Here is a 144,179-nt window from a genome sequence, read left to right on the forward strand (position 1 = left end):
AAAGAAACTAACAGGGTAAATGTCATTTTGTGTTCATTCAAAAGGCTTTTTAAAAGACATATTCAAATACTTTAGGGGACCTTCAAACAAGGGAATTTTCATATCAAATGTATTTAATTTAATAACTCAGGTTAAGGATGGACTGTTTACTTCCTAAGCTCTGTTTTAATTTTCTTTTTCAGATGAATGTATATGCAAACTACATTGTATAATAGACTATTTTTTAAAATATTTGAAAATACAGAAACATAAAATACTGTACAGAAAAAGAAAATACAGTAAAGAAAAATATAGGAAACACGGCTTTACCAACCAGGATTGGTATTTACAGCATTTTGTAATAAAAAAGATAATGTTGAGGCTCCCTTTGTGATTCACTGACTTTCCAAAGCATGTTTGTAGAAGTGGAAGTCTAGAAGGGGATCATCATTGTCCATTTGTTTTTCTGAAGTCAAATTCCTGCTGTGATGAGAGCTAAACAATCAAACTTTGAAACAATGTCTCCTCCAGCATATTACCAGTATACTCTGCCATTTTCTTAATCTTACCATGCCTATCTGAAAAATGAATGCTTCAATATAAGAAAATGGTATAACTAATCAATAGTAATCACTACTAGGCACTTCATCAGCAAACATTTTATTCCCAAACTGGTACAAATTTCTTTATCACTTTGGAGAGGTTTGCCACTACTAATGATTATGCAGACTGTTTTCTGGTATGATAAGAGAAATACACATCATTCCTAATGGTATAATGCCAGTGAAGCAAGATAGAGACTCTAAATATAATTTCCTCTCTAAGTAAGAAAACACTCAGCAAGTCCTATTTTTAAAAGGTAATGAACTTATTTCTAAATTACTTTAAAGGATGACTGTTTAAATGTTAACCTGGGTGCTAGCTCTCTCAGGGAAAGAAATAGGAAGATGAAACACAGGAACATTCCTAGAAATGAGTGTGTGACCTATGTCGCCCTTACAGTAAGTTATACTAATTCTCAATTTATGTTTATGTGTTGTGGCCCTATTAAGCTGATACGACTTTTCCATTAAGTGGGCAAGTAGATTTCCTGTAGTACCCCTGATTGCCTGAAGAGGTATATTGTTTTCTTGTGTTTCCATTACAACATAGAGACTAAGAGGGAATCCTCTGCGGTATTTTCACATAGGTTGTGAATCTTTTATCTGTAGGTTGTATTTGTATCTGAGAGGTGAATATTAATAGTCTCTTGGCAGCAGAATGACTTTCTTAAAAAAGGGATTTCCCTGTGTATGGGTGGATTAACCTTTCAAAATACATGTTTCTACTTAAACCACTTAGTTACTGTTTGATTCAAAGAGTCTTAAAGACAGGTCTTCATATTAGACCTTGTAGTACACTTACCTACATCTGAGAGGGACTTTCAGGATAGAACATGGTGAGTAACATAATGTCTTATGTCTTTACTTTCATTTCGCTTACTTACCAGAGTTGGCTGTAACTTAATTCGTTTTTTAAATAAATAAAGCTCTCATATTAAAAAGACCTATCTAATTGATCATAAGCTCAGTAATATTAACAATTAAGATATGGTTTTCTGTGTTCTAGGTGAGAAGTTAGATAGAATTTGTTGTAAATGTAATAATGCATGCTTTTCCTTTAAAATTTTTATTTTAGAGCTTTTATCAGTTGGCCCCTTTGTGCACATCAGATAAAATAAACTTTGGAAATGACAGATTTAACAATGTGAATGTTATCTTATTTGCTTTATTACTTCTAAAAATCCTATAAAGAATAGCTACATGTAAGTACTTATATGAATAATTATGCTTTCCCTCTTGGGATATTACAGAGTTGAACAATCTTGATCAAGCAATGAGCAGAGCAAGCATCCATTTAGTGTGTTCCTCTGCAGGGGACATTTTTCACTGTGTTCTTTATGGTGCTATAGAATCACGTCGATGGGGAACATAAAACATTCTAAAAGAAAATATTTCTGAATATAAAGCTACTGGACTGTTTTATTTAAATAGTCAAATTTTCCAAAGGAGATTAGAAAATAAACTTACCTAGGAATAATTGAAGTGTGAGCAGTTACATTATCCTGCAAGAGAGGTTAATTTTAAAAGCCAGCAGTGGACAAAGATAGACTAGATGCCTACGGGTGCAGTGCCGATATTTTGTGAATCTGGTAACATTTGCTTTCTGGCTTAACCACAAACTCCCTGCTGTGCAGTGCTGAGAACTTATTCTTATTAGGAATCTCGGTCAATGCCCTGTGGCAGACTCCTGGAGTGTCCTTCCGAGTGGCACTGTGTGCACAGATCTGTCCCCACAGTGGAAGGCCTGAATCAGGCCTTAACCCACTGAGCAAGCAGTAAATACTTGTGGAATGGATCAATGTTAACAAACTATTTTCAGATATGGTCTTCTCAACTTTTGTAGTCTATTTTTTATATCAGAGTTTTAATAAATGTTTAAAGTCTAAAAGAGAAAAAAGATGCCTTTTCATTTTCTTCTTTCCTTTTCACTTTGTCTCTTTCTGTGCACCTCTGTTGCTCTGTCTTCTCTGTGTGTACCCCTGCCTCTGTCTCTTTTCCTGTCACTCTCTTTCTCTGTCTCTCTCTGCCCGTTTCTGTCCCTCTCTTTTTTTCTTGATCTCTCTCTGTGCCTGTTTTTCTTTCTCTCTTTCTGTCTTCCCCTTTAGCTTGTTCCTACTCCTTCTCCAAGTATATATTTAATTATCGTTGGCTTCCAGTACAATTCTCTCATTGAAATTTGCAGCCATTAAAATTGTCCCAATTTTAATGAGGCATAAATGAGGAAGAAATAATAATTTTTAAACATGGAAAATTAACTGTTAAACACAATTCCTCCTGTTAAAGGAACCTAAAGCACATAGCTGCCAAAGAGACCTGTGGCTCAGTGTAGAAAAGACAGGCAAAGTTCCCTGTACCTCATCAGTCAAAGTCCCTGAGTTCTCAAAATTCCTGGGGACCTTCTTGTCCAGGTGGGGCGGGGTGGGGGGGGGGGTCGGGCAGAGGGGGAGAAGGTGGGAGGAGGGGAAGGCAAAGGTGCTTACTAAGGTTTTGACCAACTGAATACTTCCTGCTGAGGATAAAACCTTAGACCTCACTTTAACTGTTAACTTTTAAAATTTACTCTTTAACATTTTACTCTTTAGTTCTTTTTCTAAACACTACCTTTTTATTAAGATCAGACAATGATGAATTCCCAGAGGAACACTATTAGGCACAGTCCTGCTCCCATCTCTTTAGAGTTGTGACAGTTCGGACCTTTCAAATATTTGTTTCATAAAGGATAAAGACCATAGAACAAGAAAAACCTTACCTTTCACATGTACGTCCACAAGTCTTAAAGAAAAAAGTGAGAATAAAAAATGTCTCATGTAATTGCACAGAGCATGAATAAAAAAAATCAATTTTATTTGAAAACATGGCCAAGATTAAATATCTCCATTGTTTTGAAACCAAGACACCACATCAGGGGAAATTATTCTAGTGGTTGCCAAGCACAAGCCAAACAAATGAATTCCTTGATTAATCTAAGTGTATGAAAAACCTTGGATGACAGTCACAGGGGGGTGGTTAGTATATAGTTAATAGATCATTGTGATAAGTAATAAAAATTAATCATTCTCTGCCTTTGCTAATATGACACGTTTGAATTCTGCAAGAAGAAATGACATAGTATGTGATGCAGTATTAAGCGGTATAGTTAATAAAATACATTTGAAGGCAAATGATCCCTGTCTCAGTTTTCAATTACATATTAAATTTCAAATATGGTGAAATGTTTCCTTTTGATGTGAATAAATATAGATATATAGATTACAGTCAGATGACTCTCAGACACAGTGTATGCTGACACGATGTATACAGTGTGCCGGTCAATATGTTGTCATGTTCTTTTTTTCAATATTAGAGAATATATTGTCATTTTCCCCAAACTCTTTACTTATAAAAGTGTTCAAAAATCTTCTGGGAAGATGGTTCACACTTTTTAAATTACAAAAGGCAAAACAATTATAGATATTAAAATAAGAGAAATTGTTCAGCTTAGCTTTAAGCTGTAAAAATCGAATTTTATTTATAATGAAAAGAAATACCTAAAATCACTTAATAGAAAAAAAGAGTAGAAAGATTATCAACTTTAAAGTGTTTGTTTCAGCAATTTTCTATTGCTGAAAATTTGATGGAAACCAGAATTTATTATATTCTTTCCTTTTAGTTGCTAATGATCTGTTCTGTTGACAGGAGTAGAAAAACTGGTACTACAGTTAGGCAGATACCCTACTGTGCTAGATGGATAGGGAAGCTAAGAAAAATGTTCACGGACACAGCTTTGGCTTCTGCTCTTCATGCTCTGAATCTAATAAGGCAATGATGAAATGCAAGTGTGATAACAAGGCATTTACCTCTTCTTCTAGTTTCTGTGCAGCCTTGTAAGCTCTAAATAAATGTGGTAGAATTCAAATCTTGTTTGATATTCAAAATCCACTGGAAAGGAAGCAGCAAAAGCGATTTTTTTATAGGACATGAATATTATTGAATGTTATTTACAATCATTTTTCAGCTACTTTACCATGGAAATAATGAGAGTTTCTGTATAAGACTAGGTTTAAGTTTGGTCGTTACTTGCTAAGCTGCATTCAAAATTAATGTATAGTTATAAAACAAAATTTATTACTTCAGAAGAAAATCTTGATGTGCAAAGATTTCTGGTAAATTGGCTCAGGCTATCCTTTACTTCCCTTTCAAGTGGGTGGGCATCTGCCCGGAGGAACTGGTACTGTTAGCAGGAGGCTAAGGATGGGCCAAGGCTGGTACACCTGTAATAGATGTGCAAGGAATCCATTCCTAGTTTCACCTGAAGCATATTTGAATAAAAAACACATCCTCCAAATTTTCATGATTTTCAGCAGAACAACCAACTTTCATATACAATAACATATATAGTAACACTCATGTCCCATAAAAATCACTTTCTCCACAGGCTCTCCAGTGAGGTTTGAAGACTAAGCAAAATTTAAACTCCCCCACATGTATTTGGAGCTTACTATTTGCCATGCAACACTAGAAAAGTCATCTTATCGTGAAAGCAAAGTGGCAGTTGCTTGAAAATGCAGTGTCTTGTTTAATCCCACGGACTTTTCTTTGAAGAAGGGAAGTATTATCCTTACTTTGCAGGTGAGGATGTTGGGGCCCAGAGTGTTTAAATAATATGCCCAAAGACACATAGCCTGTTAAATGTGACAGACAGATTGGATGCCACATCTTTTGACTCCAAACCCAATCATCCTTCCAATACACACCTGAAAAAGTGATTTTGTAATTTGGGGAGCTTTGATGACATTTATCAGTAGAAATCTGCAGTACAGGAATATTCCCAAATAGAGCTGAATACTCAGGACAAGGATATGCTCATTTTTCTGCTGAGTGAAGGAACATTCTGTGGAACACTAGATCCTTTTCAAAGGGTAAAAATCTCACTAATATTTCATTAAGCTTCTAAGATACATCAAGAGCAATACAACAATATTGCAAAAATCCTTGAATGACCAATTTTCATAACACTTAAGTATCGAGCACTATTCATTACTATAATGTACAATCTGTTCCCATTTCAGAGCCAGTGATAAACATTCAGGGTCAAGCAAACGTAGTGATAGCCCTGGTGACAGACAGAATCTTAGTCTCCTGACTCCTGATTCTGGAGCTTTTCCACATTAAATCTCAAATGTCAGTTTTGCATGTAGAAGAAATGCAGGTGCTCTGATGTGATTGAGCTATAGAGAATCTGTGGTGGCAAAAAAAAGCTTTACTGCTATAAAATAAAAAGACTTCTTAGAATGAAATAGGTGATGAAAGTCCCCTGATTTGACACCTTTCTCAGAAATATGAAATGGAAAAAAAAAGTTACAGCTCTTTGGGTAGTTCTTTCTTTTGGTTTAGCCAAACGATGTGTAGCCAAAAATCTCTTTCTTGTTCTCAATTTCCCTTGAGCCATTACTGTAAATGAGAGTGGTGTGTAATTTTCCTCTCCTCCAACTTCTTCCACACTGGAATCAAAGGTCTTTAAATACCTTTGATATTTAAAGGTATTTAAAGGTGTAGGAATCTTATTTGCTAGAGGAAATAAATGAATAAAAATGTGTAACATACGCTTTTTTTTTGAATAGCATCATCATATTCTGAAAAACATTGAGCATTTGCCTCATTTTGCATTGAAATTATCTGAACTATTTTAAGGCTGTTTTAGCTTTGTGCTTGTAAATTTAGGTTAGTTTTATAGTCACCTGACCTGCTTTACTGTTCCTGTTTCTAGGCTAAGTGAATTCCTTTTTCTTTTTTAATATTTGTGGAGATACAATAACTGATAAGGAGCTTTAAGGATAAAGCTTTTTGAACATACAAACTGGTTATTTTATATATTAAGACTGATTGAGATTGAATATTAAAGATATTATTAGAAAAACATAACCAAGAATTTATACTAAAAATGTTATAGTTCTTTACATTTCTTTCTTACCAATAGTAGCAAGGATCTCAAAAAGGCTGTTTATCATCATGCACCTATTGGCAACCAATATCTCATGTTTGGAAATTACAAAAAGCCATGAGAATTGCTAACAGTAAACCACAAATTTTTAAAGAGGATTGTGTTTCATTTGTTCACATTGATTTTGTTAATGGAATTTTAATACCTTTGGGCAGGATGTTTCTTCACTTATTCACCACAGCCCTTCTCACCACTGGTCACCAATTTATGTCAGCCCTCTGACTCTACAGGCATTTTCCCACTCTTGACTGAACCTATTGCTCTTTTTCATCCCCCACCCAGTAAACTCACAGCAGGAATGAATCCTGCTGTACATTCGTCCAGTAAAACACACAGACTGGCACTCAAGGCATGCTAAACGGTCACAGCTAAAGACGTTCACTTATTTTTGCTCCCTTGTAAAAAAACTAAAACTAGAATTCACCAAGGATTTGTTGTGGGTCAGGGAGCACATGCGGACAACCATTAATAGATCATTTCTTAGAAAAGAGAGCTTAGCAAATGATGTTCACCTATATATTTTCAGTGACACTAAATTAATATGGTGTTAATGTATTGGTCTTCATGAGTCCCAGTTTGAACCAATATTTTGATTAACTGACTACCTACCTGTAGGTCTCTCATGTGATCAATAAGAAAGTTTTTCATGTATTCTTAAATGGTATAATGTCATTTCTAAAAAATTAATATAAGTGCTTTTATATCTGTAAGAATGTGAATGTGCATATATGTGTGGTTTTCAGTGTATTACCTTACAGAATCTTTATTATTTATTATTTATGGATACAAGGATAGTAATTTTCATGATGGTTTAGTACCCAATGAGGGCATTCATTATAAATGTATTGAACCTGGTTAACAATTAATTTTTAATTTAGTAAAGACAGTGAAATGAAACAGTTTCCAGGTAGATATTATGAGTTATAAATTGTATGACCCAGAAAGAAACACATTTTATATAAATAAGTATCCCTTGTCAGCTTCTAGTCCTTTCTACCTTAAGTAAATTTTTCATGCCTTTGATTGTATGTAAATTACATTTGGACACCTCTCAATGTATAACATAGACTTGACTAGCATAAATGTATACAATAGTACAAGAATGCTTTGGTAATTTTTAACATAACATTCTCAAGGTCTGTAAAACCTATTTGAGAAAACTTTGACTATGACTGGTAAACCAACATCCTGCCCTTGAATCTGACTTTAGATACCCAAGTATATTAAAAGCTGTCACCAGAAATATCAAAAAGTTCATAAAACTTGGTTTACTTCTAAAAGTAAGTTTATCCTTGAAAGTTGGGTTATTTTGGAAGTATGGATTCTGTAAATTTCTGCTTAAACAATCAAACAGCTTATGTTTTTCACTGATGTACTGAAATGCATCCAAGAATAGAGGACATCTTTTGGCTAAGTTAAACAGAAAGCAACAGCTGCTTCTTTAGCAATATAGGAATTGCTTTAAAAAGAGGAAAAGGAGGAGGGAGGAGGAGAAAGGAGAATTAATCAAATGATGGAAACAGAGACATGAGTTTGCTTTTAGCTTCAGAGAATGCTGTGAACCAGTTGAGTACTCTTACTTCTGTGGTTTTTAATTGTAAATATTTTCATTCTCAGAAATTGTATGTGGCTGGAGCTAGGGAAAGTGGTACATACCTGTAGTCCCAGCTACTCAGGAGCCTGAGGGAGGAGACCTGCCTGAGCCCAGGAGTTCAGAAACACAATGCACTATAATGGTGCCTGTGAACAGCCACTGAACTCTAGCTTGGGCAATATAGTGAGACATTGTCTCAAAAGAAAGACAGAGAGAGAGAGAGAGAGAGAGAGAGAGAGAGGAGAAGAAGGAGAGGAAGGAGGAAGGAAGGAAGGAAGGAAAAGAAAGAATAAGAAAGAAGGGAAGGAAGAGAGGGAGGAAAGGAAGGTGGGAAAGCACGAAAGAAAAAAAGAAGGGAAAGAAGGAAGAGAAGGAAGAAGGAAGAAAATAATCTTCTCCATGGAAACAAAATAATAATACAACTTTAAGTGATATTAAATTTGATTTTAAATATCCTTGATACTAAAAAGAAGCCAAAAACAAAACATTGCATATAATACACTAAAAATATCTGAGCAACCACTGTTGGCCATAGTTAAGTCCTATTATCCTAAACTGTTCATAGTCAACGCCACTTATTTTTCATTTTATCTTTTGTCTTATACAGTTAGATATTACTCGTTTCTTTTATTCTTAAAGTATTAGGTCCACACCACGAGCTAATTGTCATGCTGGGTCCTAGGACCACAAAAATAAAAAACACCGGTGTATTTTGCCTCCAGGGCTTGTCATCCTATTTTCTCAACAGGATGATGAATTCTTTGACGGCAAGCAATTATATCTTTATTTGAAATCTTAGAGTCTAAAACTAAAATTACTTAGTTAAAAGAGGTTTTAGAAACAATAATTTATACTAACTCCCATATACCAAGTTTTTCAATATGACCAAGAGTCAAGATGGTGAATTGACCACAGTTATTTACCTCTTCCTTTCGATGACTCTCTTAAATGACACCCATTAATATATAGTGTACTAACCACTTACCAGGCACTACTGTGTGAATTCTACACATATCAATATATTTAACGCTCGTAAGAGCCCAGTGAGGCAGGCACTATTCTTATCTCCATCTCATATAAAGAGAAACAGAAGCACAGGACAATTGTCATGTCCCAGTTAAAGAGTCACCAGAGGAGGAATTGGACTGGGCAGTCTCACTTCAGAGCCTGCTCTTCATCACTGTGCTGCTCTGTTTCTGTAGATGCAAAGAAAAGGAATTTTCAAAGGCCATTTATAAATGAGGGAAGGAAGCCAGCTCTACTATTTTGAAATCTAATTGAGATTACTGAGATTGATTTTCTTTATCTTACCAAACTTCAACCTGATAATTTAGCCTTTCCAAAATTTTCAAAAGAATGTGTCATGGTTTCTAGAAGTTATTTCAGAAGAGGGATCTCAGTATTTAATTTACAGCAGCTTGGTTGTAGTGGAGTGGAATGTGTTATGATCATGCTTCGTATTAATAATGATTACATACAAAGGTTTCTTGTCCCATGGATAACAAACATGAATAAATATGGGCAAAATAATGGCTTCTTGGATGACTTTGCTGAGTAGAGGCTAAAAGCCACTGACATGAGAGAAACGGAAGATCTGTTGCTTTTTATCTCAAAGCTAACAAAAATAGGAATATTATAGGCAGACACTATGCAATCATAATAAAGCAGTAGAAACCTGACTGGTTTTATTTTGAGTACTTTGGGATGAAGTATCTAAGAAATCCATCTTGAATGGGCAAAGGTTAAAAGGAGTCAGGTGCCTTATCATTCCTTTTTCTTTACCTGCTTAGTATTCAGATAAAATTTGCTTCTATGGAAGTCTACTGTGTTCTATGTCTAAATTAGAATCTGTTTCAAATATTTAATAAGATAGAAGTGTTTTGAATTACATTACATGAGCAACTAATAAAGCACAAGCAAAGGTACCTGAAGTGTGCTCCTAGACTTGGGAGTTTAGACAGTGTCGCCTAGTTTATTGTAGCAGCTGTTTTGCCACTGCTTGTTTGCATGTCTCCACACAAGCCAATCAAAACTTAGGAAGTGCATGATCGCCTCACTAAATTGATTTTGTGATTTTGCTCAGTGAAAAAATATAGGAGAAAGAACTTCAGCAGAATTCCTTATCTTATGGTTTAATGTCACCCTGACTCATAATTTGTGGAGACAAAGTTCAGAGAGGTACACAAATATTTTGCTAAGTCCTGTGAGACTTTTGAAGTTGTTGATTTTCTCTAAGATTTAAAACAAATGAGGCACTGGTATTGAAAAGACTCTGTGTGCTCAGGCTGGCTTGATTTTATTTATTTGTTTCTACTTGAAATAGAAGCCTTTTAATTGCTGAGTGTCTTCTTTAAGATTGTCTCCTTTGTCACTATTTGGTGAGAAAAACACCTCTATCTGTGGTAATAAAAAGACTTTTCCCCACGGAAAACAAGAAAACAAGAAAGGAAGGGTAAAGGGAGGGGAGGGGAGGGGAGGAGAGGGGAGGGGAGGGGAGGGGAGGAGAGGGGAGGGGAAGGGAGGGGAGGGGAGGGGAGGGGAGGGGAAGGGAGGGGAGGGGGAAAGGAGGGAAGGCAGGAGGGAGGGACGGAGAGGCAGAGGGAGGGAGGGAATAGATAAATAAACTATTTGAAGTTATAATTATGCCTGGGATGTTGACTTTTCTGATTATCATTGGTTGATACTTTTACTTCCTGGATAGAATAATAACAAATGTAAAATTCTAGCCTAGGAAAAGGCAATTTAGGAAGGAAACACAATGTTCAGTAAAATAATGTCTTTGAGACAATATTCATCTTGTCTGTTTCCAGTGCCTCAGATATTATTTACAAATCTTAAACTATAAAATTTTAAGTCTGGAGATTTCCCTTTGTACATGCCATTGTTGGGGTGTTTACTACCAGAGATCAAATAATACAATGCCATCACCTGAGAAATAAAGCTTTATGAGTGTGTATCTGTAATGTACAAATGTTGTAGGTTAGTTTTAAAATACATTAGTATTAAAAAAAATTAGTACTAATTTTATTTCAAACTTAAAATTTCTTCTTTATAATTTTCAATTGTGGAACAACAATAGAAATCATGACTAGGAGTCAAATGGCTTGGTGTCTAATCCTAGACCAGTTATTAATTAGCCCAGTCATTTGTTTTCTCTGGACTTCCATTTCCTCTATTGTAAAATGATGGCATTATAATTTTTAGCATGCTCTCCACAGTCTCAGACTCTGTGATTCCCTGATAGTCCAGGACTCCATGTGTGATTTTGGACAAGCCAGGAAATTAGCATTTTAAAGGTAATTTTTGAAATAGTGAAACAATATAAGACATTTTCAAAACCTTACTACAAATTTGTTTATTGAATAAATATTTCAAACTTCATGTTTTAGAAATGGGCACTTATTGCAGTCACTCTATGAGATAGCACATCACTTGGTTTCCCCTTCAACATATTTGCAGAATTGTGTAATGTCTCCAGTATGCCTCATAAACAAGATGGGCAGTTTTGCAATTTTGCATATTTAAATGATAGCTATACTAGTTGGTGGTCCAATTCTTTCGACAGTCCAGAAATGCATTTGCTTTCATCTAGCAACTGGCTACCATGGTGGTAACAGATGACTTTTAAACAGCTGTCACAAGCTGAAAAGAAAACAAAACTTACTCTCCCACACTATGTACAGCCAACTTGCCAATAGCTGAAATGAATCTTTCCTGGAGCATTTTAACAAAGTTTTTTTTTTTTTTTTTTTTGGTGAGGGGGAGGAGTTGTTGTTACAATTAAACAGAAACGCATGAAACTCAGACAAACTGGCTTCATGTTTCCCATAGGCCTAGCTCCTAAAATTTCTAATGGGTTTACAGCAATTGGTGGTTTCCAGATGCATTTAAAATGCGTTAATTCCTATAGGAATTGGCTTTTAAAGCATACACAAATCTTCAAATTCTTCAATCTCAAAATTCTACTCTAAGTCCCATGAGGTACTATGTAGTCTGTATACTATTTGTCCACTGTTTGGTGATTAAGGTGCCAAATTTAAGTGCAATTTAATAATAAATTTTAAAAATGAAAAACAAATTCTGTCTTAAGTACAATTAATTTTTTTTCTCCTTTTTTTATTGTCCCGTTACCACTTCCCCTGTTACCCTGAAAATCATAAAAATAATCAATCACTCCTATTGGAGAAAAAGCTGACATGAGCGGTCTTCCTAGAAGAAAGCTGCTGGCACCTGGGAGTAGGCACTCCTGGAGAACTCATTCCTAGACTGGGGTTAATTGAACTGTAAACATGTCAGTCTGACAACTTTCACCATTCATGCTGTGTGGGTTGGAATGTCAAGCTTCCTTTTACTTGCTCCTGGACAGTTTCTCCCTGTCGTGAGACTCTTCCTTAACTCACTGAGCCTGTGTTTACACCTGGTGTTTTAACTTTCATTGAAACTAGGCAGAAGGCAAGCTTGTGGTCTGTCTTCTCACGTCTGGCAGGGCTGAAAACAAGAAATGAGAATAAAAACATGGCTTTTGATGAAAAATGCATTTAACAGGTGGTTTTCTTCTTCGGTGACTGACATAGTTAACTTCCCTTGAGATGCGATTGAACCTCATGCCCTTCATATACCTGTATATATATATTTTTTTAGATTCCACGTGGATGGTTCATAAACAAAAATGAGAAACGTGATGATAAACTGATAATGTTCACCAATCAGTCTGAAGATTCTGAAAGGTAATAACAATTCATTTGGAGATAATATGCTTCTAACACTAATATTCTAATTAGAGTACTTCTGCTTTGCGACGGTGATAGTGTATTAAGAGTAGAAGAGAAGCTGTCTGCATGGAACCGTACAGAGCAGAAAAGGCAAAGAAGATGGGTAACAGTATGGCTTATCTATCTGAACATATTTTCTTTTATTGCTAACCCAGGGGCAAAAGTCATGGTAGATTATGAAGATTATTTGCTTTTTAAAGTCTTTGTAAATTTCCTTTGATAAGCTTTGGTGGATGGTTTCTCTGTAATTGCACAAATTTTCTCCTCAGAAACAACTGTATTTCACCAGTAAGGTGGAGGAGTAGCTGTATCTTTTCTCCTGATTTACTTAATCCTTAGCTCACCTGAAGGAGGGTGTGAAGTTTACTAAGTTCCTTATGAAAAAATCCCTCATTTAGGCACTTTCCACATTCTATCAATCTTTCAATGTTTTTCTCAAGCCTCATTCTATTTGTTAGTTCATAGAGTTATTTCTTTGAGGTTGTCGTTGTTTAATTTGGCATCTTTTATGTGCAAGATATTGTGCTTGCTCCTTGCAAAAGAAGAATCAGATTCAGACCCTATCCTCAAGCTGCTTGAGTTTGAAAAGTCCTGCACATGCCTATGCATAATATACAGCAGCATGTTCTGCCTCATAAAAGAGGCACAAATGAACTGTTCTTGGAAATCAGAGGAAGGTGAGATTTCCAGAGAGTGGGATAGAGATACATGAAGAAGTTGTTTGACCTAATTTCTGGCAAAGAGAATCTGGGGAGAAAGATAGAAAAAGAGCAGGAAAGACTGTTCCAAGCTGAAGGCAGAATGTGTGCAAAGACTTGGTGGTAGGAAAGTTGTGCATTTGTGTCAAGATCAGCTAACCGTTTTGGCTTCTGCACGTGGTCTGTAGTAAAAAGAAGGAAACCCAGTTGATAGTCTCTCTTGAGTGAGAGACTCAATAGCTGAGAATTTATTCTATAGGCCAATGTTTCTGTTTACAAGGTCAAAACTTCTGTTTTGTGATACCTTTAAGGTGAAAGATAATTTAAAGAAATAATAATAATAAAGTCCTTAAGTCAATTCTGGAGTCATATTCTTAGATTCTCTATGAGAATTTGTTCATTAAAAGAGGCCCATCTATACTTTTGATATGAAAATCGTGACTGGACAAGGGGTACCATTAAGAATTTTAAACCAAGGATTTCCAATAGGCTACTCTAGGAATAGTATTTAAAATTAATTGGCAAGGGAAAAGACCTGAAGCTCAAATAAATATAGAAACATTGATTTCTCCCATTCACCTCAATCAGTTACATTCAGAATCATTAACAAACATTTTAGCCTTTAATGTTAAACAGTTTAGCATTTTCTTGTGCACCGTACTCTATTATTCCGTAACTGTGCTGGGTGTGTAAGTCTTGCCTCATCAACATGATTTTATCTACCTCAACAGAAAGGCTCAGCATACAGCAGAATATTCCCCCTGAAGACTGTGGGTCTACAGTAAGCACTGATCTATTTTATATAAATTTTAATAAAATATTAGTAAAATTGAAATTTACATCAAGTCATTTGAGGATGAAGTTATTATATTCATAACCTCTAAGATACTATAGGCATTACAGAAACAAAAAACATATGATGTTGAACAACTTCTAGGAATGATGATATCCATCCTCCTTTGGTAGTGGAAGCATACACTTGGCAAAATTTCGCAGTTTAGAAAAGAAAGAATGAAAGAAAAGAGAGAGGAAAGAAGGAAAAAGGGAAGGAAGGGAGAAACCTATTGTTTCTAAGAGGTAGGGATTATCCTCACCCTGCCATTCGTCCACATGCACAAGCCATTTCCTTCCACGTGGAGAATTCTAAGGACTTTGCGTAAGCTCCTGAGTCCCTTTCTCTTGCCTCCTCTCCACAGCCAGCAATGCATATTACTGCTTAGTTCTGTTTACCAATGATGAAAATTATGTAGAATTTATTAGTTAACATATTTTTTCTACAGTGGTTAAAAATTTGCTTTTCTGAAAGAAATAGAGAGAGCTAGGTTCTTTGATGGTAATCTAAAATATTCAGAAGATGGTTTTCAAGTTGCCAGCTAGGGTATATATACCTGGAAGCACAGAGAGAAGGAAGAGGGATGAGGCAGTGAGACAGGGGCCGTGGTTCATATCTTTGTGTGAGGGAGGTAGCAAGGAAGAATAAAGAAGAGAGGTGACAGCTAACAGGGCAGGAAGAGAATAGTGAGCACCCGAGTCATCTTTCCCTCTATCACTCCTGAACTGACTCCTTTATCATTGAAGTATTTTAGGTCTTATAAAGGTCCTTCCATCTCTCTAAGTATTCTATATTGATATTACGGTTGCCACACCAGGCTTCCTTTCAAAGGAAAATAAAAGAGAAGAAGAAACAACTTTGATGTCATTGTGGGGGGGGGGGGGGCGGGGCTTGTCAAAGTAAACATGCTATTATATAGTTTTTCTATTTCCCTTTAACCCAGTCCTGAAGCTATTGCTATTAAAAATGCAGTCCCACTCAACCTGTATGATCCTTTTTTTTGAAGTACTCTTACAAGGCCATTTCCTCATTTTAATTTTTCTAAAGCAGATGCTTTCCTGTCCTAACATTTGTTCTAAGAAGAATGTTTTTTAAAAATGGATTATGCATTCAGAAAATTATAATTATAACCTCACCAGAAAAACTACTATGATTCATTTTAGCCTGAAGTAGAGTTCATCTCAGAAGAATGAGATGAATTTGTGTTCTCATGAAGTGACCCTTTTACGTGGAATCAAACTCATTCACAACAGCAGTCATTCAACCTAATATCAAACAGGATCGAATGCCATCAGTTATTCATGCCTTCTGGTAATGATATAGTGGCTTTCAGATGTGCTTAAGGAGCTCTGTGTCTTTCTTGATATTCAAATCATTCAAATGTCTTTGTGTAAAGTATTGGTGTACATTAAGAAAATTAAACAATACTTTTGTCTTTTTCTCTCCATGTGAATAGCATCCTCTCTTCCAGATGCAGTATTGAGCAGCCAAACAGCTGCTGGCTATTAAAATTCCCTTAAAGGTCTATTTTTTTTTTTCCTCATAAAAGGAAGAGAAGTGTAGGAATGTTTATGGGGTGACAGGCAGATGTTTTAACTTGTACTATGTATGTGGTAAGCGAAAACTAAAATGATCTCTTTTATGATATCATCAGCATTTTTACAATTGTTTTGGTCTCTTTATTTTTAAGCCCCTTACCTGACTTTAAATTAAACTATTCTGGAATGGCGAAAGAAAGAACCATTTATACAGCTGTTATAAATTCAGGCTATCTCACTCTTTTTCATAAAGACAGACATCCCTGAAAATATATCTTCTGCCCATTAATATTGTTTTGTTAGGTAGAAGAGAACCTTATAGTTTGAAAAGCCGAATGAAAGTATTTTTCTTTTCACTAAACAAGCAGCAGCACTGATGAATAAGTGTTTTTAATGACATGCAAAACGTCATAGACCAATCATAATTTTTTCATAATTTTACTAATTTATTTATTTGCCATCCAAACTTGCTAGTTTTTCAGAAATTGCATGTCTTCAAACCAATAAACATCAAAGTCACATTGGGTCTCTGGACAATAGACGAAGTTTCTTCTCTTTTCACACTAAGAAAGTAGTCTCTCAACTTTATTTATTTATATGTAATATGTTAGATGAAATTAAGTTTTATTGGATGGATAAATTCACAAAAATTTGAGACAAGGAGCTTTGGGACAACTTGTGCTTTGAGCCAGGCTTTATAAAGCACATTTCAGAAAAGCCTCTTTTATGCAAACAATGCCCATGGGATAAACACAGATTTCCATTTTCTGAGGCCTACTTTATACAGAAGGTCCAAGAAGATATTTAGAGTATATTTTTTGTTCTGACTTTAATACTTTATGCTTGCATAAACTTTTGGATTCAATGCAGAAATCACTTGTAAAGCTATTACTGCAGATTAGAAAGTGTTTGGGAGATACTGTTGGAAAGAATACCCAATTAGAATTTTCCCAAGAATCGACTTAGCATTTTTATGGAAAGTACTGGTGCTGTCTTCCATCATAAAAGTGTGTGTCTAGAGACTGGAAATCACCCAGATTTTACCTCAGTGGAAATATCTTCAATAAATGCTGTAGCAGCACAGAGCTTGCTTGGAGGTCTATACTAGGCCCCAGGCAGGTCATGGATAACCTATAGCCAGCTGAATAAATTATAAGTCTGTCCTTTCTGTGTGTGGCAACTCTAAAGAGTTGCTCTCTGTTTATAGAAGGCTTCAGAGTTTATGCTGAAGCCATCTCCTCCGACTTGATAATTCAATATACAGACCCTCCACGGCAGTACATTCTGTTCCTGTGGCTCAAATTTGAAGCCGTTCAAAGCCAGTTAATATAATAGAAGGTATTGCATTAGCAAAATTCTAGTTTTCAGGGCAATTTGGAAATACCAAATTCACAACTCTCTCTGCTACTCCGACAGGAATTTGTGTAAATGCAATATGTGAAGAAATAATGGCGGAAATGAAGGGACTAGAGTGTGGAAAATTCAATTAGGCTTTGCTTTGAATCTTTTTGTTTTTATTCTTTCAAATAAATTGAAATTTTAAATGTAATATCCTCAGTGAGTTGGGCTTTTTATCTGTTGTAAGCTTCCACTTGGGATGCTACTTATTTCTCTGTTCAAACAGGAGTTTAGAGCACAGGCAGGTTATACTGAGGATTTGTTTCAAATGCCTTTTTAGTCCTCTTTTTAGCAATTTATATCATTTGCTAGTTTTATATTAATATAAGACTCTAGCTGTCACTTCATATTCTAAATATTCTGCTCTGTCAAATCGGAGCATAATAATTTAAATCATACATCACCCCTCTTTCTAAGCCAACTGAGCTAGAGAATCATTTTTCTGTTTCACATCTAGGAAATATTTTATGCCAGGGGCATTTCTACTTTCCAAGCCCAGTTATTTTCATTCTTCTAACCATATAAATAAGTTTCTTTGTTCTCTTTATATTACCAGATCAGGGTTTTCAATTATTCCAGACAACACAAGCACACTAAAATGCAAAATAATATTTACTTTAAGATCCAAACCGAGGCCAGGCAAGGTGGCTCATGCCTGTAATCCCAGCACTTTGGGAGGCCAAGGCAGGTGGATCATGAGGTCAGGTGTTCAAAATCAGCCTAGCCAACATAATGAAACCCTGTCTCCACTAAATATACAAATTTTTAAAATAATTAGCTGGGCATGGTTGTGGGTGCCTGTAATCGCAGCTACTTGGGAGTCTAAGGCAAGAGAATTGCTTGAACCTGGGAGACAGAGGTTGCAGTGAGCTGAGATTACGCCACTGCACTCCAGCCTGGGTAACAGAGCAAGACTCCATCTCAAAAAACAGAAACAAAAACAAGGATCCAAACCATTTGATGATTTATCTTTTTTGTTATCATTTTTTGCTGTGCTATGTCATACTTTATTTTAGAACACAACAGTGGACTGTGTCCTGACATACAAACAGAGTTAAATATAAATATTAGCAACACAACTTAGGTGAGTTTCACATTCCATACTGCCATTATTATTAATGCTTGATGATCACACTGCTGGGGGCACTATTATTCATAATCAGACCATACATTTATGTGCGTAACGTTTATACAATTTGGAGGGTGTTTTCACATTTTACATCTAAATTTAGAGTAGGTTACAAAAAACATAGAGAAGTAAACTTGATTATGTGTTTTTGCTTATTTCCAATTTTAACCATATCTGTTGATTGGTTAGTTGCTCTTATAGGAAAAGGGCCAATCACAGTGAGAGGCACATGGCACGTGCTTTGAAAACATTGAATGAATAAATAAGTGGAAGCTAATTTAGCCTGTAAGGTGGCTCTCTATTCCTATTCTAAATAGAGCACTTCTCTGATCATTTTAAATTAACTTACCACTCTGCCATATTCTAATCCTCTTTGCCTTTCTCTTTCTCATTCTTTTACTGAAAATTGTTTTTATCTTCTTATTATAAAATTAAAACATGGGTTATAAGTCAGTTCTTTCTGTTTATAGTACTTCTAAGAGGTACTATATTTATAAAGATGGCTTTAGTGTTTGCAAAATGCAGACGAGGAAGAAAATAAAACTAGGAGTTCAATACCACCCTTGGTAACATGGTGAAACTGTCTCTAAAAACAAAAACAGAAAGCTCCAGGCTATGATCACACAGGCAAATATACAGGAAAAGTAAGCTGAAAGAACAGGAATGTGTCGGACCACAATTTCAGGGCTGGGGGCAGGCCTGGACTCTGATCCTTCTTTACCATCTCTGCAACCATTATCTTTTGTTGCAGGTAGGATTGGGGTTGGCTTCAAGTTTCACTCCTATAGATCTGACTGGCTCTGCATTACAGAAGCGGAGGGCTGGGCAAACACCTGACAGAGGGGCATCCTGGAAAGGGCCTAGTCATCCGTGGGCCTCTGGGAGTCCACATCACTGGATGAAGGCAGCCAGGTGTTTTGACTTTTATGGACTCAAGGCACTTTTGCCTTCATAAGCTCCTTCCGTCTTTTAAATAAATGCATTAAAAAAGAAAATAAAACTAACCTTTAGTCCTATCATCTAAGGTAACCACTGATAGAATTGTTCAGATCTTTCTCTCCCTACATTGATTTTTTTCTTTAAAAATGAGACCACAGTGAAAGATTTGTTTCTGAAATATATTTTAGTAGGCATATTATAAATATTTTCCCAAGTAAACTTTTATCTGTAGAGTATCCACTTATATAGCTGTATCAATATTTATTTATCAATTCTCTGAGACATTTAAGTTAAATTCAGTCTTTTACTATCAAGAACAACTGCAGCAACAAACATACTGTATTCAAATGTTTGGGCACATTCACTTTCTTTTTTTTCCTTAGGGCAAATTCCAGAAAGTATAGTATCCAATTATATAGCTGTATCAAAATTTATTTACCAGTTTACTTACCAGGCATTGGCTGCCTTTGTTCTGGACTATATTTCCAAAATATTCATAAAATAAACACCTTTGGAAGATAAAAGTAATGTTTCTTTCTGTGACTAAAGGCCACCATTGCTTACAACCTTGGAAGATAGTGTCACCCTTTGTTGCAAAGGCAGACACATTTACTGTTCAATGTAAAATATCCAGATTCCCTAAGACCAGGCTTCCTCTCAGGTAACCCAACTCACTGTATAGCTAAGTGCCACCTGGCTCTATTTGCATGAAACTGTGGAAATTTGGGAACCAGTCCAGTTTATCAACAAATGCTGATACAGTGGATGGGCTTTTGCTTTAGCAATAAAGTCCTTTGTCTTTGACATAAAAGCCTTATCTCCTTTACCAGTTTGCATGAAACAATGATAGACTAAATTACTAGCTTGCACGTAGAGTAGTCTCAGACTCTTCACAGTTCTTGACAACTGCCTTTGTTTTTATACTTGGTCTTTGGGTCCTCAGGAGCCAGTTCTCAAACATGTCCCAAGTATTTTTCTATTTAGAATGAAACTTTCTCTCCCCTTCCCCCTCAAAGAATATATAATATATTCTCTTAAAAAAAAAAACAACTCAATATTATGAGTATGTTTCAAACAAATACTAAAATAGAGAGACCATAATGATGAACCCCTTAACCATCACAGTCACTTCTGTAACATTCAATATATGGTCAATTCTATTTTCTCTATATTCATAGTTACTATCCCACCCTTGGATAAATTTGAAGAATATACAAGTTTCCTAGGAAAGGCAAGATAACTTATTAATTTATTTACCTATTTTCAGAATACTGAGGACTCTTTCTGGGGAGATTTTGTTGTTCATCATCATTAGACCCCCACAGCTTGCTCATCTTTTCAACCCAGGCTTCACCAGGCCTTGCTCTGGCATGGTTTCCAGTCCTGGCCAAATTTATTGACTTGGGATTGACATTTGATGCATTCTTTATCCCCTTTGCTGTGAACTGAATTGTGTCCCCATAAATTCATAAGTTGAACTCCTAACCCCCAATGTGACTGCATTTGGAGATAGGGCCTTTAGGAGGTAATTGATGTTAAATGAGGTCATTAAGGGTAGGGTTCTGGTACAATAGGATTAGTGCCCCTATAAAAAGAGATGCCAGAGAGCTTGCTGTCTCTCTCCACACATGCCCAAAGAAGAGGTCATGTGAGCACACTGCAAGCCATGAAAAGAGGCCTTAGAGTGAAACCTACTTGCTGGCACCTTGCTCACAAACTTCCCAGCCATCAGAACTGTGAGAAATAAAAACCTGTTGTTTATACCCAATCTATGATATTTCTTTACGGCAACTCAAGAAGACCGACACCTATTTATGCTACAGGTGCTTATTAAGGATTTTATTTGCTTTTCTTATTGATCTATTTGATTTCAGAGGCTGTGTGGAGGGATTTGGCTTAAGCAGCTATTAATATCTATTAGGCATCTGGAAGTCCAGGCAGTATATTGGAAAATATTCTCTTAGGGAACCACCAATACTTCTATTATTCAAGATATCACTACCAAACCTGGTTCAACTTAAGACTATTAAAAAATATTCCAGAAAACAAAAACTTATTTTATTTCTATGTAATAGTAATTTTACTTTCTTCATTATAAATTATAATTCATTAAAGGATGGTGAAATACCTTTTCATCCAAGGGCTCAAGGTAACTCACACCTACCCTTCTAAGCAAAGTTGATAGCAAAAGTTTTTATTCATTTAGAAGCAAAGAGCATCCACTATCTCAATGACACCATTTAAAATCAGTGTTGTGGTTAAGAGTGTGGTTTCTTGAGTCAGACTCCCTGAGTTCAAATCGCATTTCTTGGGTAAGTTTAATCTAAAACCTTAAATATATTTCAAATTTTAATAATATTATCTTTTCTTAGAAGCACTCATGTAAAATTCAAAAAATTTTGGTATACATTACCAAAAAAAATATGCCACCAACTAGTTTGTTTAGAGTAAGAAAATATACTTTAAGAAGTACCTAGAATAGTTCTTGGCCTGGAGTAAACTTCAATAAATATTTCCTGAATGAGTGAATAAAAATTGCATAACTAAAATGATCATTAAAACCAATAAAATAATAAATTGATATTATCTCTTCCTATTTGGAATAAAAAAGTAGGGGATCTTGAATCTTCTGCATTTGCTTACTGAAGCTTCAGAGGTACAAATATGTCTGATATTTGCCATAACTTTATTGGTCTGAGTTTACAAGGCTAATCTGGAGCTAATTATTTTCTCTGGGCTCATAATTCCTTCTAGAGCTAATGCTGTTTGCTTCAGTTCATTTAAGCATCCATTATACCCAGTGTGACATTTTTTTTTCTGACCACAGATGTGTTTTTTTTCCCCACAACAACTCTCCATGCCAGCTATGTGTCCAATAATTCAATTCAGCGTTACACTACCAGAAATTGGTACAGACCCCACAGGTTAAGGGCTCAGTTCCACAAAACTGCCCCACTTCAGAGGCCAGTTGCAAGTCCAGTGACTACTCGTACTTCTGATGAACAGGCTACAAATTCAGAGGTTGCCACAACTCCCTCCTCAGGTTTGGTAATTCATGAGAAGGACTCATGGAACTCAGGAAACACTTATGTTGACAGTTTGTTATTAAGGATACAACTCAGGAACAGTCAGATGAAAAAAATCCAAAGGGCAAGGCATGGGGTGAGGGGAGGAGCACTTTCACACAGGTTTTTGCCCTTAACGAACCTGCTATCTTCCTAGCACATCAATGTGTTACCAACCTGGAAGCTTTCCAAATCTCCTTGCTCAAGAGTATTTACATCCATACAGAACCCAATAGACTAAAAGTTTTTCAAAAGAGTATTTATATCCCAATCTCCAGCCCCATCCCCTTCCTGGAGATCAGGAATGGGTCTACCTTCTAATCACAAATTTGCCCTTTCGGGTGGCCCCATCCTGAAGCTCTCCTTGGACTCCACCCTAACAGACTTCATTAGCATAAACTTAGATATGGTCCAGGGGACTTTACAACTAAAATAACAAAAGATAGTCATTCATATCACTTAAGAAATTTCAAGGGTATCAAGAGCTCTGTGCCAGGAACCAGAGACAAAGGGAACATTTTTTATTATATCACACCCAGTTGTAACAGCCCAGTGGATTTTTTTTTTTTTTTTTTTTTTTTTGCCTGTTGCCTAGACAAAGCCAATTTATCAAGACAGGGAAATTGTAATAGAGAAAGGATTTATTTCAGGCATAGCCAGCTGAATGGGAGATCAGTTTTATTCTTACTCAAATCAGTCTCCCTGAAAATTCGGGGATCAGGGCTAACGATAACTCGATGAGTAGGGAATCGGGAAGTGGGTAGTGCTGATTGGTTGGGTTGGAGTTGAATCATATGGATTTGAAGTTGTCCTCTTGTGCTGAGTCAGTTGCTGGGTGGGGAGCACAAGATCAGATGAATCAGTTTATTGATCTGGGTGGTGCCAGCAGGTACATCAATGCAGGATCTGTAAAATACCTCCTCTTGGGTTTTACAATAGTGATGTTATTGATAGGAACAACTGGGGAGGTTTTGAATCTTGGTTTGATTCGTAACCATAATTTCTAATTTTGTGGATAATTTATTCATCTTACAGAGGCAGTCTGGTCGCCAGGTAGGAAGGGGTTTGTTTTCAGGAAGAGTTGTATATTAGTTTGTTTTCATGCTGCCGTTAAAGACATACCTGAGTCTGGGAAGTAAAAGAAGTTTAATTGGACTTACAGTTCCACATGGCTGGGGAGGCCTCAGAATCACGGCAGGAGGTGAAAGGTACTTCTTACTTGGTGGCAGCAAGAGAAAATGAGAAAGATGCAAACGTGGAAACCCCTGATAAAACCATCAGATTTCATGAGACTTATTTACTAGCACAAGAACAGTATGGGGGAAGCCACCCCCATCATTCAAATTATTTCCCGCTGGGTGGCTCCTATAACATGTGGGAATTATGGGAGTACAATTCAAGATGAGATTTGGGTGGGGACACAATCAAATCATATCAAGTTGTTATCATCTTTGTTTCAAAGTTAAACTATAGCCGGGTGCGGTGGCTCAAGCCTGTAATCCCAGCACTTTGGGAGGCCGAGGCGGGTGGATCACGAGGTCGAGAGATCGAGACCATCCTGGTCAACATGGTGAAACCCCATCTCTACTAAAAGTGCAAAAAATTAGCTGGGCATGGTTGCACGTGCCTGTAATCCCAGCTACTCAGGAGGCTGAGGCAGGAGAATTGCCTGACCCCAGGAGGCGGAGGTTGCGGTGAGCTGAGATCGCGCCATTGCACTCCAGCCTGGGTAACAAGAGCGAAACTCCGTCTCAAAAACAAACAAACAAACAAAAAAAAAAAAACAAAGTTAAACTATAAGCTAAATTCTTCCCAAAGTTAGCTTGGCCTACACCCCGGAGTAACAAGGTCAGCCTGGAGATTAGAAGCAAGATGGAGTCAGTTGGGTCAGATCTCTTTCACTGTCTTAGTTTTCCCAGTTAAAATTTTTGTAAAGGCAGTTTCAAATTTTTAGCCTCCTTGTCTAAATTGCTGTCCTCTGTGTGCCTGCCATGCCCTAAATCTGCAGGCTTGTTTTTAAACTAATGCCATTGTTTAAGTAGTTAAATAGAGCATTTAAACATCACTGAAATTATGAAATAATACAGAGTAAGATTTAAAGATATATAAAATCTACATAGCATTAATTGCCTAAACCATTAACATTTAACTATTATAAATCATTCATTGACATATACTGGTTTCTATGAAACTTTAATAGATTTAAACTTAATGGAATTTTTCTTCATTTTCCTGGAATTGTTAGTTGCTCTTTTTGATTTGGAAGTTTCTGCTTTACAACTTGCAATGCTTAATGTCTATTTTATGTTTAGAGTTAAAATATGTCATTGATTATTGTTTCTTACCGATCTTGAGGCTTTCTCCTCTGTACTTCTGAACAATTCTTTGAATATTCAGGGTTCCTTCATCTTTATTTTTCCATTTCCAGTAGTTAACAACATCAACAAATAAACAGCAAACAAAACAAAACAAAGAACCCCAGATCACACACACTATATTTTCAATAATATGATCTTCCATGACCATTCTTTTCCAATGAAAATATTTTCCTCTACCTAATCACTTTTTTTTTTTTTGCCTTAGCTCTTTGCCCTTTGGAGTCAATATTTGAACTTATTTCTGTTTTAAATTGAAAAGTTAACCTTTCAATTTATGTACAACTCCTGTGAATTCAAAATTAGATAGCTCTGTACCCTAAGGAGCTTAGTGCAAGAAATTAAGCACGGCTGGGCTCAGGAGCTCACACCTGTAATCCAGGCACTTTGGGAGGCTGAAGCAGGTGGATCCCTTGAGTCCAGGAGTTTGAGACCAGCCTGTACAACATGGTGAAACCCCATCTCTACTAAAAAGGCACGCACACAAAAAATTAGTTGAGCATGATGACATGCACCTGTAGTCCCAGCTACTGTTGTCGTAGCTAATCAGGAGGCTGAGGTGGAAGGATCTCTTGAGTCTGGAAGGCTGAGGCTGTAGTGAGTCATAATTGCATCACTACACTTCAGCCTGTGTGACAGAAGGAGAACTCAAAAAAGAAAAGAAAAAAGAAAAAGAAAAAGAAAACAGGATATAACAAATGTAACCTCTTAATACCTTTAAATAAATTTATATTTTAAAAGAATAAATTTATAATAAAATTCCTAGGAGAATAATGAATAATTTATAGATTATTTTTCAGAACAAGTTATTATCATCATATTTAACTTACCTGAAAATCAGGGAATAACAGCTCCTTCCTAATTGTGTTAAAGTGAGGATTAAATTAGATAACACATGCAAAGTGTTTGGCAAAAGGTTTATTTTGATTAAAGCTTGTGTATTCAACTACCTAATCAACATGTCTACTGGAGAAGTCTAAAAGACATTCCAAGTAAGAGTCTTCTAAGACTATTCTAAGTTTGCTCCTCTCTTGGTCTTCCCTGTCCAATATTGCTCAGTGTGGTCCCCACTCAAATCTCATTTTGAATTGTAGTTCCCATAATTCCCAGGTAGGGTGGGAGGGATCCAGTGGAAGGTAGTTGAATCATGGGAACAGTTACCCCCATGCTATTTTCATGACTGTGAGTGAGTTCTCACAAGGTCTGATGATTTTATATGGGGCTTTCCCCCTTTGCTCCACTCTTCTTACTGCCACCCTGTGAAGATGGTACCTTTCTTACCTTTTGCTTTCCACCATGGTTCTGTTTCCTGAGGCCTTTCCAGCCATGCAGAACTGTGAGTCAATTAAACCTCTTTCCTTTATAAATTCCCAGTCTCGGGTATTTCTTCATAGCACCATGAGAACAGACTAATACACTCTCTCAATAAAGAGCAACTTCATTATTTCTAGTTGCTTAATCTGAAAGAACTGAGAGGCATCCTTGAGCTTTTTCTCTTTCCCTTTTCTCTCCTACTGGCTAAATTCGAATTACGCCCAGAATCTCACCTTTTCTCTCCACATCCCCCACTACCACTCTGTCCAAACCACTAGCATCCCTAGCCTGACATAATTTCAAGAATTTCTTAAACGGTCTTAGTACCTTTACCCATGCTTCCCTACAGGCTGTTCTAAACCCAGCAACCAGAGTGATTTTTCCAAACTATGTCACATGATATCCCTCCTTTGCTGAAAACCCCCATCCACTCAGAGGAAAATGCAAAGTTTTTACAATGCCCACCAGCCCTCCTTAGGCTGGCTCCCTTTTACCTTTCTAGTGTAATCTGCTGCAACTCCTCTTCTCACTCCCCCACTCCAGTTGTATTTTCCTCCCTGCCGTATGTTGGAAAAACCAGGCAAGCTCTAGTCTTAGGGATTTTGCACTGGCTACCTTTACAGGGAATGCTTTTTCCCCAGTAAGCTACATGGCCCATACTACACCTCCTTCAAGCCTTGCTCAGTTGTCACCTTTCAATAAGCCCCAACTTTGATCACTCCATTTAAAATTGCAATTCCCACCTCCCCAGCTAACACCGCGTAGCCCTGATTTCACTTTAGTTGCTCTATATTTCTTTTATGACACCTACTACTTGTTGAAGTGCTGACTAGACAAATAACTACTACAAATGGAAAAGGGAAAAGATGCCAATAAAGAAAAGTCAGTCAAAAACCAGAACTAACAATTATAGAAGAGCAAAGCAAATGAATAATGAACATATTGAAATATGATTAATATCACTGGCAATTAGGAAAATACAAATTGAAATAATGGAATTCTTTGCTGGCAAAAACACCAATAACACCTAGGACTGACTTCAGCTGTAGGAAAATAAGAATTCTTACATATAGCTGAAAGAAATGAAAATTATTTTAACCAATTTAGAAAATAACCTAGAAGGTCCCAACAATCTAACTTTGGTAAATCTATTCTATATAAATAAAATACTAGGATGTAAGAATATATCTCGACAGGTAATTCTATTGTGCATTGATTGTAGTGACATCAAGAGGAAAAAGTTTAAAAAGCTTGCTATTCCATCATAGAGAAATTATTAAGTTGTGAGCCTCGAAAATCTGAAACAGGTCTCAGTTAATTTAGAAAGTTTATTTTGCCAAGGTTGAGGATGCACACCTGTGACCCAGCCTCAGGAGGTCCCAACAACATGTGCCCAAGGTGGTCAGAGCACAGTTTGATTGTATACATTTTAGGAGGACATGAGACATCAATTAACATATATAGGACAAACATTGGTTCAGTCTGAAAAAGGCAGGACAACTTGAAGCAGGGAGGGAGCTTCCAGGTAATAGGTAGATAAGAGACAAATGGTTGTATTCCTTTGACTTTCTGATTAGACTCTACAAATGAGGCAATCAGATATGCATTTATCTCTGTGAACAAAGGGATGACTTTGAATAGAGTGGGAGGCAGGTTTGCCCTAAGCAGTTTCCAGCTTGACTTTTCCCTTTATGTTAGTGATTTTGGGGCCCTAAGTTTATTTTCCTTTCACTAAGTAAATTTAGTCCATTCATAATTTTCAAATACTATTTGACTATTTAAAACAATTAGAGCAATATGTATGAACTGATGGAATAGTCAGAGATGTTTGCATAAATGCAAAATAACAAAAAAATTAGGAGAGGTATATATAATATTTGTTTTGATATTAAATATTTAATTTATAAACTATATAAATATTTATATTTTAAAAAGAAGAAAAATATGTTGTGTATTAGTATATATATTTGTATATACACATACATATTGTATATATACTCTACTTATATTTGTATAAACACAGAAAAAAACATGGAAGAGTGATGCTAATACTAGTTATCAGAGTAGAGTGGAACTGAAGGAAGCATAAGACCATTATTAACTTTTTTGTGTTCTCTATCATTTGCTTGTCAAAATGAGTGTATTTCTATAATGTAAAATATCCATTAAAAAATAAAACAGGTTACTATTTGAAAATACGTGGTCCAATAACCTGATAAATAAGTTTATGTATTATATCAGATGACCTAGATTTTTAAAAATGTTTTATTTTAATAGCTATTTGGGGAACAGGTGGTGTTTGGTTATATGAATAATTCTTCAAGGGTGAATTCTGAGATTTTGGTGCACCTATCACCCAGGCAGTGTACACTGTACCCAATGTATAGTTTTTTATCCCTCACCCCTGTCCCACCCTTTCTTCTGAGTTCCCAAAGTCCACTGTATTATTCTTTTTTTTTTTTTTTTTTTTTTTTTTTGAGACAGAGTTTCGCTCTTGTTACCCAGGCTGGAGTGCAATGGCGCGATCTCGGCTCACCGCAACCTCCGCCTCCTGGGCTCAGGCAATTCTCCTGCCTCAGCCTCCTAAGTAGCTGGGATTACAGGCACGCACCACCATGCCCAGCTAACTTTTTGTATTTTTAGTAGAGACGGGGTTTCACCTTGTTGACCTGGATGGTCTCGATCTCTCGACCTCGTGATCCACCCGCCTCGGCCTCCCAAAGTGCTGGGATTACAGGCTTGAGCCACCGCGCCCGGCACTTTTGAGTCCTCATAGCTTAGCTCCCACTTATGAAGGAGAACATATGACGTTTGTTTTCATTCCTGAGTTATTTCACTTAGAATATATTTTGTTCTTTTTATGGCTGAATAGTATTTCATTATATATATATATATATATATATATATATATATATATATATATATATATCACATTTTCTTTATCCACTTATTGACTGATAGGCATTTGGGTTGGTTTCATATTTTTGCAATTGTGAATTGTTCTGCTATAAAGATGCATGTACAAGTATCTTTTTCATATAATGACTGCTTTTCCTCTGAGTAGATACCGGGTAGTAGGATTGCTGAATCAAATGGTAGATCTACTTTTAATTCTTTAAGAATATTCCCACGATTTTCCATAGCGGTTGTAGCAGTTTACATTCCCACCAGCAGTGTAAAAGTGTTCCCTTTTCATCACATCCATGCCAACATCTATTATTTTTTGATTTTTTGATTATGGCCATTCTTGCAGGAGTAAGGTGGTATCGCATTTTGGTTTCTATATGCATTTTCCTTATAATTACTGATATTGAGCATTGTTTCATGTTTGTTGGTTATTTGCATACCTTGTTTTGAGAATTGTCTGTTCATTTCCTAAGCCCAATTTTTGATGGGATTGTTTATTTTTTCTTGCTGATTTGTCTGAGTTCCTTGTAGATTCTGGGTATTAGTCCTTTGTTTGATACGTTGTGAAGATTTTCTCCTACAGTGTGGGTTGCTGTTTTCTCTGCTGATTATTTCTTTTGCTATGCAGAAGCTTTTCAGTTTATTTAAATCCCATCTATCTTTTTTTTTTTTTTCTTTTGCATTTGCTTTTGTGTTCTTGGTCATGAAGTCTTTATGTAAGCCAGTGTCTAGAAGGTTTTTTTTTTTTTTTAATGTTATCTTCTAGAATTTTTGTGGTTTCAGGTCTTAGATTTAAGTCGTTGATTCATCTTGAGTTGATGTTTGTGTAAGGTGAGAGATGAGGATCCAGTTTCATTCCTCCACATGTGGGCTTGCTAATTATGCCAGCACCATTTGTTGAATAGGGAGTCCTTTCCTCAGTTTATACTTTTGTTTGCATTGTCAAAGGTCAGCTGGCTGTAAGTATTTGGACTTATTTCTGGATTCTCTATTCTGTTCCACTGGTGTATGTGCCTATTTTTGTACCAGTACCATGTTGCTTGGGTCACTAAGGCCTTATAGCGTAGTTTGAAATTGGGCAATGTGATGCCTCCAGATTCATTCTTTTTGCTTGGTCTTTCCTTGGCTATGTGGGCTCTTTTTTTGGTTCCATATGAATTTTAGGATTGTTTTTTCTAGTTCTGTGAAAAATGATGGTGGTATTTTGATGGGAATTGCATTGAATTTATAGATTGCTTTTGGTAGTATGATCATTTTCACAATATTGATTCTACCCATCCATGAGCATGGGATGTATTTCCATTTGTTTGTGAGATGATCTAGATTTTTATCTCAATACTTCAAAATAATGTGATATTTAAAATAAATTATATGATTTCAATGTTGGAGTTATCTAGGTAGTTTCTTTAATTTACATATGAGGAAAATGAGATCCTCATGTACTAATACATAGCAGGTTCTTGGTATGTAACTGTTGAATAAATGAATATGTGTATTAATTAATATACAAATGAATAAGCTAAGTAATTGCCCAGATCATAGCTAGTATTCTAAATCTAGAGTGCAACTCTTCTGATTTCAAGTCCAGGGCTCTTCCCATCATGACACAGGCTTGGGAGAACAACATGCAGACATGTATGGCATGAAGCTAGATGGGCTTAGCTAGAAAACTCTTACAAACATTCTAGCTCTAAATTTGCCTAAGGCAAAAATTATGATGCTCATGCTGTAGAACCATATTTATGTCTTCTTCTCAGAAAAGCTATTGTCTTTTATTTGGGGAATTTTGTTTGATTTTGAGACATAAAACATAATGCTTTGAAACTAATTTTAAGCACATGAGCTACAAAACAATGCCTAGTAACCAGATGATCCACCCGGGAGCCTGCTGCTCTGTAAAAAGCCAGCCGTCGACCACAAGCCATCTTGCATGGAACATCCTGGTGATTTCTGCAGTGAGTCCTCCTGTGATCATTACAAGCACTAAATAAAGCATCAGTATGGCCACCCAGTTGTCCCCTTTCATGGCATATTTGATTAGCATGTTTTCTGGACTTTCCTCACACCTCAAAACTTTCTTTCCTGCCCCCCACTCATTCAGAGTCGTCAGAAGCATCCACTGACATAGCTTAGAGTCCATTCATAAATTAATCACGGTTATTGTGCCACCAAAGTTCCCACTTGACCTTCAACTCCTACTCTCTTCCCCAGCACACAGTTCCACTTTTACTAGTATTCAGAGCATCTTACCAAAAAGTGACCTTTACTTTCACTCTCACCAAGCAGATCCAAAAAGCCAGTTTCACTTTGTGACACTTCTCTCCGGGTTTAGTTCTACCCATGATAAGTGATTTTCCAGTACAGTTTTGTTTGTTCTCTTAACAGAGCCTGAACAGAGGACTTGAAATGGCCAGCTGATCTGGGGTTCCAGAAATCTGCTGGATAAAAAGGAATAAAAAATTATCTGAGGAAATTGAAACAAAAATAAACCACAACAAAGAATCTGTTGAGAAAAAGATAGCCAAGGTGCCTGATTGCTGGCAGTAACTTCAGGATCACTAAACCAATAACTTTGGCAGTAAGTGTTAGCCACAGTTCTCCGTGAACTAGCTTGTTCTATCATAGGAAAATACAGCAGTTCATTGGTGGTTACTAAAAGCACCACAGAAACCTGCTGGTCAGGGCATGTGTGCTCAGGGGTCTCTATGAATCCAGAGACTGCCAGGGAACCCACAGCTGCGATCTATCAAAGCTCTGTGTAAAGATGAAAAACGTTGCTCAGAAATACGGAAAACCCCCTCAGCCTGACAAGTCCTAACTAGGTACAGTTTTGACACATTGTGTCTAAATAAAGTCTACTGAGGGCCCTGCTATAAAGTTTTTGAGAAATCCTGGACTGTAAATAGTCCTCTTCTTAGTGGATTATGCAAAAGGGAATTTGGAAGTTTTGTAGCGTCGCTGTCAAAACTCTTCTGCAGTTGTCTCAGCGAACCCATTGTTCAGCATTCTCAGGTGTGGTTGGTGTTACCTGTGTGGGTAAGAACGATGGCAAGAGGAAGTTCCTTTAGCATGTCTATGCCCATTTGGGGGCAGTAAAGGAACCAAGTGAAAGCAGTCACAGTGTTGGCATCATACAAAAGAAAGAAATGCCAAATGCCATCTCAATTTTGACAGACAAGGGCTCTGCCTCTGACAGTGGTTTTTGAGGGGATGCAGTTCCCAGGGCAATGCTAACTTGTGTAGTGCCTTTGTGTAATTGACAAAAAGGCACGCTTTTTTTTCCTGAGCGTATGTAGCCCCACACAAGGGCTCTTGGCTTGGCAGGTAGAGAATGGGCTGTGTCCCAGCCTTCGCTCTTAAGCCAAGTGCTGTTATACAGCAATCTACACAACTGTCCTCAGGTACCTACCCTGAGAAGTTACCTACTCTGATGCCACCTTGTAAAGATTAGGCTTCCTTGGTTTCCTTTCTTATCTGAGAGTACCAAAAGAATGATGCTTCTCTGGACATTGTGAATTTGTGTTTGCATGATCAGCTTTCTCTTCTTCAGGCCATTCTTCTCATTTTTAACTCCAGTTAAGAAATGGAAGAATTTGGGAGATAAAGATCAGTTCAGTGATAAGCTTAATCTCAGATCTCTCAGCTTGTCATGGATTGAAATGTTTAATCAGTGGTTCCCGGGTGCCACTTCCTCCTCCCATTCATTAATCCCTGTTCATCACCAGGGCCTTTGAAGTCTTTGTTTTTCCTACCCATCTACCTCTGCCAGAAAGGGGTATTACTGGGCTAGAAAAGTCACAAGATTCTTTTCTTCTAGACCTCATGCCTGCCTTCTTTGAAGTGAAAAGTGCTGCCTAAGTAACAGCTAGCTTTATAGGTATATCTTTAAGCTTACTGTGCTGGTCGATAGCATCCGTATTTTACTAACAGTTTTCCAGCTCTAGCATCCATCCCTTCCTGGTTCCCTAAAGTTGTATCACCACCATCTCCATGAGTGTGTCCCAGGTTTCCCTAGATTTTCTGGTTTTGTTTGTTGATCTGCTTTATTTTTTGTTTTGAATTATCTATCCCTTCTTTCTCCTTGTTCAATGCTTTCAGCTGGACCTGCCATGCCACATCTGTGTTTTCTCAAGTCCTTTTGTTTGGTTGGTTGGTTTTAGGATTTCACTAAAATTTCTCTTAATCGTTTACAACTTTGTATCTCTGGCCATCAAAAAGGATCTATACCACTTTCAAAGATCTCTTTGAAAGGTTTACATGTTAAAGATAGTCACTTTCTCATTATCCTCTCTAATTCTTCATTTTTATTTAAAAATTTTAGATACCTCAGAGCTATATGTGTATTTTATGACAGCTCAGGCCATCATCACTGTGAAAGAAGGGATTGTTCTCATAACATATTCCATGATTTTGTTAACACCCTCTTTGAACTTATATTTTTCAGACACACAACCAACTTTTAAACATTTTGCCTTAAGGCAACCCATCTTCTTGATCAGCTGAGTTGGCCTTCTAGATCTTTCAAGCCATTTTTATTAAGAAACTTGTAGGTAAATTCACTAAGTTTGTTTAGAGGCAAAATAATACTACAGATTTTTTTTGTTTTGTTTTTAACAGAAAACTTGAAATGTGAGCTTCACAAAAACAGGATTTTTTTTCTGTTTTGTTCATTGACATAATATGCTAAGCATCGAGAAATACATCCCTAATAGGTGCTCAGTGGTTATTTGCCAAGTGAATGATAAAATCTAGTCACTGAAAAATTTTGCACTGTAGCTCTGTGAGAAGGATTTCATAAGCAAACAATCTACATGCTTGTAAACCTCTTTGCAACAGAAAGTTTCAGCCATATAGATCAAATCCACATGCTTTGGGTTATTTGTTCTCTAAATACAGTTCTTTACAGTAAAGGACATGTGCTGCTTTTCAGCCTATTCCTATAAATTTGTGCATTTTCTCTGTAGTTTATTCCTTTTGCTTTAGCATTTTGGTTTGAAAAGTCCTAAAAATGTCATTGCTTACTTTCTTTTAGAAGTAATTTCTAAAAAAAAAAAAAAACGAACAAGAATGAAACTTCTCCTAGTCAAGGTCTTTAAGAAAGAATAAATATTTATACTCACCTTATTATACACATCCTTTAGTTCTTTTCTAGGATCTATTTTTAAAAACATGAGAGAACATTTTCATATTTACTAAATGTTTAAAATTGTCTTTGCCTGTAATCTTGGTGAATCTTTCACAGGTGTATTTAATCAGTCAAACAAGATTTGTCATTACAGAAACTTTTATCTCCATAGTGTAAATCATTTGTATAGTAGTGAATGTATACCACGACATTCCACTGCTCGCTGATAAGAACTTTAACATTCTTATATGGCTCTCCTTATTGACAAGATTCATACCAACAATCTTCATTTCTCTTTCATGGTGGCTAACATATTTTGAGGAGGATTTCTAACTTTGTCCCCAAATTTCTTCAGAATTCTTGGGTAATTCCCAGTTTTTTTTTTTTGTTTATGTTTAGCTTTCCAGCTAGGTTTGAAATAGATTTACATGTTAAAGACAATCTCTTTCTCATTATTCTCTTCGATTCTTCATTTTTATTTAAAAAAATTTAAATACTTCCAATGCGTATTTGAGCTTAGACTTGGTTTTTATTGTTTTGTTTTGTTTTGTTTTGTTTTGTTTTGTTTTGTTTGAGACAGAGTCTTGCTCTGTCACCGAGGCTGGAGTGCAGTGGCGTGATCTCGGCTCACTGCAAACTTTGCTCCCCCTTCTCCCACCAGGTACAAGCAATTCTCCTGCCTCAGCCCCCCAAGTAGCTGGGATTACAGGCTCCCACCACCAAGCCCAGCTAAGTTTTGTATTTTTAGTAGAGAAGGTGTTTCACCATGTTGGCCAGGCTGATCTTGAATTCCTGACCTCAGGTGACCCACCGGCCTTGGCCTCCCAAAACACTGGGGTTACCGGCATGAGCCGCAGTGCTGGCTGAACTTAGGTGTTCTTAAAGAGAACATTGGTGTAAGAACATCTAAAGTCTTTTAACAGTAAAGCTAAACACCAAGTTTCTTAACTCTTAGCAGCCATCTGCTTGCTATTTATGAGTACAGCTTTTATGTGCCACCAATAAATAGCCCACTGTTTTCTAGTTGATTTTTCCCCCTTTTTTGGTGTATTTAGCACATGGTATTTTTTGTTTTTTTTTTTTAAGTTCATTAAGACTTTGAGTCAAGTCTATTTGTGCTTGTTCTTGAATGCTTTAAACTGAATTCTTATTCTACCCTTGGATATTTGAGTAAATGGAGAATTTTATTTCTTACGTATTTTAATGACCTGATGCAACACTAATCAGAAAAAATAAAACACGAAGTATCCCTAATCTTAATTTTAAAAATACATATATAAATAGAAAATAAGAGCAAATCTATCATAAGTTTATTCTAAATTTTCTACATTGAAATTGTGTTATTGTAACAATTATAAAAATCTTTATACAAAAGATTAAAGCACTACTTTTTTCTATTTATTTATTTATTTATTCAGCATTTGTTTAGCCTTTGCTAAGTATTTATTATCTTGGGTATTAATGTATATTACTAAGCAATTTTTAATTTTTTTCAACTTCAAAACTGTATATACTTTATATCTCAGGTAGTTTGTAATTCCATTAAAAAATAAATGTGACAGATTCTTTGGTTTTCCAAATCTTACTGGAATTTCACATTTAATTGCTATGATTTCTATTACATAGTCAATCACACCCAATTGTTTCCTGTACCAGTTCCGGAATTTTCACTCTTTAGAACCAAATATTGTATGCAAACATTTATTTTCTTACTTAAAAAAAAAAAACTATACTTGTTACAGGAAAAAACTTATTAAAAAGACCTACCTCTACCATTATCACTAGTTGTTCTGTTCTAATTCTTTACCTTTAGCAATTTACAAACAAAGGTTTAAAATGGATTTTTATCACAGTATTAGTTTTAGACTCAAAAGCTATAAAAAAAAATTACAGATCTTGTCAGTTTATTTCTGTGTACAGAAAATGGATCATTTATTCCTGAGTAAATGCAGTGGTTAAGAGCTCACCTGGAGCAAATTACTTAATCTCTGTGAATCTCAGTTCCCTCAACTCCAAGAATAGGGAGACAGTTTCCTTCTTCAGAGGGCCTTCTGCTGAATGAAACTGAATGAAATCAAGCATATAGTGTTTAATACAGTGCCTGTTTCCATGAATCCTGCCATCACTGTGACTAGCCTGGGCAGGAGGTCTGTTTGTTTGTATATATTTCTACAAGCATGAGCAACCTGAGGGAAAATGTCATTTCTTTAGCAGAATGGTACTGTTCCCATTCTATCACTCACAAAACCAGTTCACTTCACCCCCTGCTGGTCCCTGTTCTTACTACCCATGCTATCAGCCTTGGTCTGTTTATCTCTGAAATGCCAGCTCTATGTGAGACTTGCCGTTGCTGCCGACTAATCTAACTTACTCAGTCTTAGGAATTTGTCTTGTAGCCTTTGCGTAGCTGCGTTACTACGAATACTGGATTTGTTTTTATGTCAATCATATGAAGAGGATAATGATGAACAACAAACGATTTTATTCTAGGTAACTGTTTTAATTTCCTGGTCTCTCACATTGTCATGACCCTTGTTAATTCCCATCTGAATTTGATTGTTGACATGCTACAATAAACAAAGAGAACCAAGTGTTTTTGGCATTTCACCTAGGGAAAAAAAATGATTCACTCTCTATACTCAGAAATAAATAAAGTCCATAATTTTTTTTATGTTTTATAACTTTTCCAGCCAAAAGTAATGCTGTGATATAGTTCCATTTTAATCTGTGTGTTGCTGTCTGATGTCAAGGCTCACACCACTGTTTTTTAAAAAATAAGTTTTAAAATTCTCTTATATATGCATTCTTTCTTCTATAATCTCATCCAAAATTATGAGCACACAGGCAGTTGATTTTGAAGGTGTATGGGACTTACACAAAGAAGTTTAAAAAAAATATTTATTGGCTTATTTGAGAAGTCTTTTTTTTTTTTTTTTTTAAACAGAGTTTTGCTTTTTCACCCAGGCTATAGTGAAGTGGTGTAGTCTTAGCTCATTGCAACATCTACTTCCCGGGTTCAAGGGATTCTCCTGCCTCAGCCTCCTGAGTAGCTGGGATTATAGGTGCCCACCACCACGCCTGGCTAATTTTTATAATTTTGGCAGAGACAAGGTTCACCATGTTAGCCAGGCTGGTCTCGAACTCCTGACCTCAGGTGATCCACCCACCCTGGCTTCCCAAAGTGCTAGGATTACAGGCATGAGTCACTGAGCCCAGCCGAGAAGTCTTTGTGTGTGTGTGTGTGTGTGTCTATGTGTGTGTGTGTGTGCCAGTTTTTTGTTCATGGATGTCAGCACTGACTCACATTTCCAAATGCAGGCTTCTATAATCTGAGGATTCCAACAGAGCCTATTTGCTTATTCTGAGAAGTCCAAAGGGAGGTGAAATGCCTGCCATTAAACAAAGCAAAGGTGAAGACATTCATAGGGTTTTGTTTGTTTATTTTGTGTTTTTTGCTATGTGAACTTAAAATATTATAGTGGGGGTATTTCATTTAGTTTTCTAGAATCCTTGGGCTAGAACACACCATCACAGTAATTTGATGTACACAAATGTTCTTTCTCCAAATCCTTTTAGAAAAACAAAACAAAAACTAAATCATCTTAGTCGCTTTGGTTTGCACTAATTTCATAAACCCCAAGAAAGATTTATTGGTCTGCATCTTAGTTCCTGCTACATAATCAAATGCTAATTTCATTTTTATAAAATGACTCCTACATTGAGCAAGAAATACTTTTAAGTATCAAATCAGATCTCATTTTGAGGTTTAATATTTTCCTTGCTTTTTTGCACTTATAAAATAATTTCAAACTTGCCAAAAATTTTTAAGAAGTGCACAAAAATTGTTTTTCCTCAGCCATTTGGAAATAAGTTACCACTGGAAGTTTAAAGTATAAAATGGATTTAAATAAAGCTTGTTTATAAATAAAGTTTGTTCTGTGAGCAAGAAAAAAAAATAAAATTAAAAAGGTACCACTGGACGATTTAGTATGCATGTCCTATAAACAAGGACATTCTCCAATAATATCATAGGATAATCATCAAAATCAGAAAATGAACATTGATACAGTACTACATCTAATCCTCAAACCCCATCCAGATTTTGCCAATTATCCCATTAATATCCTTTGCATAAAAAAGCCTCCAATCCAGGATCTTACATTACATTTAGTTTTCATAATTTTTAGTCTCTTACAATCTGGGTCAGTTTCTCAGTCTTCATTTAACTTTCATGACCTGATACTCTAAAACATTATAGACTTAATATTCTGTAGAATGTCTTTCAGTTTTCTTTTGGCTAATGTTTCCTTGTAATTAGATTCAGGTTTTATATTTTTGGCAAGAATATCACAGATGTGAAGCTTTAATTAAATCCATTTTATCATGTGATCGTAGTTTGGATTTTTCTCATTACAGGTGATTTTAACCTTGATCATTTGATTAAGGTGGTGTCTGCCAAGATTCTCCAATGTAACATTATTCTTTTATATTTTCCCTATTATTCACTACATACTTGGTGGTAGGAGTATGAAATTATGTAAAGATCCCATTTCTTATCAAATTGTCAGCCACTAGTCTTAGCATCTATTGATACTTCTTACTGAGATTATTACTATGATAGTTGTCAAGTGACGATTTTCTAATGCATAATGTTCTCTACGCTTATCAGTAGGCATTCTAACATAAAGAAAAGCCATTTATGTTTAACGTTTTTATCAGTATAGATTAATAATTCCTACTTTATTTGATGAATTATAATGTATTCTTATTACATATTTTAATATTGAAAGTATACCATATTTGATCAATTCTTTGAATTCTTCTTAATTTCTGGCACAAAATGAAATTCCAAGATCATCAATATCACATCCATATGAAGATCACAAAGGAAGAGAATATGAATTACTGTAATTTTTTATAAAAATCAGCTTGCATATGACAATGTAAGGTCTCTTCTCACTTCTGATAGCATGTCCCAATACTTTTGTATAGCTGATAAGGCAGAAAACACTTTTTGTCACATTCCTTACATTAGTTTTGTTAGAGATGGCACAAAACATTCTGAATCAAATCATAATTGGTTGTTATTATGTATAGGATAATTCTACATAGGTAATGAAAACTGTTTCTGAAAAGCTTCTACAGAGCATATAGAAGGAAAGCTATTGGATGTTAAGCCTATTATATAAATGTCCAACAATGACTGCAACTTAAAAACCAACTTTATTAAGGAAAAAATAATTGTGCTCCCTTCAGCAGCACATATACTAAAAGTGGAAAAATACACAGGAGATTAGTACGGCCTACGTGCAATGATGTAACGCAAATTTGTGAAGTGTTACATATTTTTAAAAAAGAAAATAAAAGAAATAATTTTTATTACAAGTTTTAACATAAATGAAACAAAAGAAATGAGCTATAATTACTACTCACATGTACACCACACATTGTCTACACTCATACCCGCTCTCCTGAATTCAAAATGAAAACCTTGAGGAAAAGTGCAGGCAACCTCAGAAACTATTTTCGACCTCAACTGAGTGCAGAGTGCCCTCTAGAGGCATCATTAAATCAACGCAATCTTTCCAACAGCAGATGAACCCTTTAAAGCTCCATAGAAGCTTTTCAGAAGCAGTTCTCGTCGAATAGGTAGAATTACCCTACTCAGAATAACAGCTGATCATGATTTGTTTCAGCATATTTTGTACCATCTCTAACAAAACTAATGCAAAGGATCTGACAAAAATTGGCTTGTGCTTTATTAGTTACACAAAAGGATTGGGAACGTGCCATCAGAGATGAGAACGGACATTAATGCTGTCTTATGACAGTTTGTGACCCTCAGTAAGCTATTATGACATATTCCAAATATTTCACACAGAAAGAATGTCTTCAATAATTTATTCCATTATTTCTTAACATTCCTTAACATCCACAGACAGGTCAGGCATAGATTGAGATTGGCAAACTGTTTTAGCTGTCAGTCTTCACTTGGCCTGGCATCTTCTTTGTATAATATGCACACAAACTCAAAAGACAAAGGAAATTCCAATGCAGATGTGAAAAAAATTCACATTTAAACTGTTGTTTCAAATAAATGTTATTTAATGATTACATAGAAAGTTAATGTATTTCTATTATAAAAATTTTAGATAGCTCCTAAGTATATGGTGTCTAAATAACTTATGCCAGATATAGTCATAAAAATAATGTCTTTCTCACCATCTTTACTATAATTTCAAAGAATTTGAATAAAATTATTTTTATCAATTTCTGTGTCTTAAAGAAAAATGTCCTTTCAAATATTTGTCCCAATGAAATTCAGCCTTAAAAATATTGGTTTGAGTTAAGAGAATAATTTTAAGATAGTAGTGTTTTGTTATATGATAATAATCTTTACTTAAATACATAGTTAGCAATAACAGTGAGATATTATGGAAAATTATTAGACATGAATCAAAATTTAGTCTTCTCATCTTCCTAGAGAATGTCACATCTTGGAACTGTCTAAACATTCAGGTAGAGATTTCAGAGAAACATTTTGATAAGTTAAAGGACAACTATAGTTGACACAGGATGTGGTTACATGAGGTGAGTGTATCAGACATAACTTATATACTCTACTTCATTTTTCCAACATAGACACAACTGTAAAATACATCATTTAAATGTTCTTGTTGAAATGCCTATTTCTAAGAATATTAACAATAAAATATATAATTTTTCTGTGCATGTATAGCCAGCTTAACTTTGCTCTTTTCCTGGTTCATCAATAAACCCAGCTGAGTTTATTTCTACTCTAGAACAATGGTGCATTAACAGGTGATACAAATATTAGAGCAAGTGCCAAGTTTTTCTTCACCTAAATATAAGGGCTCAGCCTTGTTCATAAAGTTGGTTAGGAGCTATGTTTTCTAGTCTCTAAATCTTTGATTGTACACTCTTTAGAGTCTGCTTCTTCGATAAAATAGAAATTCAAATAAATAAAAACTAACCTTAATGATAGCATGCAGTACTAAAATAACAACAACAACAAGAAGGAAGCTTCCCTCTGTTGACCCATAATGCTATTAAGCTATGTTCTTTCTGTGTCCCTGTCAGAGAGTAAATTTTGTGTAATCCTCAACTTTGGAGTAAATGGCAGTGAGAGTAAAAGTGTTTGATCCTCTTCTTAGATGTGTCTTTTTTCTCTACTAGCGTCCTGGGTCCCTGGATAGAAGACCGTATCTTAGCATAACTTGGTCTTCCAGGCTTACACCACCCATGAAATCTAAGGTGGCATCATTTTTTTTTTCTTTTTGAGCTTTTATTAAGAGACTCTCTGAGAGTTTATTAGGGAAGTATTGAGCTCAACACTTCTGAACTCCAGGATACCTCCAGAGCCCTGCTCACTGACATGGACATTCTATAGTCTGTAGCAGACAGGTATGTCCCTGTTACCTCACTCAGCTGTTAAGCCTTTGTCAGCCTTTTTTCCCAGAGGTGGATGTACTGAGGCTGAGAAGGAAAGACATAATATGAATAATGTAGATAGAGTGCATCTGAAGAAGACAGGGGACCAGCTGGCTCAGGACTTTTCAATGGGAGCTTCTCCTCTTTCAACATTACCTTGTATTTTTTGACTTCAGATCTAGTTGTTCTTGTCAATTTACTATCTTGTCAGATACTTAATAATCACTCTGAGGCTCTGAAAAATAAAATGATTAGCAGGTTAAACCCATCTCTGCCTTCTTGGGGTTTGTAATCCAAAGGATATAAAATGCAAGTAAACATGCCTGGCAAAAAGGCCAAGATACGCGTGTATCAGAATATCTTCTGTTAAAACACTGTGTTTTCGCTGGGCGTGGTGGCTCACGCCTGTAATCCAAGCACTTTGGAGGCCAAAGTGGGCGGATCACCTGAGGTTGGGAGTTCAAGACCAGCCTGACCAACATGGTGAAACCCTGTCTTAAAAAACAACAACAACAACAAAACACTGTGTTTTCAAAAGCTCTATATTCTGTTTTAACCTATCACTCTGTTTTGTGAATGAGATTTTGTCACTCATGAAGAGCAGTCCCAAGAAGAAGGCCAAACCTATGTCAGCAGGATGCCTGTAGGAGGATGTGGTTTCTACAGAACTCTGTTCACTCCTTACCTCTCACGGGGCTTGCACCAGCACCTGCAGCCGCACTCTATCTCTGCTCCAAACTGGCTCCTCTGCCTGCACGGTCCTCCTGGGCACGGCCACAAGAGGTTTGGATCAGGTTTGCGGTATCAGTACGGTGACCTGGCACATCACAAAAGCAGAGAGGAAATAAACAGGGAGTCAGCCAAGAATGCAGATTGAGGGTATTAATGGAGCCCAGGTTTATAAGAAACATCTCCCCACCCCATTCTCTGGGCTTTCATTTCAGACATGCAAACACAATTCTTCGACATCTATTTACATTTTTAAACCACATAGCCTTGGGTAAAACTTTAGAAATGTTCCTTCTTGTCCGAGGACAATGCTACTTTCAAAATTCTCTGAGCAAACCCTTTCTATTCTGCTATGCTCTTAAGACACAACTGTTAATATTTCCAATTACTAAAATAATTAAGACACCTGAACTCAGTCACCTAAAACACACATACGCGGGGTAATTTATGGGTTACTTCTTTCTTCCCAGAATCACCAGGAGCATACTTACAGTACTAATCATAATAACAAAAAGTAAAACCTAAAAATTGCTGTTTGATTAGCATCTTTTACACAACACTTCTCATTCTGGGTCACCCAGATTCCTGATATTTAAATATCTGGAAGCGTTTCCATTATAGAATAATCTACTATCAATTCTTCCTTTTCTCATATTTGCAAATGAGCTTTGTTCTCCGGGGTCTTTCCTGAAAATAATGGTTTATGACATAGATCAAAGCAGAAAATGTGACCTCGGCTATGGACTGGGAAGAAATGTGGCATTTGAGGTGGGTGAGTCTGTAGGGGAAGAAGGAATGCTAACGTCTTAAATTCTTGTCCTGGCTTTGCTGTCTATCACTTAGCCCCACTGAGCCTCATTATTTTGTTACCTAAATGCGGGAGGCCAATTAAACCATTTTCAAGTTATTTCTAAGACTGTGGTTATCTTTTTTTCTATTGAATGTAATTATTTTCCTCTAGGATTTATATTACTTAACAATACTAATGAGGCAACCAAACCATGTAATCATGAAAACCAAGTCTGGTGGTTTGGGGTTGCCTGCTCACCAGGCATCATTAGTGACAACTCGAAATTCCATGGTCTTAAAGTACTGATATCCAGGGATGTTAATGTATAATATACAAAATATGTAAAACATGATGCTCATGCAAACATAAAATGAACCCATGTCCAAGATTTTATTCAATGCAATAATTAATGAGGTATCCTGAAATATAAGGCAGCTCATTCCAGGAGTATTTGAGGAGCTGGGTATTTATAGGCAATTTAGTAGAGAAATGTTAGAATAACATGATTAGATACAGAACTGCCATACAAGGCAATAAACCATAACCTTTTAGATTATCTTCTCTACTAGACAGGATTCTACAAGTTAACAGTAGTTAGGCTCTAATCAACTAGTAAATTTTAAATAAGCAAACGTTCGATGAGCTCATTAAACAATGGTATTCAAAAACATATTGCACACTTTAGATAATTTTTTGGAGACTTTTGTACTGGAGACCTTTGAACAAGTAACAAAAATATGAGGGTTCCAAATATACCTAAAAATCATTGATCTCTTTCTGTGTCCTCTCTTGTTGCTCACAGAAATTATGGGGCAGATTGTTATTTCCCAATGCTAGTCTGGGAAAAACAGCTCATAATAATATGCAACTTAGCGGAAAATTTTTTTGAAGTTTTACTGTCAAATTGGTGAAACCTGCTATCCTACTGATAAAATATAATTCATATTAAAATCATTTCTATTTAATTTCTTTTTTTTTTTTTTTTTGAGAGGGAGTTTCACTCTTCTTACCCAGGCTGGAGTACAATGGCGCGATCTCGGCTCACCGCAACCTCCGCCTCCTGGGTTCAGGCAATTCTCCTGCCTCAGCCTCCTGAGTAGCTGAGGATTTCAGGCACACGCCACCATGCCCAGCAAATTTTTTGTATTTTTAGTAGAGACGGGGTTTCACCATGTTGACCGGGATGGTCTCGATCTCTTGACCTCGTGATCCATCCACCTCAGCCTCCCAAAGTGCTGGGATTACAGGCTCGAGCCACTGCGCCCGGATCTATTTCTATTTAATTTCTATATTGATTTATTCTTGTGAGTGAAGAGCAGGAGGGAAGGATAGCAAGGAAGATTTCTTTCCATGTAAATTTAAAATAAGCTATGAAGAAGCCAAGACCCAACAGGTATTTACTGAATTTCATTTCTTTCTGTCACCCTCACCTCAAACTCTTAGCCTAATAATATTGCCTTCATAATTCTCTGTTCATTTATAATTTAGTAAAAATGCCCCCTTAAATCAAGATTTTAGTAATAGTATTTGGCTCAAAGAGTCATTTCTGAATTTTTATAGTTCCTGCATGGTTAAGAAAAAAAAGAAAGAAACCATATTAAAAGTATATTCTTATACCAAAAAAGCAGTCACTTTTGAAAGTAGCTAAAGTTGGATCCGGGCTTTTAAGCTTTTGAGAGGTCCAGAACTTGCTAGAGACCCTATCTTCAGGAAGAGATGATAAACACATAGCACACATATCATTTCGTATTTAATTTCATTGAATTCCATTCATTGACCCTGGTCAAAAAGATAAAAGGGAGACCTGACCCCTATATCTTATCTCCCAAGCCTCTTTGAACATCTGACTTTACAAATCAGCTATATTTCAGTTGGAGGACCCTATAAGTTGTTTTCTTTAGCACAACAGCAGAAATGCCTGTCAAAATGGAAAACCTAAAACACATTCTTTGGAAATAACACATGGTCCTGCTGTATTAACAATGCTTTGCTAACTAGGATCTCAGATGTAGAGTAAAAAGTCACCGGCTTCAGCATGAATTCTTACCCTGCTCTCCGTGAGTCAAGTGAACTGGGAGAAGGTGCTTAACCTCACTGATGCTCAAGCTTTCCATCTGAAAAATATGCGTGATTAAAAGGTAGGGTCGAAAGGAGAGACCATTGGAGCCATAACTCTCAATCAATTGAGCAGATTCTGGGAACAGATTCCAAGGTGGGCACAACTATGTACCCACAGAACTAATGCAAGGATTATGTAGGATCTGTTCTATTGATGTTTAAAAGATTGGTAGGGTGTTTTCTGTTTGTTGGTTTGTTTGTTTTACCTTAATGCAAACCTCAGGTCATAGTGTTATATTAAGAGCACAACACCGTTGGATGCAATTATTAAGTGATCTAAATAGAAAAGGGGAATTTTTCAACTTTAATTCTGCCTTTCATTTCTCAGAATGTTGAGCTTTATAGGAAAAAAATGATATTTGATAAGCACTTTCTTTTGTGAACTAAATCTAGGTCAAATTGAAATTTATGAAACAATAAATTTCACTAATTCAAAAGAGAATACAAAATATTTTCATGTATAAATTCTTACATCAATTAAAGAATAATCTAAAAGTTTTCCTAAGAATGCTGTGAAACCCAAGTATGTGACATAATTCTCTTTTATTTAAAGTGTGACCAAACTTTTTGAGTATATTTTGAACCCAATGAACATTTTTTGTGCTTTTCTTTTCTTTATGGTGGTATACTAAATTTATGACTCCTACTTTCCAAACTCGTTTGTTAGAACATTTGGTAACTATTCCAGACCCTGAGAATAACAACAATAGTATCAGTCACTGAGCATCTATGGCGTGCCTGGCATTGTGCTGAGCATTGTACATATGGCATCACTAATCCTACTGACAGCCTCACAGTGTTACATTGTTTTCCCCTGTTTACAAAGCAGACCAATAAGGTTCATAGAAGCTAAAAGACATATACTAGGTCCCACTGCTATATTCAACTCTAAAAGTGTGTTTATTCTACTGCATCACAATGCTTCTTTCAGAAGCTTTGTATGTAAGTTCTGAGGCATATTCATAATAGTGACAACGTCTGTCATATTGGCAATAAGAAAAGACAGTGAGTGCAAGTCCTTACTGTGCTGTCATCCCTGGAGCTCCACTCCTCCTCTGTCCTTTCAGTTCCTAGCTGGATTCCTGAGTGCTCGAAACCTACCCCTCCCACAGTGGTCACACCTGGCACCCACTCTCTCCATAGGTGTGATCAAAGTCCCCCATGTCTGGTCACCACCATATGGTTCTCTTTTTCTTTGCTGCCACTTCTCTTCCTGTAGTGGCCAAAGTCAGTGAAGTTGTAGTCACCACTCTGAGTCTCACTGTGCACCAAGCTCAGACACCCAATATCCTCATGAGGGCCCATCCCTCTTTGATTGTGGTCTTGACAGGTGTGTACTGAACCAGGCTCACGTGAGAGGACACAGGGCCCCAGCTCTGAGGCTGAACCTTCACCAGTCTGTCCAAATGAAAAGGGAACAGTAACTGCTGGCTTCTAAAGTGCTCACCACTGAAATTGAAACAGTTTGAAAGTCATCACTGCCTGTGATTTTTTTCTGTGAAAAGTTAGTGCCTTGCAATAGTGGATACTCAATTGTTGTTTAGTATTGAAGAACACATATGATACAAGTAAAAAAGAACAAAGCAGCCATGAAGGCAATACCAGCTGAGCTTGAGTGTCCATTCTGAAGCTGCTGCTAGTGTTTCCTTGCTTACTGATTTATGTTTCAACTTTATCAGTCCCATGAGTTTGAGGTTGTTTACCTATATTTTAGGTAACCATGTAATTTATTGGTTAGATTTTAGTTAATAACTAGGTATTTTGAGATAAATCTCATCATGGAGTCATATTTATTCAATAACAAATTCTTATTGACGTCCTACTATGTGCTGAGACAGAGCAGTGAATAAAGACAGATGAAGGCCTTTCTTCTTTCCTGGGACACATATGGGGCAAGGGAGGAAAACAGCAAACAAATAAGAAATGAAAACAATAAAAAAAAATTCAAAGAAGAAAATAAAACAGAATTAAGGGAGAATAGTGATGGGGCTGAGAAAGCTAATTCAGATGGGGTAGTCTACAGAGGCTTTCGTGATGAAATGATACTTGAGCCAGCACTGAATGAAACAGGAGAGTAAGTTTTGTGGAGGAAGAGCAGATGCCAAGGCCTGGAGTGTGGGAACTGCTTGGCATGTTCCATAAGGTTTGATGAGGCAAACGTATCTGGAAGAAAAAGAGCAGAAAGGAAGACAGTAGAAGGTCAGATTACAAAGAAAGAAAACGAGATCATCTGAGGACTTGGAGATCATAACGGGTTTTATCTCCAAATGACCCTGTCTGGGATTGAAGTGGCTCAGTAACTTGTTTGTCACAAAGGGATGTGGTACCAGAAAGTCCTGTGACATCTTGGCAGGCAAGTCTGGTTCCGAATAGATCCAAAAGCTGCTTCAGCAGCTTAACATTTAGATGAGTCCAATTCTGTTGCTACTTGGGGATCTAATTAACCTGAAGGATTTAAGGCAGTTACTAAACAAATTGTGTGACTTTCCTCCTCACAGGTTTCTGGGAAACCTTGAAGATAGGTCCAAACTCAATGTTACGCATATGCGACCTTTTGCACTGTGAAGGATTTACCATAGACCCAGTAGTCCATATTTTACAATGGGATCATAAATGGCACATGATGTACAGACATTTCACAGCCTGAAAGAAATAATATAAATGTGAAAGTCAGCTGGGCATGGTGGCTCACACCTGTAATCCCAGCAATTTGAGAGGCCAAGGTGGGAGGATCACCTGAAGTCTGGAGTTCGAGACCAGCCTGGCCAACATGGCAAAACCCATCTCTACTAAAAATACAAAAAATTAGCCAGGCATGGTTGGGGGGCGGGGGCAGGGACAAAGGTTGCAGTGAGCCAAGATTGTGCCATTGCACTTCAGCCTGGGCAACAAGAGCCAAACTCCATCTCAAAAAAATATAAGATAAAATAAAAAATAAAATAAAAATATGAAAGTCAGTTATAGGTGATGGGGAGGAAGGCAGCAATTCACACTGCCACGTGTGAACCTATGCAAAAATCTTGCATGTTCTTCACATGTACCCCAAAACCTAAAATGCAATTTAAAAAAAAGGGAAGACTTAGGAAGATGGCGCCACCCATGGAGGGCAGGCTGGTGCTGGGAAGCAGGAGGTGTCTATGAAGTTGCCCCAGAACCTTGTTGCTAAAGCAGTACCTCTCAAGGTGTAGAGCTCAGTGCAGAGGAAGTGTGTCCTGTTCTTCCTCTATATGTAGTGTCTTTTAAAAAAAATCTCAACTATGACAACAGGCACCAGGAACCAAAGGTTAGCCCTATGCTTAGATCAAAGCCTTAGAGGCTGTGCAGCAAGGATCTACCCATGTAGGAGGAACCCAAGGGAAAGGAGAAGGTGGTGGGGGGATCAGAGCTGAATTTTGCACCTGCTGAGTGCCCTTCAGACTTTAAGAAGAGGCAGTCTTGTCTTTAAGCACACTCTCAATTATCATCTTAACCTTTTAACTAATCTGTGCTTCAGTTTCCTCAGCTGTAAAAGGAGAACAAGAATAAATCCTGTGTCATGAGGTTGTTGTGAAAATTGAAAGAGTGAACACGGATAAAGCACTTAGAACAATAAAAAAAAAAAGAAAGTCAAGGTACATATATAGGGATTTTTGATTATAGATAACAGAAACCAAGCAAAGCTAGCTTTAAAAAATAATGAGAGAGAATTCATTATAATGACATGAAGTGGGTTCACAGAATCCAAAGGTTGGAAGGTAGTCAGGCCTTAGAAGGGGCTAATTCTGAACTGGAAAATTGTCAGGGCTCTCTCTGTCTCTCAACTCCGCATTTCTCTACCCATATGCTTCATTCTAAGCTGCCTCCTCACACAGAATAGAATCCCACTGGTCAAACTGGGATCAGTTGTTTACTCTTGGCCCAATCAGTTATAAAAGGTAAGTTCAAGTCATATCAATAGAAACATGGCTGTCAGAACCTCCTCTTGCAAGCCACCCTCAACGAAAGTGGTGGATTGAGCAGACAACCCTAGCAACCTCTGCCATACAAGGCATTTGATTAGGCCATTCATCTACTTATTTATTTGGAGACAACATCGAGAAGTACTCTTGCAAGAACTCCTCCAAGGGGTTATTTTCAGATGGGGTGAGATACGATGAAGCAGGCCATATATATATATATATATATATATATATATATATATATATATATATATACAATGTAAGAAAAAAAATCACACGATTAATGCATTTTTTTCTTGTGAGTTGTGTTTTTAATGAGAAAATTTCTCCATCATACCAACGTGGTATAAAGCAGTAGTCCCCAGTCTTTTTGGCACCAGGCACTGGTTTCAGGAAAGATAGTTTTTCTACAGTCTGGGGCGGGGGTAGGATAGTTCCAAGCACATTACATTTATTGTGCACCATATTGGTTTTATTACATTGTAATATGTAATGAAATAATTATACAACTCACCATAATGTAGAATCAGTGGGAGCCCTGAGCATGTTTTCCTGCAGCTATAGGGTCCCTTCTGGGGGTGATGGGAGACAGTGACAGGTCATCAGACATTAGATTCTCATAAGGAGCATGCAGCTTAGATCCCTCACAGGCACAGTTCACAATAAGGTCACACAACCTAGACCCCTCGCATGTGCAGTTCACAACAGGGTTTGTGCTCCTGTGAGAAACTAAAGCCACCACTAATTTGACAGGAGGTAGAGCTCAGGCGGTAATGTGAGCGATGGGGAGGGGCTGTAAATACAAACGAAACTTGGCTCACTTGCCTGCCTCTCACCTCCGGCTGTGTGGCCCAGTTCCTAACAAACCCCAGACTGGTAATGGGGGTTGGGGACCCCTGCTATAAAGGAAAAATAAAAATTTGATTTCAGTAGGAAGCTCTGGTTTAAATCTCGGTGTTATCAGCTAATGGTCATGTGACTGTGAGCAACTCCCTCTGGGAAGCAGCTGGACTAGATTCTCCTTAAGGGGGCTTCCAGAAACTCTTCAGCTGTAATGTATTATTTCCATTTGGTGGCAAGTAGCTTCTTAGGGATTTGTTTTCAGGTTAATTGAAGACAAACAACAAAAACGGTTGAGACAGTCTATAGAATTCTACAGATCTGAGTTTGATCTTGGCCCTTTCAATGCTTCACAGTTTGACTTGACTTAAGTTAGTAAGTTAGTTAACTTCCTAAACACAAGTTTGCTTGCCTGTCAAATGCAGGGGATAGTAACTACTTTAATAGTTTGCTGTACACACTGAACAAGAAAAGGCACGAAAGAACCTGGCTCCCTGAGTGTTCAATTCAATTCTTGCCATTGTTCTCAGACTGTGAAAATTCCTAAACTTTTCCCTATCTTGCTTTGTAAGTGAAAATTAAACTCGAATGCTCTTTCAGAGTGCTCTCATGGCATGGACTAACGAAAACACACTGAGATTGGAGTTTGGGAGATCATAGAGAAGTATCATACACAAATAACACCTCCATGTATAAACTCGCTCTACGCCTGAATAATTTTTAATTACCTTTGTATAAAGTGACTTTCCAATGTCTTTCCCATGTCTTTCTGGGCAGATGTGAAAGCATAGAGCTGGACAAAAAAATCCAGGATCTGATTGAGAGAAATGCTTCTCCTCATGCAAAAGGGGTCACCCCAGAGGCCATGCCCACTCACAGAAATCTATGTTCTCCAAAGGTAAGAAAGCACCTTTTTTCTCCTTATCTCAGTTATCCTTCAACAGCTTATTCACCAAGAAGAATTTGCAGGGACACTCCCCAAGTCATTTACAGTCAGTCGTGTACTTCCTTGTCAGCTGAGAGGATAAAGTGAAGCAGTGTAAAACTTCTCTCACACAGTCACTTCCTGTTACTAAAGAAAGTCTTCAGCAGAAGAATTTGCTGGCACTTTCCAGTTTAAAGTGTCCAGGCAGCTGTGACTACAAGGTGAGGAGCTCATGCTACTAGAAAGAATGTTTATGGCAGGGGCAACTCTTTTCTGGGAAGAAATAATCCGTTTTGAGTAAACCCATTCAAATTGGGTTACCAAAATCAGCATAAACCATGTCGATGATTTTTTGTAGTTGTTTTTGTTTTATTTTGTATTTTTGTAAGATAAAACAAGGTTTCACTGATTAAAGGAGTTATTTGACTTTGAACTTCCACTTGTTTCAGGATATTTGTCTATGGTGCTTTATATAAGCAAATCAAGGGTAAGCTCAAGCTAGGAATTTTACAGATGACTTTCTAGACATGCATCCTATGACAACATGCACTCTTAAACTCTGTAGTCCTCTCAATTAAACACTATCTTTCATGATTCTTACTAATATATATATATACACACACATACATATATATATATATATATATATATATATATATATATAAAATTAGTATGTTTGAGAACATGGTTGGCATTTTAAAAAGTAATTTATACTTCTGCTTAAAAATAACATTAGTTCTTCTTTCTAAAGAAGTTCATTCTCAGTGTAGAAAATGTATATGGATAAACACAGAAAACAATAAAAATCGTCCAGAGACAGATTCACTGTATAGATAATGGAGCTTGGCTTCTGTAAACATTTACTTTTATAACTAATTTGCATCCATAAATTTGTTTCTTTTTTCTTTTAAAGGAAATCCCAGAATTGTATAGGCCTCAAGCCGCACTAACATGGATCTGGCTTTGAAACTACCAGTAGGCTCACCACGTATAGAGAGCATCTTTCAGCATTTGGAATATCTCTGTGTTTTACCCATACACATGTATACTTACCTCTTTTCACTTAATATGCTGTGGATACTCCTACACCTCTTTCTTTCATTCATGTCATGAATGGTGTTGTGTTCTTTCTGTATTTAGGCACTTTTTCCTGTTTAAAAACTTACTTCTTCATGAACAGGTTTTCTTTATTTCAGAGTTACAGATGAATGTGTACTAATGGTTAAGAGACCAAAGAAGGCCTCTTTCTTTCATTTTCTCATTCTGTTCTCATCCCAACTCCAAGCTCTCACATATACACCTCTGACTCCCAACTAGAAATGTATTCCTTCATGGAAATGTGTGCTTTTTCTAGCTACATTCTTGTCTAACCCCAGAAATAAATTTAATGGTCTTAATTTTAATTTCTTCTCATACCCTCATCCTCATATCCTCTCATTACCATCCTCTAAGACCCATTTGATCATGACTGATCTTCCTTACAATTCTGTTCATTTGTCTTCTTGGTCCTTCCTTCCGTGATAACCTATTCTACATCCTTATTACCATCCTTTTAGATACAGGTTCTGCCTCCTTCTGGGACTTCACTGAAACTTGTGTGTCTCTCTCTTTAAGCTACTGATTCTCCTATGACTTCATTGAGGAAATGTGTTCATTCTCCTACACTTCACACTTCCAGGCAAAGGTCAGCAGATTCTTAGCTGATGTTTTCTATTTTCTTCATGAAGTGTGAGGTAAAGACATCTACAGAGACTGAGAGGGTAGGGGGTGAGACCCAAGGCTTAAGGAAATTGGGGAAGATATGAAATGACTGTTGGAAGGCAGGGAGACAGAAAAGATAAGTGAAACTAAAATAAATTGCACAGTACTAGTGAGGACCGAGTTGAGCTTGAAAACCACCACTGTATGATAAGACCAATCATTTAATAGTGTGGAGGTTCCTATATCTTCAATATCTCCATCGCCTCTCACCAACTTAAAATATGTACAATTCTCCTTCACTTCAAACATGTATGAAACCCTATCTTCTTTTATGGGTAATGTTTGAATTCACTCTTACACAGCATAGCCAAGCTCATTGATCACAGCATCCAAAACCTTCCCACTCCTATCACACCATTAATAACCTCTATCTGGATAAATCCAATGGTCGTTTTGCATTTTACCTTTCTCTTGTCTTCTCTTTTGCATCTGATGCTATTTAGTTATTCAATTTTCTTAAAATGTCTTACTCCATTGACATCTATAGTATGAATCCCTGGACATCCTTACCATCCCTCCCCACTTTTTTATCCCTCTGGTTTCTCCTTCTTACTCACCTTCACTGGCTTCCCTTATATCACCTGCTTGTGCTATATTAGTGTTTCTCAGGAATCTGTCCCAGGCTCATTAAACTACAAAATATATGACGATGACTCCAGACACATGTACTTCCTAAACATGGAGTGTTTTTTTTACCTGTACTCTCTTTCCTCTTAGTACTTCCTGAGTGAATTCAATATATTTCCTGCTGTATCTGCTTGTTATCTCTCCCCGCCACCACCACACACACACTTTCTATACTGGCGAATGAATCACTAGGTGCCCAGTCATCCAAATTTGCGGGAATCCCTCAGGGCCACCATGCTGCACGACTCAGGTGGCACCATTCACAGAGTACTGCCATCTTTCCTTCACTCTGGACCTTCCCTAAGGGTCTCCTTTAATCTGCTTTTATTACATCTCTGGACTTTTTTCGTTTTTCTTCATTCTAACAACATAGATCTTACTAATGTACTTAAGACCTAAAAGTGCTTAAAACTTAAAAATAGATCTCTTTACAATCTCTTTACAATAGATCTCTACAATGATGTAGAATTCAATTCTACATCATTGAATTCAAATGTCTTTGCATCATCTACACAGTCCTTCAAAATACAGCTTCTGTCACATTTAGAACCAAACATTAGAAGAAGGATATAATACTTGGGGTAAACACGTATTGGGTTAAATGTTTTATTTTGTTTGATGTCTGCAACAACACTTAAATATGACTGTCTTTACCCACATTTTCCAAATGAGAAAATTAAAACTCATAGAAATTTTAAAACGTTGCCTAAATTCACAAACTTGTATCAGGATAGAAAGCCAAGCTTGTGCATATTTTTCTTATAGTGTTTCAGTGTCTTCTATATATTCTGCTACTTTCCAAAGTGCGCCCGGTGTACCAGCTTCCTGTAAGCCTTTGACAAACCATGAAGTTTCCTGTGCTATCATTTCACATGCTGTTTACTCTTTCTGGAAATCCTTGCTTCCTTGCCCATTTGATGAGCTGCCTTTTTGTACCAGTTCGAACTTTCTTGTTTTGAAACCTTTTCATCCTCTCTAGTCCCACATAGTGTTACTCAGTCCCCTCCTTGCTTTGCCCTACATCTTTATTTTCTTTCTATGTCATTTATAGACTTTATCATTTTGCTTTTGTAATCACTTACATATTGATGTGTTTTCTTTCATATAGATTATGAGAGATTCATGGCTTTTTTGAGGATGGGGTGTAAAGTGTTCCATGAAGGTCTAAAGTATCACAACATAGAATTTTCTAGAAATCACCAGTAGTAAACAACTTGTTTGGTTTCATGAGACCTGCTAACACGGAACACACAATCAATTTACCTTATAATTCCTCTACAAATAATTCTGAGTCTGCAGGGGAATATCAAATGTATACTCATAAGTTTAATCTCTCAGTTCTTGTATGGAAGCTACCATTTGGTCCTGCCCTTCTTGGTGTCGTGAAGTTATTGACTGCCAAAAGTTTTCAGATGCTCAAACTGTCCTTGCTTCTCAAAGTTTGCTATACCACTCTCAGGAGCACCATTGGTTACCACTCACTGTGTCAAGTGTGCTCAGTGTGGAATATGTCTTCAAGAACTCAAATGCAACCAAACACTATTGCTCTTGCAACTGAGGTGGAGAGACTTCTTTTCCAACTTTAGCTTGCATGTCCAGTGTTTGCCAGAGGGTCACAGTCCTTTCAGTTTGTCATTGTTTGAGTTTTAGCTGCTGTCTATTGAGTGCCTACTCTCGGCCAGCATTTTGCACAGTACTTCCATTGATTAGCCCATTTCATCTTTAACCCTCTACAGATGGGGAAACTGGAGTTCAATGAGGTTAAACAATTTTCTCATGATCGTACAGCTAATGAGATTTAGATTCTGGACCTAAACTGAAATCTGTCTAATGAAAACAATTGCCCTGTACTTCCTAGAATTAATTTCCCCCCCCTCACATCAGAGTTATTTGAAAACTAGGCCAGAGCTCTGGCTGGTGTCAGGAACAATGCGGTCATCAGACTAACTCCTCTTTGAGCTTGAAGCACCACACTTGGATCAAGCCACTGTGACTTGATTCTTAACCAGGGTAAATTCTCCCAGAACAGCCCCCAGGAGTCTCCCATCTTCATCCCAATAGACCACTGGCATAACCTCCTCAATTGTCCTCTGCAGGTATTTCAAATAACTGATTCTTTTAGTAAACGTGGCTTAGATTCTAGGTGGAATCTCTGCTGAGCTGCTATTTACACAATAGCACTCTGCAGAAAGAAATCTTATATTCAGAACAAAACAAAGACCTTCACATTTTTGCTGTGATATTGATAGAAAGGAAAAAAATATAAGAAAATTTCTATTTAGTTAAGACAAGAGTGAGCCAATCATAGGGACTGTAGAAGGCTTCTCTTGTTTTCACACTGAATGAAGTTAGCGTAAGAACAATAAGGTAGATTCCCTTTCCAGGAGCAGGCAATTAGTTTCTTTATGACTTTGTGGGATGTGAAGGGTGTGACTGAATGAAAGAGATATGATTTAATGAACAAGCCTAAGACGTATGTCAAGTTCCCTTTCTGATCAACTACTATTGCCAAGAATATGTAAGGAAGAGGAATTACCATAAGAGAAATGAACAAACTGACTCATGCTTTGAGGAAACAGAAAATTGCTATCGATGAATATGAGGAAGTCCATGAGCATAAAAGTAGGCTTTTATATTCTGGGAGAGTTGAAGAAGTAGAAAGTTAGTGATCGAAGGTCATTTAAAGTCTTGCAGGCAAAGGATAAATAATTGCCTAAGTGAGAATGACATTAAGATTCCAAAATGAATGTTAAATGAAAGTTATATATAGCCAGGTTATAGCCCAAGTACTGTGTGAAAATAATGTATGAACCTGAAGTTATATATCTTCAAACACAGAAGAAAGCACCCTATTGGGTGCTTGAAATGTATTTCTTGGATAAACAAATACAGTTCCAATAATGCTTGGAAACAAGGCTGAAACCTGGGAGTGAAAGGGAAAAGTGCCAAATTTTAAGCAGACTTGCCAGAACTGAATTTATCTAAAAGTCCCATCCTGTCTTTGGATTTTATTGCTTCTGACTTTAACTTAGACCCAGAACTACAAACGGGCTTTTAATGACTTAAGGGAGGAACTCTCAGTGGGTGGAGACAAATTCTAGACCTGGACACTCTTCCCAAGGTAAAAAGCCTCCAGAAATTGCTTTAGTTGGTTATGAGATTGGTATGTACTTACAACACTTCAAAAGATTATGAAGGAAAAACTTCTTGCAAACTACCGTAAATTGACACGTTTTCCGTAACCACACTGTTGAAAAAAAAAAATCTAGTTTTCCTTTTCTTATTTCCCTTTTTTGAAAGCTGTTAGTTATTTTTTATCAAAATCTTGTTTTCTCATCTGTACAATGGGTTGTGATAATCATACAAAGTAAGTAAAAGTGCACTCTGTATATGTAAAGTGCTAAACCAACACAACACTATCATCATTATCATCATCATCATCTTCATCTTCATCATCACAACGCTAGTAGGATGAACTTGAGCCTCAAAATTTTCTTTAATTGTTTTCTCATACAATTACTGACTCTCTTGGAATCTCATTATCTAATTTCAAATGTTGTAGCTGTTGAATGTTTTGTTCTATTTTTTCTGCTAGAAAAAAAAGTTTCATTGTTGTGTGAAAATCTGTTTAGCTTTCATTGAGAAACCTTTGGATAGCTGGCTGAAAAGCCCTGCGTGCAAGTTCTCAGGCAGTGAGGAGCCTGCCAGTTCAGCTGCTGCACCTTATGGCATTTGAAGCTCATTACTGGCAATATGGGTGAAGTCATTTAAATGAGCCATGTAACTTTCTATTGTCTGTAAAGTTTGGATATTAATGTTTAGTCTTCTGATTCTGAAAATATTATAAACCCTTCAAATTAAACAGATTAGTGGATAAATAGGCCAGATTATATTTCCCAACATATCAGCATAGAGTTAATTTGATTCCATAGTTAATTTATGACATATTTCTCCTTCCATTCATTACAGGGATTTTTAAAGGATTCCAGTGTACATGAATATCAGGTATACATCCAGATACGGAGCACTTGTGCATGTGACCAGCTTGAACTCTGCTTTCTAATAAAGCACACTACCAGGCAACCCAGGAAAACAGAGACACTGGTCTGTAAACTAAAATTGGACCCTAAGACAGAATAATTAAAACTCATAAAAATTAAGGGAGAGAAAAGCTTTCCCTAACTTTTGAAAGCCACCCACCTGTTGGGAAAGACAGAAGTGGTGCAATAGGTATATAAACTGAGGCTCCATTCTTGTTGGTAAATCAGACACACTTTGAGTAGGATGCTTTCTATTTACTCAGACATCATCTGTTCTATCACTGAGAGAATTCCACAAAAGAGGGAGTTACAGAAAATTGAAAGATGCAGATTGTCTTTTGTAAGACATAGGAAGTAGGTAGAGGAGGATTCTCTTTGCCTCAATGAACACAACAGTCTTGGCAGCTCCAGTTTGGGTCACCAGGGTGGGCAGGGGAGCAAACAACAACACTGGAGGGCTTCGTGGAGGAAGCTACAAAGACTTGAAGGGAAAAGTGGCATCTGTGTGGAAATTATAAATATTGATTAAAAGAATATAAGCCTTCCTAGAAACCTGCAAAGAGAAGAAAGGGAACTTGAGGTCTCAAGGTTTCTACTGAAAGGACACTTAAAGCCAAAGGTATTATGCTTACTTTTGGAAATATCACTCCACCTTTGTCTTTTTCCAGACTTGCATGACTTCAGCAAGTAAATTTGAAGAAGTTTTGAATAGGTATTCCTTTTAATGTAAGAAGAAGAACAGCATAATCCTGTGCATTAAGAAATGTGTAAACACATGACAATGTTAAAGAAGCAAAATATTGGGCTTGAGAGATACCATCAATAACCTGTTTATAAGAGTTGTTTAGCAAATGTGTTCATTATGTTATTGATCTATTTAGCTTTGTGACAAGATATGGATGTCTCCTTGGGACATCTCAACCCAAGCTGGATTTTGGAATCTAATGTATCAATAAGCCTTCTTTCTCAAATAAGCCTTCTTATTTCTAGTTTGATTGAAAATATTTTTGAATAGACATGGGAACAGTACTAGCAAAATGGACACTGTACACTCTTGCTGAAGAATGTTCACATCTTTCCAATGTCCACCTTCTAGATGAAATCTAACAAAAACTCTTTTGTTATACTTAAAATTCTGGGGTACATGTGCAGAACGTGCAGGTTTGTTACATAGATATATACGTGCCATGGTGGTTTGCTGCATCCATCAACCTATCATCTACATTAGTTATTTCTCCTAATGCTGCCCCTCACCTAGCACCCCCACCCCTGACAGACCCCAGTGTGTGATGTTCCCCTTCCTGTGTTCATGTGTTCTTATTGTTCAACTCCCACTTATGAGTGAGAACATGTGATGTTGTTTTCTGTTCTTGTGTTAGTTTGCTGAGAATGGTTTCCAGTTCATCCATGTCCCTGCAAAGGACATGAATTCATCCATTTTATGGCTGCATAGTATTCCATGGTGTATATGTGCCACATTTTCTTTATCCAGCCTATCATTGATGGGCATTGGGGTTGGTTCCAAGTCTTTGCTATTGTAAATAGTGCCTCAATAAACATACATGTGCATGTGTCTCTATAGTAGAATGATTTATAACTCTTTGGGTATCTACCCAGTAATGCGATTACTGAGTCAAATGGCATTTCTGGTTCTAGATTCTTGATAATCGCCACGCTGTCTTCCACAATGGTTGAACTAATTTACACTCCTACCAACAGTGTAAAAGCATTCCTATTTCTCCACATCCTATCCAGCATCTGTTTTTTTCCTGACATTTTTATGATCACTGTAATAACTGATGTCAGATAGTATCTCATTGTGGTTTTGATTTGCATTTCTCTAATGACCAGTGATGATGAGCTTTCTTTCATATGTTTGTTGGCTGCATAAATGTCTTCTTTTGAAAAGTGTCTGTTCATATCCTTTGCCCAGTTTTTGATGGGGTTGTTCGTTTTTATCTTGTAAATTTGTTTATGTTCTTTGTAGATTCTGGATATTAGCGTTTTGTCAGATGGATAGACTGCAAGAATTTTCTCCCGTTTGGCTGGTTGCTTGTTCACTCTGATGATAGTCTCTTTTGCTGTACAGAAGCTCTTTAGTTTAATTATATCCCATTTGTCTGTTTTGGCTTTTGTTGCCATTGCTTTTGGTGTTTTAGTCATGAAGTCTCTGCCCATGCCTATGTCCTGAATGGTATCACCTAGGTTTTCTTCTAGAGTTTTTATGGTTTTAGGTCTTACATTTAAGTGTTTAATCTATCTTGAGTTAATTTTTTGTATAAGGTGTCAGGAGGAAGTCCAGTTTCAGTTTTCTGGATATGACTAGCCAGTTTTCTCAACACCATTTATTAAATAGGGAATCATTTCCCCATTGCTTGTTTTGGTCAGGTTTGTCAAAGATCAGATGGTTGTAGATGTGTGGTGTTATTTCTGAGGCCTCTGTTCTGTCCATTCATATATACATCTGATTTGGTACTAGTACCATGCTGTTTTGGTTACTGTAGCCGTGTAGCATAGTTTGAAATCAGGTAACGTGATGACTCCAGCTTTGTCATTTTTTTCTTAGGATTCTCTTGGCTATGCAGGCTGTGTTTTGGTTCCATATGAAATTTAAAGTAGTTTTTCTAATTCTGTGAAGAAACTCAATGGTAGCTTGATGGGGTAGCATTGAATCTCTAAATTACTTTGGGCAATATGGCCATTTTCACAATGGATTCTTCCTATCCATGAGCATGGAATATTTTTCCATTTGTATGTGTCCTCTTATTTCCTTGAGCAGTGGTTTGTAATTTTCCTTGAAGAAGTCCTTCATGTCCCTTATAAGTGGTATTCCTAGGTATTTAATTCTCTTTGTAGCAATTGTTAATGGGTATTCACTCAAGATTTGGCTCTCTGTTTGTCTATTATTGGTGTATAGAAATGTTTGTGGGTTTTGCACATTGATTTTGTATCCTGAGACTTTGCTGAAGTTGCTTATCAGCTTAAGGAGATTTTGATCTGAAACAATGGGGTTTTCTAAATACACAGTCATGACATCTGCAAACAGAGACAATTTGGCTTCCTCTTTTCCTATTTGAATACACTTTATTTCTTTCTCTTGCCTGATTGCCCTGGCCAGAATTTCCAATACTATGTTGAATAGGAGTGGTGGGAGAGGGCATTCTTGTCTCCTGCCAGTTTGCAAAGGGACTGCTTCCAGGTTTTACTCATTCAGTAGGATATTGGCTGTGGGTTTGTCATAAATAGCTTTTATAATTTTGAGATACATTCCATCCATGCCTAGTTTAATTGAGAGTTTTTAGCATGAAGGGGTGTTGAATTTTGTCAAAAGCCTTACCTACATCTATTGAGATAATCACGTGGTTTTTGTAACTGGTTCTGTTGATGTAATGGATGCGTTTATTGGTTTGCATATGTTGAACCACACTTGCATCCCAAGGATGAAGCTGACTTGATTGTGGTGGATAAGCTTTTTGATGTGTTGCTGGATTCAGTTTGCCAGTATTTTATTGAGGATTTTTGCATCAATGTTCATCAGGGATATTGGCCCGAAATGTTCTTTTTTAGTTGTGGCTCTGCCGGGTTTTGGTATCAGGATGATGCTGACCTCATAAAATGAGTTAGGGAGGATTCCCTCTTTTTCTATTTTTTGAAATAAATTCAGGAGGAAAATACCTGCTCCTCTTTGTACCTCTGGTAGAATTTGGCTGTGAATCCTTCTGGTGTTGGGCTTTTTTGGTGGGTAGACTATTAATTACTACCTCAATTTCAGAACTTGTTATTGATCTATTCAGGGATTCAACTTCTTCCTGGTTTTTACTTGGGAGGGTGTATGTGTCCAGGAATTTATCCATTTCTTTTAGTTTTTCTAGTCTATTTGCATAGAGGTGTTCATAGTATTCTCTGATGGTAGTTTGTATTTCTGTGGAATCAGTGGTGATATCCCTTTTATCATTTTTTATTTCATATATGTGATTCTTCTCTCCTTTCTTCTTTATCAGTCTGGCTAGTGGTCTATCTATTTTGTTGACCTTTTCAAAAAAAACCAACTCCTGGATTCACTGATTTTTTGATGAGTTTTTTGTGTCTCTGTCTCCTTCAGTTCTGCTTTGCTCTTAATTATTTCTTGTCTTATGCTAGCTTTTGAATGTTTTACTCTTGCTTCTCTAGTTCTTTTAATTGTGCTGTTAGGGTGTCAATCTTAGATCTTTCTGCTCTTTCTTGTGGGCATTTAGTGCTATGAATTTCCTTGTAGACGCTCCTTTAAGTGTGTCTCAGAGATTATGGTACATTCTGTCTTTGTTCTCATTGGTTTCAAATAACTTCTTTATTTCTGCCTCCGTTTCATCATTTATCCAGAGTCATTCAGAAGTAGGTTGTTCAGCTTCTATGTTGTCGTACAGTTTTTAGTGAGTTTTTAAATTCTGAGTTCTAATTTGATTGCACTGTGGTATGAGAGACTGTTTGTTACGATTTCCATCCTTTTGCATTTGCTGAGGAATGTTTTTCTTCCGATTATGTGGTCAATTTTAGAATAAGTGTGATGTGGTGCCAAGAAGAATGTATATTCTGTTGATTTGTGGTGGAGAGTTCTGCAGATGGCTCTTAGGCCCAATTGGTCCTGAGTTGAGTTCAAGTCCTAAACATACTTGTTAATGTTCTGTCTCATTGATCTGTCTAATATTGACAGTGGGGTATTAAAGTCTCCCACCATTATTGTGTGACAGTCTAAGTCTCTTTGTAGTTCTCTAAGAACTTACTTTATGAATCTGGATGCTCCTGTATTGGATGAATATATATTTAGGATAGTTGGCTCTTCTTGTTGCATTGATCACTTTACCATTATGTAATGCCCTTATTTGTCTCTTTTGATCTTTACCGGTTTAAAGTCTGTTTTATTAGAGACTAGGATTGCAACCCCTGTTTTTTTCTTGTTGTTGTTGTTTTTTCTTTGCATTTATTTGGTAAGTATTCTTCCATCCCTTTATTTTGAACCTATGTGTGTCTTTGCACATGAGATGGATCTCCTGAATATAGCACACCAACAGTCTTGGCTCTTAATTGAATTTGCCAGTCTGTGTCTTTTAACTGGGGTATTTAGTCTGCTTACATTAATGTTAATATTATTATGTGTGAATTTGATCCTGTCATTGTGGTGCTAGCTCATTATTTTGCACATTGGTCAATGCAGTTTCCTTATAGTGTCGCTAGTCTTTAATTTTGTATGTTTTTGCAGTGGCCGGTACCGGTTTTCCTTTCCATATTTAGTGCTTCCTTCAGGAGCTCTTGTAAGGCTGGCCTGGTGGTGACAAACTCTCTCAGCATTTGCTTTTCTGTAAAGGATTTTATTTCTCCTTCACTTATAAAGCTTAGTTTTCCTGGATATGAAATTCTGGGCTGAAAATTGTTTTCTTTAAAAATCTTAAATATTGCCCCCTACTCTCTTCCGGCTTGTATGGTTTCTGCAGAGAGATCCACTTTGAGTCTGATGGGCTTCCCTTTGTGGGTAACCCGACCTTTTTCTCTGGCTGCCCTTAACATTTTTTCCTTCATTTTAACCTTGGTGAATCTGACGATTATGTGTCTTGGGGTTGTTCTTCTCAAGGTGTATCTTTGTGGTGTTCTTTGTATTTCCTGAATTTGAATGTTGGCCTATCTTGCTAGGTTGGGGAAGTTCTCCTGGATTAAGTGTGTTTTCCAAATCTATTCCATTCTCCTTGTCTCTTTCAGGTACACCAGTGGAATGTAGGTTTGGTCTTTTCACATAGTCCCACATTTCTTGGAGGCTTTCTTCATTTTTTTTTTTCCATTGTTTTTTTTTCTAATCCTGTCTTCACACTTTTAGTCATTATGTTGCTCTTCAATCATGCATATCCTTTCTTCTGCTTGACCAATCTGGCTATGAAACTTGGGTATGCTTCATGAAATAATGAAGTTCTCATGCTATGTTTTTTAGCTCCATCAGGTCATTTATGTTCTTCTCTAAACTGATTTTTCTAGTTAGCAATTCATCTAACCTTTCTTCAAGGCTCTTAGGTTTTTTGCATTGGGTTAGAACATACTCCTTTAACTTGGAGGAGTTTTTTATTACCCACCTTCTTTCTGCAGCCACTTCTGCAATTATTCAAACTTATTCTCTGTCCAGTTTTGTTTCTTTGCTAGTGAGAAGTGGTGATCCTTTGGAAGAGAAAAGGCACCCTGGTTTTTGGAATTTTCAACCTTTTTGTGCTGATTTCTTCCCATCTTCGTGGCTTTATCTACCTTTGGTTTTTGATGTTGGTGGCCTTCAGATGGGGTCTCAGAGTGGACTTCCTTTTTGCTGATGTTGATGATATTCCTTTGTGTTTGTTAGCTTTCCTTCTAACAGTCAGGACCCTCTGCTCCAGATCTGCTGGAGTTTGCTGGATGTTCACTCCAGACTCTGTTTGCTTGGTATCACCAGCAGAGACTGCAGAACAGCAAAGACAGCTGCCTTTTCCTTCCTCTGGAAGTTTCATTCCAGAGGGGCACCTGCCAGGTGCCAACCACAGCTGTCCTGTGTGAGGTGTCTGTCAGCCCCTTCTGGGAGGTATCTCCCAATCAGGAGACAGACACAGGGATCAGGGACCTACTTGAGGAGGCAGTCTGACCCTTAGCAGAGCCTGAACACTGTGTTGCTCTTTTCAGAGCCATCAGGCAGGGATGTTTAAGTCTGCTGAAGCTGCGCCTACAGCTACGCCTTCCTTCAGGTGCTCTGTCCCTTGTAGATTGGGGTTTTATCTATAAGCCCCTGACTGGAGCTGCTGCCTTTTTTTTCAGAGATGCCCTGCCCAGAGAGGAGGAATCTAGAGAGGCAGTCTGGCCACAGCAGCCTTGCTGAGCTGTGGTGGATTCCACCCAGTTTGATCATCATGGTGGCTTTGTTTACACTGTGAGGGTAAAACCGTTTACTCAAGCCTCAGCAGTGGCAGGCACCCCTCCCCGCAGAAGCTCCAGCATCCCTCAGACTGCTGTGCTGGCAGTGAGGATTTCAGACCAGTGGCTCTTAGCTTGCTGGGCTCTGTGGGGATAGGACCAGCTGAGCGAGACCACTTGTCTCCCTGGCTTCAACCCCCTTTCCAGGGGAATGAACAGTCCTGTCTCTCCAGTGTTCCAGGCACCACTGGGGTATGAAACAAACAAACAAACAAACTCCTGCAGCTAGCTCAGTTTCTGCCCAAACGGCCACCAAATTTTGTGCTTGAAACCCAGGGCCTTGGTGGTATAGGCACCAGAGAGTCTCCTGGTCTGCTGGTTGTGAAGACCGTGAGGAAAGCACATTATCTGTGCTGGATAGCACAGTTCCTCATGGCATGGTCACATATGGCACAGTCCCTCATGGCTTAGTCTCTCACGGCTTCCCTCAGCTAGGAGAGGGAGCTTTGCAACCCCCCGTGCTTCCCAGGTGAGACAACGCCCCACTCTGCTTTGGCTCTCCCTTCATGGGCTACACCCACTGTCCAGCCAGTCCTAATGAGATGAACTGGGTACCTCAGTTGGAAATGCAGAAATCGTCCACCTTCTGTATTGATCTTGCTGAGAGGTGCAGACCAGAGCTGTTCCTACTCATCCATCTTGCCAGCAATCCACAACAAAAATTATTTTTATCTTATTTATCTTATTGGGAGAGAGACATAACTCACAACGTATGTAAATATGTTTTCTTATAGGACTTTAGAATAAGTAGCAAAAAAATGAGATCAATTATTTTTTTCCCAGTGAGGAAGATAGCTATTCTGATTACTTTTTAAAATAAATGTTTGTAATTTAAAATGAGTTAGCAAATGTTTGCAATTTTTCAGGCTAGCATTTTTTTTTTAAGTCAGGCTTATTTTCAGACAAAACACTCCTGATACGTGTTCTTCGTATCACCCATGTGTTGAGTCCTCACCATAGCCTTTCCATATACCTACATCATTTTTATATGCACATGTTCTTTCTTAATCTTTAAAAATTTTGTTTATTATTATTATTTTAGAGACAGCATCTCACTCCATCACCCAGACTGGGGTTTGGTGGTGCAATCATTACTCACTATAACTTCAACCTCCTGGGGTCATGTGGTTTCCCCAACTCAGCCTCCCAAAGTGATGCAATTATAGATGTCACCCATCATGCCTAGTCTCTTAATTTTTATAATTATAACTTTTGGTATTTAAACATGGTGTCTAAATCTATAGACAGAGTGCTGAAATGTATTCCGTCAGGAAGAAGGTAGTTCTGTTTCACCTGAAGTATCCACGCTAATCAGGACAATCCCTTGGCAAGAATGATGCAGAAAAGATTCCATTATAAATGGATTGGTCCCCTCTAATGTTCAGATTTTATATTCAGAAAATAGAAAATACATCTGAGATGTGCATTTTGCTCATTTTCCTAATCTAGTATTTGGCACAATACTTGGTCCACAGACCATAATCAGTAAGTATTTAATATAAGAGTGCATAGACTGGCTTGGCACAATGGCTCATGCCTGTAATCCCAGCACTTTGGGAGGCCCAGGTGGGTGGATTACTTGAGGTCAGGAGTTCAAGACCAGCTTGACCAACATGATGAAAGTTTATCTCTACTAAAAATTCAAAAAAATTAGCCAGGCATGGTGCTGTGCACCTGTAATCCCATCTGCCCAGGAAGCTGAGATATAAGAATTGCTTGAATTCAAGAGGCAGAGGTTGCAGTGAGCTAAGGTCACAACATTGCACTCCAGCCTGGGCAACAGAGCCAGACTCCATCTCAAAAAACAAAATTTAAAAAAAAGAGTGCATATGTAAATGAAGGTGAGATCAACACATGAGCAAAGTACAAGAGAAAAACAAAATGATCTGCATTGCTATAAATTGATCAGGGGCTAATTTCCTTCCAGAGAAAAGAATTTTCTGACCACTACAGTTTTTAAAGGCTGAATGTCTCTTTTCTGAACACTAATTTCTATTTTGGAAATAGACATTAATCTCTAGGCAAGCAGTGGTGGGAATTTGGCAAGATTTTGTTTGGATACAATGTTAAAGGTCAAACCACCTCATATCTAGCCCCTCAAAACACTTAATTCCCATAAAACTTTCCTGAATCATATTCCTAATGGCTTAGGCTCTTGTATTGCTTCTCTATCATTGGTAAATGATGTCCCCTGCAATAATTTTAGGAGTGTTATTTATGTCTACTCACATAGATAAAAGGTTCTTTAGGGGAAGTAAACCAGGAAAACTAAATGAGCTCTGATATGGGTTCAGCCACCCACTTTTCACATCATACTTGTGAGCAAGTCATTTGCCATCTCTAAACTCAACTCTGTCCTCATTAACATCAAAGATGCCTCTTCTTACAGAGCTGTTACAACGTTCAGATTGAAGCAAATAAAGTATTTTAAACCACATAACTCTTTAGTACAACATAGTAATTTTCTTTGTTTTCTTAACTAAATTTAGTTCCATTCTAGGACCTCTAGCTTGTCCTTTGGAAAACAATTTAACTAGTTGACAGAGAAAATTTCAGTCATTTCAGTGTTTTCTCGGGCAATTTATGTTTTCTGTACAGTGGTATGCAAGAATTCTTCCCTGTGTGAAAGGACAGGTTTTGTGAAATAATCTGGGGGAAATAGGGTTATCAGATGTAGCATATAGAAATATAGGATGCCACCTAAGTTTAAATTTTATATAAATAGCAGAATACTGTAAGGAACAAGCATACAAAAAATTGTTCTCTGTCTGAAATTCAAATTTGACTGGACATTCCGTATTTTTCTGGCAACTTTGGGGTAGAGGCATCTGGGCTACAGTGATCCCCCATCTGACACTGCCATTGGCACTGATGTAGTCTATCTCTTACGGGGTTTTTCATTGGCCTGTATCCTCACTGGCAATCACTAAAGCTTCCAGGTCACTCAGAACATCTCTTGTCCTTAGGGTCATATGCTTACAGTATATATTCCTCAATTTGACTCTGAGGCACCCCCAAACCCTCAGTTGGCCAATCTTTCATCTTTCCCAGGAATATAGAGAATTTCTGGCTCTGCTTCCATACCACTCTAGGGTTGAGTTTTCTCAGGACCTCTCTATGCAGACAAGTCATAAGGCCATGTCATAGCTGTGTACCATGGTGGTGTGGAGAAATTCTCTTACAGACTCATATCTTCCCTGGACTTAACCCAGGGAATAAGGCTGGAGCTGACTCTGCTCTTTGATGTTCAGTGTAAGCAGTTTGAAGATGATAGATAAGTATCTAGAAGTAGGGGAATTAGGGCCAGGTGCCATGGCTGACACCTGTAATCCCAGCATTTTGGAAGGCCAACGCAATACTCTCTTTCCTTAACTCATTTTCATTTTCCTCAGGCATGAAACCTCTACTCTACTGGGGCAGATGGTGAAAGTGGTAAAGACAGGTTACATTGACTGTTCTTCTACTCATTTTTTTAAAATCAGGTATAATTAGTATAAGTTTTTATGCCTTCAGACTTTTCCCCTAACATTTAATCATGAACATTTCAAACATGTAGCAAAGTTGAAAGCATTATATGGTATACACACGTATACCCACCATCAAAATTCTGCCATGAACATGAACATTTTACTCTACTTGTTCACCATGTATTCATCCATCTATTCACCCCTCTTTTAATCCATCAACTCGTGTTTCTTTTTGAAGCATTTCAAAATAAATTGCACAAAATAAATTAGCATAAAATCTTTAAAAATGGTTTTGAAAACATTAGCTCTTGAAATTAAAATGTTTGATTTTCAAGATGGTTTCTGTAGTTGAAGAGGCTATTTTGAAATGCAAATGCCAAACAGAAGCGGTTTTCCTCTTTTTATTATATGACAAACTTAATCTGACAAAAGATATCCCTTACTGGCAAGGCACGGTGGCTCATGTCTATAATCCCAGTACTTTGGGAGGCCAAGCTGGGCGGATCACCTGAGGTCAGGAGTTGGAGACCAGCCTGGCCAACACGGCAAAACCCCATTTCTACTAAAAGTACAAAAGTTAGCAGGACGTGGTGGCAGGCATCTGTAATCCCAGCTACTTGGGAGGCTGAGGCAGGAGAATTTCTTGAACCTGGGAAGCGAAGGTTGCAGTGAGCTAGATCGCACCACTGCCCTCCAGCCTGGGCAACAGAGCAAGATTCCTTCTCAAAAAAAAAAAAAAAAAAAAAAAAAAAGATATCTCCTACCTAGTGAAGAAAGAATTAGCTACATACAACAAAAGAACAGTGTGTGTTTTGGGGGATCATAAGTTAATACTAACTTACAAGATGTTACAAAGCACCATGAAAATGTAGAAACTATTATTAAGTATCACAGTTCCACCTTTTAAAAATTTTCCCATAGCATATCTCATTGTTTGTATTATTTATTTATTAAATATTAATCAAAATCAAGTAAATAATTTTAAGAGGCATTTGTATGATGGCTAAAGAATATTGATTAGGTAGCCAAAATAGGATAAGGTAGAATATTTGCCTATACAATGAATAAAAAGAAAATACACAGAAACAAGCCAGCTCTTTAAATATGTGTTAACAGTCCTACTTGATCATTTCTGGTTTGGAGGCAAAGTCTATAAATTTGTGTATCCCTGTGGTCATTCTGTGTTCTGGACTGGGTTCTGAAAACCAGGGCTGTGCTATGATTTTGTACTGTAGATTCATACATAAACGGACTCATTCACTAAAAATGTATTGTACTACTACTCTGTACCTTGTAGGTACTGTGATAGTTCCCAAGGTTAAAATAATAAATACTGACCTCATCTTCAAGAAGCTTATAGCATCTCAGGGGAGAAAGGTACATAAAATTAACAACTGCTTTACAATAAGGGCTAGAGTTGATGCTTCAGAAAGCACTGTGAGATCATAAAGAAGGAAATAGCTAACTCCAGTCTGGAGGACCAGAGGAGTCTTCACAGAGGAGCTGATGGTCAAGGTGGGTCAAATTATTTACCACTTTGTGGGACACTGAGAAATCTTTAAACATGGATTTCACAAAATCTGCAGTTTTATAGAGACTACAGACTCATCAACAAAAGCCGATTTGCCTTCTAATGTATCTGATGTGCACTAAAACCTAAAAGTGTGTAATCGAAACAGACTGCAAGCAACAACACTGTATTACATAGGAGCACTGTTTCAGAGTTCCAGCCAGGAGGGACACAAGCATCTATCCCCCAAGAGGCTATGGAATTGGTGACAGCCCTGTCCCCTGACTCTGCTAGTTCAAAACCAGGTTTGGGGGATCAAAGAGAGGTGATGTACTAGTTGGAAGCCAAAAAGTTGAAGTTTCTGATCTTTAGATCTTATAATCTCTTGAGAAGATATCTGATTTGGGAACACTATAAATTTGTTTTTGGGTAAGGAAGGCAATTTGCGTGTGTCTGAGTCTCACATGAACATGCACAGGCACTAAAAGAGCACTACTTCAGGCTTGAGAAATACAGAGTGAACACGACACATGAAAGTCGCTATCATGGAGTTTACAGTCTATAGCAGGCATCCCCAAACTACGGCCTGCAGGCCGCATGTGGCCCCCTGAGGCCGTTTATCCGCCCCCGCTGCCGCACTTCAGGAAGGGGCACCTCTTTCATTGGTGGTCAGTGAGAGGAGCACAGTATGTGGCGGCCCTCCAACGGTCTGAGGGACAGTGAACTGGCCCCCTGTGTAAAAAGTTCGGGAACGCCTGATCTATAGTGTCAGGAGACAATCAACAAAAAGAAAAAAATATAGTGCTGTGGAAAAACAAAGCAGGAAAGGTGACTGGAAAGTGCTGGAGCAGAGCGCAATTTTAAATTGGGAGGCCAAGTAAAGACTCAATAAATAGATGTCACTTACACCATTACCTGTCAAAGGTGAGAGGATGTACCATGTAGACATCTAGGGAAAAGACAGTTTCAGGCAAGAGAGAACAAGTTTAAGGGGCAACCATGTTGCCAGGACATGGTGCAGAATAGGGTAACAGGAGGATACCAAGAATGAGGTCAGAGAGGCCTGGGCTAGATTGTGTAGGACCTTGCTAGCCACTAGAAAGAGTTCTGCTTTCACTCTGAGTGAGATGGGAAGCCACTGAAAGGTTCTGAGCAGAGGAGTGACCTGAAATGACATTTTAAAACCCTCACAGTGGCCACTGCATTAATAATGGGGAAGGGGGAATAGGAGCAAAAATAGATGCAGGAAAGCCCTTAGGTTAGTGCAATAATCCAGCTAAGAGATGATAGTGAGTTGGTGTCAATGCAAAAATTGCCAATCATCCTGCCCAAGTTTACATAACTAGCAAGTGATGGAACCAGGTTTGACACACAGCCAGAGATCAGTCACTGCTGGACATGCTCTTAAAAATGTTCCTGTGAACAAAATCAGGAGGCAAATATTAACGTCCTCACTTTGAAAAAGTTATTAAAAGGCATTTTTTTTTTAGAAGCTGAGGTGGGAGGATCAATTGAGGTCAGGAGTTCAAGACCAGCCTTGGCAATATAGTGAGAATCCCAGCTCTACAAAAAATTAAAAGATAAAAATAGCCAGGTGTGGTGGTACATATCTGTAGCTACTCAAGAGGCTGAGGCAGCTGGATTGCTTGAGCCCAGGAGTTAGAGGTTACAGTGAGCTGTCATTGTTCCAGTGTACTCCAGCCTGGACTACAAAAATGTATCAGAGCAGTGGCTCACACCTGTAATCCCAGCACTTTGGGAGGCTGAGGCAAGTGAATCACAAAGTCAGGAGTTCAAGACCAGCCTGGCCAATATGGTGAAACCCCGTCTCTACAAAAATACAAAAGAATTAGCCTTGCATGGTGGCATATGCCTGTAATCCCAGCTACTTTGGAGGCTGAGGCAGGAAAATTGCTTTAACCCAGGAGGTGGAGGGTGCAGTGAGCCAAGATCCCACCAGTGCACTCCAGCCTGGACAGTAAGAGACACTCCATCTTAAAAAAAAAAAAAAAAAAAAAAAAAAAAAAAGGTAAGTTTATTTCACCTTGCCACTTGCTCATTAAACTGAGAAGTCTCTAGACTCTTGTGGTAATATGCTGCTCTCCTGCCTGTATATATTTTTTAAAAGGCTAAAAAATGTTCAGCTAGATTGGATACAGGATGTAAGAGGAATAAGAGTCAAAGACGACTACAAGATTTTCTATCTGGAGAATAAAAGGTGTTATTAATTGTAACGGGGAAGGCAAGTTTTGCAGGGAAAATCATAAGCTAAGTTTTTGTGATCGAACAAGACAGGTGAAGAAGGAGGTAACTATTATACATATAAGCAGAGGTGACAAGTAGGCAATTAATATAGGAGTCTGGAGTCCGGGTAGGGGTATGGTCCATTCCTAGCGCCCCTGGTGCACTGATTGCTAAATATTTTGATTGTCACAAGCTGTTAAAATAAACATTTTGAATATTACTTTCACCAATTTATATTAACCACACTGCAGATTCTAATTTCTCCTATTTAATGCGTGGTGTACTAAAAGCACTTTAAAAAACACTTTGATCATGTAATTCCTTTGCCCAAAGGTCTTTAGTAACTCCCTATGGCCTATAAGGTCAACATTGCTTTACCTGAAATTAAAATATTTTAGGATTTTATCCAAATCACTTTTAGAAATACCACATGGACCCCACTAGAGTTAAACTGGACTTGTCAGAACCCTGCATACTTAGGTTTGCCCAGTTCTGTTCTGTTTCTCACATTGCTCCCTGTACAGCATTTATACCTCAGCTTTCATTCTCTATCAAAATCCTATTTACCCTTCAAGACCCAACAGAAACTCTGACTCTTTCATTCGCTGTTAAAGCTGAGAATGAGCACTCTCTCCTATGAATTCTTACAGGCCTTATTGTCTCTACCATTTATTTCCTGGTTTTCATTTACTGTTTAGTTTTTCAAATATATAGATTGAAACACACACGTATGTATGTGCGTGTACATTTCCTCATAAGCAGGGACTTTTGCTTTTGTTTTCTTTTGGAGCCCACATAATGTCAAGCACATAGTGAGTGATGCATAAATTGTGGGTTGTCCTTTCCTTTTGTCATATTATTTGTTCCCTAAATAATTTGAGTGATGGTCCTATCTTTAGAGCCAAATTATTATTACCATCTAAGCTCAGATAGCAACCATAGGAGAAGAACACTATTACCATCCCACTGTATAAATGTGGAAATTGAGCCTTAGAGACCTTAAGCATCTTAGATGTTTAGATAACCAAAGTCACAAGCAGTAAGTGGTAGAGCCAAGATGTGAATCCAGATGATCTAATTCTAGAGCTTTCCCATCTACATAGCACATACACTTAAAAATTCATGCAAATAGATTCAGGAAGCAAATAAGGTTTTTCAACTCCCATTCTAAAAGGATATAAAAGGAAAAAAAACACGTTTCTTTTACCTGCCAAAGCATGCCTCCAAGAATTTATAGAAATGTGATCCTCTCTTCTTGGACTAATTTTGATATAATTTATGGTCCAGAATGATGGTTACAGACCAGTGACTGGTAGTCTTCATTTCTTTATCAAATTTCTCTCTGTTAATCTTAATTTTCTTTCTTCTATATAATATTTTAGCGACTTCAGAAATAATGACTTCACAATAGCCTTGGAAACATAGAGTGACACCTCTGTTTCTCTGAAAGTAATTTCAGCTAGTGAGACTTGTCATGAAACAAAGCTTAACTAAAAGCCAGACTCTTAAAATATATGGCATAATGTGAGAGGGATGGAGGTGAGGTGAAGAGAGCATATGTAACAGAAAAGACCCATTTCATTCTTAGGGATGGGCTACTGGAAGTCTCATTTTTCTGAAACAAAACTTGTGGTTCTTCAGAAGAGTCATTATTTATTCATAAATGACCACATGGCTCTCTTGAGCTAATAGAAAATCTGTTTGCTGTTTATCTGCATAGCAGAAGAGACAAAGGAATTGTAACGAAAGATGAAAAGGGATAGAATTTCCATTTAATAGAAGCCATCACACCTAAAAACGTATGTGTATCAGGGATACTTTACAGGGGAGACTAAAAAGGCACAATGCTAAGGATGGTATTTCCTGCCAAGGAAATGTTCTTCTGACCCACTTTTCTAGGTCAATGTTACCATATCCGCTAGATTATTACTACCAAATACAAAGTTAAGGCTGAAGGGAACCTTAAACTATATAAAACTACAGGGTGTATATGTGCCTGGTTATGTTTCAGAAGAAAAATATTTTTATGATAAAGTTTTTTCTTTTATTTTCTGATGAGCAGATTTTAGTGTTGATAAAGTGTCAGTTCAGGAAATTGCTGCTTTTGTACCCTAAAGTCAGATCTTATGTGAGTTATAACTTTTACTTTCAGTACTCTGAATGAACAATTTGATCCCCATTTGTATTTTTGGATTTTGGTTTAAGGCAGCGTCCCTCCCTTTCACTCAACTATAGTCCTTGTTTTGCAAAACAAGAAACTAGAAGAAGGTAAACACACACACATGCAAAATGTTCATCAGTTTGCTATATCATTATATAGATATTCATCCATTGATTCATGTAGCAAAATGTGTTGAACGCCTGCTGTGTGCCTGACAGCTCAGTGCCTGGGTACTGTGAACACAGAGATGAACCAAGGAACATGGAAATATGTAATTGTAATACATGGTGAAGTGCTCTGCTTAGCTGATTAGAGAAGGCCAAGAGAAGGTCAGAAGAAAAGAGAAGCATTAACTGTAGGTTTTCCTGGTCACAGGGTTGGATGGAGTGCCCAGAGAGGAGACATCTGAGTGGGTAAGAACAGCATGCACAGGGATCAGGGGCATAGAACCATACCACTGACTTCAGGAAAGGGAGGTTGGTCAGGATGACTGGAGCACAGGGGAGAGTTGGAGAGTAGGGGGAGATGTTCAGGAGAAACTGGAGGGCCAAATGTTGAACACTCAATCATTTCCTTTTGAAGAGTTGGAATTTTAGGCTTTATCATATATATGGAGATATATATATATATATATATGGATATCTCATAGGCAGGTCTAATGAAGTTAAATGAATGACTGTACATTTTTTTTCTGTTTTTAGTTACACATTCTTTCCTTTTTTGTATCCCTCACCTCTTTTTTTGCTCCAAGTCCAAAATGAGGTCTTCTGTTCCATCCGGGTCCATTTATGTAGCTCCAAGTATCTACCATTTCCACACTTTTATCTGTACTACTCAGTAGTGTTCCATTACCTCAAGGCCCCTAAAATGACAGCAGTCAACTAATTAAAACTAAACTGTTTCTCCAAAAGATTTCATTTCAAATGAGTCATGGAGACAATCTAGACTTGATCTATAGAAAAGAAGAGTCTTAAACGTGAAAGGCAAGTTTAACCTTTCTGCCAATATAGAAGATTAGATTTGCAAACAATGCCCATTTTTCTTTACAATGAATTATTTTCCCTTTTATTTCCATAAGCGTTAGTGGCACTTACAGAATTATATATGACTCATTAAATTCTACCAAGCTATACTCACATTTAGAAGGCACTGCCAGAAAATCTTGCCTTTAGGGAAACCGAGCTGTCAAAAAGTCAACAGTTACCTAATTGCTCTGGGAAATACAATGAATTTATAGCAGTTAGGCTACTGAGGAAAGAGTTGGATTGCCCAGGCTTTCTGTGGTGGAGAACTTCCTCCTCCAGTGGGAGAAACTGCCAGTAAAGGAAGAAAGATGATTTACATACCATAGTAAGGCTAATCTGCCCGAGGTCTTAGTCACAGCCTGCCTATTTGAGACATCCTGGAAAATCCCTATTTGGAAGAGAAGAAAAGTTAAAATCACGGTTGCTGTGCTTATCACTTTATTCTGTGTAATTCCTATCCAGAGTCACTTCTGTTCATTTTTAATGCACATCTGTTGCTATTATTTTCTATTATGAGTTAATGGTGATGCGTGGTTTTTGAATTGTGTGTATTTGCTTTCACCCTAAAATATATCGTAAGATACCTATTTTTTCTATTTTTCTTTCTGCTTTCCAAGACTCCAGGAAAAACAGTTTCCATGGCACATTTTGTACAGAACACATCTAGAATGATTGCTGCAGAAAGTTCCACGAAGCATGAAGAGGTAAGAACATACTTCTAGATGAGTTGATCACATCTAGCATTACTGGTTAATTGTGCACTTATTAGTAAAAACAGAAATGGCAAGTTTGCTTTCTTTGGCTAAGATTTGCTGTATATTTTTAACTAATATGACTTAACATAGAAAAAAATATCTAAGTAACTGGTACATCGCCTTTAACCCCACTGGACTTAAATTCCTTTCAGCCTTCCAGTTCTGTGGGTTCCTTATTTTATTCTTGATTTAGAGGTATTTAGTTCTATATAAAATCTAAGAAAGAATACTATATTGGTGTGGTTAGAAATAGAACATATTGTAACAATAGATTATGTGTAGTAACATTTTAATTTATTTACAACTGGTACCATAGATTTTGTTCAGCAACAGAGACTACTATTAATTGAATGAATGAATTCAAATATTTTCTAAGTTTTATTTTAGAGATAACCAAGACATAATGGGAAACTAAGTGGTACCTCCTGTTCATTTAGATTTTTTAGTAGTGTCAGACTTTGAATACATTGGTAAGGATGTTATCATAGAGAAAGAAGTGCCCACATGCTCTGAATACAAATTCTACTTAAAGGGAATAATTATAGAAAATTATTTATAGGAAATAACTGTTCTGTAAGCAGCCCTTACTAGAAACAATGGCTGAAAACCTTGGTAGTTACTGCAAATCAGATAACTTCATTAGAAACTGCAAAGCAAAGCAAATACAAATGAAAAGGTCCCCCAAACCTTTGTATTTGATTAATTTTGCTTTATTCTATAGAAACCTGAGACATATGAACTATGGCAAAATGTTGATTAATGTCCAGAGTAAGCTCTGGTGATACATTTGTGACTTACATGCCGTTTTTATTCTATATGTTTTCTATCTTTCCTCCCTCTTATCCTCCCCTACTTATGACTGAATATTACTTATGAATTTCAAAAACCAGTACTCCTGCAGTTGCAAATAGATTCTCTTGCAGATTTGGTATCTAGCTTTTCAGTAATTTTTATTTATAAAAGAAAAATCGAGGATGAAATGTATTATAATTTTCTTCCAGAGAAAATTATTTATGGGGCAAACAAAAAGCACACTGTCTCCTTCTTCCACATCTGGGTTCCCAGAAGGCAGGGACATACAAATGCCTGCCAATCACAGACTTGTCTACGTCACAAACAGAGAGGAGCCACTTTTGAGGACCCATAATTTATTCCCTAAAATGGGACTGTATTGAACTTTAATATGAATCCGGATTACCTAGGAAATGTATTAGAAATAGAGGTGTCCTGGCTGCTCTTCTTGAAATTCTGATCCATTGTTCAGGATGCTTTGTTTAGCAAGCTTAACGGTGACTTTGATGTGATCTTGTGGTAAGAACCACTGTTCTAAAATCCAGTCTTACTGTGCCCCTACTTTGCTGATGACCTCAAGATGCAGTAAGCAGGGTTGGGTCACAGCATTTTCCAGATCAAAGGCATTTAATAGTCTGTTCTAATCCAGAATGGGTCCAGTTTCTTGGAAGTCTTCCCCCAAAAAAAGAAGGTCCAGTTACAGGCCCCAACATGCTTGGCACTTGGGTTTCCATGTCACTCTTGATGCTCAGCCAGACCAGCTTCGGTCAAGAGCAAATATAATCATTCAGAGTTTATTGACCCACAGAAGACTGTCTCCTTTTAAATGTAGTCTTAATTATAACATGTGGGTAACCCCGCGTATAGGTACTGAGGAAGAAGAGCTAAACCGAATCCTGGCACAATCAGTGCCTGAAGAATATTTCAATTTGTAGTGTTACTACTACATTATTTCCTTTATATAATCCTCTATATATAATCATATATTAGTTCATAGAATGAGTACTTAAAGAATATCTTACCACTCAGTTATTTCCCTATATATATATATAAAACTATATTTTAGTTTATAATCAGAGGAATGCCTAGAGAAGACACAGTACAGAGCACGAATTAAGGAATAAGCAGCTTATAGTCAGAGGAATGTCTGGAGCAGACACAGTGCAGAGCATGATTTAAGGGAAAAACAGTTATACCAGGACAAGAATCCATGGCCCAGGCGGCAGCGTTCAGTATCATAAAGATACCTGCTGTATGGCAGGCTTGGGGCAAGAGCCACTCCTGATAAAGGAGTTGTAGGACCTTGCTCCAGTTCTTGTGGAAGGCTGCCTTCAGACCAGCAATCTCTCGGGCACCCGAGGGCTCAAAACCCCTCTGGATAATCGCACCTTGGTGACTGTGAACTTTACCAGCTCTTGTTACTGTGCTAGCTCAAAAGCATCCTCCTATAGAACTCATTGGAAGCTGCCAGGAAGTAGTGGTAGACCCTGACCACGCTGTCACTGCTGTATGACTTAAGCATCCTCCTATATTCTTAGAATTAGCATGCCCATAGATAGAGGTATTGCACACTGCACCCTCTTCACTGCGCATGGCCCACCTCCATGCCTCGGTGACCTAATGTGGCTGGACCCCTTGCTGCGCACTGTAAACCTCCTAGCCTAGGTGACCTAAAGGGGGTGGACCCCTTGTTTTATTGCTCACAACCCTATCACTAACCTTAAAGATGATTTCACTCACTACCCTGCCCCCTAACCTACACCCGATAAATACAGATGCTTCTGGACATTCGGGGCCTCGCCTGTCTCTGCTTATAGGTGGTGTGGCCCCCCTGAGCCCAGCTGTGTTTTCCTTGTATTTCTATGTCCTGTCTGTTTATTTCTCAGATCCTGCACCTCAGCACAGCATAAGGGACACCTCACAATCCTGTGGGGCACTTAGCCCTACAATAACATAGGTCTAAATAAGAAGAAGCTAAGAAAACAAAGAACAACTTCTATGCTTACATAAAATATCATCAAACTATAAAATGCTGAAACATAAGTAAACAGAGAAAATATAGAAAATACCATTTTATAAATAATTTCTAATGAAGAAATTTCCTTGGAATCCCATAAAGATTGCAAAAGACAGATTTCCTGTACATATTTCTGGCAAAGACCAACATGTTTTGAAAATATTTCATAATTGTTTATGAAAAGCTTTAAACAATTAAGTGCGCCACAATAACTATTAAGTCTGAAACCGATTACAGATTTAATAAGTACCCTCATCACCCAATTCATTGTGTTACTTATATGACTCTGATATGAGATAGTAATAAGACTATTGAATTATTATAGAGGAACCAGTCCTTCATTAAAGTAAATGTTGTTCTTAGTTGATTTAGGCAGACAGCAGACAGCTTCCATAGCTTTTGTGTTATCTTTAAATGAATACCCTCACTCCTGGAAAAAAAAAAAATGAAAAGAAAGGTGGTAAACTTTCCACTATGCCAGTAATTTATTATTAATCTAAACTTGAAATCTAGTGACTTTATTCAAGGAGCTGGCCAAAATTACACAGTACCAGATAATCTATACCCATCTCTATAACATTCTCATGTCATGGTCATTGAAGTAGTTAACTTTGTTTTGTTTTAGAATCAACTAGCTGCATTTTAGCTGTATGTGTTTGTCTCTATTCTTGATGATTCTGTCGTTCCTCTGACTTATGCTAGGTCTACTTTTCAGAATATTACTCACTTACATGTTCATGGGAACAGCTACCAAAATGACTTTTTTGAAATGTTTACCATAAAAATATCTAAAATGTATCCATGGAATTTACCTAATTTCTGAATTGTCATTTTTAAAGAAATTATTAAAATCCAAATTCATAAAATTTTAACCTCTGACTTACCCATTATAGTATATAGATATATTTATAATTTAATAAAGAATTATTTTGGTAACTAGTTTACATCAAGGATTCTAAAACATAATGTGAAGCTGATTCATCAACCAGCCACTATGAAGGACATAGGGTGTGAGGATTATTACTGCTAGAATCAGGTATTTTTATAAATCACAACAGAGAGTTGGCCAAATGCATGGGGTTTGTGAGGAACAGTACTTCTGTTTATTTTGTAAGTAGTTCCGTTTCAATTTTCTTTTGTTTTTGTTTTTGTTTTTTTTTGTTGTTGTTGTTTTTCTTTTAAGTGTGCTGAATCATCAACAAGAAAGAACTTGACAAATTCTCTTGAACAAAAGATAAAGCATTTGGAAAAACAGAGAAAAGAGGTAACTAGAAATATTCCCTAAAGCCATAAATGCCATGGATTAATGCTAAGGATAAAATAATGTATTATCTTCTGCCTTTTATTTTTTGTTATCAGGTCACAGTATTTATCTTTAAGATACTGGACTGCACTATTTTGAGAGCAAATGCTTTTTTCTTATTCACCTGTATGTCTCATACATGGTGTCTCAGAGTCTGTGCGGTGATGAATGAAAAATGACAAAGTCATAAGTCTGATAATATAATCCTAATTTTCTCAAAACTTAGATGTGTCCTCCACACAGATCAAGTGACTTTATCACCTTTATCCTTTATGCCTTGCAACTTGACACACCTTGAAACTCAAGGTTTCTTGAGTTACTTGAAAAGTCTTTAAGTATAGATGATTTAGGTGCTATGACTTCATGAATTGGGTGTCCAAACACATGGAAGTTAAGAACATTACCATAAATAAAGTTTCTACAATGTTCCTGGGCATTAACGGGTATTATTTTGAGTTTCATTTTTCTGAGCTTAATGAATGCTAGAATTTCTTTACTCTTTTAGACAGAGGAAGTAGTGAAAAGTGTAACAATTTTAGCACTGCATATATTATCAATTTTGTAATTTTTTTTTTGAGACAATGTTGCTCTGTCACCCAGGCTGGAGTGCAATGGCACAATCTCAGCTCACTGCAGCCTCTGCCTCTGGGGTTCAAGTGATTCTTGTGCCTCAGCCTCCCAGGTAGCTGGGATTACAAGCATACACAACCATGCCCAACTAATTTTTATATTTTTAGTAGAGACAAGGTTTTGCCATTTTGGCCAGGCTGGTCTCATACTTCTGTCCTCAAGCGATCTGCCCACGTCAGCCTCCCAGAGTGCTGGGATTACAGGAGTTAGCCACCACGCCCAGACTGTAATTCCTTTTCTAATTCGTTCTGTATATTACATTTTTCATGTTCTCTTCTATGGTGCCTTCTACCTTTTTTGATACTGTGAAGAATATTGTGACTTTCTGGAAAATTACTGAATTATGGCAGAGTAATGTTACTATCATATACAAATGGGAATCCCTAAAATGCCAACAGAGCAACTCCCTTGATATAATAATATTATACAGTTTTATACTAAATAATGACATGCATTTCCAGTGTAAGAGTTATCTAGTAACTGCCAGTCTAGATTCAGCAGTTTGCTTTTTCATTAGGAGAAAGTCTTGCTATTTATTTTAGTCATTGTGACTGTCTTCTCAGTGTCTGTTCCGTATTGGTAAGTGTTGGAATTTCTCTTAATGTGGAAAATTACAAACTTCCCCAACAAAAAGCTAACCACAGATCACAGCATTTCTTCTACTTCTAATTAGCAGATAGTTTTAAGATCTTTAAATTAGTCTTATGGCAAAATTATAATTTCTTGAAAATCTAAATTTTCAAAATTGTGATACTACTTGTTGAATATTTATTATAAATCATGTTAATCTTTCAAAGCACATTAGCGCAAGAAAATCATGATCAGTTATTGGAGTCTAGGCTTTGTTAACATAAATTCTGCTTTAAAAGAGCTGGAAAAATATTTCATTATAATCAGTGTAAGCACATAGAAAAATGCAAAAAAAAATTGGAAAAAGAACCTTCATGCATTAATAAATCTTACAGAAAATCATCAATACTTACAAATTTTTATCAGATTGTAGTTGGATTAGACAAAATATAAATTTAAATAACTAAAAAAAGTTAAAAGCTACTGATAAACTGTTCGGCTGACTTGTCAAGATATACATAAGACTTACTAGTTTTTCTTTTCTTTCTTTTTTTTTTTTTGAGACTGAGTCTTGCTCTGTCACTCAGGCTGGGATGCAGTGTCCTGATATTGGCTCACTGCAACCTCTGCCTCTCATGTTCAAGCGATTCTCCGGGCTCAGCCTCTTGAGTAGCTAGAACTACAGGTGACTGCCACTATGCCCAACTAATTTTTGGATTTTTAGTAGAGATAGGGTTTCACTATGTTGGTCAGAGACTCAAACTCCTGACCTCAAATGATCTGCCTGCCTTGGCCTCCCAAAGTGCTGGGATTACAGCAGGTGTGAGCTACTACACCTGGCTAATAGTTTTTCATATACAAACCAGTTATGAAAAGGTGAGAGTGTGTTCAATTTAATCATCCCGGCCCAATCAGACCTTGGTGAGAAAAAAACGTTGTCTTCATCTTGGCTTCTAAAATTTTAATAAGCTCAGAAACTAATTTCTTTTTGGTCAGATTTACAAATAGGCAGAAATTCTTTGTTGATTCACCAGATTTTAATAATTTCAGCTCCTGGAAGTTAACCAGCAATGGGATCAGCAATTTAGAAGTATGAAAGAGTTATATGAAAGAAAGGTAATCCTCTCTATTTGGCATTTTCTTTAAATCCATTATCTTAGTGGGGCCAAGTGTGTGAAGAGTTTCATTGACGTCAGCTACAAACAGCTTTGTGGATAGCCGACTGTTGGAAATGGCGGGGAGGGTGCTGAGTGTAGTATTGGCCTCGTGCCACTGAAGATTAATGAACAGTGTCAGTGAGTTGTCTTGAACATAGCTAAAGAAAGGTGCAAAAATAGCCCCCAGTGAGTTCTCAGCACATCTATCCCGGCTCATAGAGTATTCCAGCCTTACCTTTGTTACTAGAAGCTATAAACACACAAGGGTTTATGTGAGGTGAGAAATGGTTTAAAGTCCATGCTGTTTATGCCTGGTTGGCCTTAACTCTTTTTAATTAGATAGCATGAGCTATTTTCCGCAAATAAAGAAGCAAAGGGTGGTTAACAGTGAAAGTGTGAAAGAAACTGGGGCAATCCTCTCTTCGATCTAAAGCACATTTGCTCTCAAGCTTTGGTGAGAAAGGGGCTTTTGGAAGAAACCCTCCTTTAATACATAAAAAGCAATTTAGTTAAAATTATTCTATCATCAAAAAGAAACAAAAAGAGAAAGTAAATTCCTCTAAACAATTCAGTGTTAAGAAACTTGATCGTAACTATTATAATATAGCAACATTGTTCCTTTCCTTCTCATTTTGTTACCCAGAAGCATTGAATTTAGAAGGTGCAAGATAATGTTCCCCTTGCAGCAGGCGATGGTTAGGCAGCCTTGCAATATTTCTGCTGGGGCAATCCGGGTCTCTAAACGTTAAAGAAGATGATCCCAGAGAGAATGCTTACACTGCTTTCCCGAAGCCCTGCAGGTGTATGAAGACAGGGTGTTAATGATGGCTATAATCCCCATCTGGGAAGAAGTACCCATCTCTAAGATTCTCCCTCTGGACTGTGGTCACTCTGAGGACCTGTCACTCTGTCATCAGAGTGATTTGACACCTAGTTGAAGGTCAAGTGCTGCAAATTACTGATAAATCAAAGGCCATGTCTGTTTTTCTCTGGTGTAGGCATATTCTACCTAACCTGCTGCCCCTCACTACCTTTTCCAGACCAGGTCAGGCTCACCTGAAGAGTTGAGACTAGGCTAAGAAACCTAGAGAACCCTCTGGGTGTGGTCTTTAATTCCCTCTGAAGTAGGGGTGGTTTGAAGAAAAGGAAGAGCTGGAGGCTGTTTTGAGGCAAGGCCAAGCTCCCTTTTGAATGCGAATGTCCCTGTCTGCGTTAGGGACGGTGGGAAGTAGAACCTCTCCTTAGGGGACGTCCCGGAGAGGTGCGTTTCCGTTCAAAGCGCATAGCCTGGGAACAAATCCAGGGACGTGTGAACTTCAGAGAAAGTGCCTGCAGCTCTCTGTGAACGACCTCCTCAGGTGGCAGAGCTGAAGACGAAACTGGAAGCCGCAGAAAGACTCCTCAGCACGCGGGAGAAGGAGCGGCATCAGAGCCAGAGAGAGGTCGGCAGGCAGCGCGACTGGACCCGGGACCGGCTGCAGCGGGAGGAGGTGGGCGAAGCCCGGGTGCCCGGGGGATCTGAGTAAAAGCTGGGGACGAGTTTTGGGGGGTGAGGAGCGGGACTGGTTTCCTGTAGAAAACCTACCGTTTTATTAAAAACGACTCACTACTGAGCAACGACCGATGTGCAAGGGTGTACGGGTTACGCAAGTCCCCCAGAGCCATGAACTAGGGTCACTTCTCTAGAATAAGAAGGAACGAGATTCTCTGCTGGCTTCCTCCTGGGTTGCATAAATAGGCAGTCAGTCATTCGCCAGGCCCTTCTAGGAAGGAGGAAACTGATCCACAGATTTGCTAAAATCTCTAGAGCATTTCAGCCTAAGAGAAAATTATTTTTTTTCTTTTGCTTTTATTCGTTATTTATTATTTTCATTAGTAGCGTTCATAATAATAATATGGCGATACCTTGTATTTGTGCGGTAGCTTTCCAGCTTACAGAGAGATTTACATATGAAGTTTTACATCTGCGACCATAAATTTATGACATTTTTAAAAGCCTTCATCCTCAGCCCACTTGTGAGCAAAAGAGTATTTTTGCTATATTAAAGATGAGAAAGCTGAGATGTAAACAAATTGATTTGCTAACGTTGGTAAATAGAAATTTGAACCCAGCCTCCGGATTCTAAAGCTCCATCAGCCCCTTGCTGAGAACTTGAATGGTGACAATTGAGATGACAGTTTTTCCTAAAGAATACTCTTTTTCTTCCTGGTTTTACTTTCCATTGTTGGATTTTATGGATATTGTAGAGTATGGGAGGAAACCTTAAACTCTAACGGCCTCTTGTTATTTTAGGTATAGTAAGAAAAAACAAAAAGTGTTAGACTCAGGGGAGGTCTTATCGCTGATATCATGAGGCATTGACATTTTAACACATGTACAAATTTTAAGGTAAAATCTACAATCACCGCAGACAATGTCAGACAGGTTTTCCTACCTTGCTAGAATGTCTTTGTCACAGTGAGTCAGTAAAATAGAGTTTAGCAACACTCTCTTTCTGCCATGTGGCTGTCGTTTCCTTTTCCAGTTACACCCGAGCCAGGAATCTGAGCAATTTTTCTCTCATGCAGTTGAGACCGTTTTCTCATTGGGAATAATTTTCTCCTAAATTATGCTAAATTCGAAAGTAATTGGTTTATTTTCTAAGTATATAGAGTCTTTCTATTTAAATAAAAGCAAGTAGAAATATTTTCCCTTTTAAATAAAGTAAATTACCTGAAGTGGATTTCTTAAATTTAATAATTGTATTGGGAAATATTACTTACTCAAATAACACACTTTAACACATATATTAGCTATTTTTGTATCTTGATTTACCTACTTTCTGCAATATTTATTTTACTGCGTTAAAGTCTCAATGTCATTAAGAATCCAATTTACTTCACAAAAAGTTTACTATTTATTACGCAAAATTAAGAGAGAGGATATACTGTCTGAATCTAAAGCCTGTTGGTGTTTAAGCAGCTAACCTTCAGTTGTTTAAAACTCTGCATTTCTGGATGATAATCTAAAACATGCAGGAGTAATGACAGTCGGACTAGTTGATTTCTACCTTTTAAAAATGATAAACGCAACAATATGGTGCTCTAAATAATGATCTGTAGTGAAGGGTGTTATTTGCCTAAAAATTATTCTCTTTTCCCTCTTTCTAATACGGAATGATACAGGACTGAGCTTTGAGATATTTAGTACTGTTTACCTACAATGCCAGTTTTTTCTTTTTAAGATAATCAGCTATTTTTCTCAATCACTTATCCATCACCTAGTAACAGTACATAGGAACTTGCTTATCCTGCAGACTCATTTATTTGACCATTTAAAGTAAGAATTAGGAATTCTGATTTTTGTTGTTGTTGTTCTAGGGTCACAAAACCTAAGATACTTCAGTGATTCTGATAAAAGTAAGATTCATTCAATCCTAATCCTAGCCTCCATCCAAAGAATATTGCTCAAATGGAACATTCAGTTAAAATATTGCAAGTTCTGTTTTTATTGTATTTCAGAAGGGTGACTCCTCAATCTGCCTGCCACGGTCGATATGTCAGGATTCATACAATATCATCTCATTCGACTTGCACTGATTTTGATTTTCTTTTCTTGCTCTTTAATTCAGAAGGAAAAGGAACGCCTAAATGAAGAATTACATGAATTGAAGAAAGAGAATAAGCTTTTAAAGGAAAATAATGCTCTTCTGAACAAGGAGAAGGAACATTACGAATGTGAAATAAAACGCCTCAATAAGGTATCAGGCAGGTCAAACAAGGGAGATGAAAATGAGAAGTCCCTGTATAAAACATTCTTACTGAGAGTCACAAAAAAATCTAGGCTGCATTGTGAGTCCCAGCCTTGGAGGCTTGCACAAAAAATTATCCGTGATTTTATAAACCACTCCCAGCTGCCCCTTTCAGCCATACTTGGCTAAGAAGGCTTTAGGAAATTTATGTCCCTACAAAGATTCATCATGAAAAAGAGAAATGAGGAGGAATAATAGAGACAGCAAGAAATTTTCTTAGGTTTAAGAACCACATAAAGCAAGTGGGTGTTTGTGAACAATAACGTATCTCTTGGTCAACCGCAAAACTTCCTCAGGAAACAAACTGCTCTTTAAAATGATCACTGTGGAATTGGGTGTGAAGCACACTCTAAGGAAGCATGCTAAATGCCGAATCCAAGGCTGAGATGGTAGCTTTCTTAAGTGCAAGGCTAAAACCTACCTTTACCTTTCGGATCAGGAGAGGAAAGGGGTGTGTGTGTGTGTGTGTGTGTGTGTGTGTGTGTGTGTGTGTGTGGTTTTATGGACTAGTTGCTTCATATTCTGGAGGAAGGGTCACTAACTAGTTCAGGAAAAATAATCCTATACTGTTGACTTTTCCAAGAGCCAAATGATTTGTGGAACATGGTTGAGTTGAGATATGCATCTCTCAACTAAAAGCAACAGAAATTGTCTTCTGAGACAAGAGTAGGTGATTGGACTTGAAATAGGTGCTCAACTCTTGTATTTTGGACCACATACTCATGGTTGTAGTTAACTAGTGTTCAGAGATGTCATTTAAAGAGCCTCAAAGTATTAAGTATGTGCCTGCATATTTGATAGCATGCTTTGCAAATGTGATTCTGTAGTAGATTTGTTTGTAGGACAAGTTATTCTTCAGGAGAAAATGGGAAGGTGAGGATAAACTTCACAAACAATATGCTTTATCCTCTGAAGAGAAAAAACATGCTCAGACATAGAAATGTGGGACAATATCTATCATTTCCCTTTTTTTCTCTGCCAGAAAATGTTGCACAAATGCATTAGAGGAACTATAAATAACTGAAATTATATTTAAAATTCCTCCCATTTTTGATGCCATATTACAAGTTTTCTTACATTATCTAGTTCATTTCCCTAAATGTAGACACAAAGATATAAACCTTGTAGATGTTAGAACAGCCAAAACTCTGTATTTTTGCTCATATCCATGTGGACTCTTCATGTTTGTGTATCTGTATTTATAGTTCACAGAAAATTATTTAAAGTTAGAAAAATATAATTTTTTCATAATTCTGGAGATTATACAATTTAACAATTCTATATAAAAATTTCTATTTTAAAATTTTATAATTATAAAATCTCAATGAGAAAAAATCATTTGAGTAAAATCAGATCTTCATACAAATGTCACCTCTCAAAGACAACTTTTCTGGCTATCCTAATTAAAATTATATACCATACAACTGGTGTTTCTTGCTTTAATTTTTCCTTGGAGTTTTTTATTATCAAATACATATTTAATGTCTAACTTTTATGACCTTATTTGTTTTCTAGCTACTAATCTTGGTTGTAAGCTCCATGAGGGTGGGATTTTCATGCCAACTCCCCCATTAGGCATGAGAGGCACAGTGTCCAAGCCTACAGGACTTTTTGGAGCCCATATGTATGTTTATGTTTAATTTCCCTTAAACTTAGAAGAAAAAAACTTTTGGGTTGAAACACATTTTCATATATTATGTATCCATTTTTATAACAGTACATTTGTAAAATATCATTTCAACATGTACTTTTAGAGAGGGAGGGACTCAGGCAATGTCATACTGTGGTTCTAAGTTTTTTCTGTTTTGTTCACTGCTGAACCTTGAGTACCTAGAATAGGACCTTGCTCAGAGTAAATTTTTAAATATTTACTGAATGAGTGAATGGATGAATCGATGAATTTAATTAACTAGTATATAATATGTTTGGTAGCCAATTCTGGACCCAGGATTCATGCTTTAACAGACATAATACATTACATGTGGGTGGTGAGGAAAAAAACAAAAGGCTGCTTAAAGCCAGAAAAGATTTCATCCCATATATATACCTAAGCTGTCCCTTAAAAGTGTAAATATAAAGTGATGAGTTATGAAAGTAGATTTTTGTCTTATTTAACTTGGCTATTGGCACCTAATAAAATGTAAGATATTCTTCTTCTATTTTACAATGAATATTTTTCTTTTCCTTCTTACCATTGTGATAAACGGAAGTTGCTCAAAATGTTGATGTTGGTGGCTGACTGTGCACACCATCCATCCCAGCATGGAATCCAGGGTCTACCCTCTCTCTACAAGTTGAATGCCTGCTGTCCCATTTACTCAGCAAAAATTTTTAATATGTCAGCTTAGTAACACACTGTTTTCAGAAGTTCACACAATTATGTGTACTCAATTCAATTTATTTGCTTTGAAGAAAATGCCCAGGGGTTTTGTTTTTATCAGGCTCCTGAAGGGAAGCCAGATGTTTAACCAAAGTGAAAACAATTACCTAAGGCTATTCAGCCAGTGCCACCTGTGGGCAAAATTGATTTGTCTGACATCTCGGTAGATCTGTTTAGTATATCTGTACTAATCGTAAATATTCTAGAATAGGTTATAGGTGTTTTATAGGTTGTAGGTTATACGTGTTTTACAGGAAACCCCCAAATGGAATAAATGCCTATTAGACTCATCTTTCATTTATGACTCATTTCCAAAATTTCTAGGATCCTGAATGGTGTGAAAAGTAGATTAGAAAATTCAAATAACAAGATCTACAAAAGTAGTCCATCCCTAGGTGTAGGATAAGGAACCAGCATATTCAATGGCCATAATCCATTTGGCTCACCCCACCCTAGATTCTCTCTACTACTATTCACAAATTGAAAAAAAAAAAAATGAACTATTCTGACACTTCCTAGAGCTTAACACAAATTCTCACAAACCATAAATTATTAAACTACTTTTGATATTTCTTTAAATTCTTCCTTCTTACAACTTCCTGGAAAAAAAAATATATATGTCTATCAGGCTAGACATATGTGTATAATTTGAAGATATTCTATTAGGAAATTCCCAGTCTGTCCATGGACTCAAAACCACACATTTGCTTTTCTTTATCTACCTTTATGACCATATTAGGAATGCAGTGGAGTAAGTTACCGCTAGTATCATCAAATGGACACTGTTGAAGTTACTAAAAAAATACAGAGGTAAATTCTTCTTAGATCTCTGAAAATGACCCTTTTCTATTTGTACAGAGGACTTATTTGATAATGAACAAGTAGTCATATTGTGGTCGCTGAGGCCACACCAGGGTGAGAAGTATTCTGTCACAATATTTGGAAGTCATTTTTATTGAACTCATCATGAACGAAAGGTCTTCAAAATTGAGGCAATGCATATGTTACCAAACATAATGTCATGATATGACCATCATGACGTAATGACAGAGGATGATAATCTTTCTGGTGAATATAGGTATTACTTCTTTCTTTTCTCTCCTCATGCCGTGCTAAAACCATGAACTTATACTGGATGTCAGGAAAGCAGGGCACTCTCTTCACTCAGTAGTGAGTTAATGGATGTCTTAACAGAAAATAAATAGGACTGTGGCTAGGCTAGGGCAGAAGAGCACCACAACAGAACTAACAGATAGTGAATCTGCATGGACTCTCATTTCTGTGGATGTCCCTGTCTCCTGTTGGGGTCATGCCATAGTTGTATAGCAAAATATAACTCAAAACATCACATGGGACCAGTAGCACCAGCTTTCGAGAAACGCAAATTCTCAAACCATACCCTCCATCCTACTGATTCATAATCTCTGAGGGTCAATATCAAGGGATGGGCATGTTTGCTACCTCTGAAGCTCCCTGACGCCTAAGGATCATTGGTAGGGTATATATTTGATTGAAGCAGATAATCTGGAGAAAGTCTATAGATATGAATTTTGTTTTCATAGTTGATTAGGTGAAGGAGAGTCCAACACAAAAGCCTAAATAGTAACGAGGATTGAATAACATAAGCATCATCATGGAGAAAAGACAGAGATACCAGAAAAAATATATATATGAGAAAATCAGAAAAAAGAAAGTTACTCAGTTATGCAAACAGCATTAAACATGAAATGATTCTTTGTGGGTGCATTTGAGATGATTGTAACAATTACAAAAGCATTCATTCATGTGGTAAATCTTATATCAACAGTGTACTTATCTTATAACATAGGTTCTTCAGGATGCCTTGAATATCAAGTGTTCATTTTCCGAGGACTCTTTGAGGAAGTCTCAGGTGGAATTCTGCCATGAGGAAATGATAACAGAAATGGAAGTTCTGAAGCAGCAGGTGAGCAGCTGGAAGTGTTGTGGTCCTGTGGAGAGCATACTGCCCATTGTTTATACTTCTTTGGGCATTTTTAGATGTCTTGCTGCTAGAAATATGTCAAAGGTCTCTGCACTTATTTTAATTAGAATTATCTAATTTTCAAGCTTGATAGAAAGAATATAGATCAGCTAGTTCCGTCCCACTTTATAGAACATAGAGAACTGATTTTCAGATGAATTAAATGGCTTACCCACATTCACACAGTTAAAAGAGAGGCATACCAATTAACCTTTGGGTGAGGTTCTATTAGCATTGGGGCTAGATAGTTTCATGTAGACATGGTTTATTTTAAGAACACTATTAATACCAACTCTGGACCTTTTCAGAAAATGGTAGCAACTGAGTGGTGAAAAGCCTCTGGGCCTTTGTACAATAAGAGTAGTTTTTTTTTTTGTTTCTGTTCTTGCTTATTTTTATTTTTTTGAGATGGAGTCTTGCTCCATCACCAGGCTGGAGTGCAGTGTTGCGATCTCAGCTCACTACAACCTCCATTCATCTCCTGGATTCAAGCAATTCTCCTGCCTCAGCCTTCCCAGTAGCTGGGACTACGGGTGCGTACCACCACGTCCAGCTAACTTTTGTATTTTCAGTAGAAATGGGGTTTCACCATCCTGGTCAGGATGGACAAGATGGTCTCTTGACCTTGTGACCCATCCATCTTGGCCTCCCAAAGTGCTTGGATTACAGGCGTGAGCCACTACACCTGGCCAATAAGAGCAGTTTTAAAGATAATACTTTGAACTGATTATAATCACAAAGAGCAAGGTCTGCTCAGCTAGTCCTATGGATGGATGGCACCACTTAGCAATTCACTGATGCACAACAGCATTTTCCTCTCCACTCACCTAACTTCACTCACCATTGCCAAGCAGACAGTGAGAGTAAGGATGCCCTCTCTGCAACTTCTTCATGCATCTATCGGCAGCAAAGGGCTGCGCAGATACAGCACTGCTTACACTACTTGTGTCTAATTTAATCAGTCTGCTGGAAATCACTTAGCTGAATGGCCAACAAGGCATATCATGTCTCTTTTTATGTTAGAGGTTAAATAAACTAATGTAGAGAAAAATCTGGAATGGTTCATGGCAATAATGATAAATATAGGATACATAAAGGAAACTCAATCCCTGAGGCACACATTGTCAGCAACATATTAGAATTGGGAGAGAGGGTGTCATAGAACAAAGAGCTGGAAAGCATTATTTTTCTGATGTTTCTGGGTCTGATTTGCTGACTGCTTTTGCTCTGAGCAAATACTAATTACAACATGGAAAAATTGAGCAATTGTGTTATTGTTTACTGTTAATACTTCGTATGAAGTAGGCTGTGAATAGATCTAAAAATTTTATAGCATTTGATCGTGAAGTTGGATTCCTTTTCTGCCAATTTTACTTGAATAATCTGCTTCATTACATTCAGGGTAAAATACATAGCTGAAAAATAAACCCATGAAGAGAACAAGGGAAATATGCACAGTATTAAAACTCTGTCAAATTCTCAGCCCCTAAATTACTGTTGGTGCTAGCCAGGATTTCTTCAAAAGACAAAGTATTGCCTGTGTTCAAACACTAGACATCTTTGGAACTCGCATAAAAAGTACACCACATGCAAGAGTCACTTTTACACACAGAGTTTATAGTAATGGTTTAGTTCATATTTGTTACAGTGACAGGTATTCCTTTTTCATAATCCCTGTGGGAAGACCAGAATCCTTCTCCGTAGTTTCGTAGTGTCTCTACTGCTGACTTTCTCCATCAATATTTTAACTGTGCACCTTTCTAATCAGGCACCCACAATCATTACATCACCAAGTGTCACGTGAAACACTAAAAGGGTTTAAGTGCACAAAGAAATTGAGTTAGAATCTTGGCCCCTACCTGACTAAAGTGATGATGTTGCCAGTGTTTAATTCTAGTCAGATGAGTTCCTCCCATTTAAAATGCCTCTGGTAATTGTTTACAGAGCATTAGTTTAACTGTCTCTGGAACTGAATGTCAGTTCTCAACCAAAAAGATGATCAAAATATCAGTGTGGCTGGATGTAGTTTCCTTTCAATGCTTCCGGTGAATAGAGCCATAAAAATGTAATATGCTTATCTGCATATGTGTAGCATCTATACAAAATGTTTAATTTCTTCCCTTGCACATTTTATTCTATTGCTGTCGACTTAGAACAATAAAACTGATAAACCTCTAGTTAAAATTTGTTGTGCTGACAGTGATGAAAGTGTAATGTGTATTAGTTTTAATAGATAAAAATCTAACTACTAGGTTCCAATATAAGTATTAATTTAAATCGGTCTTAGAGGAAGGTTTTTGCTTCATTCTCTAAGTTTTATTTGTTTTCATAGCCTTATATGCCAGTCTCCTAGCCATCAGTCAACACCGTCAGTTAAAAACAATAGCAATAATTAAACCTGTTTTGTTTTCAGTTTGGTCACTTTTCTGTAATATTTGGAGTGCCTCTCAAGAGGCGTTCCACTCAAATATTACTATCACTTATGATATACACCCAAAATAACTTATAAAGGTAAAATTTGTGAATGCCTTTTAACAATCATGCTTTGATTTCCACATACATAAGAGTTTCATTTCTATTTTGCATTCAACGTAAAATGTATGTCTGGAAACTTGGATATGTCAGTATGTTGTGGCATCACCTAACAGCTATTGTCAGTAAACTGTCTTTTAGACGTGCGAGTGGTACTCATACATCAAAGCTTTTGTGTTGGGGATGGATGACTTGCTGAAAAACAGTGACACTGAACACTAGTTGGGAGGGTTCTTTACAATAATGGAGTAGGCAGCAGAATAATGAGTGATGAGATTCTTTCAAAATGCACATGTTGTTACTTTACTGCTGAATTCCTGATACAGGCTCAAGGAGGAAAGAGTTGAGAACTACCACTATAAACAAAGTGAAAGATAGAATTATAGTCACATACATTTCTCCAACCCATCGTGAAAGATATATTCATGAATAGAGGGTAGGAATGCCTTAAATTTTTGGAAAGGTCCAGAAAGCACCTTTTCTGAAGTCATTTAGATGGCTTAAGATAAAAGGAAGCTAACAGTAACAGCAAGTTAATTTTTCTTAGGTGCAAATATATGAAGAAGACTTCAAAAAGGAACGATCAGATCGAGAGAGACTTAATCAAGAAAAAGAGGAGCTCCAGCAAATTAATGAAACTTCCCAATCCCAGCTGAACAGGCTGAATTCCCAGGTACAAGTCAAAACAAAATAATCTTTGCCAGCATGTATGTAATTTTTTTTTTCATTTAAAAAATTCAAGACTTTTTGAATTCTGTTAATTGACATTGATTTTTTTTTAAAGATCAGCACCTGGGATGAAGTCATTTTTAAACAATCTTGTAAAGAGGTGAAAATGACTGGAAATTTCTTTTGACTTAAGTATATTAAGGAATTACCCAAGAAATTGGATTCCAAAGTCTTTTATAAAATACAATCCTTTTGATCTTTTTCTCATAATATTTATCTTGTTAGAATGGGATTTGAACTACCTAGTACTCAAATAAAGTGAAGTAGTTTTAAAAATTCTTGTCATTTTCTTCGAAGGGCTATGTTGGAATGTTCCTGTCTGCCAAAAACATACAGATTTCTAAATGTCACTTACATGTGAGACAGAGGATTTTTTTGAGTGGTTCCCAGATGTAATGTAATAGGAGTATTTTCAAGGAAACCAGATAATGGTCACCAGTTTATTAAAACAGAATATATTAAATGTAAGCATACTAAATGTAATTGAATATATTAAAGTAGACTCAGGAAGTTGCCTCAATGGGTAAATAGTGATGTTAATAAAGGAAAATGTAGCTCACATAATTTTGCCTTAAAAAAATAAAACAAACTGCAACATTCATTTATCTTATAAAATACTGCATTGCTTTTTTTGAGAGAGAGAATCTCACTCTGTCTCCCAGGCTGGAGTGCAGTAGTGTGATCTCGGTTCATCGTAACCTCTGCCTCCTGGGTTCAATCAATTCTCCTGACTTAGCCTCCCAAGCAGCTAGGACTACAGGCACACGCCACCATACCCACCTAATTTTTGTATTTTTAGTAGAAACATGATTTCATAATATAGACCAGGCTGGTCTTGAACTCCTAACCTCGTGATCCACCCTCCTCCGCCTCCCAAAATGCTAAGAGTACAGGCATGAGCCACTGCACCTGGGCAATGCTTTTAAATAAATAGGAAATTGTTATGGGAATGCTGTGGCAGCTCTTAGCTTCAAGATACTTAGTCATAGAAAAAAAAAATTTAAACAGTTATTCATCATTTTCTTCCAAAATCAAAGTGGATTGTAAATTAAATTTTATTTTATCTCTGACTTTTTTAAGATTAACTTGAAATTCCTAATTTTATATGAAAAAATTATTTTGTAGAACGATTTTTTCTGTAAGAAACTAGAAAAAGCAAAATAGTAGCAAACAAATCAAATAATTTTATGAAAGTAATTCAGGCAACTTAACAAAAAATTTGTACAATAGTTAAGACAATGTTCCGATTAATCTTGGTTAAAAAAAAAAAGTTCATTTCATTTTATTTGTTATATGCCCAGCTACCCTAGTTTCTTTTAGGTTGTCACTGTACGAATTGTTTTACTTGCTGCCAGCAAAACAGCAAGTAAAACAATTTTAATTTTAAAACAATTTTTAAAAAATAAAAATTATTTTATATATGATAAATTATATATAATTAAATAATTTTATTTATTCTACTATATTAAGATTGGTAATAGATTAGCAGTGTCCTTGCCCTTGCAGAAAGTTTAGTCTGATCAGGAACATACATCTTTCTATTTAATGTTATATACTATAATTTACAAGTTATTTCTTGTGTCACCTGTAAAGTTGATTGGTATCAACAAAATAAATGTATTTTTTAAATACAGTATGGTGTAATTGTGCCTAGAACCTAAAGGATAATCTTAATGATATCTAACGTGACAGCTTAAAACTACGAAATTTTTTCTTTAAAATAATGAAAGCCCAATCATTTTCTCTAAAGTCTCATTTATTCCATAGGAGAATGATAGAATTCACACAGAGATGCAGTAGATGGTTTGATGATCTATATTAAATGTACTAACAGCAGATTAAATGCTATGATATTTAAAAAAGAACTGACATTACCTTCGTTGAATATATTATTTGTTATTCAAGTGTACTTTTAGAGAAATTTTTAGGTCAAATCATTCTGTCATGAGTTGCTTTCTTACCAGAATGTATTCATTCTGTCACTGAGGATGTGTTAAGCCAGTGACAATGGTAAAATAAGTAATGTGGTAGAGTGAAAGATACTTAGGGTACTTAGAAATAGGAGGAATTTAGGGGAAAAATACTTGGTGTTGCTGTCTGCTCTAATACTCCATTGGTGGTAACCTCGAACAAGTTATTTAACTTTTCTATGCTTCCCTTTCTTTGTCTGTAAAATGACAAAGTTGAACTAGATGATCTCTAAAATGTTTCTTACTATTCTAAAATCTCTCTCTAAAAAATAAGTTATCTAACCTCTTTTAGTATACCGGCCTGTAAAATATAGATAATGAAATTTACCTTATGACTTCACAAAGTTTTTCTCAATGCTAAGTGACAAAAAGAAAAAATCAGGCCAGGCATGGTGGCTCACATTTGTAATCCCAGCATTTTGGGAGGCCGAGGCAGGCGGATCACCTGAGGTCAAGAGTCAAGACCAGCCTGGCCAACATGGTGAAACCTTGTCTCTACTAAAATAGCCTGGCATGGTGGCAGGCACCTGTACTCTCAGCTACTCAGGAGGCTGAGGCAAGAGAATCACTTGAACCTGGCAGGTGGAGGTTACAGTGAGTCAAGATCAGGCTACTGCACTCCAGCGGTGACAGAGCAGGATTCTGTCTCAAAAGAAAAAACAGAAAACCCTTTAAAAGACATTTAGCTCAAGTCAAGTCATGGCTCAGAGGTATTTTATAAATTATTTTAGTCTGTTAGAAGAGAGGGCATGTTTAATAGTTTCATTTAGTTGTATAATTAGCATGCTACTTTCAGTTCTTTGTAATCTAATTTTGATGCTTTCTTTTTGCAAGGCATTCGGCTATATGCTGTGAGAAAATGAAAACTGTTCTTGCTATTAAAGAACTCACAATATAGTAAAAGATACATGTACTGTCTATCCTCATCACTTGCAAATTCTGTATATGTGAATTTCCCTACTCACTAAAATGCATTTGTCAACCCCGAATCAATACTTGTGGTGCTTTGTGGTACATCCTTACCTATGAGCAGAGCAGCAAAGTTGTTACCTCGTGTACACACATTCATAGTGTCCTTTTGAGGGTCTATTTAGTGCCATGTTTGCCACATTTGTGTGCTTTTCTTTAGTGATTTCATGGTTTAAAATGGCCCTCCCATATATGATGACATGCTCTCTAGTATTCCTAAGCACAAGAAGGCTGTGATGTGCTTTACAGAGAAAATATGTGTTAAAGAAGCTTCATTAAGGCCTGTTATAGTACATATTAAATAAGTTGTCTTTAATTGGAAACACACGTGAAACAAGGTATGTATTGCCCTGTTGACACAAATGTTGTGACAAGAGGCTAGCAGTAGCTTAACCCTACGTTTCTCCTAATAGCAGTGGTTCAATATTCACTAATTCAGTGTCTGTGGCAACTTTATGGAATATGACTACCACAAGTAGAAAGAATTGCCTGTAAATAGTGCACATTGGTCTAAAAACTCACACAATAAATGTACAACACTATATGAAAGGACCGAATAATTCTGATGAGTGGGACTTGGAAAGGTATCATTCAGGAGGGAATATTTGACCATGCCTTATGGGAATGTGGGACATGGGGTATAGGAATGACAATGATGTGACTAAATAGTCAAAGAAAAACCAGCCTTCTCTAAGTGTGTCTTATGTTAAGGAAACCCAGGGTAGGTATGAGACTGGGGCTTAAGTAGTGAGTATCCGTAGAATATAGCAGTGTGACTTTGAACAAGTTACTCAGCATCTTATGTCTTAGTGTTCTCACCTATAAAATTGAGATAATATTAAGTATCACATAGGGGGATTGGGAGGATTCAGTGAGTTATTGTATGTAAAGGATTTAGATCAGTTCCTGACATGGATTAAGTGCATGTATCTTCTAAAATTTATTCTGGCAGCCTTTGAATGTCAGGTTGACAATTCCAGTGTCATTCAGTAAGCAATGGAAATTGTTTCTATATCTATATCTAAATAGATCTACCTAAAACAGAATTGTAATGGCCTCAAAACACTGGAATAACAATTTAAAACTATCAAATTTTCCAAACTTCCATTCAGAATTTTAAGATAGAATCAATGCATATCTGGAAAAACTAAGCTGTGATTGTTTTTGTTGCTATTGCTGCTGTCAATGCCTCACACTGGAATAGGACAAGAGTGGCTTTGGAAATAATGATTTGAACTTGTCTTGATTAACAAATGCCTTCATTTTGTCTTTAGATAAAAGCTTGTCAGATGGAGAAAGAAAAACTAGAAAAGCGGTTAAGACAGGTATGTTGAGCCAGTTTTCACCCATGCATTCATTCCCATGTACAGCATTTCTCTTTGTCCCCATTCAAGACATTTTCAAGCCCTGCTACAGGTGGGCTGCAACAACCCATGCTTTTCATTACTGACTAAACCATCAATGGATAGACATGCTTAGGCACCACCAAGGCCTTTCAACCCTAACACTCATAAAAACCATATGCTTTATAGAACATGTGACCAGTAGCACAAGACTTTGTGCTCCTTAGACCCACCTGGGAAATATATTTTGTTGTTATTTCATGCAATGGCTCACATAATTAACAGTAGAAAACTAAATCAAATACTGCCTCTTTTGAAAAAATAACATGTCTTCTTGAGCACTGAAGCATTCTATCCCATGGGTTCTCTAGTTGCCTTAAAGAATGAATATTATTTGTCTTAATTTCTAATTTTCTTTCTGGGCTTTAGTTTTCTCTGGCTACAATTTAAGAAAATCTGTTTTATGACTCAATGGACAGATTTTCTTCATTGAGGACCCTCAGTAAAGATAACTTAAAAACATAAAATTAATTCTATATACTTTTCAAGTGTGTCTAATTTCTTAAAAATAGAGAAATGATTATAATTTCACCTTGGATAAAACTTGACCTTGACCTGTGAGCCTCATCTGTACCAGTCCTGAGTCTAGACAGTGCTTAGGCACCATCAAGGCCTTTCCAACCTGTTTACATGTTTACTCCTTTTAGTTATAATTATGCCAGATTAGGGTGACCCTTAAGTTTGAAACCAAGCTTTTTGTATAAAGCAATGTCAGTGCGACTCCCCAGTCTCCCCCACTGGCAATTAACTGACAACTTTGTTCTCCTCAGATGTATTTCTCAACCTGTAACTGCGGCTTGGTTTTCCACCTGCAAGATCCATGGGTACCAACTGGCCCTGGGGCTGTGCAGAAACAACAGGAGCACCCAGTAAGTAAAAGTGCATTTGGAATAAGTGCTTTGTATATTGTTTTGGTAGAAACTGTGTGCATCTCTAGAATTTAAGCACATTATTTTATCTACAACAAGAGCCTCTGTTTTCTCTTGGCCTCTAACTTGCAAAGTTGGAGTGGTCAACATACACTAGAATTATCTTTGGGACACTGAATCCACAGGACACGTAGATATGAATAAATTAACTGAAAGGTATCAAATTGGGCTATAATTCCTTGAACAACATGTAACATTTTAGATGGGTCATTTTCAATTGGCATACCTCATTCTACCCCAAGAACATTTTATGTATAAAGGAAAGGAGATATGGCAAATCAAAAAAGAATAAGATGCTTTTTTTCAGTTGTAAATTTATACTGAACTACCATGGATATTGCTACATATGTGCAAAATAGTTTTTGGCATTTTCTAATTGAAAGGATTTTCTTAAAGGATCCGAGAAAAAGTGACCCACTTAAGTTGTTCTTCATGGCTATGTCTTCCCAGACAAAATGAAATGCACAGCTGAGCAATTATTTGTGAGGGGAATTGATTTGGACAGTCAACCTGAATAAGTCAGACCCAAAGCAGCCTTCCTTTCCTTCTCAATAGCGTATTCCACCCACCCTCCTCTACCCTCTATTTTGCCAACATATATAGAACTTTTTGTATGCAAAAAACGGGGTTTTCTGCATTTTTGATTTATCCAGACAAATCCTCCCCACACTTTAGGTTTGATTAATTGTGTTTCTCATGGTACAAAGAATCTAAGATCTTTAACTGGGATTTTCCTAGCAGAATGCTTACAGAAAGCACAATTCTCATGGCTTCCTGAAAGCTCTCATACTTTTGTTTGAGTGTGACTCAAAGCCCCTTTCCCAAGGGAGAAGATAATGACTCTTTGGGTGGCAGAAGGATGTGAGGATTTAATGAGCATCTCCTATTTGACCCTGGTATGACACAGAACACTGCTGAGAATTGGGGTCTTTTTGTGTTATTGCTGGTTGCTAGTTTTGTTTGCTCTCCCTCTCCCATTTTTTTTTCTTTACCTGTTTGCTTACTTTTAAGGTTTTATCAATAACATTAAAAAATTTTTTTTTCAAGAATGTAGAAGTCAACTAAGATTGTGAGAAACATAAAGAGAAATTTACTGGAGGAGTGAATTATCATATAGGAGTTGGCTTCTACAAGTTGGGGGGTTGGAGACATATTCTTATAAGAGGTTAACTATAAAACCAATTAGTCATTCAAATTTACCTAGGAGTACAAATGATTGTTTCAGTCAAATCTTTATTTATGGAAAGAAAGAAGGAATTCACCTACTATAGCTCCTCAAACATTCCCTGTCAATTAAAAAAGGTAAGGCAGTCCAGATCACATAACACTGTCACCAAGTAAAGGCCTATATTTGAAAAAGGACTCTAAGCCATGTACAATGGGCTCCATTTTCCAGCAGAATTCAGATGAAAAAAAATCTCAATATAACGGTAGAATTTACAACCAAATCCTCAAAGTTAATTTAAAAATAATATTTCACTGGGTGCAGTGGCTCATGCCTGTAATACTAGCACTTTGAGAGGCCAAGGCAGGTGAATCACGAGGTCAGGAGTTCGAGACTAGCCTGACCAACATGGTGAAACCCCATCTCTACTAAAAATACAAAAATTAGCTAGGAGTGATAGTGCGCACCTATAATCCCAGCTACTCAGGAGGCTGAGGTAGGAGAATAGCTTGAAGCTGGGAGGTAGAGGTTGCAATGAGCTGAGATCACACCACTGCACTGCAGCCTGGGCAACAGAGCAAGACTACATCTCAAATAAAATAAAAAAAAATAATATTTCATGTTTCATGCCTATATTGAAGACTGAATTAAGTCACAGGCAATAGTGTTAGTAACATTACAGGATATTTACCTTCTTTTGGCAACCCTCCTGGAATATAAAACTGAGGCTCATGTCACTTATCCTACGTGTTATTTGAGACATATAAAAATAAACCATAAGATAAAAAACAGAAGTGATCTCATTTCCTCTTCTAGTTTTTTCATGGGCCAGAGGAGCCAAAAGCCTAGGTGTGTAGAGTAGGGGTGCACTGGGGTCAAACTGTACTAAAACCAGCATTTCTCAGTGTCTTGTTGAGTAAGTGAACTTTCCGGGCTACTTCTAGTGACTTGTAAATGGTCCCTGTCAGCTCATGTTAGAAAAATTTTCCTCAAGTTATTTTTAGGAAATAACTGAATTACAGAACAAAAAAAAATCTATATTCTCTGTGTCTTGCGGAGAAGTAGGAGGCAGGGGTGAGCATTCAGAGCAGAAAGACAGACGTACTTTATTGGTAGGTAAAACTGAGATTGCTGTATTCCTGGGGGTTAAGTACAGAGGTGCTGGCCTTGGAGCTATCTTGATAATTTAGGCATACGGGTTTATTACTTATTCAGTGCCATTTGTTCGACATTCAATATCTAGCTGTTCTTAACTGGTGTAAACCTAGGAGAAAATTCCAAGAGAAGAATTTCATCTCTGTAGACTAAACTATATGAGCTCTTTAGAGCATAGGTTCTGCTGAACTGGTTCTTCGGAATAGCAAAAAGGGAAAGATTTGCCCTTATTCAGCATCCTGAGCTTCTATCAATGCCACATCCCCATTTAAGAGCTTCGATTTCATTAGAAAACTTGTATTAAACTTTTTTTTCCCCCTGGGCTTCTCATTGCTTCTAGTGTGAGTCTCAAAAAGAGTATATGCTGATGATAAGTTGCTTTGTTTTATTGATGGGCTGTAGTAAGTTTTACAAGTGTTTATACTTCTGCAGATATTCAAAACACATCTGTTTCAAAAAAGAAAGAAAGAAAGAAAGAAAACATGTCACAACCTCAAAGTAGCAGAAATTCTGGCCAAACAGAGTGGATTTAAGAGGGGGTAGGGAGAGATGATGGCAGTGAGTGGGGGGTGAGCAGGATGAGTGAGGTTCGCAATAGGCTAGGATAGAAATTACTTTTCTGTTGCCTGCCTAATAAAAACCACACAGCCTAATTGTATTTTTGACATGCCACTATGTTTGGTTTAAAGTCCATATTGCTATAATAATGTTTTATTGTTCCACACAGCCAGACTATCAGTGGTATGCTCTTGACCAGCTTCCGCCAGATGTACAAAACAAGGCAAATGGTAAGACCACAGCTGTGTTGAGCATTCTTTCATGTTTACATCTTAATGGGATCTTTCTGGGATGTTTACTCAATATACATTCATTCGTACTTGGGAGGACTTAACTATAAAGTTGTGTTACATACATAATTTTAATTTGATGCACCTGGGGTGTATTGAACTCCTTAATGTGCAAATGCAGAAATACATGAACCTCAATTCTGGCTTCTGTACCTTTTTCAGTCTCAGAGTCAGAATTCCATCTGGGGTTAGAAACGAAAACTGTAAGCAGAGCTGTATTATAACAACAACAAAGCTCTGCAATTGTATTACAAAGCACAGATGCACACCCACTATTCCAGGTTGAGTTTGCTAGACAGATGTTTTAAATGTCACTGGCAGACAGACAGAGGAAACCAAAGGCTCAGAACTGTGTTCCCTTATGACTAAATGTCAGACTACAAGGCAGAGCTCTTAGCTTAGGCCAGGGTTGCCCACACGCCCACCTCAAAGTATGCTGGGAAAAACTAAAGTCACTTATAAAGTACTCACAACTGAGAGTATTTTTTAAAATCTTACTTTTCATTGGTTTAACATTTTCTTTTTTCTTTCTAGAGTCTGTTTCTATGGTCTCAGGAGGCCACTCAGAAGCGGGCTGTATAAACTGAGCTATAATCAAAATCCCACTCCTAGTCTCGTCACATATACATAATCAAAAGTTAGACATGTGTGCTACATGTTTAAAGTCTCATATAACACACACCTGGGACTCCAACTGGTTAAAGCTCAGAGATTTGAGCCTATTTTAAAATTCTGAAGATGAGCTATAGTCTAATTTCAGACCGTTCTTGAAATTTGATCTCGTTTGAAGTCAGAGCTGAGATCATAGAAATCTAGTGTTTAATACAAGGAGTCTGTTATGGAGTGTAAACAGGGAGCCGGGGATATCACATGTAGTTTTGCAGGTTGTGAACTTTACAAGTTAATGGGCTCATCACGGTAGGCTATGTGAATGGAGCCTGCTGACTTTCTACAGCACAATCTGAACAGTTGTACACAGCAGCACTAGGAGGGCCCAAGGCCATAGATTATAACAGCATCATAGAAAGTAACTATGAAATGTGAGAATGCCATAATAAAATGTCCAGGTATTTATCAAAACACTATAGGACTATTTTTTCTTTGCTGTCTACTACAAATACAATCAGTGGTTTTAATGAGGTTCTTGAGTTCCAACCATGATGGATTTATTTTATTAGAAAGGCATACTGTTAACCAGAATGAGTGTTGCATAATATCTGCAATTTTAAAAACCATTATTGTATAATAGCAGAATTACTATCCAATTATAATTTTCCATTTTATATTGCTGCGAAATGACTATTAAAGATATTTTCTTTCTCAATTGGAGTTTAATCACTAGAAAATACAATTACTTAGTACGGAATTTAATAATACCATAAGGTCCTTTGTATATCATTATTGGATTCTTCCTGGACCAATATTACAGGAGCTAATGATTACATAAAATAGAAATAAATCGTGATGACATTTAGAAACTAAATAGAATGTGCAACAATGAAATTTTGTAGTCAGTATATGAGTCTTACTCATTTTTGTCTACCTAGGAAAAATGTAGTAAGCTTTGTGATGTATAAACATACCATGTAATTGTGTCTACAGATGTAAAACTACAGCAAAAGAATCCCTATAATGTAGCAACCTAAGTTTTGTTTTGTTTTGTTTTGTTTTCTGAGACAGTCTTACTCTGTCACTCAGGCTGGAGTAGTGCAGTGGTGTGGTTAAAGCTTACTTTATCCTTGAACTCCTAGGCTCAAGAAATCATCACACCTCAGCCCCATGAGTAGCTAGGGCTACATGCATGAACCACCATGCCCAGCTAATTTTTATGTTTATTTTTGTACTTTTGTTCAGATGGAGTCTTGCTCCGTCCCCAGCCTGTTGCCCAGGCTGGTCTCAAACTCCTGGTTTCAAGTGATCCTCCCACCTTGGGCTCCCAAAGTGCTGAAATTTCAGTTGTGAGCCAGCACACCCAGCCTGTTTTTAAAGCGTTGTTTATTTTAATCTTCACAATGCTATAACATGGGTTTTGTCTTGCACTATTTTGCACACTAGGAAACTGAGGCTTAGAGAATTTAAGCAACATGCCCAAAAAACACAGTTAATAAAATTTAGCATGGAATTAGATGATTAAACATATAGGATTCTAAAACCTGTGTCTTTGATTACGTAGTACAGTGGCCCCCTTACTGTACCCCTCTCACTTTATTAAAATTTTCTAAAATTATAGATATAAAAATGAGAATGGGGCTCTAACATAGATAATAATATGACTAGCATTTAACCCTCATTAATCTCATCTTCATATGAACTCACAGCATGCTACTCATTTGACATTTAGAATATCACAAGTACCAGGCACAGTACTATATAAGATTAAGTGTATAATAAATATGTTATGAACTACTCTGTGCATGGACAACCCTGGTGGAACCTTACCAGGGGTATGTTGTCATTTGAAACCTATTTTTCTCCATACCAACACAACTCTGTGCTAACTATGGCTGGCCTGCAGCAGGGAAGAGGGCTGATCATGGTTAGAGCACCACCAAAATATTCCTTGCTCAAAAATCTACCTGTTTGGGATTCCTATGGCTCCTTTACTAGCTTCCACAGATGATGTATTTCATAGCTGAAGCCATGTCATAAGAGTTGGCAAGAATTCTGAAATCACTTTTGTCACAAATGATGTATATGTCATTATTTAATTTAACTAGTGGTTTTTGCTGGTTTGGGATTTATTTAATTAAAAAGGTCCTTTTAATCTGTTAGTGTAACTGAATTGCTCAGAATTCTCATAAAATAATTTTGTGGTATTGATGATTAAGAAATCACTGGCTTAAGACCAGGCATGGTGGCCCATGTCTATAATCCCAGATCTTTGGGAGGCCAAGGCAGATAGATTTCTTGAGCCCAGGAATTCAAGACCAGCCTAAGCAACATGGTAAAACTGTCTCTACAAAAAATACAAAAATCAGCCAGGCGTAGTGGCATATGCCTATAGTCTCAGCTACTTGGGAGGCTGAGGTAGGAGGATGGCATGAGCCCAGGAGGCTGAGGTTGTAATGAACCGGAATCATGCCACAGTGCTCAAGCCTGGGTGACAGAGCAAGACTCTATCTCAAAAAAAAAAAAAGAAAGAAAGAAAGAAAGAAAGAAGTAATTTCATACATTTTTGAAAGATATGGCAGACAATGAGTGATTAATTTAAATGATACTACCAAATCTTCCTCTAACATTTCCAGGGCCTGGAGCAAGAATAAGTGGAGGGCTATGTTCTATGTGTGTAAATCTTATGAATCAACTGTTAAAGTATGATCTATCCTCCTACTTTGATAAACATGCATGAAAAACCAAAATACAATTTTCAATGCTCAGATTCAAAACCAGTCTGTGACAGGACATGGTGGCACAGAGAGACCTAAGCTCTGGCCTGCCTGGGACTCTCCACTTTCTCTCCCTACCTTCCCACCATAAGGACTCTTAAGTGTAGACTTGAAGACCACCCAGCTGGCATATCCCAACCTTGTCCATACACCCCTCACCACTCTATAAACAGCACCTTTTTGCCAGCCTTCAGGCTGGAAAGAGGACCACATGAGTCTTGGAAGCAGGCGCAGAATCACTTGGGCAGCGACTTTGGGGGTGTGCGTTTGGGTCCCAGGACCTTGTTCTGGAGGAAGGGTTGCTCACACTGTGAGGAAGGATATGGCTGGATGAGGACCAGAGCAGAGTCCTCTATAATGTAGGGACCCCAATGAAGGGTTTCCTGACTAGGGACTGAGGGTGGTAGGTGCTGAGTTCCATGTCACACAGCCTTCCAGTCAACTCATTTCCAGCTTTGCTCTCAGTTAGTCTCTGTGGTTATTTTAGAATACTTTGAAGACACATTGAAAATCAACCTTTCTTTCCAAAACTAAAGATTTTAATTGAAGGGTTTTGAATGATTTCAAGACATGTGAGACTTGCTTTCTCTCTGCATAGCATTAAATAATGGTGTTTAAAATACACTGAAGTCCACAGATATTAATGAGTTACAATTTTTGTTTAAAAACGTGGTTTTACAAAGAACACTTTCATCGTTTCATCTGTTATCAGGAAATGCAAAATGAATTCCATGTTTCTAGAAAAATCACGGTATAATAGAGTTCATAAAACCTTGAAAAGCATGTTGTTTGCTTCTTCCTTTCCGAAATGTCAAAAAGCTGTGGTTTCTGATTGCCTTGCGTGCTAGTCACTTCTGTACGTTCTAAATTTTTCACAGGGTGCAGGGTTAGGCTTTGTCTAATGAGCCAGAGCTGGATCCTTAATGTATCTAGAGAGGCATGAAATGTAGGCATGTGAAATTGTGCTGCAAAATTATTTCTTTACAATATAGAAGATCAAAGCCTAAATACTATAATTAGCTTTTACTAATGTCTAATAACAACCAATTAAATGAATACTGACAGAATGTGTCTCCTAGGATTGCCATAAGAAAATACCACAAACTGGATGGCTTAAAACAGAAACCCCAGCCACCCACCCTTTTTTTTTCACAGCTCTGGAGGTTAGATATCCAAAAATCAAGGTGTTGGCAGGTCAAGCTGCCTCCAAATCCTCTAGGGGAGGAGACTTCCTTGCCTCTTTTAGCTTCTGGTAGCTCCAGGTATTCCTTGACTAGTGGCAGCATCACCGCCATCTCTGCCTCAGTCTTCACATGGTCATCTTCCTTCTGTGTCTAGATTTTCCTCTTCTTTCACGTACACCAGTCATAGTTGATCAAGGCCCACCTTAATCCAGTATGACCCCTTCTTAACCTGATTACAGGGTTAAGATGGAATCAGACTTCCAAAAAAAGCTTACATTCACAGGTTCCAGGATTTAGGGCAGAAATACGTCTTTTGAGGGAGACACAATTCAAATCATAACACCAGCCATATGCCAGAAATTATTTTAGGTGCTTTATGTCTATTACCTTATCACAACTTTATGGCACCGTTATGAAACAGTACTAATGTCCTTGTTTCATAAGTGTGAAAACTGAGGCACAGAGAAATAATGTAACTCATCCAAGTCCATACAACTAGCTATTGACAAGGACATAGGCAAGCCCTGGTGGTCTGACTCCAAAGCCCAAATTGTAATCACTAAGAAATATGAACTATTCTCAGCTAGTTATTAAGTAAAATATAATTGTATTATAGCTTGCATGTACTTTATTAAAACACATTCTGATGGTGCTGTCCTGAAAGCCAATACTGTGTCTTTATTTCTCAGTTTATATCTTTTTATAACTACCTTCATATCTCAGCATTACAGATAATTTTTATGTTAGCAAAATGGTTGGATTAGTTGAATTTTTTTCAAAATTCAACTTTATTTTTTCCTGTCACTATGAAAAAACAGAGAAACCCTGTGAATAGTAAATGATACTTAAGAGATGGAATAAACAGAAGAAATTTAGAGACAGCACTTAGTATAATTTTCAATACAGATGGATAAAGTACTAAGAATGTTTTTCTTTTATAAAATTCATTTCTTTCTTAACTATTTTCTGAGTGGTCAATACACATGATTAATCAACAGTTAGCAATTGATTTTATGCCTGTTTCTAATTATTTTTATTTGCAGCAGAAATGTTTTGTTATCCATATTACAATACTATTAACATACAATGGTCAGCTTGTAATGGAATATTAAATAAAATATAAAAGCCTGTATATAAGTGAAAATACTGGTAGTAAATATGTTTCCATTCAAACTTGGATTTTATAAGCAAATACTAAACAGATAGATAGACAGACAGACAGACAGATAGATTGATTGACAGATCCTAGACCAAAAACATGCACATAATAAGTCTAGAATAGCCACAATTCCACCAGGTAAATAAAATTACAGTCTTAAATGGAAGATAAAGACCTATTAGAAGGGAAATAATACACATATATTGCATCCCAACTGGAAAGAACATTTTCTTCCTGAGTTTTCTTACTGGCCGTGCCTAACTGTGCACATTCTTAGAGGTGGTGACTGGGCGAGTAGAGAGCAGAGCCAGCTCATCCTTTAGCCCATTATGACCATTTAGCCCATTTAGCCCTTAAGACCCCCTGAGCTTCAGGTTCAGCTAATCCTTGATGTGGAATAAAGACTGAGCCTCTGCCACCTACGTCTCTGGGCTGTATTCAGATCACTTCAGCATCATGCTGTTTAACCTGAACTCCTGTGAACACAAAGGCACAGAAAGTAACATCAGCAAATAATTGAGTGCACCATTTGTGAGTGGAGTTCTTCACCAGCCAGTAAGGCAAAGCCAACTCTAGGACTGTAAGGACCCATGATTCCCTTGTGGAGTTTCTCTTCCCTTGTCATTGTAGCTGTGGAGCCAAGTCTTAGGACAGAAGTTTCCTCCCACCTTCACTGTACATATAGGGGAATTCTGCCTTCCCTTCAAGAAACTAAAGACCTAACTTTGTTTTTGTTCAGATTTCCATTCTGCTGTGGATTATCCAATGGGCCACAGCCTCTCTCTATCTAAAAGTACGAGGCTATTGATTCTTAATTCTATACCTGTTTCACAAGAACACTGTACAAATTGCAAAGGAGTTAATTTTAAAATATTTAAGATACCTAGGGAGAGGTATCATTAACGGATTAAATGTTAACTTCAGATTGTTTAGATCAATGAATTTATGCTTCAGGATTCAAATTTATGATCTCAACATATTAGATACCTTTTTAACATAATGACCACAGTCTTCAGCAACATAATTTTTCAGCCTAGAAAAGTAACTTATTATCTTTCTATTTGCTTTTTTGTTACCAAAATGTTAGTTTAGCATGTCTTTGGTATACCAAATGCAGGGTAACAAGTATAAAACATTCAGTAAATTTTTAAGTTATCACGAATAAGGATAACACTTTGTTTCTTGGCATTTCTATGATTAATTTTTCCTGTTGCCATGAGTAAACTTCTTTGACTTTGTCTTTCATATAGTATTCAGTTGTGGCATTTTATCCTGATACTGTTAAAATATTCCAGATTTTTCATACTGGTCTTCATTATACACCAACAAATTTTTCTATATATTTTCTATAGCTTTGGCAATAATGTACCCAGTACCATATCTTAAAAGATCATATATGGCAAGTTATCTTCCTCTGGGGTAAGTACTGAACCTAATCTAAGTCATGTATATGACTTACTTTCATATGCCCAAGGCACCAAAATGCCGGCAAGAATGAGAATTAGTATAGAACATTCCTCTTCAGGCATAAGTAGAATGAGTCCACAACAGATTTCACAAAATGATAAGCATATGTCAGTGCTTACAATAATAACCCTCCATTTCCCGCTCCTTGATTTCTCAGTGTAAACTTGTGGGGAGCTCATGAATTTAACATAACTCTTTTTTTCTTTCTTTTTTTTTTTTTTGCCATCCTGGAATGCTATGTTAGCCTTAAGCCAGAAGAAGAGAAATAAAATGTTAATTTTTAACCTAAAACATTTTCCTACTGTTTTTTTACAGGTTTCTCCTCAGAAAAGAAAGTCAATCAGTAGAAGCACACACTAACAGAGAGGGACAACAGGCAAGAGGGGAGCCGTGGCTAAGGACCCTCTTCTTTGTACTGCGGCTTGTTTCTGCCCCAAGGGCACATCATCTTTCGAGTTATTTGTGCCTAGTCATGTTTCCCTTTGGCATGCATACAGGAAAAGGCTTCTGACAGCTGAGATCCTGATCAAGTCTGAGGAGCCAGTTACTATACAACCAAATACAACTTCCAGTTTCCTTGAAATGAGACTTGGCAGATGGATGACGCGTGACTCTCTGAAACTCTCTTCAGCATATTGCTCTTGGATCCACAAAGTTGATTCTGTGATTTAAGCAACTCAGTGTTTGGTGCAGGGATAGTCTATGTTGATTTAAAGTGCGTGCATGTGTGTGTGTGTGTGTGTCTGTGTGTGTGTGTGTCTGTGTGTGTGTTTTCTGGGGTAAAAATTTCTGCAGTTGTAAATTTTTAACATTGCTCCCATTCTTTTTCTACAGCGGCTTAGTTCTTTAGCCATTTGACTAGATATTGTTGACCTCAGTGAACCTAAACATAGAATTGAAGAAGTACATATACCTCTTTAAGTTAAATAAGTGGTTCAATCTGAATAAAACAGCATATTGGAAGCTATTCCTTAAACAGATCATTTCTTTAAGATGATGAGAAATTGTGAGCCTGCTTCACAGGAACTGATTATGAAAGATAAAGTCTTGGGCTGGGTGTAGTGGCTCATGCCTGTAATCCCAGCACTTTAGGAGGCTAAGGTAGACAGATTGCTTGAGGCCAGGAGTTCTAGACCAACTTGGTTAGCATAGTGAAACCCCTTCTCTGCTGTAAAACTAGCCAGGATCATGGCACATGCCTATAATCTCAGCTACTTGGGAGGCTTGAGGCGGGAGGATCACTTGAACCCTGGGAGGTGGAGGTTGCAGTGAGATCATCACTGCACTCCAGCCTGGGAAATAAAGTGAGAACGACTTGGTACCCCCAACCCCTTACTCCACAGTGTTCCCCACCCCTAAAGATGGAAGACAAAGTCCTGATGGGATTGTGATGACTATATGGTTATGCTGTGACTATATATATTTACAGAAGTATTTCAGACATAGGGATTTACAGTTAAATCTATTTTTCCTTCCTAAGGATTTGAGTAATTATTAATGAAAAACATAATTCTGACTTCTCAAGCCAATTAAAATGAAAGTCGAATGTGTTAAAATTTTATTGTAATTAAATCTTATAGTGATGTGACACATCTCTAAAGATTAAGCAGATTTAGAAGTATTAAGTTTATCCATTCAATAAAAATTGTGCTAAGAATTCTGCTAGGACTAACTTGAGATCCTCTTTGTGAGTATATATATATATATATATATATATATATATATATATATAATCTCAGAAATGTGAGTTCCATGGATGTCTATGCTTCTAGAAGTGAACCTAAAGCAACTGCAAAGCTGAAAATGCAGTTCAAGAAAACAATCCAAACATACCGCTGAAATGATCCAGTTTTAGCTTCCAAAAATTATGCTACGTTATTCCAGCTCAAACTCTTATTATTCCAGTTTCTGGATGCACTTGAAGCTCCATATATGGGAAGATGAAAGAAACTTAGGAAAATAAATATTTTCAGGTTCAGCCCTTTGCTACCCTCGAACACGATTTTTGAGAAAGAATTATCCTTCTCTTACATTAATTTTCTGAAGCTTGCTTTAGCTACTATTTATCAAAGAGACAAATCATTCCTGGGTATTACTTGAGTATAAGTGAATTAGGAAAACATCAGTTAGCAAGTCAGCTGTTTACTGAAGTCATACCTATGAATGGAAACGTTTTGGCATATTTCTAAATTTCCATTTCTTCAGATTAGTGAAAAAGTCATTGTAATGTCAATTTCTTGTGGTGGATTAAATTTGCCAACTGAGGTATGCCCACCAGAATGAAAACTGAAGGAACATCCAAGAAAGTACTCCTTGAGAGGCCAGGCCCAGGCCTATTCAGCAGCAGGAAATCATGATTTAACTCTCCAGTCCAGAGTCATCCTCGTACTAATTAGCAAGTTGCCAAACCTTGGCAAGATTGTGGAAATGCTAATGTAATGGGAGAAAATCCAATTTAAGTGAGACCTAATTTAATTTGAACTCCAGCGGGGGACTACAAATGTGGAAAGAGGACCCCTTGCTCAGGGCAGCTGCCATTCCCAGAAGATAGATTTCACAACCCTGGTCTGAGAGTGAGCCAGCCTCACTGTGTCCCTCCACCCATACCATTTGTTTGGGGATTTTTCTGCCTCAACTCATTATAAGAGTTATACCCTCAGCTGTGTCTCTTACTTTGTTATTAATAATACACAGCTTGTGGAAATTGTGCGAGGGATAGCTGTGTCCCTCTGAAAGGAGAGGAAGTCACAGGATCCGTTCTTAGGAAATGTAAAACTAAGCGAATTTTAGGTTGTTGGTAATCATGAGATTTTGATCTTTGATTCAAGGTCTCACATAAAGAGGAAGATGTGTTTACTTTGTCTTGGTTGTGATATGCTTAGGTGAAAACCTTCCTTCAGGGTCAGGTTAGGGCTAGGAGTTAGGCCAGCCTCTACTTCTCTACCCTATTTTTGTTTTTGTTTTGTTTGGGGCTCCACTTTTCTTACCAACAAAAACAATATTTTGGACTATATTGCTAGTATTATGGAGCATGAACTAACTTGTAGATGATCTCCCTAGTTTATTGACTGAGCTTTCTCACCCAGCAGGAGAGGTATGAATAACGCCTTGTTACAGATGATTAATCAAGGACACAGAGAGATTTAGTAATTTCCCTCCGTTCTTATGACAACTAAATGGTAGAGCCAAGATCCAAAACTGTCTTGAACCTGGGAGCGCCCAATTTTTGGCATGCTACAATTTTGCTTTCTAGATTACCTTAGCAAGTTCTACCGATTTTTTGTGATTCATTTGTGTTTTCATCAAGTAGCATTACAGGAACATGCTTCTTAAAAGAAAATATTATTATTAAAAATACTATACATTGAATGAGATTTGTAAGTGGCCTCCTGAATTAGAAGAAGTATTATCTCATCTAGGCTACTACACGGGAAAATAAAAATGTATACTTAAAGTGCACTAAAGAATGCAAGCATGGGCATAAATGATCAACATTCATGTATCAACACTTTTAATGTGGCTCAGTCACTAACAGAATCAAATCTAAAAGATATATGAATTACCAATTTGGTAATCAATTCAACAATTATTATTTAAATACCTACTTATTTCTAAAAATGTCTACGCAGCCCACATCTCATACTGCTTCTGTCTCTATGCGCTGTTCTTGGTTGAATCCACTTTGAGAGGGGAGGACAGAGTTGTTTACCAAACATTATTCTCCTAACTTGAAGGTCCCCTTGCTCTTTTTAAAATTTCTACTACTTTTCTTCCCATCTCCCTGGGGAATCCTAACAAGATTACATCCTAGAGAGATCAAATCCATTGCATTGCTATTGCGGCCACACTCTGATCCTTCTTTCTCTGGCTTCAATTTGCTGAAGTCCCAATGATACAGCTCAAAAGAAAAGAAAATATTTGCTGTGATCCCTGCTTTTCAATAATTTTAGTAATAACTTCCTTTGTCTGATTTCTTTCCTACATATCTCCCTCTTTGCTTTCATCGGTCTTTTGCTCCAAGAACAATTATGCCCACTATCTTCGCGATTCCATAGAAAAGGAAGCTTCTGTCAGCACACACACACACACACTTCACACACTCATACAAACCACAGACACAAACCACACTCATCACACTTGCTTACACACCCCAAATATGCACACCAGGCACATACTCTGCCTCTGCCTCCCCAGTCTTGCAGACAACGCTACAGGTTCCTGGGTTCTCCATTTGTGACCGGGTAAATTGATTCCAATGGAAAAAATTGCGTAGCAAAGCTAACATTTTCTCATTTTGTCTCAAATCCTCATGTGTATAATATATTGCCAAGAATACTGAGTAACTCCATGCTAAGATTCCTCCAGAGAGTAATAATGCTGAGTTCTAGAACCAATTAACTTTGCTGGTAATTGTTAAGAAATGTGAGGGAACTTTTAATGTGAGGATGGGTGGTTGTGAATCTCACTGCTTTGTGTACTACACTCAGAAGTTAAAATATTTCTGCCTGCCCGCCTTCCACTTTATTCCATACCCGTATCTGAAGGAAGAGTACAATGAATGAAGCTGCTGACATGTTTTGGTAAACCAAATCCAAAGCTTGGGGCTTCCTAAGATACTTTTAACTTATTCCTTAGAATTAATTTTCTGGAAGACAACATCTTATTAACTGCTGTTTCTGAGTCTGCTCTTTGCTGCTACAAGTGAGTGTGCTTAGATGAAATTCAGATTCCATTTCCACATCTGTAGGGAAACTTCTTGGCCTTAGGATAATGACCCACATCCATCCATCAAAGCCACACGTGGAGCCGGCAAGAATGCAGCTACTCCACTCACAGCTGCCTCTGCAGGCAGGGAGTGGGTGAGGCTGAAGCAGAAGAAAAATAGAAAAATGAATCAAAGGAAGAAAACCTCTTAATACCTCCTGGCAAATCTGGTTCGTCAGGGCATTTAAAGGAAGACAACACTCAGTTGGCACATGCAGCATCTCACAGGAACAATCAAGCTTGAGAACAAGAATGGGGGAGTGAGAATCATTAGTGCAGCACCCTGATCCTGATGTGTTCATATTTGGAGAGGATTTAGGAGGCGTCAGTGCTGGCTACACTGCTGGGCGTATCACCTCTTGCACGTTTGACACCCTCATGGCTCCATCCTGGCCCTGGGAAGGGAGACGGAGGGACGACATGTGATATCTCAGGGTCTGGCCTAGGCTGAGATACTTTGCATTTATCTCTAGGGGTTCCAATATTGGTTAAGATGTGGCAGGTAAAGAATGAGAATGGACTCTCTTCCTCCTTTGATGCTGTTTAAACCCATATAGTTTCTTTTCCTCTGTTCTTGGAAGGGAGGACCCGATGTCCTCTCAATTCCTGAACTCCCCTGAATTCTTTAGACTGAAACCACATGTCTTTTCCTCTCACCTTTATTTCTTTGTTCATACTGTCCTCATATTCCTTTCAGGTAATCAAAGGTTCAAAAAGGCAAGAAGGATGTTAGAATGGATGTAGACAGCATAATCTCAAAATTATCTCAGGAGATGTGGTAACTTATTTGAGATCTCCAGATTCCCATTTCTCAATCCAGACCTCTCGTGATTCCTAAAAGAGAATTCAGTGTCACAAATGGAATTTTCCTACTAAACCCACCCACTCTGTTGTTTATTCACTCTTCTCATATACAACATTGTCTTGTATCTAGTCCCGCAAACCAGAAACCTATGAAAAAGCACTTTGTCCACCCTCTGCTAGGGGTTGCCCATTCTGGCTCTCACATCTCTTGAACCTCCCTGCTCCTCTCCAGAGCCCTCACCCTGGGCATGGTCCACACCTGCACCACCTTCACCTGGCCCACAACTGTAGTCCATATGCGAGCCGGGTGCCCTGTCTTGCCGCTGTGTGACTCTGTCCAAGAGTGGCTTATAGTAATCCAGAAGCACTGGGCCCTGAACTGCTGCATATGCTGAATGAATTCAGTTTTGCAGAAGATCTCAGTGCTGCTGTGGCTCCACACTGAGCTACTCCAGCTATGGAACACAAATTCTTTTTTCGAACATCCCTCATGCAAGGTATGCGTATGCAGTAGAATACTTGGGGAGCTCACTATTCTAGTATACACTGAAGAAAACAATCATGTATAACCAAGGCTTTCTGTAATTGCTTAGGCCTTTTAAAGGGATAGTGGGCAGATATGAGTCAGGTTGGTGAAAAGTAAATCCCTTTACAGATGCCATACACTCACAAAGAAGAGCAAAGGATAGGGAAATGGAAAGAACAAAATTCAAATCAATAATCGGGTAGTTTATGTTCCGCCCTTTGGCAGCCCAGTATAGCTGGCAGAAGCAGGCTCTGGTGCTCTCCAGCGTGTATGACGGGAAGTCTAACGGCAGCCCCAGAAGCAGTTCTAAGAGCCACTACCAGGGGCTATGGAGAATTAAGTGCTCAGGGCCCTGGTCCTCTACCTAACTCACAGAGAAGCTCCACTTTCTTTTTTTTTTTTTTTTTTTTTTTTTTTTTTTTTTTTTTGAGACGAGGTCTCACTCTGCCGGCCAAGCTGGAATAAGTGCAGAGGTGCGATCTCAGGTCACTACAACTTCCAACTCCCAGGTTCAAGAGATTGTGGTGCCTCAGCCTCCTGAGTAGCTGGGATTACAGGTGCCCACCACCATGCCCAGCTACTTTTTGTATATTTTGTAGAGATAGGGTTTCCCCATGTTGGCCAGGCTGGTCTCGAACTCCTAACCTCAGGTGATCTGTCCACCTCAGCCTCCCAAAGTGCTGGGATTATAGACGTGAGCATCCGCGCCTAGGCAGAAGCTCCACTTGTATCTGATTTGTAGACTAGAGCTTAATACACTCTTAAATGGAGTTTATCTGACAAAAAGGGGGTCCTGTTTTTAAAAATTCAAAAGCCCATAACCTATAGAAACAAACTCCTTATTATGACTTCCAAGACGTTTACAAACGGCAGCTCTCCCCAGAGCATCCTCTTCCAGCCATAGTCAGCAGCCCCTTTCCTTAGAGAAGTCTTCCCCAAGCCATTTATTCATTTTCCCTCCTGTGCTACCAATTACACCAGCTTCACATGTTTAGTCATCATTATACAAGTAACATTGTTTTATCAAGTATTTTGTTTCCATGCCTGTTTCCCTTGCTTATCTGTTTGCTCCTAGAGAACAGGAACTTTATTTTTATATCTCCAAGGTGCAGCACTGGAAGTAACTCTAGGTGTTTGACAAAAACACTTAATTTCTGTGAACTTCAGAATTTCCTTGAGCAAGCCTCCCAGATGTTAGTTGGAGGCTTCCAGCCCCTCTGATGTGAACTGTCCTCTCTGTTTCACCATCTCATCATTACCTCCAAAGCTCATATCAATCTGGATGTAAACTTGTATGTGAAAACCAGAACCCTTCAGAGGTGCCACAAGTCATCTGCCCTCCGCAATGATATTATTGTGGTTTGTACAATCTGTCCTGAAGACTTGTGGAGTCATGGGAAGGGCTTGCATTCATAGAATTCCATTAAAAGCCCCTATCTAGTATTTGTGTATCCTGCCTTCTCTTCCACCACAACTTTACTGTACTGTTTTTATTTTTATTTTCTTGTCTGCTTTTCTCCATTTAGTGTCTAGCCTCGGAACATTTTCTCTAACTTTCTACTCCTTCCCTCTCATCAGTAGTAATAAAAATGTCTCCTTTTGTGATAAATATAGCTGCTTAATGGCCATCGCTTAGTTTTCAGTGTGTCCTTGAGGTCTTACCCTCTACCGAAAGAATTACCAATGCAACCTATCACCGGAAAACAAACCAAAAGCATTGCAGGACTCTTTCTAAGATAAATTCTGATGAATTTAACTTTTTTCAAGTGCTGAGGCTTAACATGAAGACGATAGCTTTGACTCTGTGGGACCATTTAAGGGTTCAATTATAAAATGCATATAAGCTTAACATGGTGGCTAGCACACGGCAGGGGCTCAATAAATCCTTTGGTTTCTTTATCTATAAAGACAAAAGTCAATGTTGAAAAGGTTAATAAGATGTTGCCAAGAACTGTAAAAGGTCTGAGACTTTATTCTACTTCCAAGATAATGGGTGAGCCCACCATGGTTTCATGGATGCTGGCAGAGGATAGGAGACTCCTGGATCAGAGACAGAGACTTCGTGACTCATATGATGGCAGTATTCATGGTGTTATCATTTTCTTGGACCAGTTATCTGACCCCTAACTTCCACAGGGTGAGTAAAGAAGGCCAAGTGATGCCTACACAAGCAGTAGGTTGCATCACAGAAAAGGAACCCTGAGCGTAAAGAATTCAAGTCTTTGCAATGGTGGGTAAGAGGACATTATCTTCATTATACTAGACATTTAACCTGTATGCTATTAATTCTAGAAGGAGACACTGTCTTCTAAGTCTATTCACCACTAAATTATTTTTGCAAGTATATTCTAGAATTAAGGCATCAAATTCCTCTGCTTGTAGGACATGTATAATAGGAAAAATTTTCTCTCTCAACAGACAGTTATGAACAAAATCACAAATTTTTCAAATAGTGTAATAAATTGTACTATCTATGTACGCCTGGGATGAAAAGTTGGGTTACAGGTATATTAATTTCTTCATCTACAAATGAGAATACCTACTATTAACAATTCAGTCTTGGACATAGTCTGAAACCCTTTATCAATTACAAGTTTTAAGCTTTAAGCAAATTTGTGGTAGGATACACAAATACTAGATAGGAGCTTTTAGTGGAATTCTGTGAATGCAAGCCCTTTCCATGACTCCACAAATCTTCAGGACAGGTTGTACAAACCTAAGTTATTAGGAATATCTTTTCTTATTTATCTTTGGTTTGTATTGTATGTGCATACTCCAAGAATGATTAAAAAAATAAGTAAAGAGTTTTCTTTTTCTTTGAGGAAAACTATTCCAATTTAATACTCCATTAAAAGGCCCCAGAGAGGCAGGTTGCTTGCTTGGTTTTTTACTCACTCACCTCAATATCCTTTAGAAAAAGTATGTTTCTCCACTGGACCTGGTTTGATCCAAAGTACTCTCTACCCTCTCATGAGCAAGGGATAACCATGTGATCCAAACCAGGCCAACTGGACACTTCTTTGCTAGCACTGGGACTTCCATTTGGTAGAGGTAATGTACCTTACCAAGGTACTTTCCTTGGTAAGGTAATGGTTGCTACCTAGGCCCCTTAAGATGCACCTTGTCCTAAGCTTCCCTGTCATCTCTGAATCAGTCACTATCTCTCCAATCAATTCTTCCAGTCAGACAGAGTTAGTTTCTCTAGTTTTAAAGGAAAGAATCTTGATTAATCACAAACATGGGAGTTAAAGTTCAGAGAGTTTATTTCAAGGGTATTTTGGGGAATATATATATATGTGTGTGTGCGTGTGTGTGTGTGTGTACTTTTCTTTACAATATTTTTCAAAGTGGAAAGTGAAACTGGAGGTGACCTGATAAGAATATAATGAGATATGATACAATCAGATGAGTTAAGCAATTCAAATGTTATGCTTGGCAGTCTTCCAGAATATTATCCTGAATCACAGTGCAGTAAATTTTAATATATTTTAAAGTGGAAAACACTATAATAAAGAATAAGACAATGTTTCATTTGAGTTTTCTCTTAAATCTAACAAAGCCCCTTAAGAAGATATTTTAATGAAGCAAACTTGGAAAAAGTTACAGTAAAGTAAGAGCCCCAAATCCCATGTCTAATTTCTTCATTTCTCTTTCTGAAGTGCTTACTTGCATATACTTTAATTTTAATCAATTATTAATAAATAAACCATAAGAAATAGAATTCCTTTGTGTAAGAACTATACCAAATGAATTTTGCTTTAAAAACCAGTGGGATGATAGTGATTCTTTCCAGCAAAACATCATTAAAAAATTTCCAGTTATTCTGTCATAAAATGTTAATTTAAACACAGAGTAGCTCCTTAATAAGAGGTTAAAATTCCTGGTGGCTTCAAAGTTTTCTGTAAATTAGTACCTTTGTGGATAATTGGTCAATTCTACACATATCCTCTTATTTTGGTCACTTATCTATTTTGTATGTTACTGTTTGTCAATATCACTTATTAGAAGTTTCTTTCATTTTCAGAAAACTGTACTATATGTACAGTGATGGGTGACAAGAAAGAAATAGAGATACTTCCTACGCTTTCTATTGTCAGAGGAAAATTACTAGCAGCCATGGGAGGAGGCAATGAAGCAAGGGGAGACTGAAGCTCCTTTTAATTTTCAATATATTCCTTGGTCTTTCAGTGCCTCTAGTAGTATTGCCCTCATTATATAAAACACAGTAGATAAGCTGTCAAAATTTGACAATTTAAATTAGATAAAAATATTATAATTACATTATATAAATGGTCCCCAAATACCTTAATTTATGGTAAGCAAATAGAAGTACCTTATTTCTTAGCAATATACTTGCATTTAAAAAAATACATCAAAGTACTACCCATATCTAGGGTTCGTTAGAATGTAGCAATGGTACATTCAAGGAGTCTGCCTCTCTGAGAGTTTGTCTTCCAGTTTCAAAATTCTGAAGATTTACTGGTTTCATATTACACAGGCCACAGTTCAAAGCTGAGGACCACTTGAGTCAGAAGTGCTAACTTCTGAAATCTAAGAGCATTTTATCTTTTGGCCATTACACAAAATCCTTTTTATAATTTTCATTTTGCAATTCTGAAATATTTTAAGTAAAACCCTGATCCCAGTGTTTTTAAGATCTTCTCCTTTAGAGAAACATTATATCACTTAATGACATTTTTTAAAAAATTATATCACTCAAGGAGAAACTAAATTATAAGTGTGGTTATAGAGTTAGCAATCTAGCAGAATGACAGCTTTTGATCTTATATTATAGTTTTTAGACATCCTAATGAAGACTAACTTACATGTTATGCAGAGGAATTTTTAAGGTCTGACAATATTTCAGAGTAAAGTAGCTTCAGGCATATTTCTGATATTAATATCTGCAAGGAACCTACAACTTTCAAGAGACAATCAAGTTGTCAATTAGTTTTGACAGAATATGCATCTCAGTTCCTAATTAGGTTATTTCAAAAATTGAAAGCACAAATATGTCAAAGATATACTTGAAACTGTTGTTTAAGTGACAAGAAATGACTAATAGGAAGTATATATTCCAAGTGTTCTTTCCTGTATGGCTAATCTGTGAAAACTTTTATAGATCTCACAATTTTAAAATTAATATTCTATTTTCTCTAGTAAATCCTAATTTTATATATGTATTAATTTCTAAGCATAGCATAAAATAGGTGAACAATTGAATTATTCTAACAGAAATTTAATGGTGAAAGAACTAAGCTTATGATAAAAGCAAATTTCTTCAGATAACTTTCTGAAAGTTCTTTTGCACCTATAAACATGACATCTAAATGCATTTCAGATTCTTTATAAAAGATATCCAAATTCATTGCTAAGAATATGGCAGTTTGGAAAAGTTAGTAACAGTCAGACAGGGGTGGCATTTTCATGTTCTTGTACTGTGAATAGAATAAGACACAACTCAGAGTGTAATAAGCTTACAGATAAATTCTCTTTCTCCTCTCATCTAAGCTGTCTTTTCACAATCTCCTGTTTTCACAAGTGTCTGGGAGTAGGAGGAAGAAGGAATAGACAGAAAGAGTGAAGGTAGGAGGTTGATTGGTGAGGTGGAGGAAAGAGGATACCAAAGAAGAGTCATCACCTGTCACTCTGTGAGCAAAACCAATTAGCTTCATTCATTAGTAACCCCAGGAACATTGCAGCCTAAAACCAGCCTTAGTGTCAATGTCTTTGAAGCATTGAAGCCATCTTTGCCAAATTAGCAGCCAGTCTAGCTGCATCATGACCATCAACCAGGCCAGCAGAGAATTATTTCTGAAAATTGCCATGTATTATGGCTCTTCCTGGAGTAAGAGTCGTTAAGTTATTTTCTTGAATTTCTGCATCTTAGCACATAGTTTACAGCATAAGACGCTTCTCTGTACAGTATTCTTCAATTGAATCAGGTCAGCTCCAGTAGCTCACAATGGAAAGGGGCTGTCTGCTTTGTTATGCTCCTGGCAATCAACAAAATCATGGAATTTCTTTTTTGCTCTTCACCAACCTTCCTAAGAAAAAAAAAAAAAAAGCTTCGTTTCCTGCTTCCTTTTCCACTAACAATCACTTCCTTGGGTGTTCTGAAGATGACACTTCACATGGAACTGCTCTTATTGATCCAGAACCGATGATGTTGGACTGCACGGCCCCTCACAGGGTCAAGGATACATCACTGAGCCTTCTACATGGAGGCAGCATCCCTCTGTGGCCAGAGTGGCTTCCAAGAGTGAGAGAGAAGTCCCATAAAGTTTTGCAGAGAAAATGTTGTGAACCAATGTACTTGCCAAAATCTGGTAACATGTGTGAATGTTTCTCTCTCTCTCTCTCTTTCTCTCTCTCTCTCTATCTCTCTCTCTCTCTCTCTCTCTCTCGCGTGCGCGCGCGCACGCACATGTGCACACGCATGCATAGTCACACACACGCACACACACACACTGTATATAGGAGCTCAGAAAATATATCACTCACATGAATTTCTAAACAAAAATGTTTTAAAGACACATTGTAGTTGAAGAACATATTATAGATGGACTAGATGGCAAATTAAAAATATAAAGCCCTAGTGGCTCACGCCTGAAATCCCAGCACTTTAGGAGGCTGAGATGGACAGATCACTTGAGGTCAGGAATTCAAGAACAGCCTGGCCAACATGATGAAACCTTGTCCCTACTAAATATACAAAATAATAATAATAATAATAACCAGGCATAGTGGTGCATGCACGTAATCTCAGCTACACAGGAGGCTGAGGCAGGAGAATCACTTGAACCCGGGAGGTGAAGCTTACAGTGAACAGAGATGATGCCACTGCACCCCATTCTGAGTGGCAGAGAAAGACTCCATCTTAAAATAAATAAATAAATGAGTAAATCTCTAAAAGCTATATTTAACATTAAAAAAAAAATAAACTTGATCCATAAAATCTAACATAAACATGTAAATATAAACCAGAAAAATATATAAGTAAAAGTCCTAATATCGTATGTGATATTTACATGCGGCATACGTGTAAATATTTTTAAAAATATATAATATGTAAACAAGAAAAACAAATGCACCAAATATGATAAACAATTAGCTAACATGCTTAATAGGCAAATTAATTATTTTTTTAACACATTTAATAAATACTTGGTAAACATTTACTCAGGTCTACTATCTAAAATGAGCATGGAACTTTCATATACTGCTGATGAGAATGTAAATTTGTTCACCTTTACTGGGAAGCAATATATGCCACATCTCATGTCTTAACATGTTCCTATTCTTTGATCCAGTAAAGTCCACTTCTATAAATCTAAATTAAAGAGTTAATAATATGATCAAAGTTTTATGCAAAAGTATGTCTAATAATATGAAAATAGTTAAGTAAATCAAGAAACATTCATGAAATGAGCTGTTTTGTTGTTATTAACGTTGTTTACAAAAATCATAAGAAAATGTTAACATAACTCTAAGTTTGTTTTTTTTTTAAGTCAGTATTTTTTAAAAATGTACTTGGGTTCACAATTTTTTATCTGCAATTCTAAAACCCAAGAAGCTTACCAAAAGACTATTCTGTAACTCAGTTAAATAGCAGAACGTGACCTTAACTAATATGAAGTTATAGACTTTATTCATCTTAATTATTGTGAATAGCTACACATTCCAATATTAATGTATTTGATTAAATAGTCTAATCCCAGATTATACTGGGGGTTTCATACAATATATGGTTTAACACATTACCTTTTATATTCAACCATTTCTTAATTCTTACTCACATTTGGTTCCAAAGGTTTCAGATAAGAGACTGAGGGCTTAATTTTCAAAATGTTATCCATTTGTATATAATAATCCTTAATTCTATCTAGGTAGTTAGAAGGGTGGGAAATAGAAAGGGAGAGAAAGAAAGGAATACAGGGATAAAGGGAGGAAGTGTTCTAGAATATCAGTAGTGATCTATGAGAAGAGGGATTACAGGTGATTTTTATTTATTTATTTTCCAATGTTTTGAATTTTCTAAAATAAGCTTTAAGAATCAAGAAAAACAAAAAATACTACTAAAATGTTATTTTAAAGATCATTCGACACTATTAGAAACTCTTAATGAAAAACAAAGAAATGCTTAATCAAGGTTGTATTTAAATTATGACAAATTTAAACTTAGTGGAAGATATATTAATTGATTTTTAGAGTAAAAAGTATATATACACACACATCTATGTTGGTATTTAATTTCAGTTTAGCTTGTATTTCTGTACCCATGTAAATGCACACATATATGTAAATATTTACACATCTAAAGTATATGTGTGTACACACACATATATATATATATATATATATATAAACTTTCTCAGATAGGTCTATTCTGTTCATGTCATTTAAAAAGGCAACATCTCCCGTGCTCTAGATTTTCTGAGCCTGCCCTATTTTTCCCCATTACACTTACCACCTTCTATCATAGTATATTTGTTATTTATGTATGCATTCATTTATTTTAACTTCAATTTTAATTGATGCATACATAATAGATGTATGCATTTTGGAGGCACATGAGATTATTTGATACATTTATATCATGTGTACAAGTAAAATCAGGATAATTGAGATATCCATCACCTTAACTATTTATCTTTTCTTTATGCTAGGAACATCTGACTTAGTCTACCTATTTTATCATAGTATATTTATTAACTTATTATGCTGATCATTTATTGTCTATCTTTCTCCTTCTAGGATAGCACACGAGGGCTTGAAATATTTGTCTATTTTGTTCATAAACATCCCAAGCACCCAAAACAGCTTCTGACACATATTAGGTATTCAAGAAATATCTGTCGAATTAGTGAAGGCATATAATTTTGAATTACTCAATAACATAGAGAAGAACACACATTAAGTAATTCATAGAATCTTTGAATTTTGGGGATCATGGAATATTAGATCTGAAAGAAGCCTGACATCTCTTTAGTCTAACTAAATACAGTTTATCTAAACCTGACTTCAGGCCATTAATTAGTATTTTATAGGATATCCAAGTATGATATTTCTTTTACACTAAGAAACATTTATAACCAGTTTTCTAGTAAAAAGTCTTCTCGAAGTTTGCCTTTTAAAAATATTTTTCATTTCCAAAGAGAAGATTAAGGGCTTCTCTTCTAATTTGTTATATAATTCTGGTTAATGATTTATTAAAATAATATTCCTTTGACCCTTTTAATCTTGTTTGACAAAAAATATCCTATCATCTAGTTTCTGAGGATAATATATAACATAATAGGAATGAATATGTAATACAGACAAAAATTATCTACATAAACTTCCATCGTATTATTTACATAACCTACATTGACAGGTCCCTAAATTGAACTCATTGAAACCAAAGAGCTCCTGATTCCTCCTGAGAACAAACGCCTTCCATGCCCTCCTCTCACAGGATACCACAAATCCAGAGTCAGCCACACAGCAAGGTTAGATACAGCCTGAATAAGCTGTGTATGTGTAAGCACAAAGAACCCAAAGATACAGTCAGAACAAAATCCTTTTGCTCTCCCAGTATTCTGCAGAACAAGTTATTGTCATCCTTATACTTTTGTAAACATGCCCTGTGAAAAGTGGCCCTAAGATGTTAGGCTGCCTTTGCTTGGGGTTGTATGGAGTCAGAAATGAAATTTCCAGATACAGAAGGGATAGATGGAAGCATTCTTCTGATGTGTTTTCTTTCTTTAGTCCCTCTAAGTGTGTTTTGCTTTCATTTATATGTCCTATTTAGCATATCTTCCATGCTAACAGCTTCTCTGTTGGCCTTTGATGATGTTAATTTCCGTTGCTTTATGTTCTGCTGTGTGGCAGACACTTAGTTTTCTTCCCAGGATCCCCTTTCCTTATTATAGAATTTATATTTGATGCAGGTATTATTATAGTTCTCAAGGAAGACCAATCCTACTTCAGTCTCAGCTCAGATGGAACCTTAATTATTCTCTACCAATCATAACACAATACAGGAATTCCATTTCCCTTGCCAGTTTGAGGTTGGGTTGCAAAGAGATTCTTGATCCAATTCTAATTGGTAAGACATGAGTGGACATTGATGTATATGGAGTATTTTGGGGGGAAAGATTCCAGGCTCTTAAAAAGAGATGAGAGAAAGAGGGAGAGAGAGTGCCCTTTTGTTTGTTTTGTCTTTGGACGTTGACGTATGAGGATGTAAGGTTTGGAGATAAAGTTATTTTGCAAACATAAAAAGGGGTAACCGGAAGAGCAAGGCTGAAGGCTGATAGAACAAAAAGAATGACTGTGATAACTGTGCATACTTAATGACATGCTTGATTTGCTGAATTAATCAATCCTGGAGGCTTCCTATATCAGAAGCCCTAGTTATGTGTGACAATAAAGTATCCATGTTGGCCAAGCCATTTTGAGTAAAAGTCAAAAGCCTGCCTCTTCAGCAATATGGTAACAGCTAATTTGCACATTTTTAAGTCAGGCTCAGTTGTTTACCGTAGTAATGCATCCTTAGATGTTTTCAGTTCTTATGTTTACCAACCCCAGTCTGTGATTTCAGTTTGGGCAACCATTTGGAACTTTTGAAGTGGTTGGCCTATTGCTAGGCTACATCTTTGTCCCTTAGACCATCAGACCCTCATCTGTGGTTTTATTTCACAGAGCTATTCTTTGAACTTTAAAATATACCCTCTAATAGCAAGATGATAATGAATGTGTTAAGAACATAGACTCTTTTGGAAGATCTCCATCATAAATGAAAACTTCAGGCCAAGTTCGCAGTCTAAGTCATAAAATATCTTTGCTTTCATACATAAATACTGAATAAAATTAGACGTCAAAAAATGTGCCATGCATATTCTGTGACTACTTATGCTCCAGATACACCATATTCCTCTAGTAATATATATCTTGTAGTTTTATAATTTGACAGAACAGTTCCTTTGTATTCTAAAACGTTAAGAATGTTTCTGATGACATTGGATTGCAATATCATATGTTGTCAGTAGGTGCCACCACTTAACATAAATTTTCAGAATATGAAAATTCCTTAGTTCAATGTCCATAATTAGTACATTTAACAATTAATGTCATAAATGTAGAAAATGCATAGATTTAAAATAAGAATACTTTCTATTCAAAATCCAGAAAAAGTTAAATTCTGTAGATGAATGCTGTAAAAAGGAGTCTATGTGAAATTCAGTGAAGTCAATGAAGAAAAGGGATGCAATTCTTTGGAAAGGCATCCGTTATTTTACTGGAGTTTGGAATAGCAAACTTCCTATTATAATGGATCATGCCCTCAGAAATTTTCAAAGTAAAAAGATCAGCTTGTTCAGAAATATATTAAAACAACTGTTTCTTCTCATAGAAAAAAAGATAATACTGGCAAAGAGTTATGGTGGAAAACACATGGGATTTGTAATTGAACACACCTGTTAGATCCTGCTCTTTTACTTACTATCTTGAACCATCTTAAGCAATTTTACTCAGTCTTTTCTCCTTTTTACAGAGTTTTTGAAAGATTAATAACTTTTGTAAATCATCTGGCACATGGTAGGCACTCAGAAACAGTAGCTATCGGCAGTAGTCATGTTTCAGCTAAGTGTAGCATCAGCATGAATAAAGCACTGTTTGGCATTGGTTCTGAGTTAGTTTCCTAGAAATGCTGTAATACTCCATCCAACAGTCTTCTCAGATGTCTAAAAATGCTTTAAAAATGGGTGGGGCATGGAGACTCATGCTTGTAATCACAGCACTTTGGGAGGCTGAGGTGGGCGGATCACCTAAGGTCGGGAGTTTGAGACCAGCCTGGCCAACATGGTGAAACTCTGTCTCAACTAAAAATACAAAATTTACCCAGGCATGGTGGCAGGTGCCTGTAATCCCAGCTACTTGGGAGGCTGAGGCAAGAGAATTGCTTGAACCTGAGAGGTGGAAGTTTCAGTGAACTGAGATCGTGCCACTACATTCCAGCCTGGGCAACAGAGTGAGACTCCATCAGAACGAAAAAAAAAAAAAAAGATTTTTTTGTGACTTTAAAATAAATTCTTTGTTTTTAATTCTTTCCAGAATCTTCTTATTGGAAGACCTTGTTTATTTTTAGCTCAGTATCTTGAAATCTCCCCATTCCCTGTCCAGTGTCCTGATGGTAGTGGTGATGGTGGTGGTAGTGCCGGTGCTGGTGGTAGTGCTGATGGTGGCAGTTTTTGCTCTATATACATGTAGGTTTGTCTAGAACAGAATTAACAATTATGCCTGGGTCTTGAGAAGCAGTCTACCTATGCCATGAATAATGTCATGATGGCTGTGACTCAGCATGTTTCTTTCACAAAAGAATTAAACATGCAGTTCCTGAGACTGACCAAAAAAAGGTTGAAGGTTGTTTAACAATTTAAATAAGCTACCTTGACAATAAGCTTTGCGTTAAAATACAGTTGAAATTAAAACAGAAGATATATTTTGGATGACTAGACACAATACTACTCAACAAGACCAAAATCAAGACCACAAGAGCCTTGTAAATGAATTAGCATCAGCTCACTGAACTTCTGGTATGATTGAAGACAAAGAGAAAAACCGTTTTACAAATGCCAAACATATGGCAAGAATTCTTGTTTGGAAAACTGAAGAGCCCATGTTAGTATCGATCATAGATATTCTAAAAAATCAACTGTCTTGCTTTGATGCAATAAACACATCTCTTTAGAAATCACTTCAAAGTAACAAAATCATGAGGTTATAATGGTAGACTCTGAAAATCTCCATTGCCGCTTGTGTCATTTCTGGTCCCAAAGATCCTTATCTTGTAGCTTTTCTCCAGGCCTTAACTGTTGGTTCTGCAGCACTTTCAAGACATTGTTGGTCTAAAAGAGAGAATCAAATCCATGCATAACATTTCAAAACTTGCCTCATGAGAAGAGTTTCGCAATAATTATTTTCAATTTTGAATATGATATTTTCCTTTGACTCATTTTCTGAAGCCTAAGCAGTAAGGAATAAGCTGTAGGGATCAAGTTATTCTCCATGTTTGGAAAGTCCCAAACACTCACAAGCACTAATACCATGAAGGCGCTGAGCTCAAAGTGTGTGCATGAAAAACATTAGCTCCTTGACCAAAGTGGGCTAGAGTGAGTCTTTCCTGATCACTCCGTCTGGGATTTGTGGTTATCTAGGTCTACCCTACATTCCGAGAGGAGAATAGCACCTTCAAAATACTGACATCATGGGAAGAGGGCTAATGGAGGTTCCTTTGTGTGTACACTTAACGTTCTACATTGGTCTTAGTCTTTTGCATTTATATGGGCACATTCAACATACTAACACCATGCACGCATGGTGTATAAGCAGAAGGGGAACAAACAGATTTTTTTCCCCCTCTGGTATGACAGGGCCATAACTAAAGGGTGCTGCAGAGGCTATGTCACACTGATCTCAGCTGGTCTTTACTTTAGCATCTGGCTTTTTTCTAGGGCTCCTTCAAAAGGGATATCCCTAACCCATCAGGGCCTTCTCTCCCATACATCAGTCCATGTAGAAACAACAAAGGAAGTCGATTGTGCTAGTTTTCTGTGTAAGCCCCCATACCAGGCTTGTTAGCAGAAGCCTCCTCCTTCACCCAGCCTGGCTGGCTTCCCCTTCGCAGTCAGGAGTCTTCATTTAAGTCCCTTTTAATGAGAGGAGCTGAGAGCTAACTCAATAGTCCCAACGTTCCTCTTAAAGGAACGAGCTCCACCCTCCCACAACAGCTACTTCCAACAGCATTCCTAATAAGACTCTGTAATGTTTCCCTATGATACTTATTCAGTGCCTACACATTTTTATTTTCAGAACCAACAGTGCTATTTTTCAGAGAAACAGTGAACTTATCCCATTTGAAAGAGGACTCTGTCACCTACTGCTTTCCCAAATTAGCTTACAGGCTGAAGGTTACATATTAATATACCAATCTCCATGAGTAATGGAGACTAATGAAAAGCTTGGTCACTCACAGATAAATGTTGAAAATGCCTCCACCAGTTCGAGCTTATTCCATCGGAATTCCAAATCCATTATTGCTTCATAGGGTGAAACCTGTTTGCTGAAAAGAGGTGTTTGGCACTCAAAGAAGGAAGGATGGTGTGCAAGAGCTGTTTCTGCTTCCAATTATTTCAGTGATTTGTTTGGTGCTAAATAAACCACTTAATCTAGAAATGCTTAGGTAATTGCTTAAATGATGCCTGGGTGAGGGGTAGCTTGCTGAATCTCAGTGGTGGTTCTTTTGATTTCAGAAAGATTTGTATGGGTTCCCAGACTTGCTTGTGGACATCACCAGGAAGTCTATTCTGTTCTATTCTCTTTGTTTTTGTTTCCAACTGACAGAGTTCTTCAAATACAGAGTGGCACATTCAAAGATATGTGTAGCACAAGTATCACTCTGATTCACGATTGGAGCAAATACATGCCCTCAAATTACCTTTAGAAAATTTTTTAAATCATTTAATAGAAAAATGAAAAGAAGTTTATTTTTTTCACCTCTCCCATTTAATTGCTATGACTCACTCAGCCTTGTTTAACTTTCTAATCAACTCTCTTTCACTGAGGTAAAATTTTTGAAACGCTGCTGTATTGCACCTGTCATGTTGTGTATGAAATCTTTGGTAAGCAGCAGGGGCAAATTTGGCAAAATCTCTCAGCCGCAGAGTGAGAGGTGTACACATTTTCTCAGGTGTTGGTTTTCACTTATGGGCATTATCACAGCTTTGGGAACTGTCCAGAGTCCGTGACTTTTGCCATTTTAGACACTGATTTCCTATTACAAGAAATGAGATGATTCATGTTTGCAAACTGTGGTTATCAAAGCATAGTCCTCAGACCAGCAGCATCAACAGCAGCTGGGAACATGTTTGAAATGCAGATCCTCAGATCACACTCCAAAATATAAATCAGAAACTGGAAGACTGGGGGACTATCAATCTGTTTTAGCAGTCTTCCCAGTGCTTCATTGCACACTGAAAGACACTTAGCAGAACAGATTTTACCTACACCCTACTTAGCTAACACAGAGGAGAAGCTCTCTTGTACTGCTTAAAGTCTTAACAAAGCACTGTAACATTCACTGAACAGTCTCCCAGTTGCCGAGCATTCTTTTAATCACGACTCAAAAATAACGTGGTCAGTATGATGTAGAAGACCTAAGTAATCAACCCTTTTAAAGTCTTTGCCTTTACTACAGAAATGCTGAAATTTCAATATTTTGTTGTTCTCACCCAATTCCATTTACCACATTAATCATATTCTTTGAAGTGGGAGGCCCTGTTGAAAAGAAGAGGGTGAACAATTATGAGGGCAGAAGGCAGTAGAGACACCATAGGTGTGTACAGCAGGCAACTTTCCATGAAGTAGCCACGTGTTATTCCTGTTTTAAATATTTTTGAAATAAGAATCTTCATCTGTAAGATTTTCTCTTTCTTTATTACTGAAGCTAAATCTCTTGCTCAGAACATTGTTATCCTGCTCCAGAACTCTGTAGCCTTATCCTAATCGGCTTTCTTCTCAAGCAAATTTGCTTTTAATCCTCTCAGGTCAATGCTAAATACAGCCATTCAGGTTATCTTTTCTGTTGTTGCTGACCGATGTGGCATGCTGCTAATTTTCCTTATTTTTTCCCCACTAATTTCTTGGTTTATATCTTGAGTTCTTGTATGTTTCAGTCATCTCCATTAGGCTTTTTGGTACTGCACGATCTTTTCTTGTATTCACTCACTATCTTCCACCAGTGTCATTATTTTATTTATTTATTTATTGACATGGAGTCTTGCTGTGTCACCAGGCTGGTGTGCAGTGGTGCAATATCGTCTTACTGCAACCCCCACCTCCTGGGTTTAACAGTCTTCCCAGTGCTTCATTGCACACTGAGAGACACATTATTCTATTAGTTTTATTCAACCTGTCTTTTGAGTCTCCTGTCTTTGCCTTTTCCTGCCATCTACTTAACGTCGGACAGTATCACCTGGTAAATAGGTAAGCTGAGGAGCTGTCCATAGTGGCTGGGTGAAATAAGGACAGTCCCCACAGAGAATCTCTCTGTGGAGGAGGATCAAGCTTCCTGAGTGCAAGAGACCACAGACAGAAAGGTTGGCCAGCACGGAGCCGTATCTTTACCATCACTTCTTTGTTCTGGGCACACTGAGCTATCTCCAGTTCCATGTCAGTCTTCTGTTTCGCATGTCTCTTCCAGCCTCTGGCATACCCATGTGCTTGTGGAAGAGGTCTGAGTGGGGTTTGAGAATCTATGTTTCTTGTATGTTTCTAGGTGATAGTGCTAGTGGTCCAAAATCACACTTTGAGAGCTATTGCTGTAGACAGAGCAGTAAAAACCCACACCACAAAAAGTGGTCCCACTGGGCAGACCATGATAAAAAAAAATACCCCCAGGGCAAAAATGCTGTGAGACAGTACCTCTGGGTAGACAAAATACAATCAGGTGTCCCTTCCCTTAAGTGGATGTAGCCCTCAAGGCTTGGCAAGTTCTGTCTGACCTGAATTTCAAGCCCCATTCCCACCTCACCGCTCAGCCTGATACCTTTGTTTCATGTGAAAACTGCACAACCTGATCCATGGTGCTGCTTGTCTTTCCCTCCTTTCTTACTACTCTGTCTAAAGCACTGGCTCTCAAAGCATGGTTCTCGGACCAGCAGCACTATCACGTAGAAACATACAAGAAACACGGCTCGGTGTGGTGGCTTATGCCTGTAATCCCAGCACTTTGGAAGGCCGAGGCAGGTGGATCACGAGGTCAGCAGATTGAGACCATCCTTGACATGATGAAGCCCCGTCTCTACTAAAAATACAAAAAATTAGCTGGGCGTGGTGACGTATGCCTGAAGTCCCAGCTACTCGGGAGGCTGAAGCAGGAGAATCGCTTGAACCCAGGAAGCGGAGATTGCAGTGAGCGGAGATTGCACCCCGATACTCTGTCAAAAAAAAAAAAAAGAGATGCTCATTCTCAAGCCCCACTACAGACCCCTTGATTTGGCAAGCAGCAATATGTGTTTAATCAAATCCTCCAAATGATACTGATGCATGTCAAAGAAAACACAAAAAACACGTGTCTGTCATACAATAAGTCCTCAGTAAATGTTTGTTAAATGAATAAATGCATTTATCCTTCAAAATTAAGCTCATACATTGTATCCTTGATAACAGCCCCATCCCCAGCCTCCATCTTCTGTTCTGTATCCTCTGTGTTCTCACATCACTCTGTTTCACTGTGCAGCAAGATTTAATGCATGATGCGAAATCATTGACTTTCTTGGCTCTTTCCATGACTGACACTGGCATTTCATGAGCATAGAATCTGTTCACCAAACTTTGGTTTTGTAGTCTCCAGCACAGTGCTTGCACCACAATAGAGACAATTCATGTGAGAGGAAGCAAATGAAGAAGATGCAAGCAAGTAAACAGTCAAAGAATAAAGTGGTCACCTTCATCTTCTTTGCATCTTCTTGAAATTTGTACCTGCCCAAAGGACCACGGGCAAGCAGATTTCTTAGTATAAAATTCAATCAATTCAAACAACCATGCTCAGAAAAAATCTTTCATTATTGTGCATGAAATAATGTACATTTTTTCTTGTCCAGTGTTTTGCTTACCTGTTATTTGATTATAAAATTTATTTATTAAAATATTTAAGCAACTTATGATTATCAAGGGCAGTATTTATATCAATTTCTAGGTCTACATGTAAACAGAATCAGGGACTAAACTTAGCTGGACCTTTAAAATGCTGACACACTCAGTAGCCAGGGTTCTAGGATATTGAGAATTTTGCTTATGAAGATGAAGCTCCTGGAGAAGGGATTTATGATGAACTACAGAAGATGATCTAAGCTTTCCGGTCTAGGCAGCTGCTTGTCAAGTCATACCAAAGGACTTTTTTGTTTGTTTGTTTTTTGTTTTTTTATTGCATTTTAGGTTTTGGGGTACATGTGATGAACATGCAAGATTGTTGCATAGGTACACACTTGGCAGTGTGGTTTGCTGCCTTCCATCCCCTCACCTGTATCACCAAAGGATGTTTTTATCAGGGTCTTACCCTTTCATTCCCCCATTAGTGTCCTTCGGAACAGCATTTCAGATTTGCTCTTAAACCTATAAAACTACTTTACTACATAATAAGGATATATCAAGAAACAAGGTCCATATGGTGTTTTAGTTTTGTAAGACTGCTGTAACAGAGTATCACAGTCTAGGTGACTTGAATAACAGAAATTAATTTTCTCACAGTTCTGGAAGCTAGAAGTCCAAGCTGAAGATGTCAGTAGGTTTGATTCTCCTAGATTCGCAGATGGCCATAGTCTTGCTTTGTCCTCACATGGTCTTTCCTTTATGTATGTACATCTCTAGTGTTTCTTTGTGTTTCCACATTTTCTCTTTCTCTTTTTTTTTTTTTTTTTTTTTTTTTTTTTTTTTTTTTGAGACGGAGTTTCACTCTTGTTACCCAGGCTGGAGTGCAATGGCACGATCTCGGCTCACCGCAACCTCCGCCTCCTGGGTTCAGGCAATTCTCCTGCCTCAGCCTCCTGAGTAGCTGGGATTACAGGCACGTGCCACCATGCCCAGATAGTTTTTTGTATTTTTAGTAGAGACGGGGTTTCACCATGTTGACCAGGATGGTCTCGATCTCTCTACCTCGTGATCCACCTGCCTCGGCCTCCCAAAGTGCTGGGATTACAGGCTTGAGCCACCGCGCCCGGCCGCACATTTTCTCTTTTTAAAGTATATAAGTCAATTGTGTTACGGCCCATCCCAACAGCATCATTTAATTACCTCTTTAAAGGAGCTATCTCCAAATAGTCATATTTTGAGGTACTGGGTATTAGGACTTTAACATATGAATTGGGGGTGAAGGAAACTCAATTTAATCCATAACATATCAGAAAGCAAAATAATATGTCTCCTGTTTCTACATGGAGTTGGGAGCAGGTTCAACCATTAATCAGGATATTAACATGAAATTTCCTTTTTCAAGTGGCTAATACGCTGCTTGTCTACCTTATTTCCTTGATTATGTCTGTTTGGACTTGACTGAATACCTGGATCCAAACCAGATCACTGAAATGTCCAGCATTTTTCTTTTTACTTTTCTGGTATATACAAGCCACAGTTAACTTCCCTCCAGTGCTCTTGATTTTATCCAGAATCTTCTAATCATTCCTCAAATCTCACTCATCTTTAGTAAACCTTTCTCTTTTTGACTGTAGTAAAACATACATAGCAGGAGACTTCTGCCAAGATGACTGACTAGGAACAGCTCCAGAGTGCAGTTCCCAGCAAGAGCAATGCAGAAAGCGAGTGATCTCGGCATTTCCAACCGAGGTACCAGGTTCATCTCAATGGGACTGGTTGGACAGTGGGTGTAGCCCAAGGAGGGCAAGTCAAGGCAGGGTGGTGTGCTGCCTCACCCAGGAGATGCAACAGGCCAGAGTTTTTTCAGACACTCCAGGACTCCGGCTCAGATACTGTGCTTCTCCCAGTCTTTACAGCCCACAGACCAGGAAATTCCCGCTGGGGCTAACATGCACTGCAGGTTTCCAGCACAAAACTGGATGACCATTTTAGCTGGAGCCTGGAATGCCTGCAAGACAGAGACACCCATTCCCCTGAAAAAAAGGGGACTGCTGAAGGCAGTCTTTTTGAGATTTTTGCAGCCAGCACAGCAGTTTGAACTTGACCTGGGACAGTTGAGCTTTGTGGAAGAAGGTGCATCTGCCATTACCAAGGCAGCTCTAACCTTGCCTGTGTAAACAAAGTAGGAAGGAAGTTTATATAGCAGCTGGGCAGAGCCCGTGGCAGCTCAGCAACACCTCTGCAGGCAGACTGTGACTTGACTTCCTCTTTCCTGGGCAGGGCATCTCTGAAAAAAGGCAGCAGCCCATCAGGCACTTATAAATAAAGCCCCACCTTCTTGGAACAGAGCACCTTGGAAAAGGGGTGGTTGTGAGTTCCGCTGCAGCAGACTTAAACGTTCATGCCCAGCAGCTCTGAAAGGGGCAACAGAGCTCCCAGTACAGCATTTGAGCTCTGATAAGAGACATACTGCTTCCTCAAGCAACTCCCTGACCCCCGTATAACCAAAGAGACAACTCGTACAGGAGAGCTCTGTCTGACATCTGGCAGGTACCCTTCTGGGACAAAGCTATCAGAGGAAGGAACAGGCAGCAATCCTTGCTGTTCTGTAGCCCCCGCAGGTGATTCCCAGGCAAGCAAGGTATGGAGTGAACCTCCAATAGTCTGGCAGCAGAGGGGCCTGACTGTTAGAAGGAAAACTAAAAAACAGAAAGAAATAGCTTCAACATCAACAGAAAGGACATCCACTCAGAGACCCCAACTGAAAGTCACCAGCTTCAAAAACCAAAGGTAGCTAAATCCATGAAGATGGAAAGAAACCAGCACAAAAAGTCTAAAATCACCAAAAACCAGAACAAATCTCCTCCTCCAAGGGATCACAACTCCTTACTAGCAAGGGAACAAAACTGGTTGGAGAATGAGTTTGATGAATTGACAGAAGCAGGATACAGAATGTGAGTAACAACAAACTTCTCTGAGCTAAAGGAACATGTACCAACCTAATGCAAAGAAACTAAGAACCTTGAAAAAAGGTTAGAGGAAATGCTAACTAAAATAACCAGCTTAGAAAAGAACATAAATGACTTGATGGAGCTGAAAAATGCAGCACTAGAACTTTACAAAGCATACACAAGTTTCAATAGCTGAATCGACCAAGCAGAAGAAAAGATCAACTCAATGAAATAAAATGAGAAGGCAAGAAAAGGAAAAAGAGTGAAAAGAAATGAACAAAGCCTCCAAGAAATACGGGATTATGTGAAAAGACATAATCTACATTTGATTGGTGTACCTAAATGTGATGGAGAGAATGAATCCAAGCTGGAAAACACTCTTTAGAATATTATCCAGGATAACTTCCCCAATCTAGCAAGGCAGGCCAACATTCAAATCTAGGAAATTCAGAGAATACCCCAAAGATATTCCTCAAGAAGAGCAACCCCAAGGCACATAATTATCAGATTCACCAAGGTTGAAATGAAGGAAAAAATGCTAAGGGCAGCCAAAGAGAAAATTCGAGTTGCCCGCAGAGGAAAGCCCATCAGACTCACAGTGGATCTCTTGCAGAAAGCCTACAAGCCAGAAGAGAGTGGGGGACAATATTCAACATCCTTAAAGAAAAGAACCTTCAACTCAGAATTTCATATCCAGCCAAACTAAGCTTCATAAGTGAAAGAGTTATGGACAAGCAATTGCCGAGAGATTTTGTCACCACCAGGCCTGCCTTACAAGAGCTCCTGAAGGAAGCACTAAACATGGAAAGGAACAACTAGTACCTGCAAAAACATACCAAATGGTAAAGAGCATCAGCACAATGAAGAAACTGCATCAACTAATGGACAAAACAACCAGCTAGCATCAAAATGGCAGGATCAAATTCACACATAACAATATAAATCTTAAATGTAACCAGCCTAAATGCCCCAATCAAAAGACACAGACTGGCAAATTGAATGAATAGTCAAGACCCATTGGTGTACTGTATTCAGGAGACCCCTCTCACATGCAAAGACACACAAAGACTCAAAATAAAGGTATGGAGGAAGATTTACCAAGCAAATAGAGAGCAAAAAACAAAACAAAACAAAAACAAAAAACAAAAAAAACAGGGATTGCAATCCTAGTCTCTGATAAAAAGAACTTTAAACTCACAAAGATCAAAAGAGACAAAGAAGAGAATTACATAATGGTAAAGTGATCAATGCAACAAGAAGTGCTAACTATCCTAAATATATATGCACCCAATGCAGGAGCACCCAGATTCATAAAGCAAGTTCTTACACACCTACAAAGAGACTTAGACTCCCACACAATAATAGTGGGAGAATTTAACACCCCACTGTCAATATTACACAGATCAACGAGACAGAAAATTAACAAGGATAACCAGGACTTGAACTCAGATCTAGACCAAGCAGACCTAGTAAACATCTACAGAACTCTTCACCTCAAATCCACAGAATATACATTCTTCTCAGCACCACATCACATTTCCTCTAAAATTGACCACAAAATTGGAAGTAAATCACTGTACAGCAAATGCAAAAGAATTGAAATCATAACAACCAGTCTCTCAGACCACAGTGCAATTAAATTAGAACTCAGGATTAAGAAACTCACTCAAAACCTCACAACTACATGAAAAATGAACAATCTGCACCAGAATGACTACTGGATAAACAATGAAATGAAGGCAGAAATAAAGATGTTCTTCAAAACCAATGAGAATGAACACACAATGTACAAGAATCTCTGGGACACATTTAAAGCAGGGTCTAGAGGAGAATCCATAGCACTAAATACTCACATGAGAAATGAGGGAAGATCTAAAATCAACACCTTATTGTCACAATTAAATGAACTAGAGGAGCAAGATCAAAACAATTAAAAAGCTAGCCAAAGACAAGAAATAACTAAGATCAGAGCAGAACCGAAGGAGATAGAGACACAAAAAATCTTTCAAAAAATCAGTGAATCCAGGAGCTTGTTTTTTAAAAAAGATCAACAAAATAGATAGACTGCTAGCCAGACTAATAAAAAAGAAAAGAGCAAACAAATAGGTGCAATAAAAATGATAAAGGGGATATCACTACCGATTCCACAGAAATACAAACTACCATCAGCAACTACATCAGCATTACAACAAGCAACTCTATGCAAATAAACCAGTAAATCTAGAAGAAATGGATAAATTTCTGGACACTTACACCCTCCCAAGACTAAACCAGGAAGAAGCTGAATCCCCAAATAGACCAACAACAAGTTCTGAAGTTGAGGCAGCAATTAATAGCATACCAACCAAAAAAATTTCAAGTCCAGATGGGTTCATAGCCGAATTCTACCAGATGTATAAAGAGGAGCTGGTATCATTCCTTCTGAACTATTCTAAACATACAAAAAGAAAGAATCCTCCCTAACTCATTTTATGAGACCAACATCATCCTGATACCAAAACCTGGCAGAGACATGAGTAAAAAAGAAAATTTCAGGCCAATATCCATGATGAACATCAATGCAAAAATCTTCCATACAATACTGGCAAACTGAATGCAACAGCTCATCAAAAAGGTTATATACATCATGATCAAGTCGACTTCATCCTGGAGATGCAAGGCTCGTTCAACATATGCAAATCCATAAACGTAATCCATCACATGAACAGAACCAAAGACAAAAACCACATGATCATCTAAATAGATGTAGAGAAGGCCTCTGACAAAATTCAACAGGCAGCCCTTTGTGCTAAAAATTTTCCATCAACTAGGTATTGATGGAACATATCTCAAAATAATAAGAGCTATTTATGACAAACCCACAGCCAATATTATACTGAATGGGCAAAAACTGAAAGGATCCCCTTTGATATCTGGCACTAGACAAAAGTGCTCTCTCTCATCATTCTTATTCAACATAGTATTGGAAATCCTAGCAAGAACAATCAGGCCAAAAAAAAAAGGAGAGAAAGAAAGAAAGAAAGAAAGGGAGGAAAACAAAGTTAGGAAAAGAGGAAATCAAATTGTCTCTATTTGCAGATGACATGATTGTATATTTGGAAGATCCCATTGTCTCAGTCCAAAATCTCCTTAAGATGATAAGCAACTTCAGCAAAGTCTCAGGATACAAAATCAATGTGCAAAAATCACAAGCATTCTTATACACCAATAAGAGACAGAGAGCCAAATGATGAGCGAACTCCCATTCACAATTGCTACAAAGAGAATAAAATACCTAGGAATACAACTAAAAATAGACATGAAGGACCTCTTCAAGGAGAGTTACAAATCACTGCTCAAGGAAATAAGAGAGGACACAAACAGATGGAAAAACATTCCATGCTCATGGTTAGGAAGAATCAATATTGTGAAAATGGCCATACTGCCCAAAGTAATTTATAGATTCAATGCTATCCCCATCAAGCTACCATTAACCTTCTTCACAGAACTGGAAAAAAAACATCTTAAACTTCATATGGAACCAAAAAAAGAGCCCACATAGCCAAGACAATCCTAAGCACAAAAAATTAAAAAGCTGAAGGCATCACACTACCTGATTCAAACTATACTACAAGACTACAGTAATCAAAACAGCATCGTACTGGTACCAAAACAGAGATATAGACCAATGGAACAGAACAGAGGCCTCAGAAATCATGCCACACATCTACAACCATATGATCTTTGACAAACTGGACAAAAACAGGCAAGAAAGCTGAAACTGGACCCCTTCCTTACACCTTATGCAAAAATTAACTCCAGATGGATTAAAGATTTAAACATAAGACCTAATACCATAAAAACTCTAGAAGAAAACTTAGGCAACACCATTCAGGATATAGGCATAGTCAAGGACTTCATGACTAAAACACCAAAAGCAATGGCAACGAAAGCCAAAATAGACAAATGGGATATAATTAAACTTAATACTTTTGCACAGCAAAAGAAAAAATCATCAGAGTGAACTGGCAACCAACAGAATGGGAAAAAAATTTTGCAAGTTACCCATCTGACAAAGGGCTAATATTCAGAATCTACAAAGAACTAAAACAAATTTACAAGAAAAAAAAAATCAGAAAGTGGGCAAAGGATATGAACAGACATTTTCAAAAGAAGACGTTTATGCGGCCCAAAAACATATAAAAAAATGTTCATCATCACTTGTCATTAGAGAAATGCAAATCAAAGTCACATTGAGATATCATATCATGCCAGTTAGAATGGTGATCATTAAAAAATCTGGAGACAACAGATGCTGGAGAGGATGTGGAGAAATAGGAACACTTTTACACTGTTGGTGGGAGTGTACATTAGTTCAACCATTGTGGAAGACAGTGTGGTGATTCCTTAAGGATCTAGAACTAGAAATACAATTTGACCCAGTAATACCACTACTGGTTATATACCCAAAGGATTATAAATCATTCTATTATAAAGACAAATGCACATGTATGTTCACTGTGGCACTGTTTACAATAGCAAAGACTTGGAACCAATCCAAATGCCCATCAATGATAGCCTGGACAAAGAAAGTGTGGTCCAAATATACCATGGAATACTATGCAGCCATCAAAAAGGATGAGTTATTTGCAGGTACATGGATGAAGCTGGAAACCATTATTCTCAGCAAAGTGACACAAGAACAGAAAACCAAACACTGCATGTTCTCACTCATAAATTGGAGTTCAACAATAAGAACACATAGACACAGGGAAGGGGATGTCACACACCAGGCCTGTTGGGGGGTAGGGAGGCTATGGGAGGAAGAGCAGGGGGTGGAAAGATTGGGGAGGTACAACTTTAGGATAAATACCTAATGTAGGTGACGGAGGGATGGAAGCAGCAAACCACAATGGCATGTGTATACCTATGTCACAATTCTGCACAATCTGTATATGTACCCCAGAACTTAAAGTATAATAAATAATTAAATAATACATAGCATACAATTTTAAATTTTGACCATTTTAAATTACACAATTCAGTGTTGTTAATTATTTTCACAATAATATGTAATAATTATCACTATTCTTAGAATTTTTCATCATCCAAAACAGAAACTCTGCACTCATTAAATGATAACTCTCCCCTTCTCTTTAAACCTCTACCCCTGGTAACCTCTAGTCTAGTTCAGTGTCTATGAATTTGCCCATTCCAACTACCTCACATATTTACTTCATTTATGTGGAACTAGACAATATTTGTCTGTTTGTGTCTGGTATATTTCACTTAGAATCACTTTAGTTTCATGTGTCAGAACTTCACTCTTGATCAGCAAGATGGTGGAATAAGAGTTCTCCACCTTGTGTCCCCACACACAAGCAATAATCTGGCAGTCATTCATAAACATGTGCCTTTGTGGGTGTTTTGGGATCCAGAAAAAGGATGCAAAACCCTGGTGAAGCCCAAGACCAACAAGAAACACTCTGAGAAGCCAGGACCACACCCAGGTGACAGACTCACCGCATGTGGTCCTAGTTTAAGACAGAAAGCAGCTTCCTCCCCCAAGGATTCAGCTCTATCTCCCCTTGACTGTAATCTGGCATCCAGCTCCACCTGCCAAAATATCTGGAAGGAAACACTCCTACCCATGGTTCCTGGTAACAAGCCCAAGGACCTTAGTCCTGACTTTGGACCCTGAAGCTGTCTGTGACCAGCTCCAGGCCCATTTTACCTGGTCTAGAATCAGTCTTATCCACCCTGGGCCCAGTGATGCCCTTCTGTGCCCCTGATAGCAAGACCATTAACCTTGGTCCCATCTGTGGACCCTGAAGCAGCTTCTGTTTTAGCCCTGATGTGCCATGGTCCAGGGAAATTCATGCCCACCCAGGGAAAGGCAAGAGATACACCAGTTCAAGTCCCCCAGTGGCAGGCCTGCTGACCGCAATCCTGACTGCAGATCCTAAAGCAACCCTGTGATCTGGCTCCAACCCCACTCTACTAGAGTCCCAGAAGCAGTCTTGCCTGCCCAAGGACCCATGAGAGACCTGCCTGCCCAACAACCCATGGAAACTCACTCAGGGGCCTGTTGGAAGCCATATCTGTCTGCTCTCCTGGTAACTGGCCCCTGTGGTCTTGACTGGGAACCAGAATCATCCATATAACATGGCTCCAGCCTTACTCTACCATAACTCTACAAGCAGTCCCATTCACCAGGGGATCTGGCAGAAACCATATGTGTCCATGCCTGTGCCCCCAATAATCCCAGGCCTGCCAACTGTGGAATCAGTTGTAATATGGCAGAAGCTATATGAGTCAGCTCTAGTACAATTCAGCTGAAATCTTGGAGGCAGTCCCATTAGTCCAGGGACCAGGCAGGAGAAGAACTATACGTATAAAGAGAGGAAACAATGTTTGCTCTTTCAAATGCAGTCATCAGCTCAAGGCTACATAGATCACAAAGAAATCAGGAAAACACAATGGCATCAAAAGGAATTAATAAAGATTCAGTAACCAAAACCAAAGAAATTATCATCTACAAACTGCCTAGAAAATAATTCAAAATAATTGTTTTAGGGAAGCTCAGTGAGCTACTGAAGAATATAGACAACTCAACAATGTCAGAAAAACAACATATGAACAAAATGTGAAGTTCAATAAAGACAGAAATTATGAAAGAAACAAACAGAAATTCTTGAAATGAAGGAAGCAATGAATGAAATGAAAAATGCACTAGAGAGCTTCAATAGAAAACTCAATCAAACAGAAGAAAGGATCTGTAAACTTGAAGACATATCATATGAAAATATCCAGTCAGAAGGAAAAAATAGTGTCAGACAGAAGATAGTCCATAGAATTTATGGGGCACCATCAAGAAAATCAATATATGCATTATGAGAATCTCAAAAAACAGAATAGAGAGAAAGAAAAAAAAACTTATTTAAAGAAAAAAATGGGAGAGATTTTTAAAAAACTCAAATTGTCGGAGAGATTAAACAACCAGATACATGAAGTTCAGAGGTTCCCAAATAGAATCAGCCTGAAAAAGATGACACCAAGCTACATTATAATTTGAATATAAAAATCAAAAGGAGAATTTTGAAAACAGCAAGAGAGAAGCAATTCATCACATACAATGGAACCTCCATACAGCTATGAGTAAATTTCTCAATAGAAACCTTGCAAGCCAGGGGAAAGTGGAATGATATATCTTAAGTGCTGGAAAAAACTGCCAATCAAGAAAATTATATTCCACAATATTGTCCTTCAGAAATGGAGAGAGAGATTTTTTCAGATAAACAAAAGCTGAAGCAGTTCATAACTATTAGATACATCTTACAAGAAATGCTAAAGAGATTTTTTTCAACTCCAAATGAAAAACTCCTAATTAGTAACATGAAAACATATAAAAATGTAAAACTTATTGGTGTTTGAGTATATGATCAAATTCAGAATATTCAGAATATTCCAATACTGTAATCATGGTGCATAAGTTACTTTTAAAATCTATTATAAAAGTTAAAAGGCAAAGGTAGTAAAAATAACTATAGATACAGTAATTTGTTAATAGACACACAGTAAATTGTGATATCAATATCCTGAAATGTGAGGGGGCTGATACAAAAGCATAGTGTATCTTATAGTTTTTATAAGCAATTGAAGTTAAATTGTTATCAGCTTAAAATAGACAACTATAACTAAAAGATGTTATATGTGAGCCTCATGGTAACTATTAAAAAAAAAACTAGTAAATATTCAAAAAAGAAAGAGAAAAGAATCAAGCCATATCACCACAAAAATTCCTCAAATCACAAAGTTAGAAAGAGAGCAAGAAGGAACAAAGGAACTATACAACAGTCAGTAAACAATTCGAAAAATGGCAACAATAAGTTCTTACCTATCAACAAATACTTTAAACATAAATAGATTAAATCATCCAATCAAAAAATATAAAGTAGCTGAAGAAATTAAAAAAAAAAAAAAACAAGATCTAGCAATATGCTACCTACTAGGGAATCCCTTTAGCTTTAAGAACACATAGTCTGAAAGTGAAAAGGTGGAAAAAAAAAATCCAAACAAATGGTAACCAAAAGAGAGCAGGAATGGTTATACTTAAATCAGACAAAGTAAATTTTAAGTCAAAAAATGTCATAAAAGACAAAGAAGGGTCGTTACATAAGGATAAAAGTGTCAGTTCAAGAGGAAGAGATAAGAATTATAAAAATATATGCACCCAATATCAAAGTAGTTAAATACATAAAGCAAACATTGACAGACTTGAAGAGATAAAGAGCAATACAATAATAGCAGGAGACTTTAATAACTCAATCTGTGCAGCAGATAGATTATCCAGTCAGCAAATCAATAAGCAGTAGAACTAAACAACACTATATATACCAA

At 37.4% G+C, this 144,179-nt stretch overlaps 1 protein-coding gene and 1 non-coding gene across 3 annotated transcripts; both read left to right on the top strand.

The window, feature by feature from the left end:
• Positions 1-856: 856 nt before the first annotated feature.
• TNIP3 (TNFAIP3 interacting protein 3) lies at positions 857-110,797 on the top strand. Of its 2 annotated transcripts, XM_010346714.2 has the most exons (14): positions 858-980; positions 12,797-12,882; positions 50,892-51,012; positions 75,446-75,532; positions 79,576-79,656; positions 81,946-82,011; positions 83,411-83,542; positions 85,664-85,792; positions 90,052-90,168; positions 93,305-93,430; positions 97,700-97,750; positions 98,599-98,697; positions 101,805-101,865; positions 109,437-110,797. In XM_010346714.2, exons 1-14 carry the CDS (start codon positions 927-929, stop codon positions 109,466-109,468), a joined length of 1,242 nt encoding a protein of 413 aa, XP_010345016.1. In that variant the 5' UTR covers positions 858-926; the 3' UTR covers positions 109,469-110,797. The 2 variants fall into 2 exon arrangements, with proteins under 2 accessions (XP_010345018.1, XP_010345016.1); XM_010346716.2 differs by lacking the exon at positions 101,805-101,865 and having other exon boundaries at positions 857-980.
• On the top strand, positions 39,491-39,597 carry LOC120367845 (U6 spliceosomal RNA). The gene has a single exon (XR_005582117.1). It is a non-coding gene; the product is annotated as a U6 spliceosomal RNA (small nuclear RNA).
• Positions 110,798-144,179: the final 33,382 nt, after the last annotated feature.

This window comes from Saimiri boliviensis, chromosome 3 (genome assembly GCF_048565385.1).
Source record: "Saimiri boliviensis isolate mSaiBol1 chromosome 3, mSaiBol1.pri, whole genome shotgun sequence".
Classification (NCBI taxonomy): Eukaryota; Metazoa; Chordata; class Mammalia; order Primates; family Cebidae; genus Saimiri; species Saimiri boliviensis.

What these genes read in the sequence shown, in the direction of transcription:
- TNIP3 (XM_010346714.2), top strand. Translation starts at nt 927, where the DNA reads ATGAAACACAGGAACATTCCTAGAAATGAGTGTGTGACCTATGTCGCC. An exon ending in GAAATCTATGTTCTCCAAAG is followed by an intron (nt 51,013 to 75,445) that starts GTAAGAAAGCAC and finishes CTGCTTTCCAAG; the next exon opens with ACTCCAGGAAAAACAGTTTC. An exon ending in TGGAAAAACAGAGAAAAGAG is followed by an intron (nt 79,657 to 81,945) that starts GTAACTAGAAAT and finishes TAATAATTTCAG; the next exon opens with CTCCTGGAAGTTAACCAGCA.